The sequence below is a fragment of the Callionymus lyra genome, chromosome 1 (genome assembly GCF_982586985.1).
Source record: "Callionymus lyra chromosome 1, fCalLyr1.hap1.1, whole genome shotgun sequence".
NCBI classification, from domain to species: Eukaryota; Metazoa; Chordata; class Actinopteri; order Syngnathiformes; family Callionymidae; genus Callionymus; species Callionymus lyra.
The window spans coordinates 44,037,634-44,180,487 of NC_141818.1; the positions used below are offsets into that span (position 1 = coordinate 44,037,634).

Genomic DNA, 142,854 nt, shown 5'->3' on the forward strand with positions numbered 1-142,854 from the left:
ATCTATCTATCTATCTATCTATCTTCTATCTATCTATCTATCTATCTATCTATCTATCTATCTATCTATCTATCTATCTATCTATCTATCTATCTATCTATCTATCTATCTATCTATCTATCTATCTATCTATCTATCTATCTATCTATCTATCTATCTATCTATCTATCTATCTATCTATCTATCTATCTATCTATCTATCTATCTATCTATCTATCTATCTATCTATCTATCTATCTATCTATCTATCTATCTATCTATCTATCTATCTATCTATCTATCTATCTATCTATCTATCTATCTATCTATCTATCTATCTATCTATCTATCTATCTATCTATCTATCTATCTATCTATCTATCTATCTATCTATCTATCTATCTATCTATCTATCTATCTATCTATCTATCTATCTATCTATCTATCTATCTATCTATCTATCTATCTATCTATCTATCTATCTATCTATCTATCTATCTATCTATCTATCTATCTATCTATCTATCTATCTATCTATCTATCTATCTATCTATCTATCTATCTATCTATCTATCTATCTATCTATCTATCTATCTATCTATCTATCTATCTATCTATCTATCTATCTATCTATCTATCTATCTATCTATCTATCTATCTATCTATCTATCTATCTATCTATCTATCTATCTATCTATCTATCTATCTATCTATCTATCTATCTATCTATCTATCTATCTATCTATCTATCTATCTATCTATCTATCTATCTATCTATCTATCATATCTATCTATCTATCTATCTATCTATCTATCTATCTATCTATCTATCTATCTATCTATCTATCTATCTATCTATCTATCTATCTATCTATCTATCTATCTATCTATCTATCTATCTATCTATCTATCTATCTATCTATCTATCTATCTATCTATCTATCTATCTATCTATCTATCTATCTATCTATCTATCTATCTATCTATCTATCTATCTATCTATCTATCTATCTATCTATCTATCTATCTATCTATCTATCTATCTATCTATCTATCTATCTATCTATCTATCTATCTATCTATCTATCTATCTATCTATCTATCTATCTATCTATCTATCTATCTATCTATCTATCTATCTATCTATCTATCTATCTATCTATCTATCTATCTATCTATCTATCTATCTATCTATCTATCTATCTATCTATCTATCTATCTATCTATCTATCTATCTATCTATCTATCTATCTATCTATCTATCTATCTATCTATCTATCTATCTATCTATCTATCTATCTATCTATCTATCTATCTATCTATCTATCTATCTATCTATCTATCTATCTATCTATCTATCTATCTATCTATCTATCTATCTATCTATCTATCTATCTATCTATCTATCTATCTATCTATCTATCTATCTATCTATCTATCTATCTATCTATCTATCTATCTATCTATCTATCTATCTATCTATCTATCTATCTATCTATCTATCTATCTATCTATCTATCTATCTATCTATCTATCTATCTATCTATCTATCTATCTATCTATCTATCTATCTATCTATCTATCTATCTATCTATCTATCTATCTATCTATCTATCTATCTATCTATCTATCTATCTATCTATCTATCTATCTATCTATCTATCTATCTATCTATCTATCTATCTATCTATCTATCTATCTATCTATCTATATCTATCTATCTATCTATCTATCTATCTATCTATCTATCTATCTATCTATCTATCTATCTATCTATCTATCTATCTATCTATCTATCTATCTATCTATCTATCTATCTATCTATCTATCTATCTATCTATCTATCTATCTATCTATCTATCTATCTATCTATCTATCTATCTATCTATCTATCTATCTATCTATATCTATCTATCTATCTATCTATCTATCTATCTATCTATCTATCTATCTATCTATCTATCTATCTATCTATCTATCTATCTATCTATCTATCTATCTATCTATCTATCTATCTATCTATCTATCTATCTATCTATCTATCTATCTATCTATCTATCTATCTATCTATCTATCTATCTATCTATCTATCTATCTATCTACTATCTATCTATCTATCTATCTATCTATCTATCTATCTATCTATCTATCTATCTTCTATCTATCTATCTATCTATCTATCTATCTATCTATCTATCTATCTATCTATCTATCTATCTATCTATCTATCTATCTATCTATCTATCTATCTATCTATCTATCTATCTATCTATCTATCTATCTATCTATCTATCTATCTATCTATCTATCTATCTATCTATCTATCTATCTATCTATCTATCTATCTATCTATCTATCTATCTATCTATCTATCTATCTATCTATCTATCTATCTATCTATCTATCTATCTATCTATCTATCTATCTATCTATCTATCTATCTATCTATCTATCTATCTATCTATCTATCTATCTATCTATCTATCTATCTATCTATCTATCTATCTATCTATCTATCTATCTATCTATCTATCTATCTATCTATCTATCTATCTATCTATCTATCTATCTATCTATCTATCTATCTATCTATCTATCTATCTATCTATCTATCTATCTATCTATCTATCTATCTATCTATCTATCTATCTGTCTGTCTGTCAGTCTCTCCGTCTATCTATGAAGGAATTTATTTATTTTTCAAACATAAAAAAACAAACATTTATTTGTGTGACTTTGACCCGTGTAGAAACCAGCAGAGCATGGTCACTGGGTTTCACAAGGTTAAGTGCGACCAATAAGGTCGAGAGCAAACATGATCGATGATCCAGGTTAAGATTGAGGACCTGCTTTGGCAACCCTTAGGTAGTCCGAGACCAGAAGAGAAAGAATGTCTTTTCACTGTTTTCACTCAACATTGATTGAATGAACTGCTGGTCCTCTGCTCAGCATCAAGACAAACCCATGGCAGAATATTTATGCCTATGAATGTAGGAACACACCCAATAAAGAAAAACAAACAACCCTTAAACCAGCCCAATTAAAAGGCTATAAAGACTAAAAGTTCCTGGAAGGCTAAACAAAGACGATAAGCAAAATGACATCAACGCGTCAGTGATCGTGACTTCTTATATCATTTTATTTTGATTTTACTTTGGTGGAGGGAAAAATGTGTGTATATCCATTGCTCTAGTAGAAGAACTCACATTTCTCCGACCCTTCAAACTCTGCATTGGCTGTCAGTTTCTTTCAGGATCAACTTTTAAATTCTGGTTCTTCCTTTCAGATCTATTCATGGTCAGACCTTCCATCAGTGATCTGATGCAGACTTACACCCCAGCTCGGGCTCTGAGGTCTGTGGATCAGAATCTACTGATGGTTCCTGAACACGCTTCAGGACCAGAGGAGAGAAATCCTTCCAGACTGTTGCTCCTAAGCTTTGGTACGATCTCTGTGTTTGATGATCTACTGGCAAGAAACATTTTCCTTCATTTTCTGGAACTCCTGTGTTTGTCTTATGTGTCTTGATCTTTTAAAGTATATATTTTAACTTTGTATGGTTTTTGATTGATGTACTTACTTACTTAAACATTTTCAATTTAGTTGTAAGAACGAGGTCATATGGACAGGAGGCTATACATCATACAGCTGAAGGTGCTACATGAGCAGTAGAATCTGTACCGTGGAAGAATCGTCAGTCAACATTTCCAGCACATACACATATCCTTGAAACAGATCTCCATACCTCACATCTTTGTAAACAATACCAAGAGGTATAGTGCAATGGTAAAAAAAAAAAAACTAAAAAAAAACCTTGGCCTCATAAATGTAAACAATAGTCAAATAGGATAGGAGAAAGAAGACAGAAAGGTTTTGTCAGCTTAATTTTCTGGAACTCCTGTGTTGTTCTCTGTGTTATCTTGATCTTTTAAGTGTATATTTTTTGAGTTGTTATTTTGATTGTTTAAGCGCTTTGTGACCCTGGTCTGGAAAAGCACTCTATAAATATAAATTACTTACTTACTTAATAACATTCTACATTTATCTGGACTGGCTTGTGGTACTTGGGTAGAGTAGCAGCACAACCTGTGAATCTTTTACAATGCTGACTTCATTCTGGAGGCAACTCTATTTTGCTATATATATTTAAAAAAAAGAAAGAAATATTAACAACATAAATGTGATAAATTGGGCAATGTTCACTCCGGTCGCAAGAGGGAGCCAGAGAAGACATTCAGCACTTGCGTTAGACCGACTACCACAATGTTGTGCTTCAACTGGGAAATCCAGAATGTCTCACTTGTACAAAGAGAGTCGAGAGTGAATGAGCAACTTAACTTCAACACTTAACATCAATACAGTTTTAAATTAATAGAACATTTAAATTAATATGACATTAATATTTTCCGGGTGTCATTCCACAGTGACCCTGGCACACTGCCCTCACTCGCAAACAAGACAACGACACTCTTTGAAGTGTAAATGAGATAAAATTATATTTTCCCTACTGAGTACTACTGTCACTCAAGTACTACGTTGCTTAAGTTGTTTTAAACATCACATAGACACGCTAACAAAACGTCATTAAAGACCGTCAAAACCTTTAAAGAAATAAGTCAACTAGTTATATTTTAGATCATTGCCGTGGGGCCAATTATTTCAGTTGATATTCTAAAATACATTATAAAAAATAAATTAAATTAAATTAAATAAAAACAATTGAAAGCCACTTCCTTCTTCGTCACCGCGTCACTTCCGGTACCTCAAGAAAACCCTCTACGTTTTTCAGTGAACAAGCTCGAGATCAGGCAAACGACAATGGATGAACGAGGCTACGGTTCTGGTGAGTAAACCCGCTTCTTAGAACCTTCTTTTGTTGTTTTATCTGAGGTTATGACTGTGTGGCTTGAGTTAATAGTTTCGTTAGATTCCTGTTTTATCAGTTTTACCTTAAGTTAGCGCCTTAGCTTAGCATCTTGGAAAACCAGGCCGCGACTGAGAGCGTAAACATTTGTGAGAAGCAAAACACCAGCTGGTTTGAAAGCCTGCGAAACACACACACAAATATGTATGTTCACAGAGCATATGGATTATATACAACTACTTTTTCTTTACGGATTAAAAACGGTCCAAGATGGCTAGCAGGCTAACAAAGTGAAGTAGCCTATTGTTGCGTTGATTCTGCTCAATGCGACTTTATCTGATTAAAATTCAGATAACGATCTATAATAACCACGCGATGTTGAATTTTTAATACTCTCGTCTTTTATTTTTTGCTTTATTTCTTCTTAACAGCTGATAACGCAACAATTGCAGTTGTACTGATATGACTTTTAAACCGTACTCGTTCTTTCTTCTCCCAGGTTTTCCCAACTGGAGTGGAGGGTCTGGCAATAGAGGTGGGATTCTTTCCTTCTCTAAACCATAAGTCATGCTTTGCATTGGTGAAACTTTTCACAATATTAAGAAAAAAACGTCACTAATGGCATATAATAAATAAGGGCACAAAAAACTTTGCTATGGGCGACTTAAAACATGTTCGATCTTCCTCTCTCTGCGCTTGATGGATCTACTGACTCCTTCAAGAAACATCTTAAGACGTTTTTATTTGTTCAGGCTTTTCCTTGATTTTCTGGAACTCCTGTTGTGTTATCAGTTTTATCTTGCCCTTTAAAGTATATACTTTATTGAGTATTGTTTAAGCGCTTTGTGACCCTGGTCTGGAAATGCGCTATATAAATAAAAATTACTTACTTACTTTTTAGTAACTGAAAACCCAGCTACACTTTGTTTTGATTATTAAAATGTTTGAATGTTCCCTCAGGTTCTGGGCACTATGACACTTATGGTGACAGCTCTTCGTATGACGGTTATGGGCAAATGAAAAGGGGGCTCTCTGGAGGGTCCTTGTCTTCAAGTACACATGCCGATGAGGTCATTGCAAAGATTAACCAACGCTTGGACATGCTCTCTCAGATGGAAGGAAATCTGAAACGTGACAGGTAAAGAGTTGCCGGTCTCTCCTGCCATTCCTTCAAATATACTGTTTGTGTGTGTAAGTAAAGGTTAAGTACTAAGGCAATAAGATTAACTAAAGTTAAAGTGAGCAGACTCTTGGGTAATTTATTTATATTTTGTTAAAGGGTTGGTTCACCCAAAATTCAAATTCCCCTCATTTTCTACTCGCCGTCATGTCGACTAAGAGTTGGGATTATTTTCAAATTGAAGTTTGAATTTTTGGGTGAACTATCACTTATTTCCAATGAAACTAATTCAATTGGTGATTAAAAAAAAAAGAAAAAGATGGTGATTGTGATTGTGTTTTAAAGGGACAGTTAAATTGAGTGATGTAGCGATCCAAACAAATCACATTTATAGATGTATAGATAAACTTTATTAATCCCTCTGGAGAATTTAAAATGAAAAGTAAGAGAAGGTGCCTTTACAGTTCATGTGGTTTTGGATGAGGGTAGTGGTAGACATATCCTGTTGCGCACCGGAACGACGACTTCTGATGTTAATTTCCCCTTTTCAATCATTCGCCCATTGGCCTGTGTGGAAACTTTCTCATCCTGCTGATCAAATGTTTGACCTATGTGGCCAACACCAAAATTTGGTTTTAGGTTACACAGGAATATGGTGCATTTTTGGCCTGATCTTACCGTCCCAAGATGTATTGTTAATTGAAGCCCCCCTGCTGTTCTGACAGGAAAACCCTTGACACTGGCTATGTTTGTTTTAAGTATCATTAGCAACTATAGCAACTGATGTGGCCGTAACATCTGAGAACTCTATATGCAAACCATCATCAATCATTGTCACAATTGACACCTCTAAATGAGGCCATGATTTGGATGACTTTCTACTCACACATGTGCCAGAAAAAGAATCCATGTTTAGCGTTTATAACTGCAGCATTGGCGAGTATTTGGTCATATTTCTGATTTTCACTTCAGATATAAACCTCAGAAAATGAATGGAGTAAGCCAAACTGGGGAGTAGAAGGAGTATCAGGTGGAGAAATTCAAACCTGACTACCCTCACTGCCTCTATTACTCCCAAATGTTTTCTATCACTCTCTCCCTCCCTCCCTCTCGCAGGTATGACCAGTACGAGTCTTACGACTCGCAATCCTCCGCTTACACCTCCCGAGATCTCTACAGATCTGGGGGTGGAAACTATGGTTATGATGATGGCCGCGGGGACATGATGTTGGGTCAGCGAGGAGGGCTAGGGGGAGGAGGCTACGACAGCCAATCCTCTTCCTATGGACTCGCTAAAATGCGACAGAATATGAGGGAGTCCTTCATCGGAGGAAGTTCCAGAGATGGAGGTGGAGGTGGAGGATGGGCTGGAGCAGGCAGACGTTCCCCTAGAAGGGGTGGCAGTGGTCGAGGAGGGTACGGAGACCGCAGGTCCGACCCCACTCCCTTAGGCGGCGGTGGTAGAGGCAAGCTCCCATCGCTCCTGTCTGACCGCCTGTACCCCATGAGTGGGGGTTTCCAACGTGGCTCCAATCAAGGGCCTCACGACTTCCCTGGGAGGCATTTTGGAGGAGGCCCACGGGCCGGCCGCCAGCGGGGCCGCAAGAGACCCCTCAACAAAGTAAGTACTCCAGCCAATTAAACACTCAGATATCGGGCATAGGTTAAGCCCTTTCTGACGCCCTCAGCTGATTTTCCAAGCAGGGCTTGCATTCAAGCACCCGCTACATGCCACTGTAACTACTGTGTCACTAAATCGTCCAATTTGACACATTCTGCACAACTTGCATTCCTATCTGCCCTTTTTTTCGCCTTTAGGGCACCCCGACCCACCCGTCCGTAGAGATCATTTGCTGTACTCGACAGTACACTTTATTCACGCTTGATATTTGCCATGAATTTAAACCACTGTGCTGTGTAAAAGAAAGGGGTTGAGTACTTAGTCATAATATTATCTTCATAACTAGCTTTCCTGCATGTTATTTCATACTTGTGCCCTGATTTAATAAATGCCATTGACTTAAAGGGCAACTCATGTGAAAACCCAACTCTCCTGACTCGCTAGCATGTTTCAAATGTTGAGCTCTTCTTCTCCGAGAAAGTTCCTCATCATGATGATGTTTTGAAGTCCTTACTTGAAGTTCTGTCTGTCTGCAATCTGGGCGAACGAGAGGTTACGAGAGCGGAGTTCATTATGACCTAATAAACGCGTCACTCTTGCTCCAGGCAGCTGTAATCACGCCCGCTTTGTTTATACCACAAGTCCCTTTGAGATTTTCCAATAAAAAGAGTTTTGTTTAAACGGACACGTACTGATGATGCAATACAGTCCACTATCCATTTAAGACCCACTTAAATCAACACGTTAGTTGCCCTTTAATAGATTGGTAAGGATTTATTTTTTACTACCATTTCAATCCCAAATTGTGTGCTCGGTTTTTAAATGATAAATCAGCATTGTTGCTCTCGTCTAGTCCTCAGTTTTAAATACAATCTAGTGTTTTGATGCAAAATTTAACTGATCATGATTTATTTTTAGGTACAACAGAGATGGATTATTTATTTATTTTTGCCAGGAGATTGTTTGTCTGTGTTCATTTATACTCTTGACTATAGCAACAGAACAATCCCCAAAAGAAGAGGAAGCAGATTCCCGAGGCAGCAGAAGAGCCCGAGTCAAAGGTCAACAAAGTTGAGGGACAAGAGGCTGAAGAAGGAAACCCTGATGGTAATTCTGATGAAGATGGTGTGTAATGACAGCTTTTAACGTTCAAGACGTTTTCACTATTAATGGCATCTGTTGAATTTGGGTTCTTGGCCTTTATAAAGGTCAAACTCGATGCTCTCACAGCTGTAATGTTTGATTTAAAAATTGTTTTTTTTTACCCAACAGAGCTATCCAAGAAAAATGGAGATGAATGTTGTGATGAAGAAAAGGCAGATGCTGACGTGAGTAACTTCTTCTACTAACTCTGTTGGAATGTGTGATGTGAGCTTGAAAACTGTGATACTCGCATGTTTTTTAATAAGAGTCTAAACTGTTGCCAAATTCATGTTCCGTTTAAATAACAAAGGTCCCACAAACCTTGTTGGAATTATTTTGTTGTGAACATGATGTTATAGATGTTGTCCTCACTTTTTAAAATTTTAATATTCATTATTTCTCTGCTGTTCATCAAGCAGGAAGCTGCGGCGGATGGAGAGGATGGTGAGTTTACTCTTTGATGTTTTAGTTTTCATTTTTTTAATCGTGTAATTGCCTCCAAAAGATAAAAGTACACACGGGAGATAAATGTTGTTCCTTTGATCGTGACCAGGTGAGGAGAAGACTGAAGAAGGTCAAGGAAAGAAAAAGCAGGGGAAACAGAAACAACAAGAAAAGGCTCAGAAAGCAAAGAAGAAGCGAGGCTTTTTGGACAGGTGATGAAAACTATAGATAATACTTCTGTGAATATTCATTCATAACCATACTGTGTTGGTTTCCCTACAGAATGACGTACGCTTGCTCACTTTGCAAATTCCGCTCGTTCTACAAGGATGAGATGGAAGTTCACCTACAGAGTCGCTTCCATAAGGACCACTTTAAGTACCTTGCAAGTCAACTCTCCAAGCCCACCACGGATTTCCTTGAGGTAATTTTTTGCTGCTGCTAAAATAATTCACAAAAATGTTTTTCACACAGTGAGTGGTTAGTCATTCCCATCGAAGGGTTGCAAAGTCTGTAGGTTCTGCCTTTACTTTCACGGGTTTCCCCAAAGATCTCTGGTTTCCTGTGTGTGCAAAGTGTCCGTAGTGACGGCTACTTCCTGGATCTGTAACTGGGATTGTGCCAAAACCTCAGGAAGAAAACAAGTGAATTTATAAATGCGTTTGTTACTTCATGTTGCACATGGACAACATTGCCTACTGATTTTTTTTGGTTTAAACTATTATGGATCTGTGCTTGTAAAATGCCTCCAAGGGAAGATTAACAGACGAACAAATGATGTATTAAAGACTTGAAGTAAAGCTGACGTCGACAACAAGCAGACAGAAGTCACATCAATCTCTCCCTATCGCTCCTCGGTGCCTGAAACACACCAGTTCACTAGACACAATTATCTTAAACACTTGCCTTGGGAGACTTTCCTCACTTCCGCATAATGATAAAAACAAGGAACCTTGAGATTCTGTTGCGCCAGCCAGGTCAAAATATGCTAACATTCATGAGTGGTGTCTCAGCTTGGAATAGCTACTTTAAAGTATCTACAACAAACATTTATTGTGCAATTTCTAGCTGGCACTGCACGATGACTTTGTCTGTGAAACTTGTTTATTATTACATTTGCTATAAGACCATTTCCCTCTTTGCACAGGAGTACTTGCTGAACAAGTATAAGAAGACCGAAGAGCGCATAACCCAGTTGGACAACTTCAATACCATCATCTGTAACTTTTACAAGGAACAGGATCTAACCAGAGGTGAGCAATCAAAAAAAAAAAAAACCCTAGTGAGCTACAAGCATTTACTAATGTCTGCCATTGCATGTTCAGAGCTGGGAATGGAACACTTCTTGAAGAAAGTGGAAGCTGCCCATTGTGTCGCATGTGACATCTTCATTCCCATGCAGCCCCACCTGATTGAAAAACACCTGAAGTCCCACGAACATAACTACCATAGAAAGGTAATGTTCAACAACGTCTTCTGAGTGTTGCTCGAAATATATTTAACAATGTTCTGCTTCTTGGATTGAAGGAGATGATGGAGTGTTCTAAGAAGGCGAGTCTGGCCGTCGCTCGCAGCATCCTCAACCACAAATTCATCGGCATGAAGCTAGAGAAGTACCTGAAGGTACGTGTGTCTGGTGTTTATCCCCATTACTCTGGTTCTTATTCTCATGAAGGGTTTTTTCCACTCGATAAGAAGAATTACCCTCTTGAAGATCTTCAACATAGACTTGTTCATTAAAATAAATTTGGTAGAACTTGAAGCTGATTCGCTTCACAAAGCACGATTGTATTTTTCAGAAATTATAATATTTATGATTAAATTGTTCTATTTTCACACAAATAATTGTTTAAAATACGCTTCTGGGCAAAGCTTTTCTTCTAATATTTAAGCACAATTTGGAGATTGGATAAGCAGTTTGGCACCAGAATGGACTAGTTTGATATTTTCCCAATGATTCACATTAGCTTGTTTAATTAAACCTGCATGATTAAAAAAGAGAAGTCTAGTATTGTGATGAGGAATTTCAGAATTGTTATTATTAGTGTAGCGTCCATTCTTTCTTCAAAACATGCCTTTATTTGAATGTAAGGACCCAGTCAAATATGTTTTTTTTGTTTTTTTTCAATGACAGGGTGAAAATCCCTTCACTGACAAAGATGAGAATGACCTTGAGGACTCCATCTTAACGGAAGCAGCTGAAGGGGGGGAAGCAGTCGGTGGCGCCGAGGGCTTAACCGAGGCGATGGAAGGCGACAAAGAACCCGCGCTCGAAGACGAAGTGGTTGAGGAATCGGAAAAGACGGACGAACAAGAGACATTGAAAGTCGAGGAGGAAGCAGACGCGCAAGACGAGGAGAACGGGCGACAGTTGGAAGGGAACCCGGATGAAGACGAAGGTTTTGAAATGGGAGACGACGACGGAGGGTATTTCGTCCGGGATGAAGTTGGTGATGAAGGATTCCAGTTCGAGCAGTAGGAAGATGCTGCAAAGTAAAGGGATTAATGAATGACTTTATTCCTCTGTGTTGATATGACTCAGTGGTCGATAAAGTATTTTATTGATTCCCCAACATGGGTTTCTTTCAACACTTTCTCGTAAATGTGAAGTCTGTTCTTTCTTTTTAGTAAAATTCATGTTTATATTGTAAAATTGTTTCATTGTGGTTCTTGGTGAGCGTTTTTAAATCGTCACAGAGGCGTCTGAGCTGCATTCAAGCTGCTAATGTTATTTTTTATTAGTTCATATGTTCAATGTTCAGCAGTATTAGAAAACTTCTGGTCTATCTCCGTGTACTGTGTCTTTGGTCTGCTTTACACCGAAAATTACTGAGTTGATGGAAAAAAAATCTCTTTTCTCAAGATTTCTTTAAAAAAAAAAGCTGAGCAAATAATAATTTAGTAGTTTGAATGCGACTTGATATATATGCCTGTGACTGAATTATTCGACTTCCATTCTAATGCTGTAATTATTTTTCTTTTTTTTTTTTACTTTACTTTTTTAAGTACGACTCATTCACAACATATTCACTCCAGCAGCCTTTGTGCATGGCTCGTTGTTCAGCCCGGACTCTTGGTTAAAGTCGTCTCTAATACAACGGACAAATTTGCACTGTGGAGTTTTGTCAACTAGTGTTCGGTTGATTTCTGTCGACATATTTCGAGGCTGTTGTGATGGTTTGTACTGTAAAGGAGTTTATGTTAATGAAGCATTTCAAACAAGTAATAAACAAAATGCCCAAAAGTTTTCTTCGTTTTCTTTAACAAGAAGAAACTCCTGATTTCAGAAACATTAAAAAGACATGTTAAGCACTCCGTAGAATCTGCAGCTTTTCAGAATCCACCTCCCTTGTAGTGATCCAAACGTGCTCTGCTTTTATATCATGAAGGTTTGGCTCAGTGAATAAGCTCTGAATGACTGGCCTATCAACAACTTATTGTTTTTTTGTCTTTTTAAATGTTTTTTTTTTCTCTCTGTCTTGTTAGAACTTTGGTCATATTCTGATAAACTGCAGCAAGAATTCTGAGCTGCTCTAGTAAAAGAACTCGCATTTCTCATCAGTGATCTGATCCAGACTTACACCCCAGCTCGGGCTCTGAGGTCTGTGGATCAGAATCTACTGATGGTTCCTGAACACGCTTCAGGACCAGAGGAGAGAAATCCTTCCAGACTGTTGCTCCTAAGCTTTGGAACGATCTCTGTGTTTGATGATCTACTGACTCCTTCAAGAAACATCTTAAGACATTCTTATTTGTGCCTTTCCCTGATTTTCTGAGACTCCTGTGTTTGTCTTATGTGTCTTGATCTTTTAAGGATATATTTTAACTGTAAGTAATTAATTTATATTTATAGAGCACTTTTCCAGACCAGGGTCAAAAAGCGCTTAAACAATCAAAACAATACCCAATAAAATATAAACTTAAAAGATCAATATAACACGGAGAACAAACACAGGAGTCTCAGAAAATCAGGGAAAAGCCTGCAAGAATAAAAATGTCTTGAACTGTGTATTGTTTGTGATTGTTAAATCGCTTTGGGACCCTGGTCTAGAAAGGCGATCTAGAAATAACCATTACTTACTTACTATCTAAAAAAGAAAACGAAAGGAAGCCTAGTGAATTTATATATTGTAAAAATATAATTATGTTCTTTTATCTAAAAACGAGGAAATATATATGAATATATACGTTTAAAAAAAACGAAAAAAAATTGAACTTTAACATTAAAAGTGCCTTGGAATGTAGACCTTTTCTTTTCTCTTCATTTAAAAAATATTTTCCATATCATATTGTTTTCTCGTTATTGTTGTCTGCACTTCCGTATCAAACGGGATGCTGTAAATAATAATATAGTAAAAAAAAAGAAGCGATGATAGTGAAGTTTAAAGTTAAAAATATTTGACGAGGTCGTTCGACTGGAGCTGGACGTGCTGCCCTTTTGCGTCTGACGTCATCACGTCGACGGGGACTGTTTGTTCTGGATTTGGGGCGAGGAACGTCTACGAGCGCTGACAGCCAACCGAAGAAGGCAAGAAACATTATCTCACGCAACGATATTTGCTTATAAAAGTGCCGAAGGTGTCGGGCTCACATGGCGGCGTGTCGACGAGCGTTCGGCCGCACATTTGGCGCGATATTCGCCGACGTCTCGGCGAGCCTTAGCATGAGTTGTCTTCGTAGGCCTTTCACCGGTGCGTCCACACGAGATATAAGCGCCAACGGACCCGCGATTCCGAGACCGCTTGGTTTTTACGGTGTCCCTCCTCCGTCCCGTCTACCCCACATTCAACCCGCTCACCGGATTCTTTCACGCGGAGAGTCACCTTCGGAGCTGTCAGTGGCTGGGTTAGCCTCAGGTCAAGCTCATGCTAACGAGCTAGCATACAGGCTGTTTGTTTGTAGCCCCGTAGGCCGTATTCGTGACATAACTTTACGCTGGAAATGTGGCGTAGCTTCCCCGCGATGGCGCAGACGCCACTTCCAAGTTCGACGTAAAAGCCTTTCAAGAATACCAACCTCCCTTAGTCGTATTCTGGAAAGCAGTTTACGTGCGGACATGTCACTTATTCGACGTCGCCATGACGATACGAAAGACGGTTTGCAAGTGAATACGCTTGATGTCGAGTCGTCGTTTTAATAAAGAAAATGACGCGATTTAACGTCACATTAACAGTTGTGTTTCGATTAATTTCAGTTAATGGGCATCAGTTGGTTAGCGGTGCGCAATATCGGCGGTGGCAAAATGGCTGATAAGACACGCTGTTCTATGCGTATCTGTTCCTCTGCACTCTTTCTTCTTATTTTGTATGTTTATCCGAGCGTGTCGAGTAGATCCAGTATGTAACTTAAATAATAGGCATCCTTGTTAAGTTGATGACAACCTCGTACTTGAGTCAATTAAATCAGAAACTTGTATTCCCATGTTGTAAACACAACACGCTTTTGACGTAGTTACACTTGATAAGCAGCTCCATCTTTATATCTGTCTGGGTTTTAGGTTGAATATGTCTTTTCTGATAACCTTGATGGAGAACTTGTGTTTGCTGTAAAACAACCAACACTGGTTATGTGTCACTGACAGAAGACAGAAGATGATTGACGTTGATTAAATCATGTACATTCATCTGTTTCAAGGCTTCAGCTAATGTTGCAAACAACCTACATACAGAAATGTACTCTTATTGCAAAGCTCTATAATTTCATTTTCTTTTAAAATGTAAGTCATTAATATTTGTAGAGCGCTTTTCCAGAACCAGGGTCACAGAGCGCTTAAACAATCAAAACAATACCTGATCAAATATATACTTAAAAGGTCAAGATAACGGAGAGAACAACACAGGAGTCTCAGAGAATCAGGGAAAAGTCTGCAAGAATAAAAATGTATTGAGATGTTTCTTGAAGGAGTCGGTAGACTCCGTCAAGTGGAGAGAGAGAAGAAGATTGTCCAAAAGCTATGAGACATCCACGTTGAAATGTGCATTTTGTGTAAAACATTCTTAATTCAACTCGCGTCGCTTCATTATTCTCTGAATAAACTCCTAAAGTATATTAATATTGTAAGTCAGTTCAACCCTAAAATAAAAATTAAATGTATGTTCAGTTTCATCAGCTGATGCCTGTGAACATCAGTAAAGAATCTTTCTTGATCTATCATAAACTATAAAACTAGTTTGATTTTGTTCTTGTGAGTTGACCAAATAACGTATCAATTGTCTATAAACGTAAGTTGTCGTCTGTCACTTCTCATTCCAGTCACATCATGTATTAAATGACTTATTTGTTCATTGAATGTCCAACTACATTCAATGGTCTGCTTTTATAATCATTTTGGTCACACTCTGTCTGGTTAAACCAAAGTCAGTGACTTGACTGTTTGATCTTTATACATGTTTAATAATTCAAAAGCTCATAGAATTTAAGGTTGTATCTACTTCACAACAGAAAGTTAAACAGCATTTCACTCCAGAGGAATCAATGAAGTTTTTTAAAATCTATTTTTGCTTTGATTGTATGAACTCAATAGTTTAATTATTGTGAAATATAATTTAGAATATTGCGTTGTGCTTTAAAAAATGTTTTTTCTGGCTTTTGATAAGGCTTAAGTTGTACATAAATAAGTTGTCTTTATGTCTTTTCTCCAGGTCCAGTCTCAGCAGAGGAAGTTGCAGCCTCACAAACCAAGACATGATTACCAAATTAAATTAAAGCACAACAGGACGGCAACAAACATGTAAGTTGGCAACTTTTTGCCTTTTGTTGGAGAATGTTCCGTTTGTGTGTTTTATCAATCCTGCGTCTCCATGATCAGGACCTTAACACGTGCTGAATTCATTTAATCTTGATTTGTTATAATTACTGTTTCATCACTCTCTTAAACAATAACTCAGCCTTGAAGGAGACAGGAAAGTCAGAGCAATTTCCATTACAATGGATGATTTAGTCTTAATTAGGCGTGTGGTGAGAAAGCAATTGGTATCATGTCATGTAATATCCATTGATTGATTGATTGGTTGACTATCTAACCGTGTTAACATCAGAGATCCCAGTGGAAAGTGTAATGGCATGAGGGGGGCACCCCAAGTCCCACCTGCCCCGGCCAGGTCCAATCTACTTAAACCGTCTCAGTCACTGCAACCCACCACTGCAATGGGAGACGGACTGGAAGCAGGCAGCAGCCACAACCCCCCCTCTGCCCCCCAGTCTCTCTCCTTCAACCCACCGCCCCCTGAAACCAGTAACCCCTCGAGACCCAAGCGCCAGACCAACCAGCTACAGGTGTGTTTACATATTTATCATTTTGTGTTTGTAAAATATGGCATTATCTTCCAAGACGAGGAAGTGAGAAGAGGATTATATTGACAAATGGTTCTCAACTGTTTATTTCCTTTGGATATGTTAAGTGAGTAAAGTTGTAGTTGTTCTCGTGTGTCTCTCATAGCTTAAGGTATGTCATAATAGTTTAGTATTTGATACTTTATAAGACCCTCATCTTCAAATAAAGCTTGTCTCCCAGAAAACTATGAGGCTGTTCTGTCAAAGTATTTATCCGCCAATCTTCAGATGTCATTTCCATGTTTGTCTTTGTCTTTTCTCAGTATTTGCTCAGAGTGGTTTTCAAGACATGTTGGAAACATAACTTTGCGTGGCCCTTCCAGGCTCCTGTAGATGCAATCAAACTCAAACTGCCTGTGAGTAAAACTTATTTTCTGTTTGTCTTTAGAAAACACTTTTGCCGCCACCAACAAGTCTAAGATATCATTATCATATTGACATTTTTTCATGTCATCTTCTTAAATAATAGATAATTATGAAATCTGAAGTGTATGAGAATCCTTGATTGTGACATCTCTAGTGTCTATTATTCAGTATGTGAAATGAAAGCATGGGCCAGTAGAGGAGGCTAGCCTGAAAGTAACTGATGTGTTATCATCTCTGAAGGATTACTACAAGATCATCAAGAGTCCAATGGACATGGGAACAATAAAAAAACGACTCGAGAGCCATTACTACTGGAATGCTCACGAGTGCATCCAAGACTTCAACACGATGTTTACAAATTGTTACATTTATAACAAGGTAAGAAATAATGCCTCTCTTATTCAAGTGTTCTGAGATGCTGGTCAGGATTTGCTAAATGTGTTTTTTTTCTGTTCAGCCTACAGATGATATTGTCCTGATGGCTAAATCTTTGGAGAAGCTTTTTCTGCAAAAGATCACTGAAATGCCGCAGGAAGAGACTGAGATACCTGTGGTGGCAAAAGGACGCCGTGGATTCAGACGAGATGCAGGTTTGAGTTTTCTTTTGACTTGAGGTTTTATTGATCTTTTAATTCCTAATCTATACAGAAAATAAAGCTCCAAAACGTTTTGTTAATGTCAAAATTGCCCGTTTTAAAATTGCTATCTCCTGTGGATTCTATACTTTTGGCTACATCAAGTCAGCCTATCTTATCTTAATGTATCATTCTCGTTCATCCAAGTCACACATTTGCTCTTCAAGTCCTCATGTACCACATCTTTGAACCTCACTGGTGTATCTTCTCTGTATTCGTGTTATCGGCATCTCCCCAACTTGAATTTTTTTTGTATAGCATGGATATTTGAGTGTTTTCCCTGTGATTGAGAGGTGGCTAGTTTAATCCCGTCACCTGCTATGTTAACGTGTTGCAATGCAAGATGCTTAACACGTGACCCTTACTACATTATAATAACTATAATGATTTTAATGATTCTGCTCATGATCCTAACGTTGCTCACACTGTTCTCTTTTATGAGCGTGCTTCTCGACTATTTTCAAAGCTTTACATTCACAGTATTTTACATACTGAATTTGAGCTGAGCGATATTCCCAAAGAATATATCACACAAATTAAACATTGATTATTAAGGGCCATTGTAAGCATGTGTGAGGAAAATTATATAGTATAAGTATAATTATTTTAACTTATTTGTTTGCATTTAACTGAACAATAACATACCATTATAAACAGTTTAACCAAAAATATTCCATAATAAATAATTAGTAATAATAAATCACCCAGTCTTATATTGTATGCATCTTTCAGACTCGGGGTCCATAGCAAGACTGACACACAAAATAGTTTGTTACTGCACACAAAAAAAATGTTTCCCTTACTACTTAATTCTTATGAACTCGTTTCCCTCTGATTTCAGCTTCAATAAGGTCAGATTCAGGCCAAGATTCTTCATCTCCGGCCACCACTCCACACACAAGAGGTTTTTCTTCCCCGGCGACAACCCCACTGACCCACGCCTCGCCTCACACCCAAGGCCCCCCCGCCCTGTCACTGGCCCAGCCTCAACTCCCACGTGTTCCACCAACACCCATTTCCCATGCTCCCCACCTAGGACCGCCTTTTCCATTGTCCAGCCCTGTCATCCTCGCGCAGGGTATGACTTCGGTTCCCCCTCAATCTTCCATACCCCAGAACATCCCACCTGCTTCTATGCTTCAGAGCTCACCGGCCCTCGTAAAGGTAAGAACTTGTTTGCGTGTGACGAGTTGCAAGCGTACATGTGAGATTTCTTATCAAGTTCAACTCGCTCCCCACGATTCTCGTACCATGGTTAAAAAATAAACTAATGAATAAAAGTTGATTCATCTTCATACTACTGTCTTACGCTTTTGTGTCATCAGCATTTTCTTTTTACAGTTTTACCCAAATAATGCCTGATTAGTTACGATGGGTTGGGTATTTCAAGTAAATACTAGTATAAGTCTGCGAAGCTCCATAGTATAGTATATTTTGAGTCATCAATTTTGAATTAGATGGTCAGTTACATTTATTGTTACATAATTAGTATTTACGATAGACCTTGTCCCATTTTCATTACTCGATAAAGGCTTGTTTAAAGCAATCATTTGCCATTGATTTCATTGAAGATTGCACAATTAGTAGATGCTGAGGACATTCTCTGCAAAAAGGTACAACCACTTGTTCTGCTACATCCAATCCAATCCCAACACTGGCAATAAAAGCTTCTTATTCTGGTTTATTAAAAGCCCTATATTTTTGTAGATAAGCTCCTGAGTTTGGCACCGAAAGCTAAGGAATTTATTCATGCTCATTAGTACTGAAACATTAAGCTGTGTACCAGAAAATAACCAATTGTCAGTAAAGAGTTTCATAGAGAAACCTTTACTGTCTAAAAAAGCTATTTAAGGATTGTTTAATTTGTCTGAACATGAATATCATGTTTTCTTGTTGAAAAAAAAAATCAAGACTCAACTTGCGACTTGACTCAACAGCAAAGAAAAAGCCAGAAAAGGAAAGCAGACACGACCACACCGACGGCCAACGACCAGCTCAGCGAATCATCGCCCGTGTCCGTTGAGAACAGGCCACGCCGAGAGGCCGCTCGCCCGCTGAAGCCGTCAAAAGTAGAAGCGTTACAACCGGACTCTCAGCACCATCTTGGTGGTAGTTTGGAAAGCACTGGCATATCCACACCAAAACGTCAGGAACAGCTGCGCTCCTGCCAGAGGGTCCTCCGAGAGCTGCTTTCCAAGAAGCACGTTTCGTATGCCTGGCCTTTCTACAAACCTGTGGATGTGAAGATGCTTGGCCTTCATGACTACTATGACATCATCAAACATCCCATGGATCTCAGTACCATCAAGGTGCTTTTCTTAAGTTGTTTTCTAATCAGTGTGCGTCCAATTCTAACTGTTTCTCTTGTTTTGATTTAGAAAAAGGTGGACAACAGACAGTATAGAGATACTCAAGAATTTGCAGCAGACGTCCGACTAATGTTCTCCAACTGTTATAAGTACAACCCACCGGAGCATGATGTGGTGTCCATGGCCCGTAAGCTGCAGGTAAGGTCTCGATTTGAAGTTTAAAACCATTTTAACTTCCCAGGAGACTAATGTGTTCTCCTTCTCTGCAGGACGTATTTGAAATGCGATTTGCTAAGATGCCCGATGAGCCAGAGGAAGTCAGTCCGGCTCCTACCCCGTCTTCAGTCCTTCACTCGGTTCCCACCACTCGACAAGCCCCGCCTCCCTCTGCCATCTCGGAAGAAGAGAGCTCGAGTTCGTCGGAATCTGAGTCAATGCCTGAAGACCCAGAGCATGAGCGGCAGCAGCGATTAGCTGAGTTGAAAGAACAGGTGAGCATATTGTAATGATGGACTCCACACGCTTGTGATGAGTGTTAGGGAAATACTTCAATCTCCTGGCATGTCCTCCAGTTAAAGGCTGTCCATGAGCAGCTGGCAGCACTGTCGCAGCCACAGCTCACCAAACCCAAGAAGAAAGAGCGTGAGAAGAAGGAGAAGGAGAAGGAGAAGAAGAAGGAGAAGCACAAAAAGAAAATCTTGGTTGAAGAACCCCCTGAGAGTCCACCGAAGAAAATCAAGAGTAACAAGGAGCCGAACATTGTGATAAAGGACAAGAAGAAGCTCAGGTTAGTTTGAAAAAAATACACGCATTGTACCTCTGCCCCTCTCTAAATCCATGTATTCAATCACAGCAAGAAAGAGGTGGTTTCAAATAATCATCCAGCTGCAGCCCCTCCAATTGGAACGACCCCACTTGTGCCCTCAGCGTCGTTAGAGGCAGACAATGACATGGGTGTGTTTGAACTTTAAATTATATTCTATTCAGGTGAAACTCAGGATTAATATAATGCTCTCTTTGCCCCGATAGATGTGTTTGGCAGTATACCAGCGGAAAAAGGAAAGCCGATGTCGTACGAAGAGAAGCGCCAGCTCAGCTTGGACATCAACAAGTTGCCAGGAGACAAACTGGGTCGAGTAGTGCATATAATACAAACACGGGAACCTTCTCTGAAGAACTCAAACCCCGACGAGATTGAGATTGATTTTGAGACACTGAAGCCCTCGACCCTAAGAGAGCTGGAGAAGTACGTCTCCAGCTGCCTCAAGAAAAAGAAGAAGCCATCGGGTTTGTATTCATATTTAAACTTGATATATTCCTGCAATAAAGTTTATCTATCTTTGTCATTTATGCTTTATAAAGTAACAACACAATCATGGCTTCGTTATTTTTGCTTCACAGTCAACATTTTTTCCAACTAATTGTTTCCCTTGATAGTAAAAAGTCAACAAACTGACTCAATGTTGTTTGTGTTCACAGAACGATCTTTGGAAATGACAAACGTGACAAAGACGAAGACAGGATCCTCATCCTCTGGTTCCAGTGACTCATCTGATAGTGAAGACTCTGATAACGGTAGACTTTCAGATTCAAGCCTATGATATCATTCTTTAAATACATTCCCTCTCTCTCGAACCGTCAGGGCTGGTTCCCAAACTGCAGAAGACTTCATCTAACAAAGACGCCAAGAGATCGCAGCCACAGTCCGTCAGTAGCGTCGCTGGTCATGTAGCGCTTCAACTTCAGCCCAGTCTGCAGCACCAGGTGGTCCCGTCCAAGCCAACCTTCAATCCCCAGTCGTCTGTCCCAGCTGCCACTCCGTCGCTCGAACCTGCTCAGCTGCTGGTCCCTGCGTTTGACCCAATGACTCACTTTATGAACCCTCACATGACCCAGTCCAACATGGAGCCTAATCCTCCTCCGATGACGGCAGCTGGCGGCCCGCACGTGGCCGGCTACCTCTATGCAAACGCACCCACCGGCCAGACTCCCGCAGAGACCCACCCTTTCTTGAAACATCCCCTCATGCTGTCATCAGGTACAGTTTTAAATGAACTTTTTTATTGCACTACTCAAGGGGTGTCGATCACAGTCGCACAAGGGGCCAAAATGACTGACCGGTCAAGGGTACCGAAAATGTTTTATTACCATCCTGTCTGTATGAGTTTTAATCTTGACTACAACATCTCCTCTTATAACAGTGACTTCTTTAAAGGAACATCATCAACATGGTACATTAATATACTTTTGTTAGAACCAACAGTCTGGTGCGCAACTTAAAATGACTCTGCTGGTCAGGTGTTAAAAGAACATAAAAGCAGAGTACATCTTTTTTTTTTTTTTACTGGTATTTGTTGGACAAAATCGATGCATTCAAGTAAATGACGTTTTAATATTGCGTACCTCAATCAAACTCCTCATTTTCACTTTAATTATTTTCGATATTTGTCACATTTATTCAGTTTCGGGCTGAATGACGGGCTGTATTGTTGTGATGCTGTGAAGAGGAGACCGCTGGTTAAAGATGAGAAGCCTTGAACTAGTCTCTGATAAGCTATGGTTTAATGAACTTTATTATGTATTTACAAATATTTTTCAAAACCGTAATCCACTCTGGCTTGTAGCAATACTGCAGATGCTGGGGCTGAGGTGAACATGTCCTTATCAATCATGATGTTGGGTTCGGAGTCTTTTTTTGGCTGAGACCGCCACAGTGATATTCGGTACAGGTTGTGGATGATAATTCTAAAGGCTCTCTTCTTTATTTTCAGCGATCCACAACGCTCTTCCTCAACAACCGTCACGGCCGAGCAACCACGCTGCACCTCTTCCTCCCAAACCTGCCCAACCTTCGCCTTCCCTTCCGTCTCTTCCCGCGGCCGCGCCCCAGCTGCCGCCCTCGCTCCCCCTCCCCTTGCCGCAACCCGTTCCTCGCCCTCGCGTCCCTTCACCCCCTATTCACGGCATCCTGGGCACCCTATCCGCACTGCCGCCCCAAGCTCTGCTGGAAGACGACGAGGAATCCACGCCGGCGATCACGGAACCCCCGTCCCTCAGCCAGGTCCACACGTTCCTCCAGTCACTCCAGACTCGACCCCCCGTGACGGCGCAGCAGCTCCACACGCACTCTCCCGCTCAGAGCAACCCTCAACTGGCGCCGTCGCTGAACCCGCAGGTCGCCCCTCCCCTGAACCAGAGACACAACCCCAGCCACGCACAGATGCAGCAGACGTTCCCTCAGCACAAATCCTCGTCCCACCAGCAGAAGGAGCAGCAGATGCAGCAGCAACGGCAGCCGTCGCCACATGTCAAAGCCGAGCCGTTCCCTGCTGGTAAGATGATCTGAAACTTGCCGTGGGTTCCGGAACAAAAAAAGGTCCAGGGTTTTTTCAAACAGACTACAACGTTCACGTAATAATGCAATTAGAATTGTCACTAAGCTTAAAAGCCGGACTAAAAAATCTCAGAATTAAAGTCTCCAGCACCCCCATGGACTCTCCTACACTCTCCTCTTTTCTCTCACTATATCCTCCCTCACTCCTCTCCTCATCCATCTGTCCACCCCCCCCATCCTTCCTCCCAGCCGGTCAAAGTGGCAGGCCGTCAACAATGAGTCTGGTTCCGCTCGAGGTTTCTGCCTTCTAAAAGGAAGTTTTTCCTCGCCATTGCTCACTGCACAGCTCACTGTACAGTGTTTTGTTTCTTGCTCTTTGTTGAATTGCTGGGATCTATTTTTCCTTAATCAACTATAGTCTTATTTCAACTGTATAGTGTCTTGAGATAACTTTGTTATGATAAGACACTTTAAATAAAATTGAATTGAATTGAAAGTAAATGTCAAAATAGCTTCTAATCAGGACATGAATGATCTGTTGTGTCATCTTAAAGTGGTCCTTCTCTCCAGGTTGTCTGCGTGAAGTGCCCTCTCCCATGATGATCCATTCTCCTCAGATGCCTCTGTTTCACTCAGGAGGGCATCAGTCTCCCTCAATGAACAAAAAGCATGTAAGTGGTTTCCTGATGGGTTTCTTTGTCTAATTCCCCGACTTGTTTGTTAGAAGTTCTTTGCGTTTTCAATTAAAAATACTTGGCAAGTAAATAAATAAAATTAAAAATAATTTGCCTTTTTTCCACTTCAATTCAATGTTGTGAACACTGCGTCGATTCGTCACAACAATCCTCACTCGTCTTTTCACTTGTTCATTTCAGGACCACAGGCCCAACATGGTGTCGGTCAAAGAAGAGAAGGCTTCGCATTCTCCTGTTCTGCCGCCGTCGCCCTTCAGCCCCGCCATGCGTGTTGACTCGCACAAAAACGACAACAGACAGAGTGAGTTGAACGTGATCTTGCGAACATTCACTGTCGCATCGTTGCGTCCCAATCCTTCCGCGATTTCCTCTTTACCTTGTTTTTGTGGGAATTCTAGGTGCATCAGAATTTAAGGCACTATATCAATGATAGTAAATTCTCATGAGGATCACAAGATTATGAGGCGAATGAAACACATTGAGGCTTCGTAGTAGTACTATGGAGTAATGATGAACGACAGAACCAAGTGTTTTCAACACTTTACATCCTGACGTCAGTTTGTTTGAATTGAACTTAAATACAAGAGAAATGTGCAGTAAGAAAAGGCAGATGAGTGACTAGTGTTTGTCTCTTTTCTTTTCTCTGCAATGAAGTTTGTGTAATTTATTATTGTCCAATAAATTGCATCACACCTTTTCGCATGTTTTTGCAGGAGTTTCTAAAGTATATGCGGTGAATATATAATGTCTGTTTACAACTAAATAAGAAACTGAATAAACCTCCTTTTATTTCAATGTACGCTTAATTTGCCTTTATCTTATGAATAGCTTAACAATCACAAAGAAATACATTTTACTGTAAAGTTAATTATTTATTGTATTGGGTAAAAAAATGCATAAAAAGAGGATACTACATTTTTTTTTCAATATTTAATTGCAATATTTAAGAAAATTATCTCAATTGGATTGTTTCCAATAATCGTTCAGCCCTATGAAAATGAAAGGAATGAAGTTTCTTATTCTTTGTATTGAAAATTGTATATTGTTAAGTTGTAGATGAATGGATAAACTTTATCGATCCCTCTGATTGGTCTCCTTCGAGAAATAGTTTTTCCAGCTCACGGCAACAGACGACAGTTTAAAAAAAATACGTGAAAGTGCAATAAAAAGAATGTACAAGATAAAGAACATGGATCAAAGAAAAGAATACGTTAAGAAACGTTTTACATAGACTAGAATCATCTTCTCACACAACTCCTGCCTCCAAACTAATCTTATATCACAAGGAATGAATGAGTCCCTGAGTCTATTAGTGTTGCATCATGGGAGGAGCATTTGGGCTCTTTATCTGCTTCTCTGTTCACTGATGACAGTGTTGAGAGGATGATGTCATCATGTATGTTGTAAACAACCTGAATATATGCGAAACAAAGGACAAACAAAGTAATTTTTGATAACCTCCCACTCAGACCTGAAGCCATCGGACGGTCCTCGCTCCAGCTCGCGTCTTCCAGACTCTCTGGTCCAGTCGTCTTTCCAGCAAGACAGTAAAATCAAGCAGGAGCCCAAGACGCCCGTCACGCAGAAGAAGTCGCAGGTGAGGCGTCGCTTTGTCACCGGTGTCTCTGGGCTTTATTTGACGCGTCGTGTCTCGCCACTCGCTCAGGATGTGAAGCTCAAGAACATGGGGTCGTGGGCCAGCCTCGCCCAGAGGTCCCAGTCCACGCCCACCTCGGCGCTCCGCTCGTCCAGCGACAGCTTCGAGCAGTTCCGACGGGCGGCCCGCGAGAAGGAGGAGCGCGAGAGGCAGCTGAAGGCGGAGCAGGCCCGGAGGGAGCAGGAGAAGCTGCGGTAGGTGGCGGCGGTCGACGGGGCGTATCCGGGCCCGGAGAAGGTTCTGATCCGAGTTCTGCTCCCCTCTCCAGGCGCGACGACGACGATCCCGTGGAACAAATCCGTCGACCACAAGAGGAGGTGCGGCGGCGCCAGGAGACGCAGTCGCCGCTCGCGCCGACGCCTCCGCCGTCCACGACGCCGACCCACTCCCCGCAGGCTCCGCCCAGCCAGACGCAAGCCCCGCCCCCGTCTGCCTCCACCGCACAGAGTGCCCTCGACCAGCAGAGGGAGATGGCGCGCCGGCGCGAGCAGGAGCGGCGCCGGAGGGAAGCTGTAAGTATCGACCTTCGACACGAGTCGCCTCGAGCGCTGACGACGTGCTTCGTCCTCCCGCAGATGGCCGACACCATCGACATCAACTTCCAGAGCGACCTGATGGCCATCTTTGAGGAGAATCTGTTCTGAGGCGACCCCCCCCCCGGACCTGGTACACACCACATGTACAGAGCACATGTAGACCACAACGTTCTGACACACAAAACTGCTGCTCACCAAAACACACGGACTCAACCGTAACTGACCTTTCTCTCACTAGTTGAACCAGCTGGTTTGTGTCATGTGAATGAGAGAAAATGCAAAATCAGCGTCGGCGTTCCCCTCCAACCGCAGATACGTTTTGGTGTCTGATCTGGTGTTTTATGGTCGTTTTTTTACTGAGGACATAGTCAACGGGCTGCCTGGTCTCTTACGGATCTTAACGTGGAATAAAGTTTTAAGATGTTTTTAAGAAAATATTTAAAGTTGTTGAAGAGAATCTAATTTAACAAATGATGGCGAATAATTTCTCCTCTTTCTCCGTCTGTGGATAATAGAAGGGACGAACGAAATGAGCTCTTTTACACTTTCATTGAAAACATTTTTGCCAACACATGGTCGAGTGAGTCTAATCTGAAAGAATGTAGGACATGTTGGTAATAATATAGATTGATGATCATTAAGATGGATTTTTATGAGGCCTAAATATATTTATGAAATCATTTTATTGTTGTTTTAACAGTGAATCTGTGGTTTTGATATTCATGTAGAAGACAAGTCTCACAACAAAATCTAGAACGACACGCAACATGTTTCATATTCATCTTTCAAGCTAGAAAAAAATGCTGTAATGCATGTCACACATTTTAACCCAAGAACAAACTCGTGGCGTTGCGTACAAGATTATATGGCTCCCTCTAGTGCCAGGAAAGTGTAACTGCAATGTTCTAGTAGCTCTGTTGCGAGTCAAAAGGTCGCCCTGAAAAAAATAATAATAATAAATTCCGCAATAATTATGACACAAAATCGGGAATTATAAAATGTAGTCGAATTACTTTTTAAGTTAATATTCAGACACTGAAAAAACACAGACAAGGTCAAATTCTTTAGGTCCAAATAATCATTTAACATAAATATGTTAGAGTAGAAAAGTGAAAAGATAAATATATTTCATCTTTAATTGCTGGTGAAAATTGGCTACAAAACATGCGTCGTCCAAACATGCATCGTTTAAATGTGCATCATCTAAACATGCATGGTTCAAACATGCATCATCTAAACATGCATCATCTAAAGATGCGTCGTCTAAATATGCGTCGTTCAAACATGTATCATCTAAAGATGCATGTTTGAACGGGCATCGTCTAAACGTGCGTCGTCTAAACATGCGTCATTCAAACATGTATCATCTAAACATGCATGGTTCAAACGGGCATCGTCTAAACGTGTGTCATCTAAACATGCGTCGTCTAAACATGCGTCGTTCAAACATGCATCATCTAAACATGCATGGTTCAAACGGGCATCGTCTAAACATACATCATCTAAACATGCAACGTCTAAACATGCGTCGTCTAAACATGCATCGTCCAAACATGCGTCGTCCAAACATGCGCTGTTCAAACATGCATCTTATAAACATGCATCTTATAAACATGCGTGGTTCAAACATGCGTGGTTCAAACATGCGTGGTTCAAACATGCATCATCTAAACATGCGTCGTCCAAACATGCGTCGTCTAAACATGCGTCGTTCAAACATGCATCTTATAAACATGCATCTTATAAACATACATCATCTAAACATGCGTCGTCAAACATGCATCTTATAATCATGCATCATCTAAACCTGCGTCGTCTAAACATGCGTGGTTCAAACATGTATCGTCTAAACATACATCATCTAAACATGCGTCGTCAAACATGCGTCGTCAAACATGCGTCGTTCAAACATGTGTCGTCCAAACATGCGTCGTTCAAACATGTGTCGTCCAAACATGCGTCGTTCAAACATGCGTCGTCCAAACATGCGTCGTTCAAACATGCATCATCTAAACATGCGTCGTTCAAACATGCATCATCTAAACATGCGTCGTTCAAACATGCATCATCTAAACATGAATCGTTCTCTAGCGCCACAGTTTTCTCATATATTGATGATAATCTCCCACTTTAGGCCACAAAGCAACTCAGAAGAATCACATTGTGTACAAACCTATAAATATATGACTATATATTATATACAGTAAAGATCTTGGGAGGAAAAGAACGTGTGGAGGTCGAGGTGAAGGGAGCTGAGGTGTTCAGCTTCCTTTTTGTAATTTACTGTACAGAACTTTTGTATGAATCTATCAAGCCGATTTGTTTTTTTTTGTCTCTTCGAGTCAAACCTTTTTCTCTCTTCCAAATATCATCCACATTTTTTTTTTTTTTACATGTCAAACGCATCTCTCACTTTATACTCAAGCTTCTTCTGCTCTTTCATTCGCCCGCCTCTCTGAAGACCTTCCTGCAGATGTAGCCGTTTCATCTTCTCCATCTTCTCGCCGCCGCCGCTCTCTGGTCGCTCACCTTCTCACCTGTTTTGAGTTTTTCTTCCCGTCGCTTAGATGTCAATGGATCACAGATTTGGGCGTGTCGTGTGCCATTGTGTCTTTCTCTGAGGATTCTCTCTGTTGGCGTGCTTTGAATCCTATAATCTTTTTATATATATCTATATATATATAAATATATTTCATGTACTTCTCTTTATATTTGGACTGTTTTTGAGTTTCTATTTGCTCTTTTTTTTTCTTTTTTTTCTTCTCTGATATATTTTACCCTGTTGGTTTATGGAGTGAGACATTGAGATCAATAGATTCATCCTGTTCAGATTATGGAGGAGGACAACCTTTTTTTTTTTTTATAAGGAAAGCATTAAAATAAGAATGAAAAAAAAATCACATTTATTCTGGTGTTTTTTGTTGTTCCATTAATCTATGAATCCTTTGTATCGGTCGTACCCAACTCTCTCTCTGGAGATCTCCTTCAGGAAAATGTTTTTCCAGCTCAAGGCAACATAGATGATAAGAACAAAGTGCAATAAAAAGAAAGATGACACAATCTAAGTCTAAAGATAGAGAACATAGTTCATAGAAAACGAAACAAAGATTAACATAGGATAGAATCACCTTTTCACTCCTGCTTCCAAACTCTGAATTAAACAATCTAATATCACAAGGAATGAATGAGTCCCTGAGTCTATTAGTGTTGCATCATGGGAAGAGCATTCGTGCTCCATGTGTTCAGAGGATGACATCATCCATGATGGACAGTAGTTTGTCCAGTGATCTCCTCTCTTGTCACCAGTGAGTCCAGTAGTTTCTGTTCTATAGATTATTACTGTCTTAAAGTTTTGTGTTTAAAAAATATATATATTTTATATATATATATATATATTATAATATAATTAAGTAATATTAGTCTGTGACTCTTGTCAAATTTTTTTTTTCATCTGATTTGTGGCTTGATAAGAGTTAAAAAAAAAAAACTTTTCACCCGAAAAGTTCCAACTTTAGCTTTTTTTTAATGTAGCCATTAGAGCAATGTTTCCTGGACCAAGTGCCAGATCTCGTTCGCCTTGACAAGATTTATCCAAGTTGACCGCGAGCGAGTCGATGACGTGATACAATAACAGTTTTTTAATTTTACTTTCACTGATTTAAAGAGCGCCTAATGTGTTGATTTAAGTGTGTCTTAAATTGTTCTAGGACCTCTTATTATACTCTATTATACTCTATTATACTCATCAGATTCTTTTTGCACAAAACTCATTTAATAAAGATATTTACATTAGAAAATATGCTTAAGCCCCGCCCACTTGAGAAGAACTCTCTCACAAGCAACCACGCCCACTTTGCTCTGATTGGTCACACAAAACACGAGTTGCATTCAAGGACTCACGTACATTTCAAACTCACCCCTAAAACTCCAGTTTTGTACATTAAAAACGAATAATAAAAATAAGGTTTGCTGCTTAATGTACACATTAGAAAAACACCTAAAGGCAGAAGTAACTCTCACCATGTTTACATAAATATTTATTTTGTTTATTAACATGTAGGTTCTTAACTGATTTAGATCTTCTAGGGGAGGACACCTGCACCAGAGTGATGTCACAATGTTTCATTTAAACCGTGATCTCGTTTGGCGAGATTTCAGACGAGAACTTTATTAAGTAATAACTTCAAAACGTCCTGATGAATGAACTACTGCATTTTTGAAGACTTCAACATTGACAACATGTGAATAAGTCACGAGAGTTTTCACATCAAGCGACCTTCAAAAGACGAGGAAAAAGCTCGTGTTCGCGCTGGTATCTGAGCGTGACCTTGAGTGAGATGAACCAGAGCCGACTCTCCTGGTCGTTATCTGAAGAATGTGACGCAAGGATTATGAGGAAGTCGTTGAAAAGTTACGTTCAGCCTCTGATCTTCCGTGAGTCGAGTCGTGACCTCGCCGACCCTGAAGCAACTTTACAGTCCAGGAGAAGATCTACTCCACGTCTGCGCCGGATGACTCAGCTCGATTCATATCTAAGCGTCTTGTGGTTCTGCGCCAACAGGGGGCGCCAAACATAATTCTTTGTTGTTTTTTTCCGCTACTAATCTCACTAAGATTAACACTTTAGAATGAGGAACAATAATGTGCGTATTCACGAGTGTATTAACGCCTTATGATCCTCTCGTCAACCACATAAAGTACTTTAATGTATTGTTCATTGTGACGAATACATACATTTTACAGTGTATTACTGAACGACACTTAAATCACTGGTTATTAACAGCAAATAAAGAAATAATTCCATACAATTGGTTAATAATAATAACGTATTAGGTGTCAGTACCACGAGAGAAGTACTTGAATATTAATAAAACTTTCTCTTTTAAAGTAAAAAAAATATATAATAAAATACGCTTGTATTAATGTCATCCTTTTTACTCAAAAATAAGTTGGTGAGTATGTACAGTAATGAAGAATACTTTCCTCAGTAAAAAAAAAACACTGTTAAATGTTAAAATATTTAACGTTATAACTGACAAATACTTGTGAAATATGTATGAATATGTTATTTATACGTTATATAATATTCTATTATATAAAACATATTTACTTCTTTCACGGTAATTACACCTAATGATGAGTAAATGGAGAAAAGTTAGTTTTTCAACAAAGTTAGTCTTTAATTACTTCTTTATTTACTGGTAATAATCAGTAATTAAGGTTTAGTTTAGAGTGAACTTCTTACACTTCAACACTAATAGACTCAGGGTCTCATTCATTCCTCGGGCTCTTAGATTGTTTAATAGTTTAATATTTTTGAGGCAGGAGTGAAAAGATGATATTCAAGCATGAGATGGTTTTATTTAAATATTTAAAAAAAAAATGTTGTTCACGTTTTCTATGAAGTTCTTTTGTCGGTTAAAAAGCTCTAGACTTGGCAAGTACTGAACATAAAACTTGTTTTTCAACGTGTGAGGCATGAGTGTCGTGCAGCAGCGCCGCACACATGTGAGTCACTCAGAGTTACAAATGAGCAGGACCAGATCCCTGGGGACTCCCACATAGTCGCGTTTTCCCGCTCGGGCCATAAACACTGCTGGGGGTTCGGATCAGCGATCGCTGGCACATCAAGGGACTTCAAATCCACTCCAGATGCCACTAAACGACTCCGGCTGTGATGTCAGCAGATGCTGGAAAACAATTGCACAAGATCTCAACAATGCAAACTGACTGAGGTCCTGATCACACGCGACCGCTGTCGTGGTTCACTGGGTCATGTGTTCGAGGGTCTCAGTGCGCCTCACCTGGACGACTGACCCCTCACCTGTATCTTCTATGGTTTTCAAGTGTGTTTGTGTGTCTTCTGTTTTAAGTCAAGTCTTTGTGTGTGTTTTATTGTTTGTTATGTTGTCTCTGGGTGAAGGTGACCCAGAAGGCCCAAAAACAAATGTGTTTGTGGTATCCCTTGTGTTATCTCTAGGTCAAGGTGACCCAAAGGCCCAAAAACAAATGTGTTTGTGGTATCCCTTATGTTGTCTCTTGGTAAAGGTGACCTGAAAACAAATGTATTTGTTGTATCCCTTGTGTTATCTCTAGGTAAAGGTGACCCGAAAACAAATGTATTTGAGGTATCCCTTATGTTGTCTCTAGGTCAAGGTGACAAGAAAGCCCTAAAACATATGTGTTTGTGGTATCCCTTGTGTTATCTCTAGGTAAAGGTGACCCGAAGGCCTGAAAACAAATGTGTTTGTGGTATCCCTTGTGTTATCTCTAGGTAAAGGTGACCCGAAAACAAATGTATTTGAGGTATCCTTTGTGTTGTCTCTGGGACAAGTTGACTCGAAGGGCCGAAAAACAAATGTGTTTGTGGTATCCATTGTGTTGTCTCTAGGTCAAGGTGACCCGAAGGCCCTAAAACATATGTGTTTGTGGTATCCCTTGTGTTATCTCTAGGTAAAGGTGACCCGAAAACAAATGTGTTCAAGGTATCCCTTGTGTGGTCTCTGGAACAAGTTGACCCGAAGGCCCGAAAACAAATGTGTTTAAGGTATCCCTTGGTTGTCTCTGGGTAAAGTTGACCTGAAAACAAATGTATTTGAGGTATCCCTTGTGCTGTCTCTGGGACAAGTTGACTCGAAGGGCCCAAAAACAAATGTGTTTGTGGTATCCATTGTGTTGTCTCTAGGTCAAGGTGACCCGAAGGCCCTAAAACAAATGTGTTTGTGGTATCCCTTGTGTTATCTCTAGGTAAAGGTGACCCGAAAACAAATGTGTTCAAGGTATCCCTTGTGTGGTCTCTGGAACAAGTTGACCCGAAGGCCCGAAAACAAATGTGTTTAAGGTATCCCTTGGTTGTCTCTGGGTAAAGGTGACCTGAAAACAAATGTATTTGAGGTATCCCTTGTGCTGTCTCTGGTACAAGTTGACTCGAAGGGCCCAAAAACAAATGTGTTTGTGGTATCCATTGTGTTGTCTCTAGGTCAAGGTGACCCGAAGGCCCTAAAACAAATGTGTTTGTGGTATCCCTTGTGTTATCTCTAGGTAAAAGTGACCCGAAAACAAATGTGTTTAAGGTATCCCTTGTGTGGTCTCTGGGTCAAGGTGAACGACCTCCCTGGCTTCCATTAATACATATGCAGTGATGGAGGTCGTTCATGCTGATCCAGAGACAACACAAGGCTGAACCATTCAATATTCTGATGGCAGCGATAATACTTGCAAAAACTCAACAACAACAAAATGAGGTGTTTTTCTGTGGAAACTGAAAGCTCCGATGTAAACTAAAGATGAAAAGTTCTGGGTCTCTTTCTAAATTCCAAGTTTGTATCCATGGCAACAAAGCTCAAACACCGGTTCACCTCAAGAGTTTATCGATCCGATCTCCAGACAAAGTGGCCACAAATTTCCCGCCCGGTCGATCATCTGTGCCAGAAAACACACAATTGCCGTTGATGGCGTGAAGGTAACCTGATCCTGACTCCGCCCGAGGATCCGTGAGAGGGCAGGAGGCGCCGGAGACGACCCGTCGCTGCGAGGGCACGACAGACATGAGACACATGACACCAGCAGCTGGAACGACACGAAAACCTTCCAAACAAGGAGAGCAGAAACCGCCTGTTCCATGTCAGCTCGCTCACCTCCCAGATGTGACACGAGCGTAAACAGGAAGACGGTCCCGGCCTCGGTCTTCTTGCTGCCTGTCATCCGTCTTCCTGTTATTCCTTCTCTCATTCTCTGCTTCATCACTTCATCTCGCAATGAAAGAATGTGTGTGTTAAAGTTTGTTAATGTGTGTCGTGTGTCGTCGCAATGTCATCTGGTTCCAGGTTAGGATTGTCAATATATTTGTGTGTGTTTTTTGTTGTGATGTATGAAAATGTCGGTGTGTGTCACCTTCGGTTTGTTGTTCCTGAATATGCTTAAAAACATGTGCTTGCTCTTTTGTGTTAGTGTGTGTGTTCAGTGTGAGTCCACATGTGTGTGCGTGCTTTAATTTTTTACACTTTTATACGAGTTTCAAGTTTTGGGAATGTTAATTTGTTCTTTTTAATAACGTCCATGTGTGTATTTTTATTTATTTATAATGTTCCCATTTTTGTTTTTCTTGAGCGTTTTTGTGTATATCTTGGTGTTTGGGTCTTTTTTTCAATGGTGTATGAATTTGTGTCCTCAAGGGTGAGTTTGAGTCTTTGTGTGTATTCGCTCAAATACTAAAAACCAAACACGTTCAGAAGATATTTCACCAAAGAAAACACAGAACGACGCGGCTACATCTTTAAAAATGTGTATTGGATGTTGATTTTTGTGTATTTGTTTTATCTTTGAGGGTTGAGTGTTGGCAAGATTCCTGTGATACGATATATTGAGATACTGTGAATTTCCAGACCACATAACTCTTGACGTTTTCATTTGTTTTGAAACCAAAATATGTCCAAACATCAGCTTTTAAAAGCTGCTGGAGTCACTGTATCCTCTCATCCTCAGTCGTCGCCGGGATCTCGTGGGATCGCGTTGTTCCTTTATCGGTTGAGAAACATAAAAAAAAGCCTATATATATATATATATATATATATATATATATATATATATATATATATATATATATATATATATATATAGGCTTTTCTGTATATATATATACAGAAAAGCACAAATGACCCCCAAAAAATAAACTTCTAAAACATGTATTTACTTCTATGTTAATGTGTGCTTGAGTTTTTCTTTGGGGTGGGTTTTAACGAGGGGTGTTAAAAAATGTATTGATAAGACGATACATCGCAATATTCTTATCCTCAATACTGTATCTATGTTAGACATCTATGTTACAGTTTTAAAAATAACCTTTATATATAACCTATATATATACAAACACACAGTGTATATACAAATAAAAATATCAGCTGGAGTCGACTGTATCCTCTCGTCCTCAGTCATCGCGGGATCATGTAGGATTTCATTATTACTTTATGAGTACATATTTTAAACTCACAATATTGAACTATAAATTGTATGAAAAAAAACTGTAAAAACAAGAAATTATTTGCAATGGATTATATATATTTATATATATATATGATCCCGCGATGACTGAGGACGAGAGGATACAGTCGACTTCAGCAGCTGACATTTTTATTTGTATATACAGTATATGTATATACATATATATATATATATATATATATATATATATATATATATATATATATATATATATATATATGTATGTGATTCTGCGATGACTGAGGACGAGAGGATACAGTCGACTTCAGCAGCTGACATTTTTATTTGTATATACAGTATATGTATATACATATAAACTTATATATGTATGTGGACCCGCGATGACTGAGGATGAGAGGATACAGTCGACTTCAGCAGCTGATATTTGTATATACAGTATATATATATATATATATATATTTTAAAGGTTCTTTTTTTAACCGTAACATGGCTTTCTAACATAGATACAGTATTAAGGAAAATAATATTGCGATGTTTTGGGGTCATTTGTCCTTTTCTGTTTGTGTGCAACAGATTAAAACCGAAACCAAAGACACACATTTTTTGTCAAACAATCACCCAATAAATGTCTGTGACGATTGTTCGCTTTAGTGTGTGTGTGATAAAAACGTGTGTGTGACGTTTATATCACGTCAAACGAATAAATCACTTGAAACTGACTAACGTTTATTTGTTTTTCAAGTATATTTCGCGTGTTTTTTTTTTCACACGCCATTTCACCCACCGTTGACCTCATCCGCCAATCATCGTCAGCTCGCCCTGTGATTGGCTGCCGCGGCCCACGGTGGGAAGACCTTCGCGCTCCACGTTGGCCCCCGGCGATGCGCGCTCCTCACCCGCGCCTTTGTGAGGCATCTGCGGCCAGAGCAGCGCGCAGAGCCGCGCCCTTCTGGAGCCACACCAGGTACTACTTCCTGCTGCGACGGCGTCGTGCGCACACAGGTGGCGGTTTGGAAGGTAAACTTTGTCCTTGACGAGTCAACGCGTCGTTGGAGGCCAGAAGACAAGTGGCTTCTACAAGAAGGTAGAAGAAGTTCAGGAACTTCACCAGGATCTGGATTCACTTGATTCACAACTTGAACGAGAAACGTGAGTCGAACTTTTGTGTTTGTCTTTGGAGCAGATTGTTGTCGTTTTTTTGTTGTTCTGGACTTGGCGTCTGTTTGTTCTGCAGCGTCAGTTACTTTTTACACCAAAAGTCGTTATTGCGGTTTTATATTGTTTTATTTTTAACCTTTAAATAGTGATTTAATTATTTTATTGTTTCCCTTGACCTTCAACGTTGATACATGAAAACATTAATGGACTTTTTTCTTCAAATTTTAAGTATTTATGAACTTTATTTATTCCCATCTTCATGTGTAAATATAATCATTACACTTTTAGTAGAAATAATTTTAGACAAAAACACGTTTTTTTTTCTCTCTCCAGTGGAAACATGTTCCTCGCTTTACATGAAAGATGAAAATAAACTGCATTACAAAATAAAAGTTTTAAGTGAAGGATCTTCTGAAATGACAAACATTAAATAAATATACTATAATACATTCTGTGGTATCGTTGATACCCTGAGGTTTGATTTGTACTGCCTGAGGTTTTCACTGAAAGACACAATAGAGTCTCAATCTTGACAAGTGAGTCTTGAGATTTTGCACATCAAGGTCCAGGTCTAATGAAAACATACTTTGGCTACATAAACTTGACCGAAACTCTGATCTGAACGATCAGGAAATGTATTTAAAAGTATTCTCTTTGTAGTGGAGTTAAGTAAATCTATTTAAAAGTATTCTCTTAGTAGTGGAGTTAAGTAAATCTATTTAAAAGTATTCTCTTAGTAGTGGAGTTAAGTAAATCTATTTAAAAGTATTCTCTTAGTAGTGGTTATCAAGTAAGTATATTATAAAATATTCTCTTAGTAGTGAAGTTAGGTAGATATATTTAAAAGTATTCTCTTAGTAGTGGAGTTGAGAAAATATATTTAAATGCCAGTTAAAGTAAAGTTGTTACAGGGACACGCAGAGGTCTGCAATGAGGTGATGGATATAGTTAATAACTAGTGATGTGTTGATGAAGCTTCATGAAACTGTGTCATTCTCTTCAGAGTCCACTAGATGGCGGTCTCTCCACTATTTTCCTTTTGTTCTGAACAACTTTTCTAGAGAAACATCATTTTTTTCTTTGAAAGTCCGATATTCAACGCAAAACTAAATTTACTGGGATTATTGAAGGAATGTTTTCCCACCAAATGCATCAACATTTGGGAGTTAATGTCAATGTCAATGCTGAATGTAATATAGAAAACATTAAGCCAAAAAAAACAACAACCCTCCGTATGGCTCGTCTAAAAATTCCTGTTATACAAATCGATGTCACTTGAGATCCCAGTGTAGACAGTAGACACTTGCCAGTATTTACCTGGACTGTTTCCTGTCTGTGTAGCATGTTAGCCTTTCAGCTTCAGCTACAAACAATTTAAAAAATATAGACCTGTTTAATTTTTGGTCTGAACATTTTCTCTTGTTGAGGCTTCAATACCAGACGAGCAGTATGATGTATTTGGATGTTTCCAACCATTTATATTTTAACCCGTAACTCTAAAAAAGGAACAGATTATCGTATTTTCCGCACTATTAGGCGCACCGGATCATAAGGCGCACCTTCAATGAATGGCCTATTTTAGAACAGTTTTCATAAATAGGACGCACCGGATTATAAAGCGCATAGAATAAAAGATACAGTCAAACGTTTGACTGGGGTTAGTTATGTATCCACTAGATAAAGTTCTAAAAGTAATGTCAATAAAACAGTCAGATAAAGTCAAACTTTATTAAGCGTTCTGACAACTGCGTTCACTCCCATGGTAACGATGTTCAAATGATCGTTAAAAGGCTTCAAGCAGCAGCGCACGAGACTGGTTTCGTGAGCAGACAAATGTTGAGCGAGCAGCAGTGAAGTTGAGCGCGTGTATGACGGCTAGAGCGCACTTGTACTACATGTTGAGCGCACTTGTACTACATATTGAACGCACGTGTATGACTGGTTGAGCGCACTTGTACTACATGTTGAACGCACGTGTATGACTGGTTGAGTGCGCAGCAGAGTGATTTTGAGTGTACAACAACCAAGACACAATCGCTCAAAAAAGTGGCAGTAATCTTACTCCATAGCCTTCCGCCATGATGTAATGTGCGTTGTAAATCCCACCCCGTGATGACGCAATGAGGTAATTCCCCCCCAGTGTCATGAAAGTGTTTGTAAACAAGTCATCCACCAGGTAATGTCCATATATAAGGCGCTCCAGATTATAAGGCTGATGGTGGGTGCGTCCGGAGCCAAGAGTATCCTCAGTGATCCTCCAGTAAAGGTTCCAGGTTAAGGTTTTTTATCAGCCAGTTCCTGTGTTCTTTCCATTAGCTTCAGGATGACCAAAGTCTATAACGCGTTAATCACAAGTGTGATGTCATGTATGATGGACACGCCCACTGAGACATCCTTACGTAACACAAGGTACAATTATTGAGCAACATCTAGTATGTATTGTCACTAGGACTCTGAGACGGTAGACCATAACCCTTCGGTTCAATTCCAGCCCACATCATGATGTGATAGAATTCAATGGTCTGTTCAGGCCTGACTCGGTAACAGCAACGTACAGCTTTGACTAAAGGAAACTTGAATGCAACTGTTTATGAAACGTTTGACAAATACAGAGCCAAGAGGGCATTTCTCTGTTTACCCACTAAACCAACTTCCTGCAGATGTTCGACAGTCACTGTGTGTCACTTCAAACAATTGCAACAACAGCAGGAAACCTTGAATAAACAACTCTTTGACTTCCCAGTAACATCTGCACTGTTCTCCCTTTTCCCCGTCTGTCCTACCGGACTCTTTCTCCAAACCTTTCCGCCTTCAATGTAAATCTTAAGTTATTTTGATGTTTGAGTAGGTTTTCGTTTCTACACCTGAACTCCATGAAGCTCCTCGTGCTCGTCCTCCTACAAATACAACATGTTTGGCCCCAAATAATACTGACAGAACAAAACACAGTCTGTAACAATGGAAACATCTTTATGAGATTCTTGAACTATCACTATCATTTTCCTTTTTCCCAGATATTTTGGATTCATTTTTAAGCACCAATTGAGTACCAGCATGTGACCTAAACATCTCAAGTCTGTCCTGATATGTAGACCACAGACGGACCAGAAAATTCCGGACATATCTTGTTTTTTTATTTGTTTTTACATTTGTTTTCTCTCGAGCGAGGAGCAGATGGTATCAAGAAAACCCATGTAAATATGTAAAAAACGCTTGTGTCACATTTAAAAGTGTACTCGTTCCAGAATGTGGGCAAATACCTGCTTGTTTCCCTGCTGAGATCAGCAACTTTTATCCCTGTATACATGCCATAGTGTTTGTTTTCTGGAGAACACATGGGAGAAGTGGGAGCCGGAGAGGAGGGAGGGTGTGCCCGAGTCGGTAATTGACGGTTTACCCTTGAAAGTGGTGTTTAGTCGAGCGCTGTTCATTCAAAAAACAACACGCGGCCACTTTCTGCCTCGGATTGCTCAAGTTGTTTCTATTGTCAGATAAAAATGCTGAGCTGTTTGTGTGGAGGTCGACGGGGTTTTCGAAGGAGGGACGAGACCCGGGGAGACCAGAGCGCTCTACAGGGGTGATCAGAGGGTTAGCCCTGATGCTCGCAATTTTTAGACGACGTTTAGGGACAAGAACCAGCACCTCCTTCAAGAAACATCAAGACATTTTTATTCTTGCAGGCTTTTCCCTGATTTTTTGGAACTTACTTGCCTCCAAATTGGAGTCCATGGGTCTAATTTGGAACAAGGTGGTGAAGCCTTCTCCGGGTTAGGGATGAGATCCTGCCTCAAGTGGAGGAATTTTAAGTAACTTGGGGTCCTGTTCCCAAGTCGGTGAAGAATGGAGTGTGAGATCGACAGGTGGATTAGGGCGGCATCTGAAGTAATGTGGACGCTGCGGGGTACAAGCGGTCAAAATGGGTTTCCTTCCGTAGGGTGACTGGGCTCACTCATAGATGTAGGGTTAGAAGGAAGGTTGTCCAGGAGATGCTCAGAGTAGAACCGCTTTAGAGTCGGTTGAGGTGACTTGGGCATCTGACTAGGATTCCTCAAGAATGCCTCACTGGCGTTCAGTCCCGCGGGTATGAGGCCACATGGTAGGTCCAGGACGCGTGGTAGAGACTGTCTCCCAGCTGGTCTGGGAACTGCTTGGGTTCCTCCAGGAAGAGCCGCCAAGTCTGGGCCTCCTTGCTGAAGCTGCTGCCATCGTGACCTAAACCCGGATAAGCGAAAGGGGATGAGAAAATGAGACTTGCGACCTGGACCTGATCCTTTAATGTCTGAAAGACCCCTTGACCGGGTCCATGGTCACAAACAGGATCGTGAGCATGAACGCAGACAAGGGTCTAACTTTTACTATAGATATAAGAAGAAAGTAACTTTTTACATTTTGTCATGTACAAGCATGTAACGCACAACATGAAACTAGGGAGATATTAAAATAAGTTGAGTCTTGGGTTTTTGACGCATGTGCTCTTCGTAGAAATAAACCCACAAGACATCCTGTCGCTGTAGGGGTTGAGGTGTTGTTTTTGTGGTTTTGTACTTTTCTAATCTTAAGCTCAGGATCTTTCCTGCGCTTCTAATGAAACGGTTTCGCAAAACCTCGGTTGTATTCTCTCACTCTCTCCTCTACACACACATTTTTGGCTGTAGGTTCCCGGGCCTGCCCGTGTTTGGATTTCGATTGGGTTACATAGCTGGATTGTATAATTGTGAGGTGTGTCTCTTCTCCGCTGCCTCCATTGTTGAAACAGTCTCATGGTGAAGTGCGTGACATGACGGCGCTTGTAGGAAAGGAGTGACTCCACACACATCGCTGAGTTAACCAAACTTGTTTTAGGTTTTCTCTGAACGCCTCTGCGGTGCTGGAAGCATCGTCGCGCCTCGTTTGGTTGGCAACCAGTTTTCAAAGGTTCCGTAACCAGTCGCTTATCGTGAACTTCTAGTTTCGAACAGGAAGATGACGTCGACGAGAAGACTCTCTGTTCCCGGCAATACCTTAACATTTTGAGACCATATTGCTGTGAATTTTTTTTTTTTTCCGTTTCTTCGGCTGTGTCCTACTGATATGTTCCATCGTACGTGCTACATCTTAAGGTTCAGGATGTTTTGGCAAAACTGTTCTCCTGCTATTAGCAAGTACTTCTCAGAAATAAAACCATCTCAGACCTAAAGATTCATCTTGTTAGCATGCTAAACGTGACGGCAGAATTACAAATTATATTAGTTTGTGAACTAACTTTGTTACATGAGTGTGTCAGTCTTTCTCAGCATGTGTACAATTGGTAGAAATAAATGGCCATGTTAAAAACTTGATTTTTTTTTTTTTAATAACGATCCATTAAGTAGTATCTAGTAAAAATATAAGCATATAGATATTTAGATGGAAATGGAGGTCACGGAACCATTAGTAGATTCTGATCCACAGACCTCAGAGCCCAAGCTGGGGTATAAGTCTGGATCAGATCACTGATGGAAGGTCTGACCATGAATAGATCTGAAAGTAAGAACCAGAATTTTAAAGTTGATCCTGAAAGAAACTGGCAGCCAGTGAAGAGTTTTAAGGATCGGAGAAATGTGAGTTCTCCTACTAGAGCAGCTCAGAATTCAGAGTTTTATATTTACTGCAGGTGAGATGGATCCTTCTTGTTTAGACACAAAAATGAACTGTTTGAATAGTTAAAACGAAGAAGACACAAACCGATTATAAGCTCCAGATTGTGTTGTGATATACTGTATTTATTGTATCATATTTTATTTTCATTATTGTTCTTTTATGCTTGTTATTTTAACAAAGTGTATAATAAAAATATTAAAACGTTTTTTTTTACGATTGGCTTTATGCAAAATAACATTTCATTGCATCAGTCATTTCCATCATCTCAGCTCAGGAACAAGAGCTGCTGGCGAAGACTGAGGACGAGAGGATACAATCGACTCCAGCAGCTTATAAAGCTGATGTTTGGACATATTTATATAAAAGCAGTTACAACTTTGTCAAGAGTCATGTGGTCTGTTAATACTCCCCAGGTTCAAGTACTCGGACAGTACTATAAATCCACATCTTTATTGTATCGTATTTTATATCATGAAAACGCGCATTGAAATAATGTACTTGCTTGTTAGCATGCTAGCTGCTGTCAGTACTTTAAGAACATAACCATGTCATTGGTATATTTCATTAACCAATTAGTTCTCATGGTTTCTCTCAGGTCCAACACAAGATAGAAAACTGGATCAGGCCGTCATAGCGATGGGGAGCAGGTGCTGGTGCCGGCAGGGCGGGCAAGTCTAGATGATACCAGTGGCTCCTACTTCCTGACCGATCTCCTGTTCTTGGGGCGACGCCTCCTGCGTGGCCACCGCGAAACCGTCAACATGGACACTTCCACCACTGACACCGAGGGATGCTACTACAACCGGAGCGTCAAGTTCTTCTACGCAAGGAGCAACAAGACCATCAGCGACCACTGGAGGCCCAGGGACTACGTGGTGGTCACTCTGGGGATGACGGTCTGCTTCATCGTCATCCTGTCCAACCTGCTGGTCATCGCCGCCATCTTGAAGAACCGACGCTTTCACTTCCCCATCTACTATCTGCTGGGGAACCTGGCTGTGGCCGATCTGTTCTCAGGTACTTGACCTTGAGGGTCTTCAGATCCTGGTGTTGTTCTAAAACGGCATCTCATGACGGGGGTCAGTTTGGATTTGGGCTTTTTTATCGGGCACTAATCATCAGTTCCCGGCAGGTGTCTCCTACCTCCACTTGATGTTCCACACGGGCCCCTGGACCATCAAGCTGAGCAAGTACCGCTGGTTTCTGCGCCAGGGTCTCATCGACACCAGCCTGACGGCGTCGGTCCTCAACCTGCTGGCCGTGGCGGTGGAGCGCCACCAGACCATCTTCAACATGCAGCTGCACAGCAAGATGAGCACGCGGCGCGTCTTCGTCATCATCGTCTTCATCTGGCTCGTCGCCATCTTCCTGGGTCTGATCCCCACCATGGGCTGGCACTGCCTGTGCGACCTGGAGAACTGCTCCACCATGGCGCCCATGTACAGCCGCAGCTACCTGGTGTTCTGGGGGAGCCTTAACCTGCTGACCTTCTTCATCATGGTGGGCGTTTACACCCGCATCTTCATCTACGTCCGGCGCAAGAGCATGCAGATGTCGCAGCACACCAGCCAGACCAGGCACAGGGAGACGGTGCTGAACCTCATGAAGACCGTCTCCATGATCCTGGGTGAGTTCTGACCCGCATGCACACACACACACACACACAGGCATGTACACACACATTTTTACTAACGCAATGTGAAACAGCCACACTTGCACGCACTTGCTCACATAAAAGCACCCACTCAATACATGTGCATACATAAACACACACATACATGTGCACACAAACACACACACGATAGACTAGCATACATGCACAGACAAACTTTTATAAACGCACATCCAGATTAAAACGCACACTAACGCACATTATAACACCCACCCGGACTGATGTTACAAACGTGTGCACACACACACATTTACATTCGTTTGCACATACACTCACGGACACACTCACAAATTCACACACACACACACACCTAATCATGCACACATTCAGTAACGTGCAAACGCACAAATATACACATACATTAGCGTACATGCACAAATGAAGAAACCCATGCATACACACACACACACAGGCATGTACACGCACATTTTTACAAACGCAGTGTGAAACAGCCACACATGCACGCACTTGCTCACATAAAAGTACCCACTCAATATATGTGCATACACAAACACACACACACACACATACAAGTGCACACAAACACAATAGATTAGCATACATGTACAGACAAACTTTTATAAACACACGTCCAGAATGAAACGCACACCAACGCACATGAAAACACCCACTCGGACTCATGTGTGCACAAACGTGTGCACACACACATTTGCATTCATTTGCACATACACTCACAGGGACACACACACCCATTCACACACGCACACCTAAACATGCACACGTTTAGTAATGTGCAAACGCACAAATATACACATATTAGCGTACATGCACAAATGAAGAAACCCATGCATACACAAACACACAGGCATTCATGCACACTCATGGACACACACAAACATGCACACATTCAGTAACATACACTTACCCTCGCATAAAAACAACATACACACCTGCACACATGTACACTTGTACACAAATGGACGGTCACGAGTGCTACGACACACAACGAGCATATAGAAGGATGGATGGACTTTATTAAGAAACAAACGCACAAAACGTGATGATGCAAAGATTACACACATGTACACATTTGTATACACAAACGAAACTCTCAAGTAGTCAAGACACAACATTCACACAGTCAAAATGAAAACATGTGTAGCAACACAAACGCTAACCTTTATTCAACTCTCTATTTAAGTGTGTGTGTGTGTGTGTGTTGCAAGTGTGTAGCGTGTGTGTGTGTGTGCGCTGGTTCAGCTGCGACGAGCAAAGATCCACCTTCACAACATGGTGGTCGTTAATCTTCTGGCCCAGAAATGTGGAACTCAAACAAACATCCCACCGGAGTGAGCGTCGAGACCATCCGCGTCTCAACTTGTCCGAGCGAGAGTCGACCCCCCCCCCCTCGCGACCCCCTCCCTCCCCACCCGCTGACTCCCCCCTAACAACCCCCCCGCTGACTCCCCTTGTTTTCAGTGGACCAGAGTTCTCAGCGTCTGCGGCACATCTTCATCTTCCACGGAACATTCCTCAACTGTGTCGAGTCGTCCTCGGCACGACACGTGAGGGCGAGAGAATCCCTGAGCGTGTCCTGACAGGCGCCTCATACTTCGGCAACTGTGTGTGTGTGTAGGTGTGTGTGTGTGTGTGTGTGTGTGTGTGTGTGTTCAAGGTCAAGGTCAAGTGTGCAAAAGTTTCTTGTGTTTTTTTAATTCCATTTGTTTCGGCGGTGTGTTCAAAACCTTCCGTGTGTGTGTGTGTGTGCCAGGATTGTGTCTTTATGTTTGTGAGTCCGTGCATGTTTGTGTGCGTGTCAGATTAGTTATTTTGTGTACTTAATCCGAGTCATTCAGAGGCGTGTGTGTGCTTCAGGAATGTGTCTTGCGAGTGTGTCTTGTTCACTGCCGTCGTCTCATTTGTGTGTCTTTTCCAAAAAACAAAAACACAAACATTTCTAGTGTTTGAAGTGTGTCAGAAGTTTTAAAGTGTGTAGCTGAATTCCAGCGCTTGATTGTGTTGTCGGAGTGAAATCGGATCATGAAAAAAAAAAAAAAAAAACCCACTTCACGCGTCTGTTCTTCCTCAGTTTGTGTGTCCAGAATGGAATCTACTGTACATTCCTCCCTCCTTCCCTCCCTCCTTCCTCACCTTCACCCCATCCCTTCGTTTTATGTCGTTTTGTCGACCTAACGACAGAGTTGTGCGACCGAAACCCCTTCACGTGTCTCTGTCGCCGCAGGGTTCTTCGTCCTCTGCTGGACGCCGGGCCTGGTGCTGCTCATGCTGGACGGGCTGGGCTGCGACGAGTGCAAGGTTCTGCGCTACGAGAAGTACTGCCTGGTCCTGGCCGAGTGCAACTCCTTCGTCAACCCCATCATCTACTGCTTCCGGGACAAGGACATGAGGAAGACCTTCAAGCAGATCCTCTGCGTGCTGTGCCGCCGGAAGGAGGACCGCGACGGGATGTCCACGACCCACTTCAACACCGTGGACCACGAGGTACTGTCCGAGAGCAACGGCGGCGACAGACACAGCAAATACTGACACCGAAGAACTGACTGAACGACGCTTTAAGTTCACGTCCTCCACAGTTCATCGGAGAGAGTTTTTTTTTAAGTATTGTTAACGTACTTAAAGTCAATTTTCAACCATTTTTTTTATTTACACACATTTCAAACCTTCTTTTACGACGACACTTGTTTTAAAAATGACTTCTTTCTCGTTCTTTACTTTCAAAGTGTGCATCCAAACCTTAAGTACGAACATGAACTTGTGGGATCCATAGTTTCGAAAACGACTTCCTTTCGTTTCCTGCATAAATGTAACCGTTGCTGCGTTTTAACGTCTTAATAATTAACTTCACGTGGAATAAGAGAAACGAAAGTCTCGCTCGTGTTCCTCAACAACAGATGTGTCCTGGTTTAAAGACGTCCAGATGTGGCTCATAATGCTTATCTCATTTCCTCTCACTAGTTTGTGTGTTAATGTGTGTGTGTTGGACTTTGACGCACACACACACACACACACACATTCTTCCAGCCTGATATGACCGTTGATCGCATGCGTCACTGAAAGAAAGATTTAAGTCATCAGTACAAGGTGTTGCACGTCAGCTAGCACTGTTAGCCACACGCTTAGCTAGCATTGTACAGATGCTGTTCCAGATCAACAATGTGTGTGTTTGTGTGTGTGTGTGTGTGTGTCGCTGTACATTCAAATTCATACAAATAAATGTGTCTGATCTCGTCCTGTCGGCTCACGACTGATGACGACCTCAGTATCTTCATCACCGACTCCTTCAACTCTTTCGCTCTCCGAGGCTGCAAACCTGCTGCAGAAGTGGGTGTGAGGCCCCCGGGGGCCAAACATGTTCACCGTCCTGAGATGTGACACAATAAACTTTTTTTTTTATTTAATTATTATAAGTATAAATGTGGGAATTTTATTTAAATGTTTCGTAGCGTTTTTATTACAATAATGATTGAAAAACAAGCAAATGTCTCCTTCAATTTATCTTTTATTTAACAAAACTGTTGTAAGACGTAACTTTGTTGATATAAGAACAAGGTCATCAGAACTCCTCACCCCCCCCCCCTCACCTGTCTCTGTCTTAAAGGAACAGTAACATGCAAAACAATGAGCGTTATACAGTATTTTACTTCAGTTTTTAAACTTGTGCAGACCTTAAAAAAAAGATCTGGTAAACTATAATTTCCTTTAGCCTACATATAATATATATCTGTTACAAACTTGTACATTATTATGATAGTAATACTATAATAATGATGAGTATATTAATATATATATAAAAAACCCTTCAGAGTCATATAGTGCTTTACATAAGAAAGAAAAACAACCACGACTCAGTTAAACAACTGTAAGTAAATATACAAAACATTGTTATGATAATTATCAAGGATTTATTGATTGTTCCCCCTATATTCTATCCCCTATATATTATATGTAAACAATTTACCTTACCTTACCTTATTCAAATTTCACATATTTTCCACCTAATGTCGACTAAGGGTTGGGATTATTTTTAGGGTTATAGACGAATGTTTGTTCATTTTAATGTAGCGACTGGAGCTCAGTTGACCTCCATACTGCTCGTCTATTATAACCATCTTGTATCGAAGCCTCGACATAAGAGATTATGGCTGACGACCTGGTGTCATCCACTCAAAACAAGCCTAAAATATAGACTTGTTTATTATTTTTCTGATCATTTTTTCTCATGTTGAGGCTTCAATAAAAAAAAACTCACTCGGGGGTCAAAGGCATTATGTTCTTTGGCTACAAAGCTACAGTGATTGAAGAACGAGAACAAAAATCCAGTTGTAAAATGTTGTTAAATAAACAAAAACACTGTTCAAGTGACGTTCAAGTCGAATCCCAGCGTTTGTTAAATCATTCTCATGTTTGTTTATTTTCCTTGGTGTTCGAAAAAAAAGGTGTTTTTTGCAACAAAGTAAATTCCCACTTTTTTCACGCTTAAGTACTAACGAACACTGGTGTGCGCCGCGACAGCGCCCTCTGCTGGATATTATCAGATGCTCGGTTCTTTGGGGAATTCTAAAGCGTCGCTTTTCCTTCTTTGTGAGGAACCGTTTTGCTGTTCTCTCTGCTTCAGCTCGCCACTAACGCTTCTTCTTCTTCTCTTCTCTCGCCTGACTGCACTCTCCAGAACTCTAAGTCTCGAAGCGCTGACCTGTTAAAGAACCGGAGCAACGACGACTCCATCGTCGGCGACGACTCCAAGGACGCCATGGTGCGAGTCTCGTGACGGCCGGAAGAGAACCAGGGACTCTCTGGTCTGCAGGAGAACATTCAAGGACGCTCGAGCGACGAGAGCGACGCCCGGATCTCGAGGCTCGTCGTGTTTGTACAGAACTTGTGTCTCAAATGTTTCAGTTGATCTGATTTTATGTTTTTTAAAGGGAACGTTTGTGTTTCAGAGCGTGTTGAGTCTTTGTTTTGAAGACGGTTTTAATTTTCTTTTCTTTTTTTTAAGAGCATGTGTTTGTTCTTGTGTTTGTGTGAAATGAAGAATGCGCCGGACGATGATGATTTTATGTTTTTGATCAGTTTTTTTCTTGAACGGCTGCTGCAGATTTATGCTAATGGTTATAACAGTTGTTTCACTCATGACAAAGTGTCCCAGAAGACACACTTCATCACCTCAGATGTGTTTTTTTCCTCGGTCAACGATTCATTCTCATATTCCTGACCGTGAAGACCATACACACACACACACACACACACCTGTTCAGATCCGCCTCCATGTTTGTCTCCAGGTGACATTTTTTTTAGTGTCAAAGTGCCTGATGTTCATCAAGAGATGTGTCAGTTAAGCAAAGTGACTTTTATTTTTTATTTATGAGCAGATCGAGTGTAACACTGTTGCTCTATGAACCATGAAGATGAACAAACGCGATCATACGCATCCGAGTCATTAAAAATCGATCTGACTAAGTTCACATTTTCATTGGTTGTCAATCAGTACAAACTTGCATTAAGAGTTCACTGTCCTTTTTTAAAAAATGTTAACATGTTCTACTCTGACCTCATTACAGTGAAAGGGCCGCATGTGGCCCCCGGGCCATGCTTTGCCCTGAAACCATGATCTACACAAGCATCATTTGTTCATCTTTAACCCATTATTGATCACTTTTCAATCCCTCATTGATTTGTGATGAAGTTCTTCAACCCAAAGAGAGTTTCTTCAAGGATGGTTTCCCGCTGCTTCCTTGCCCAACGTCATCATCTGCCTTATTCTTCTTCTTCGACTTCCCAGAATGCCGCGCTGCTTCATTCTGCTCTTTGGAGAATTTGCGCTTTATCTGCTCCCCTATTTTCCCAACGCCGGCCGGAACCGAGTCCTTCCGTTTCTTCCCAAACAACGTCGTCTTCTTCTTCTTCTTCTTCTTTTTCCTCCCAAGGTCGTCAAGATTCAGTTTGTCGGCCAAACTCTTCTTCCTCCTGGGCAGCCATCTCTTCAACTTCTGGTTGGCTCTGCCCAGAGGAGATCGCTTCTTCCGCCAGGAGAAGGTCCTGGACGAGGAGAAGGTCTTGGACGAGGAGAAGGTCCTGGACGAGGAGCCGCCCATCACACGCCCGCCTGCACAGGAAGGCAACAAAGAAACCAATAAACGTGTGTTTTGAGCAGAACTTGAAACGCACATGAGATTGTTCAGTGATGTCGACGTCTACACAGCTTAAATAGTATGTGGCGTTCCCTGCTTCAGACCTTGGCTCCTGCATGGTGATGTCACTTAAAGAAACAGTGTCTTTGTAATCCACAAAATATGATCTCATTAAATGTAGATTTGTATGTACAATCACATGGAAACTTGCATTCATAACACTTTGATAAACACAATTGTGAACATTTTTTTTATAACCTGTGTCTGAATTATAAGAATTTAACTTCCATGATTGTGGAAAAAAAAAAAAGAAAAAAGAAAAGGCTGCTCGCTGGCTAATATGTTATATTTATTCATTGTCTTATGTCCTTTTTTAAATATAAAGTGTTACAAAAGTAAACGTAAAAGCACAAATTTGCCCCAAGAATATTGTTGCGTTGTTTGTTTTGAACCTGTTTTCAATGGAAGATCCAGACTCAGACCTGTTGCTTCTATCTGGACTTTAACTGATCCTTAAAACTGCCTGAAACTTTTGTTCCACTTGCAAAGAACCTATAGAAAAACGTAATCGTTTGAATTGCATGTCACGAGGTCCAGACTCACCTTGTCAACCCCGTACAGTCCATTCATCTCGTCCTTCATGTTGAATGTGAAACTCAATCCAGACTCTACTGACGCAGTTCAGTTTCACGTGAGTTCTACCTTTAGTTTGTTATTCAAGGCTGTCGAACGAGAAAACGAATCCAGTTCTGCCGCATTCTTACTCACCGTCTCTGCAGATAGGAAAGAAAAAACAGAACAAATTAATTCCTAATTATAATTGAAGTAAAAAAAATGTTTCGCCTTGTTCGTCTTGTGATGAATAATCGACGTAAGATATAAAATAAGAAAAATGAATATAGAATATAGAATTCCTTCGTTTCTTCAAGAAACATCTTAAGACATTTTTATTCGTGCAGACTTTTCCCTGATTTTCTGAGACTCCTGTGTTGTTCTCAGTGTTACCTTAATCTTTTAAGTATATATTTTATTGAATATTGTTTTGATTGTTTAAGCGCTTTGTGACCCTGGTCTGGAAAAGCGCTATATAAATAAAAATTACTTACTTACTTATTAATCGTTGTTTGGCGACACCATGTGGCTAATAGATGAACTGCATGAAGGGGTTTTTTTTTTAATGGGGCGTGGCCATGTTCGTGTAAGTTTCGCTTGTATTTCAATAAATGAATACATCGTTTTTCATAACTTATATTCTTAACTCACCTTTTAACGAGCGAGTTATGTTTTTGTCGTCACTGTGTCGCGTCAGTCCATCTGCATCACTGGGTCCTCCTCCTCTTCCTCCTCCTCTTCCTCACTCTCCTCCTCATCCTCCTCTTCTTCCCCCTCATCCTCTTCCTCCTCTCGCTGCGCGGTGTCTCCGCCTGCGTGTGTCCCCGGCCCGGCCATGGTGGACTCTCCCGGCGCCGTGAAGAAGCCCTCGGTCCCGGACATCACCCCTCTGGACCACTGCGACTTCACCCGGGCCAAGACCCGCGCCAGCATCCGCTGGCTGCTCGCCAAGAGCTTCGGCGGCGCAGGTTTGAAAACCCCGTCTTCATCGTCACATTCGGAGGGGAGGATGGGTGGGGCTGCTGGGGGGGTCGGTCCTCGCATCCGTGGAGGTGCAGTTTTTGTTGCCGGGAGATGGACCCGCCGGTACCACTAGGCTCTCCATCATGGAGGTGCAGCTGCAGTCACCCCTCAACTGAGAGGATGATCTGCACGCACATTATTCTAATCATATGCGATCGAAAACAAAATGACAATTTTAAATCTAAAAAAAATAAAGGCCTCGTGCGTGGTCGGGACTATAAGTGGGCCAGTGAGGATGTGCGCGTCTTGTAACTCTCTGTGGTCGTGAAGCTAAACGCGCTCTCGTTGAAGTGTCTTTGTTGTCTCTTGAATGGAGCTCTTGACTCTGTACACAAGCTCAGGAGTAATTGATGCAAAACTTCTTGGACGATTTATGTGGTGCTAGTGCGGTGTGATGACATCATATTAGCTGGTCCTGGTCCTGGAGGCCAGAGAGAGAACCAGCCCAGGCTGACCCAAGACTCCCCTCACTATCATTAGGCCCCGTCCACATAACTACAGTTCTACGTCTGACAGTAGGAGACGGGATTGTTATACTTGGATTCGTAAAAGCGACAGCACAGTGTTATTGTAATGTTATCTTGTCTATTGCTGGTTCACCTCTTTGTCAGTGATTGTGGGTCACCCAGGTCTCACCCGAATTTGGTTGTGGTAACGTTGGATGGCAAAGTACTTATTGGTGAAAAAAACTACAACGACAAAAACATAATTTACTGCTGAATATCTATTAACGTAAGAAAGATTGTGGATTACAAGCAGCATTTGAGTTGACAGTGTTAGATTCCTCAGTCAAATACGCTACAATCAGAAAGAGTCATTGTTTTTAAAGAGCTTAACCACAGTTCTTGTTGTAGTTCTAGGTCTAGGGTCACAACATGGTAGTCACAAGCACAGGGCACATTACTTTTCTGCTCTACAACCCAACTCGACCGGGTTTGTATTAGAAACACAAGATCATTGAGTTTGGTTACAGAACACACTGAAAAGAAAAAAAACCCAAATACTCAGGAACCACGACCGAGAGTCAAAAAAACAACTGCACAAGGCAAGCTAATTATGGCTAACTAGTTTAGCGCTGATTATCCTGGAGCCACTCATTAGGTTTGTAACAACGTTCTAATGATGTCATCGATGCATTATTAACGTTGTCTTCGGCACAAGTACTTTATCTGCACAAGTGTGATGCTTATGTACCTCAAGGTTTGAATGTATGTTATGTTCAAACTTTTTCTTTTGTCTCAGTCTCTGCATTTTGACGCTTTCTGGTCTTGAAAGTTTCTTGGCTACAGTGGTTTTAAATCCAGATGCAAACGAGTTAAGCTAATTTTTAAACTGTTAAATTCAGCCCTGGACTACAAATCAATGTTCATTTTGTGTTAACTGTGACTAGAAGATCCAGGTCGTCCTTAATTCCATCGTTTCTCGAGGCTGGGGCTGAACAACGCTTCACTCACAACAATTCCTTCTTCCTTCGCTGGTGCTTTGTCTTGGTTGTGTAGCTGCTCTTTACATAACTGCTCAGGGAAGCAGGCAAGATGAGAAACTCACTGGGAGAATTTCAATGGAAGCCTTGAAGAGAAATGGTCAGTGAAGTGGCTGATTTGTAAGTTGCCGAAGTTTAAAGAGACGGCGACTCAAACTGAATCATGTCGAGGTTGAGATGGAAACATTAACATAGTTCATCCACAGGACAACGTTTCGGCCGTTTCTAAAATTGTGTATTTTTTAAAACTAATCTGCGAAAAGCATGTTTAAAAAACACTCCGTTGTTCATTGAGGTTTCGGTTGTTGACATTACAAAATAACCATTTAAAGCCAGAGGATACTAGGACACTTGAAAATCCTCTGTTAGTAGCAAGAATTGACTTAGCATTGTAAAAACTTGAGTTTTTTAATTTTTTTTATTGAAGTTTTCTTATTCGAGGAAACAAAATGATTTGCCTCAATTGTAAGATAAGTCAAGAAAAGGGTGTTATTTTAATATAGACAAAATAAAACTCGGATGGTTTGTTTATAGTAAAAATAATGATTTGCCTAATGTTTACCTAAACTATACTTATTTTCCAACCAAAGATTGGGATTATTTTCAGAGTAATCCATTCATTTTTGAAGTTATACACACAAATGTACATGCATACTAATTTGGTACTGATGCTCACTTGTCTTCGGCTCCATCAGCGTAAATCTTGTGCATGTCCACTGACGCTTTCAATGAGGAAACACTTACGTTTCTTCTGAAAGTTTTATGATGTTGAGGCTTCAATACAAGAGGGACGTTATTTGGTATTTGGATGTTTTTAAGTGTCTTTTTGGACGAAGACAACTGAGCTCCAGTCACTTTTTTTTCTCTATAACTCTAAAAAGGAACAATTACTCTGAAAATAATCCCAACCTTTAGTTGACATGAGGGTGAGTAGACAATGAGTGAAGTTTTAATCAACAATTCCGTTAATAAAATAAACTAAACAAGTATGTTTTTCTCGACCTATTTGCATTTTTTTTTTTACCATTTACAAACAATTCAGGTCTCATTTTGGTCTTTAAAAAAAAATGTGTTTGTGGTATCCCCTTGTATTGTCTCTGGGTCAAGATGAACAACCTCCACTACATATGTATTAATGGAAGCCAGGGAGGTCGTTCACGTTCACTGATTTGTTTTCGGGCCTCCGGGTCACCTTGACCCTAAGATAACACAAGAGTTAACATAAAGGATTTTCATCTCCTCGATAATGTTAAGTCCTTTTTCTAAGACTCTAGTGAACCATCAGGCAGCACCAGGAAGGTCCATGACCCATTAAATTTTTCATTGCTTGACTGAAAATGATGCTGCTGAGCAATTGAAGCAGCTGGTTTGCGCTTGTCTCGGAAATCTGGCTCAGATTTAATTCTCATGTTTCCTGCGTTCCCATGACAACGACCACGGTCAGGCAGTGATGCCGGTGACGAGATGCAGACTAGTGTGTGACAAGCACTTCTTCGTGTACTTTTTGGAAAGAGGTCAGCAAGAGACTGTTGCTGCTAATTAGCATGTTAGATAAGAGACGTGGATGTTACAGTCAGAATTATCCAGACTGGAAGAATGTGGGTCAGACTGTGTGCTACTGTCTCATGAAATAACCCGGTCCAAGTTCCATCTCCAGCTTCGGAGCCGCTCATGCAGATGACGACATCATCCTCTACTGTCACTAAATATCTCTTTATTAACTACACAAACTTTTCTTCCTGACAGGGCAGTGAGTAACTGTAGGGAAGTCATCCCAGTCTACAACTATGATACTATAAATATACAAAGTACTACAAAGTATTCTCTCGGCGCATCTGCTGTACATACAACTACACACCAACATAGCAACTCTGCAACTGCAAACATTAACTACTACTTAACTGGTACTCCTGTAAACCATGTACCAGGATTTGGACCAATACTCCCTTTAACACATATGACTACTTCTACTACTACTACAACTATCTTACACTCCAAATAAGTGTGACTGCCTCGTCTTCATCTACGACTCCTGAGATGTAGCACTAGCAGTGCTAGTGAGTACAGTTTGAAAAAGCTGTTGTCTAATATGTCCTGGATTGTTCTCGGTGAGGGGTCTGGTATGGGTAAAGGTTGGTGTCAGGTTAGGAACTGACTTGGAATTGAAAGTTCAGACATCAGTTTTATTTCCCAAACATTTAATCCTGCAAGGAGAGACAAATTACAAACACACCATCAGTCCGTCCAATTTTTCTCTGAAACAAAGAACTGCAATCTCGCCATTTTATGTCCCATCCCAGATACACAAGAAGTAGAATAAGTCCCTCGTTTCTCTTAAGTTAACGCATTGGTTCTTGCCATAAAAATAATTATTTGTGTTTGAACAAAAAATAATTTATGTTCTCCATTAATACGGCAAAAAAAGTCCTCTAGGTAACCCTGGAAAGGTGCACCACAGAAATGATAAACATTTCACGTGACAAAAGAATGCCAGAACTTTGCAGTAGCAGTCATCAGAGAAAAACGGTGGCTACTTTGAAGAAACTACAATATTAGAAAAGTTTTTAGTTATCTTACACTTTTTGTTGTTAAGTACATAATTCCACACATATTTATTGATAGTGTTGATGCTTTCAGTGAAGTCTAAACACCATGAAAACACAGAAACCATTGAAAAAGAAGGTGTGTACAAAGTTTTACCTTTAATATATGTGGTTAGAAATAAGACAAAAATAACATTTTCCATCAGTTAGGGCAAGGACGAGGGTATGCACAAGGACAAGGGTACGCACAAGGACAAGGGTATGCACAAGGACAAGGGTATGCACAAGGACAAGGGTATGCGCAAGGACAAGGGTATGCACAAGGACAAGGATATGCACAAGGACGAGGGTATGCACAAGGACAAGGGTATGCGCAAGGACAAGGGTATGCACAAGGACAAGGGTATGCACAAGGACAAGGGTATGCGAAAGGACTAGGGTATGCACAAGGACACGGGTATGCACAAGGACAAGGGTATGCACAAGGATATGCACAAGGGTATGCACAAGGACAAGGATATGCACAAGGGTATGCACAATGACAAGGGTATGCACAAGGACAAGGATATGCACAAGGACAAGGATATGCACAAGGGTATGCACAATGACAAGGGTATGCACAAGGACAAGGATATTCACGAGGGTATGCACAAGGACAGGGTATGCACAAGGACAAGGGTAAGCACAATGGTATGCACAATGACAAGGGTATGCACAAGGACAAGGCTATGCACAAGGGTATGCACAAGGACAGGGTATGCACAAGGACAAGGTACTGGTATGAGCAAGGACCAGGGCAAGATTCATTTTTAGTATCAGAATGAAGCTTCTTGGATGACTGACCCAAAACACTATACATTCCAGTTGCCTCCCTTCAGAACCTACTCGATTACCAGAACTGGATAATGAGATTCTACACAGACACATTACTGCTTTAAAGAAGCAGTTGTTTGCTGTTAGTCTGATAAAATGTTCCTCTTTTCTTCAGACAACGTTCCAGTGGAGCTGAGGGATCCGTTCTACAAGGATCAGTATGACCAGGAACACCTCAAGCCGTCTGTCTCCAAGCTGCTCCTTTCCCCAGAGACCTACTGCAAAGCTCAAGCCCTGCTGGCCCAGGCGCCCAAACTCCATCCTCAGGAGCCCCCCACTGATAACTCTGCATTGCTTCAGCTCCTCATCAAGAAGGGTCTCGCTCCGAAGGTCCAGGAGGTGGACGTCTCGGAGCAGGACCTCAGCCAAATGCCCATCAAGACGGTACCGTCTCCAAAGCTGGTCCGGTGAACCTCATCATTAATCTCATAGAACGCTCTGGTTACAGAAGTCGCACCTCGCCCTCATCGACTCGATGATGACTCTGGCAGCTCAAGAGGTCCTCAGCAGGGTGAAGATGGCAGATGAGGCAGAGCAGATGGGTGTTTGTTCACCATGGGAGAATGCACTGCTCTTCTGGGTGAACAGGGTGAGGCCAGGATTTGTAACCGTCTACCTTTGAGAGCTACTTCTTCACTTGACCGCAGTGTTAATGTCATCAAACCAAAAAACCTGTTGTTACAGCTGAACCAGATGCTCAGAGAAAGCACGGAAGACGACGAGTCACCGAAGCAGCCGCAGTGTTCGGACCTGCAGCCCGCCCAGGACCCGGTAAACACACATGACAACGTGCACAGCTGATCTTCCTAATGGTCTAACTTCCTCTCTTCTGTCCCGCCCCTGCAGCAATGTCAATCCAACCGCTGGTACTGGAAACTGGTCCCTGTAAGTCCCCTCCACCCACTCCTCACATTCGGTCCGTCTGCTCTGGCTGACATCCATGTGCCCGTTGATGTTGTAATATCTGCTGAGAAATGATCTTAATGAGTGTAGATGACGGGAGGGAACTCTGACCTTTTCTCTACCCCCTTCTTTCAATGCTCCTAACCCCCTCCAGCTGTAACTATTCTGTGACTGTGGTGTGGCGTTCAACATGATGACCAGCCCCCTTGTCATTTATGCTTGTGTCCCTCTCTCTGCCATCCCCCTCTACCCCCCCCCCCCATCCAGCATGCTATCGCTTTTTGTTTGAAGGAGTCGGGGAATAAGCCTCCAGTGGTAACGTATAACACCTCGCTCTTGTCTCACACCACCGTTTCCATAGCAACCACTGACCGATCGCCACACCGACTGACCGACTTTTTGAGTTTCTGCTACTTTTCTTTAGCATGGCTGTGCTTCCAAGTCAAACTCAAGGCCCGGGGCCAACTCTGACCACCAAGTTTTTTTATGTGACCCTGAAACTGATTCAGGGCTATTCTCACACCACACTTGACCTTTCTTACACTTATATTTAACCTTTTCAATACTATATATACTTTTTTCATGATAATAAACTTTAGTAATTTGTGTGTAAATCTAGCCAATCACCACAGGCACCGCGCAATTTTAACCAATCGGAATCAACAAAAGGCGTGTCTATCTTTCAGTACAGCATCACCTTTTAATCCTTTACTATCAAGGTCATATTTTTACTGATTAAAATCCATGTTTGTTCATCTCTTTTTGTTATTCATTATGTTTGCGATAAATTAGGTCTAAGATAGTTCAAATAGAAAGTTTAAGATCTTAGATAATGACATTTCACATTTTTTTAACTCCATGTTAGCATGTTTTTAGCAAGTTCTCCTCATGGATTCATTGAAAACAAGCTGACAATCAAAAAACATGATTCAAAATACCAACGTTTGTGCTCATTTAAGAATGTGTATGAACTCATTCATTCAATAAACTGCATCAATCATCCTCCAAATAATACAATAAACTATCAAAGAAATATGTACTCATAGGTAAATAAAACCAATGGTTTTTTCTTGCCCTTTAAAGTATATACTTTATTGAATATTGTTTTGATTGTTTAAGCGCTTTGTGACCCTGGTCTGGAAAAGCACTATACAAATAAAAGTGATTTACTTACTTAGTATTGCTGCTGTCTCGGTGTGTTGTTTGTTGAGCATGACGTTTATCATTTTCTTTGCAAAGCTTTGTTGAGCTTCAGGCTGCACTTTCTACATTTGTCTTCTGGGTCTGATCTACTCACCATTTGAACTTTATAAAAAGAGCAACTTGACGATTGGCTGAGGCAAATCACATGACACAGTGTTTCCTGAGCTGAGAGTGTAGACGTTCTTGATAAAAAATTGTTTCTAAGTTGGAAACTATTTTTTCTGCATCGCAACACGGTTCTTTGTTTTTCTTCGCTGAATCTTTGACGTTAATTTCAAGTCCAGCTAAATTTTTATTGCTACACAATCATCTTGTTGTAACTCACAACCTCCTGTTTCAAGTCTTCATCACAGAGTGTTCGTCGTCTCTACTCACGGTTTGGTGCATCAGACCCACCATCACCTTTTCTTTGCTGTGACTGAACACTTTTTCTCCGGCAGCCCCAGTCGATGTGTTGCCATCAACAGTTTTTTAACCCCTTTAACTCACCGCGTTTTCTTTCATTTGCTTTGCCTCTCCCCCTTTGATATTGTGTCCTGCTGGAGCAAGTTGTTTTGTCCTCCCTAATCGCACCTTCTCCTCCCTAGATCCGCTACAGGAAGGACAAAGTGCAGTCAAAACTGACTCCCACTTTCCCGCTGGTCTCTGCTGTGAAAGATCTGTCTAATGGTTGTGCCATCGCTGCCGTGCTGCACTTCTACTGCCCGGGCCTGCTGCCGCTGGAGGGTACACAAACACACAAACACACAAACACACAAACCCCTCCTACACACGTATCAACAAACACACATCGATTACATACATGCACATGACAACAAAGTCACATTTTCAGACACACAAACCTCTAGTACTAAACACATGCTTAATTACACACACACACGAGACCCTTCGACAATCTTGCTTTAAAACACACACACATATGTTTGTTAGATGCACATATCGACACACACATTCTTGCACACACAGACACAAAAAAAACTTTATAAGTTAACACTCGCATATATGCAAACATGCATGTGCACATACATACATACATACTACTTAATTTACACATACAAACCGATTGTACACACATGCTAAAACAAGCAAACACATAGCAAACTTTGGTTTTATAAACACACATACCAACACAAATGGACTTTCCAACACACACACACAGACTAACAAGCCACTGGAGCAAACAAGCACACACAGATGCAGCCACACACACATTTCACCGATGAGCTCGGTTCAAATGTTTATTATTGTTTGTATTTATCTCATATATTTATATAAAATCAATTAGTGGTCATAATGTTAATGTTGTGTGTCCAGATGTGTGTCTGAAAGACACCATGTCGGTGGCCGACAGCGTGTACAACCTTCAGCTCATTCGAGAGTTCTGCGAGAGCACTTTACACGACTGCTGCCCCCTACAGTTGGAGGACCTGCTCTACGCCCCGGCTGTGCTGCACGTACGACAGAAACCTGCTTGACTCTCTTCGTTCAGAACATTCTGCTTAATCAGAGTCGGCTTCAATCCATTTTTCACTTCTTTGTTTTAGTTGAACATCATGAGTTTCGTGGCAGAACTGCTGGATTGGTTTGAGGTGAAAAAACCTGAGTTTGTGCAGCCGGTCCAGACCATTGACCTCACTGGTACGTCGAGGGTCGATCAAACTATACATTTTATTTTTGGGTTAATATTAAGAATGTTTTTTTTTTACAGATATTTCAGGAATCTTTTTCGGCACGAGTCCAGTCAGTGGGAACAGCAACAGGTAGGTCCCTGACATCAGTGTGAGGTTTCTTGTTTAAGCATGTTGTCAAGGGTCTCAGTCACTTCAGTAATTTATCCTTTTCCTTCCACTCCAGTGGTTCTCCTTCCTTCGTCTTTAAACAGCCGTTTGTTCCGATGCCTTCCCAGGCAGTACCAGGTATTTGCATTTTGCAGCGTTAACATTTGGTAGTATTTTCTTTGAAGGCCATGTTTAATTTTTCTTCTAGAAAACAAAGCCTGGGCCAAGAAACAGATCAGGTAAAACCAAAGTTTGTATGTTGTGATGCCTTCATGGTTTTTATTTTGTGGCTTTGGTTGGTTTGGCTTAGTCACGCTTATCTCACTCATCATTTCTTTGGTCTTCTCACCGCCATGCATCTCCCAGCAGTCGTCCTCTGTCAGCCGTGACGTTCAGCATCCCATTTGGGTTGGACAGTGATGTTGATATTGTCATGGGCAACCCAATAGATTCTGTGTTTCGCTCCGTCAGCCCTGATGGAGTCACCACTGGCATCCCTGCTGTGACCTCGTCTGGAATGACCCGTGTGCCATACAGCCCCCCTGAGGATCTCAGTCATTTGGTCAGCGCTTCGGCACCATCACAGCGTGCTGCTTGGGGCCCTTATGCCCACATTACGCCGCTCGGTGAACTGCCAACTATAGAGGAGGCATTACAGGTGGTTCACATACCCGGCAGCAAAGACAGATGGAAGGGGATGATCACAGAGAATGATAGACATGGAGTTCTGAAAAGACCAGAGGCGAGGTTATGTCCAGAGGGTGCCCCCGCAGGTTTCTTTCTCCACTACCAAGCAGAAGATAGCCCGCACCTCAGTAGCTCTGCTCCGAGTCACTCCGGAATCCTAAACAGACCTGTTGGAGGAGATGTGGGCAACAATGAAAGAAAAAGCAGAAATGAGAGGCGGAACCCATCACGAAGAACTTCAGATATGTCACGTGACGATGACTCTGTGCTACGGGATGGCAGCGTTGATTCATCCGAAGCATCGGATGATGCACCAAGAAACGCTCCGGGTAACATGCGACCCAACCGGCAGGGAAACGGTACCAACGGCAGCAGCCCACGCATGACCAGCTTTGCGGAGCGTAAAGACAATAGAAGACGACAACCTGCTGCTTCTGGAGAGGAATCAGCCCCTACACCTACGACTCCTGGGACTCCACACACTCCTAGCCAGCAAGACAGTCCTGGTCTAAAAGGACCAATCCCGGGGTCTGAAGCATGGGAACTGGGTGCTCGCCTGGAGGAAAAACGTAAAAGCATCGAGGCACAGAAAAGACGTATTGAAGCCATCTTTGCCAAACACAGGCAGAGACTTGGTAAAACTGCTTTTCTAAAGTTGAAGAAAGAGCAAGGGGAGGAAGGAGGGGAAGTAAGTGGGGAGGATAATCTCTCCCTGGAGGACCGACTCACCCGCATGGAGGAGCAACTGAAGCAGGAGGAAGAGAGGGAACAACAAGAAACAAAGCCAAGTAAAGAGAAAGAAGAGCCGGCTGTTTCAAATCCTCCTCGGCTAGAAAAGCAGGTCACGTTTTCTATTGACAGCAAGAAAGGTGCAGATAGGGAGCAAGAGGCAGAAGAGAAAGAGGTCATCATCATTGAGTATAACCAGGTGGTACAGAAGCTCGGCGAAGCTCTGCAGTCACTGCAGAAGGATATGCAGAAACTTACAGAGCAGCAGAAGCAACTAATGACCAACCAAAGACCCAAAAGTGCACCCAAGACTGGGCAAAAAGCATCACCTAAGGGCAACACCAAAATATCATCCAGAACCCCTCCTCACACCCCCACAAAGACGCCCCCCAGAACCCCAACAAAGAATCATACAACCAGTAAGGCGTGGGCGATAACACCCGGTCCAATTTCAGGTGCTACGGCATCTCCTCCATCTCGCCGGACTCATCTCCCCCCGTCCTCTCCCAAAATTGCTATTGCAGTTTCATCCTCTTGTCCAGCCCCTCGAACAAAAATTCACTCTTCGTCTTCACCTCGTAGTCCCAAACATCATCCCCGGAACCATGCTCCAGTACGGCCTTCGGAACTAAAGTTTCCCACTTTCAATCGTGTCTTGACTCCAACCCATAACGTTGATACAATCCCTCACCTCCGACGTGTCTCTCCTAGCAAGTGTCAGGTCCAAACTTCTTCGTCCTTCAGGATTGGGGGTCCCAGAACTCCTCAGCAGTCTCCTCAAGCTCAGCAGACCATACCAGATGAGAGCACCTCCGACACCGGCTCTAGTGAGACGCCGACTCAATTCAGTCTGGAGCTTGATCAGGAGGACGGTGGGGTCACAGCAGGGATTGAAGACTCTTCACCGGCAAACACTCAGGCAGCTGGAGGCAGCAGCTCTGGGCCCCCATCAGAGTGTTCATTTGAGAGCGAGACATTGTCCATCTCAGCTGTGTTCAGCACAGGAGGTGAAGGAGGGATGATGAGACGACCAGGGAAGTCCTCTAGTCCAATGCAGGCATCACTGTCATCTTTGGGAGAGCTAGAAGATGGCACAGACGTGCCCACAGACGAGGTCCAGGAGTTTTCCTCCGATTCAATGAGTGACCACAATGAGCCTGTTCGGGAACTACCTTGCGAGCCCTCCATGGAACCAAAGGAATCAAAAGGAGCCACAACATCACCAGAGGCTAAAGATGAGGAGCCAAAACTACTCGAGGGTGGAGAGAGAAAAGAGCTGGAGGCTAGAGGAGGAGTGGGATTCTTCTTTAAGGTGAGCAGATTTTGTAAGAATCAAGATTGAGAGAGAAGACATGTTTTCTTGAAAGTTTATCTATTTTGATTCTATTCTAGGACGACGACCGGAGTGAGGGGGAAATGGCTCAGCGTCGAGCCGTGCTGCTAGAGAGACAACAAAAGAGAACAGAGGAGCTAAAGCGACGGAGACTTGAACAGGAGCAAGACAAAAGGCAAATTCTCAAATATTCTTTCTGTATTGTTTAAGATGACTTGACTTAATTGCTCTGTTTTCTTAGACCAGCGTCGTCAGAAACGGGATCAGCATCACCCCTGGGCACCCCACCTGCTTCACCTACACCTCCTGCGACTCCAGCCCGTCGTGGCGATTTCACACGACGGGAATATGCCTGCCGGCAACAGCTGAGAATCATGGGGGACCTAGATAAGATGCTGAGGCAAAAGGGAACGAGTCAATCCAGGTCTTCCGTCAAGAAGGCACGCACTCGACCTCGGAGCGTGAGCAGGGAGGGGTTGCAACTTTCCCGGAGTCCTGTGAAGAAACTGACAGGTAGAAACATTCATCTCAGAGCCACAACAGCACTAAGAAGGCACTCAAAGATTGTCGCGCGTCAGGTCAAGTCCTTTGTTCAGCTACTGAGAAATAAATGTTTTGCTGAGAATTCGAGAGTACCGTACAAACTCACACAATCATGCAGAATAGAATAAACATGAAGGGGACGGGTGGGACTAGGGGTTGATTCAATAAGGGTGGAGGTCTTTCTGCGGCAAACTCAACTGGCCTGTTTCCCCTACAGAGTCTAAGTTGACGAAAGTCTACTCCCACTCTTCCTTGAATCTGGAGGCATCTGGAGAACAAGGACACACCGGGAGTGAAGGATCAAAACCCAGCCAGAGGTAATTTAAAGCAACTCTTTAAACCGCAACTATCATTAAATCAAATAATATAAACAGACATGAGTTATGTCTGTTTATATTATTTGATTTAATTGCAATTAATATGTTTTTAATCAATTCAAACTTAAAAGCCATTATATCATCTTTCCTATTTAAATAATTTGTAAAAACTTGTTTGTTGCTTATGTTTTATTTATTATTTGCTTTTTTGTAGCAGGAAGATCATCTGCTTTAAAGATGCCTCATAAAGAAGGGAACTAATTACTTTTCCTAATGCTTAATTAACATAAAATGCAAGATAACTTCCTATGGGTATCCCACTGTCTCGGCCATTTTCCATCTTTGTCTGTTTTTTTTTTATTGAACAGATTAAATTAAGAACCACAGCTTTAAATATTTATCCTCTTCCTTCAATAACTACCAGTGTTGAGAGGAACTCTATCTATGGGAATGTGTTGGGGGGCATGATGGACCTTTTAAGTTTCTCTGGGCTGTAATGGAATGTGGAGCTTTAAAAGGACTTCAGGGAGCGGGAGCCTGATCTTAAGATCATCTTAGCAGTGGTGACATCACTCAGTCGGCTCACATTAATGACTGTGAAGTGTGTAACAAACTGATAGTAGCCCTTAAGGACACATAGTGGTATCTTTTTGACACAGCTTTACAATCTATTGTATAATCACTATATTAGTGAGAAAAGCAGAGAGAAAAGCAACAAATGAAATTCTATAGTGTCTGATGAAACCTCCGAAAAGGTGACACTGCGTAGAAAGTTGTCGTTGTCATGAAAGCGTATCAATAGTAGTAGTTCAATACATGTTCAATGCATCAACTGGCTATGGCTGTGGCTGCACTTATGTGCTACAATATTTTGAGTGCACAAGTGTGTCCCAATGAGTAGTGTGCAAAAATGTAGTGCAAAATGAGCACTCAAATGGCCAGAAAATTGAGTGTGGATCGATGGACCCTTTCCACCTTCAACGGTCGCCATGTTAGTGACGTAGATGACGCTAAACGGAAGCTACGGCGCGTCTTCGGAGCAGATACCGGCGTGAATGTTTGAGAAAATACAAGTTTACTACAAAACAACAGAACAACAGTAATAACAAAATGAAACACAACTTAATAACTTGTTTCAAATGGTGCACTTAACGTGTACTGTAAACCAGTGCACTCGGAGAAGCACGCGATTTGGGACACAGCCTAGATTTCATGGTGCGACGTAGACTCAAGGAGATATGAAGGAGTCAATACTCACTGGAGTTCTCACCTGGGTGTTTACTTCTTTCTCGTGGTTGATGAAATGAAGGAATAAAGAAGTAATAGACGAGCCTGAGTCTGTGTTTATCTCTCCTGGCAGTTGTTCTGGCTCTCCATCCAGAAGCCTGACTCCAAGTAGACTCGCTACCAAGACTGGAGAAAAAGACTGTGAGACCGGAGTTACTGGTACTTCTCCCGCACCAGAGTACAACGGTAAAATATAGAAATCTTCTTTCCCACCAAAAAATGTTTTCTAAAATGCTCTAAATGTCATCTGCACAGGCCCAAAGCTTTTCAAGGAACCGAGCTTCAAGTCCAATAAGTTTATCATTCACAACGCCCTCTCACGCTGCTGTCTGGCTGGAAAGGTCAACGAGGCGCAGAAGTCGAAGATAGTCGAGGTGATCAGAAAAGCCACTGTTGATATTATAGCAGTTTGACAATGTGTCACAATAGAGTAAACACCACCTGCTTCACTTACACTGCCAACATATCAAGTATTGTAACACTGGATGTATCCTCAAAGTTCCTTACCTTTAATCATCAATTGACCAACTATTGTGGACGAGCTGCCGTATTGTCATATTTTGTTCAACAAAATAAAGCTAATACTTTAAATTTCATCATGTATTACTAGCTCAATACCGAATGTTCAAAGTTGGTATTGTAGCAACTCTATAAACTGTCAATAAAAACCTGCTAATTCTATCTCCTGACGCAGGAAATGGAGAAGAGCCCGGCCAATCACTTCCTCATCCTCTTTCGGGATTCTAGCTGTCAGTTCCGGGGAGTTTACACGATGAACCCGGACTCCGAGGAGCTGGTGCGGCTCGCTGGTGTTGGCCCGAAGATGCTCAGCTCCGCCCAGGTGGAGTCCATCTACAAGTACAGTTCAGATAGAAAGCAATTCAGTGCCATCCCTTCGAAAACCATGGGCATGAGTGTGGATGCCTTCACCATCCCCGGGCATCTTTGGCAGGGAGGAGGCGCCGCCGGAGGGGGAGGAAGCAGGAGGGCCAGCATCACAAAGAAGGCTGTTGTTGCCAAGTCAGGACCATAAAGCTACGGATTTGATAAACATTTGGGCTTTAGATTGTATGGAAGTGTGTCACATTCACTTGAGGATTGAGCACAAGATCTGTTGATCATGTCCCTTATTATGTACCAACAGCGCCAGTTAATGTTCCATGGTAAAATGTGAGTCGGCAAATAGCATTTTATTTTGAAAATTGACCGGATTGGCATCTGGTGGAAACACGCTCATTGACTAGAGTTGAAGGGATAAAGCCTTAGAGCCAAAGATCTGTCACGAAACTTTCAAATTCAAACCATCACTATCGTTCACGTCGTCAGTCATCGAGGGTTCTTCAAGTGAATGCTGTACACCCGGAACTGAAAAAGAAATTCACTGTATTGATGTTTTTTCAAATCTGCCCCAGGAGTGCATGATGTTACGTTTACTCATTATCTTCCATGAAAAAGGATTGACGGGAATGTTTTGGTTAGTAAAGCTTACTCAATTTGTTTTATTTTATCAACCAACTTTGGTAGTTTACAAGTTTTCTACATGAAGCCAAACGACACATAAATGCCTTTTTTTTGTGTGTCAAGATGACAAGACTTTCATTTTTATATACGATGGTGGTTTTGTTTGACGACACAAGCACATTTCTTCCCTTCATGAAATAGCCATACAGACATGGAAGTTGGCGAGTGGTTTAACCTGACATAAGCTCTTAATGAACGCCTGATGTAGATTTGGGGGGTGGAGGGGGGGGGCATATAAATGAAGTGTGTGCACAGAAGCGACATGTATCGTGGCCCAGTTTCCTCAGAGATTGTTGCACTTTGTTGAACAAAATGTGTTTGGATGTCGAAAATAAAGGACTGGATTAATATAAAAGTTGTTATCCATCGTTTTATGTCATTAGAACAGGTTATGGTTGGGCTTTAACTGCTGCTGGGACGATCCCCCATCCAGTTTTAGTGTTAGTTCCAGACAGACCTCGAGTTGAAAAAGCCTACATAGTAGAGAGATGCAAAAAAATGAAAATAAAACATGTTTATAAAAACAAATTGCTTTTAATGTTGTAGTTTTTATCTCATCTTTAATCATGCAAAATTTCCCCCGACACCTACGGTCCGGATGTCATTATTGAGTTATTGCCATTATATTGTTGAAGTGTTTATATTTAGTTTTATTTCTTGTGGGACTATCTAACCAACTTTATTACCAACAATATAAATACAACAAATCATAAGAGTTAAACTGTACGTTTATATGATTAAAGATTAAATGTTTTGCATCACTGGGTTTTACAGAGGTCAAAGGTATTAAGCTTTGAGTAAATATAAGATGAGCTTTTAAAAAAAATAAGTGGAACAATTTAAAAAAAAAGAAAATTTTATTGTGGAAGAAAATATATTAAAGATAAATTGAGCTTAATCAAGGTCTATGTTTTATAATTAAAAAAAAGTTTGCATCTGAAAAAATTGAATCTGAACACACTCCTGTGTTGTTTTCGGTGTCATCTTGACCTTTTAGGTATATATTTTATAGAGTATTGTTTTGATTGTTTAAGCGCTTTGTGACCCTGGTCTACAAAAACACTCTATAATTAACTCTTATAAATTACTGACTTACATTATGTAATGTTTTGTCAAAAGAGACTGTGCTTCTTTGTAGGATCAAAGGTCAAACAAAGACAGTATTATTTGTTGTTGTTTTGAAAACCATAGTTCTATCAAAACTCTTTCATTCTCGAGTTTTGTCTTTTGCGGACAAAAAAAAAAGAGTAAGAACCAGCGTTGAAGTGTTTTATTGCATCTTCCTCAGAACACAGAGACAGACGTTCAAGAGTTTACAGGTGACAAGATTGTGTCGCAGACACGGGGAAAGTCGACTAGTATTTTTGGGATGTAGAAGAAATGTGGTGAACGCAGCTTCAAGCTCGAGAACTAGTTTGACGACTTTTAAAGCAATTGAAATGTTGACATTAACATGAGTAAATGTGAGGAAATATACACGTGAACGACGGCCAAAGAGGATTATGAACTATTTGAAGTTTTGAACTCCTGAATGGACATAAAAGCAGCAAATGTAACAGGTTGTGTCTTCCAGGCGTAGATATTTGATTGTATGCCGATGACGGTGTTCTGTACGTGTGTGTATCCTAGCTTTTGGAGACTTTGTGCCAATGTGCGAGTTCGTGTTTGAGCATTATTTATATGGAATAAGTTTGTGTTTTACTTATTTTCACGAGTCAAGAGTCACACCCTAATGTTATTTCAGATAAAATACATTAGCTTTTGCTAAATCAAATACCTTTAAAACATTAATAATAAATAGAACACGATTTCTTCGGGGGTTCGGTACCACTGCTCTATTTCATAGATTTATTTTTGTGCTACGTGTCCAATTTTCCGCTCATGGATAAAGACAATTGCAAAAGATCCTGAAGACGGCATCGGTTTACAGCGCTAGCATTATGTTTATGTGAGGTGCGTTTTCATCGATGTTGCACGAGACGTTATATTTTAATCGTACATTTTTGATCTTGGAAAATACGAAATATTCTTGCCATTCAATTTTTACTTCAAAATGTTGCGGGCCATGTGAAGTGATTAAGGACTTTTTGATTGAAAATGGTTGAACTAAAGTATGTTTGTCAAATGTAAGTAACCAAATATTACATTGTTATAGTTGTATCACTGAAGGAGTAATCGACCTCTGACCTGGAGGGTAATGAACTTTCAAAGCTTGTTATTGGGGGATCTTTGTAGTGAGATTATATTGACTTGCGGAACTAGGCATAACAGCGAACTAACAGCTTTGTGCCTCTGACAGAGATGAAAACGCACCAGAGAGACTCCTCCTAGGAAGGATGTTAGCGTAGCAGCGACTAGCGAGAGACGTCCGGCAGCGCGGTGGAGTTGCCGTCGGCTTGAGTGACCACCGAGACGTTGACCGTGCTGTTCCACTGACCCATCTCTGTTTGAGGCTCCTTCGACGGAACCCCGGACGCTGGACTGGTGTAGTTTGATGTGGCGTCCACCAGGACCTCGGCGGTTGTCGGGGGGTTACTGAATGCCGACTCGGCGGCAGGCTGGTTTGTGGTGGGACCAGGAGTAGGAAGGGGCGCGGTGGGGTCCGGAGTCGCCACGTCGCTCATGTTGGCGGTGGAAGTGGAGGACGCGTTGGCGAGTGTGACGGGTTGGGACAGCATCAGTGGGAGTGGGCCGGACGGTAGAGGGGCTCTAGGTGAGTTGGCCAGCGTGGGGCTGAGGTTATGAGGAGGTGTTGGCTCCTTGGGGTCAGAACACACGGGCTCCCCCTCAGAGATGTACCACACCTCGTTGTGCCTGTTGAGAAGCTTCAGAGGGCTGGAAAACACAAACACACAGGTCAACGACCCAAACATTATTTTTGCGTGACTTGTGTGTCGACGGAGGCGTCACCTGTCGTAGCCCACGCCATAGTGGTAGCTGCGGTTGTAAGGCGCAGCCACTCTCTGGAGCTCTTTGGTCAGCAGGTGAGCATGAAGTCTGGAAGTGACCGACAGCATCCAGCCACCGTAGCTTCTCACGTACACATCCATCTCGGGCATCTCCGTGAAGTACAGCTGAAGTGACATTATAGCGTCAAGCAAGTCGTCATTTCTCCTGAGACATGGCCCGTTCACGGTGTTAAACTAATGTACAGCAGCATCAGTCCGGTAGAAGCCCACCTTATCGTTGGTGGGAGCTGGAGGCTTGTCCTGGTATGCAGCGGGCAGCGGGAAGTTCAGGGTGTAGACGGCTGGCTCCCACATCTTCGTCTCCTCTGGGATCTTGACCAACACAGGTGCAGTCATCTCCATCTGTGCGCCTACAAAGGTGAGAATTAAGGGTAAGAAAGTAGTGCTGTTTCATTATGTCTTTGATCCGGGATTTCTACTAGTGATGGTACGATGAAGCTTCATGAAGCAGTGTCATTATTTTCAGAGTCCACTAGATGGTAGTGATGTGTTGATGAAGCTTCAATAAACAATGTCATTATCTTCAGAGTCCACTAGATGGTAGTGAGGTGTTGATGAAGCTTCATGAAGCAGTGTCATTATCTTCAGAGTCCACTAGATGGTAGTGATGTGTTGATGAAGCTTCATGAAACAGTGTCATTATCTTCAGAGTCCACTAGATGGTAGTGATGTGTTGATGAAGCTTCATGAAACAGTGTCATTATCTTCAGAGTCCACTAGATGGTAGTGAGGTGTTGATGAAGCTTCATGAAGCAGTGTCATTATCTTCATAGTCCACTAGATGGTAGTGATGTGTTGATGAAGCTTCATGAAACAGTGTCATTATTTTCAGAGTCCACTAGATGGTAGTGATGTGTTGATGAAGCTTCATGAAACAGTGTCATTATCTTCAGTGTCCACTAGATGGTAGTGATGTGTCGATGAAGCTTTATGAAGCAGTGTCATTATCTTCAGTGTCCACTAGATGGTAGTGATGTGTCGATGAAGCTTCATGAAGCAGTGTCATTATCTTCAGTGTCCACTAGATGGTAGTGATGTGTTCATGAAGCTTCATGAAACAGTGTCATTATTTTCAGAGTCCACTAGATGGTAGTGATGTGTTGATGAAGCTTCATGAAACAGTGTCATTATTTTCAGAGTCCACTAGATGGTAGTGATGTGTTGATGAAGCTTCATGAAACAGTGTCATTATCATCAGAGTCCACTAGATGGTAGTGATGTGTTGATGAAGCTTCATGAAACAGTGTCATTATTTTCAGATTCCACTAGATGGTAGTGATGTGTTGATGAAGCTTCATGAAACAGTGTCATTATCTTTAGAGTCCACTAGATGGTAGTGATGTGTTGATGAAGCTTCATGAAACAGTGTCATTATCTTCAGTGTCCACTAGATGGTAGTGATGTGTCGATGAAGCTTCATGAAGCAGTGTCATTATTTTCAGAGTCCACTAGATGGCGGTCTCTGCACTATTTGCCAACTGTTCTAATGAAAGATCATTTTGCAACTGAAATTATGACCTACTGACCTCTAAACAACATGACACTGATTCTTTAAAAACTCTCATGACTCACTTTTATATTTCAAATGTTGAAGTCTCGACAAGATGCAGTAAATCCCTCATCATGACCATGTTTTGAACTCATTACTTTATACATTTGCTCTGAAATCTGGGCGAACGAGAGGTTACGAGAGCGGAGTCCATTATGACGTAATAATGTCTTCACTCCTCCTCCTTGTGCTGACCTGCGTCGTTGGCTCCTGTGATGTACTGGAAGAGTCTCCTGAAGGCCATGGCGGCTCCCACTCCCATGAAATAAGCCTCGGCGTCCGTGGAGACCCATCGCGTGGGGCTGTAGTGTCGCACCTGACGGAGAGAAGTTAACCACCTGAACCAGGTGAAGCTCCACAACTCCATAGTTCTCACCTCGTATTCGTCGGTCTTGCAGATCAGCGTGTACTCCAGACACTCCTTGGACTCGGTGCAGAAGCTGCCGTTGGTGCTCGGGCTGAAGGGAAGCAGAGACATGTTTGAACGAGACATGTTTGAATGAGACATGTTTGAATGAGACACGTTTGAATGAGACATGTTTGAATGAGACATGTTTGAACGAGACATGTTTGAACGAGACATGTTTGAATGAGACATGTTTGAATGAGACATGTTTGAATGAGACATGTTTGAATGAGACATGTTTGAATGAGACATGTTTGAATGAGACATGTTTGAATGAGACATGTTTGAATGAGACACGTTTGAATGAGACATGTTTGAATGAGACATGTTTGAATGAGACATGTTTGAACGAGACATGTTTGAATGAGACATGTTTGAATGAGACATGTTTGAATGAGACATGTTTGAATGAGACATGTTTGAATGAGACATGTTTGAACGAGACATGTTTGAATGAGACACGTTTGAATGAGACATGTTTGAATGAGACATGTTTGAATGAGACATGTTTGAACGAGACATGTTTGAATGAGACATGTTTGAATGAGACATGTTTGAATGAGACATGTTTGAATGAGACATGTTTGAATGAGACATGTTTGAATGAGACATGTTTGAATGAGACATGTTTGAACGAGACATGTTTGAATGAGACATGTTTGAATGAGACACGTTTGAATGAGACATGTTTAAATGAGACATGTTTGAATGAGACATGTTTGAATGAGACATGTTTGAATGAGACATGTTTGAACGAGACATGTTTGAACGAGACATGTTTGAATGAGACATGTTTAAATGAGACATGTTTGAATGAGACATGTTTGAATGAGACATGTTTGAATGAGACATGTTTGAACGAGACATGTTTGAACGAGACATGTTTGAATGAGACATGTTTAAATGAGACATGTTTGAATGAGACATGTTTGAATGAGACATGTTTGAATGAGACATGTTTGAATGAGACATGTTTGAACGAGACATGTTTGAATGAGACATGTTTGAATGAGACATGTTTGAACGAGACATGTTTGAACGAGACATGTTTGAACGAGACATGTTTAAATGAGACATGTTTGAATGAGACATGTTTGAATGAGACATGTTTGAACGAGACATGTTTGAACGAGACATGTTTGAATGAGACATGTTTGAATGATACACGTTTGAATGAGACACGTTTGAATGAGACATGTTTGAACGAGACATGTTTGAATGAGACATGTTTGAATGAGACATGTTTGAACGAGACATGATTGAATGAGACATGTTTGAATGAGACACGTTTGAATGAGACACGTTTGAATGAGACACGTTTGAATGAGACATGTTTGAATGAGACATGTTTGAATGAGACACGTTTGAATGAGACGTGTTTAAATGAGACATGTTTGAATGAGACATGTTTGAATGAGACATGTTTGAATGAGACACATTTGAGTGAGACATGTTTGAATGAGACACGTTTGAATGAGACATGTTTGAACGAGACACGTTTGAATGAGACATGTTTGAACGAGACATGTTTGAACGAGACATGTTTGAATGAGACATGTTTGAATGAGACATGTTTGAACGAGACATGTTTGAACGAGACATGTTTGAATGAGACACGTTTGAATGAGACGTGTTTGAACGAGACATGTTTGAATGAGACATGTTTGAATGAGACATGTTTGAATGAGACACGTTTGAATGAGACATGTTTGAACGAGACATGTTTGAACGAGACATGTTTGAACGAGACATGTTTGAATGAGACACGTTTGAACGAGACATGTTTGAATGAGACATGTTTGAATGAGACATGTTTGAACGAGACATGTTTGAACGAGACATGTTTGAATGAGACATGTTTGAATGAGACACGTTTGAATGAGACATGTTTAAATGAGACATGTTTGAACGAGACATGTTTGAATGAGACATGTTTGAACGAGACATGTTTGAATGAGACATGTTTGAATGAGACATGTTTGAATGAGACATGTTTGAATGAGACATGTTTGAATGAGACATGTTTGAACGAGACATGTTTGAATGAGACATGTTTGAATGAGACATGTTTGAACGAGACATGTTGAATGAGACACGTTTGAATGAGACATGTTTAAATGAGACATGTTTGAATGAGACATGTTTGAATGAGACACGTTTGAATGAGACATGTTTGAATGAGACACGTTTGAATGAGACATGTTTGAACGAGACACGTTTGAATGAGACATGTTTGAATGAGACATGTTTGAATGAGACACGTTTGAATGAGACGTGTTTAAATGAGACATGTTTGAATGAGACATGTTTGAATGAGACATGTTTGAACGAGACATGTTTGAATGAGACATGTTTGAATGAGACACGTTTGAATGAGACATGTTTGAACGAGACACGTTTGAATGAGACATGTTTGAATGAGACATGTTTGAACGAGACATGTTTGAACGAGACATGTTTGAATGAGACATGTTTGAATGAGACATGTTTGAATGAGACACGTTTGAATGAGACACGTTTGAATGAGACATGTTTGAATGAGACACGTTTGAATGAGACATGTTTGAATGAGACATGTTTGAATGAGACACGTTTGAATGAGACATGTTTGAATGAGACACGTTTGAATGAGACATGTTTGAATGAGACATGTTTGAACGAGACATGTTTGAATGAGACATGTTTGAACGAGACATGTTTGAATGAGACATGTTTGAATGAGACACGTTTGAATGAGACATGTTTGAATGAGACATGTTTGAATGAGACATGTTTAAATGAGACATGTTTGAATGAGACATGTTTGAATGAGACATGTTTGAATGAGACACGTTTGAATGAGACATGTTTGAATGAGACATGTTTGAATGAGACATGTTTAAATGAGACATGTTTGAATGAGACATGTTTGAATGAGACATGTTTGAATGAGACATGTTTAAATGAGACATGTTTGAATGAGACATGTTTGAATGAGACACGTTTGAATGAGACACGTTTGAACGAGACATGTTTGAACGAGACATGTTCGAATGAGACATGTTTGAACGAGACATGTTTGAATGAGACACGTTTGAATGTTTGTTTCAACGACGCTGCAGCACTTTACTGACCCGACACTGGCTTCACTCGCCGACACCAGCACCACGGACAGCACCAGGGTTAGGAGTAGAGCCCTGGACAACACAGACGTACGTTAAACCCTTGCGTTTCATTTGGGTCAAGGTGACCCGGAGGGGCCTGAAAACAAATGTGTTTGTGGTATCCCTTGTGTTGTCTCTGGGTCAAGATAAATGACCTCCACCGCTGCAAATGTATTTATGGAAGCCAGGGAGGTCGTTTAAAACACATTTGTTTTCGGGCTCTGGGTCACCTTGACCCTGAGATAACGGGGATAAAGAAGAAGGAAGAACAGATCATTTATTTGAAAAATAATTGTCTCAAAATTCGCTTCTTCCCATCTCTGAAATATGACTTTTTTTAAATTATTATTTTAATTTAATAATTATTTTGTTCCCATTTTTTTTTATTCCCTACTTTCAGATTTCAATGACAATGATATGAAAAACAAGAGGTTGCCAGAAACTAAATAATAAAACAAAAATATTATTATTTAGAAATCATTGCTTACAAGTAATTCATAGCAACTTTTAATTAACATAATTGTATTTAACTTATCCATCATTTATCTAAACTTTGTGAAGCTGTTTACTGCAAACAAAAAGCAGATCCATGAATAATGGAGTTTTTCCGTCTTGACGGCCGATGCTGCACTGCAGAGATGAAACAGGACACGTTTGACTTCTGAGAACGACGCAAAGATCTGCTGCATCATCGGACCTTCAGCAGCAAAGACGTTTCGAGGTCAAGCTCGCTCAGCCTCTCCTCCCTCACCGGCCGAAAACGAAAACCACACCATGATTTCGAGAGACTCACGTTTTAAAAAAAATTGCTTAATCATCCTCAAGTGTAATGAATGATTCTCTGCACTTGTATCTTAAAAAATTGGGTTTTATACTTTGGAAGAAGAAGCAGAAGATCCACAGAAGGGAACAGAAGTCGTACTCACATGGTCCTGGAATGATGCTTCCACCTGCCTGTAAGTGCAGGGAGGAGAGATGGAGGCTGATGATGCTGCTGCTGCTGCTGCTGCTGCTGCACTTGGACTGGATTTGCTGCAGACTGCAGGGAGCAGGAGGAGGGAGGGAGTGAGGGAGGAAAGGAGGGAGGAAAGGAGGGAGGGACCTGCTGCGAAAACCACTGGACCTCAGACACATGATGGGTCTATGACCTCATAGAGAAGAGCGAGGCAGGAGAACCTCTTTCAGCGCCAACAGAGACCCGGTATCAACGAGACCAAACAGCCTCGGTCTAAAATAGTCAACTAGGATGTAAGTAAGTAATTTTTATTTATAGAGCGCTAAACAATCAAAACAATACTCATAAAATATATACTTTAAAAGATCAAGATAACACTGAGAACAACACAGGAGTCTCAGAGAATCAAGGAAAATCCTGCACAAAATCCTGTCTTGAGATGTTTCTTGAAGGAGTCAGTAGATCATCAAACACAGAGATGGTTCCAAAGCTTAGGAGCAACAGTCTGGAAGGATTTCTCTCCTCTGGTCCTGAAGTTCAGGAACCATCAGTAGATTCTGATCCACAGACCTCAGAGCCCGAGCTGGGGTGTAAGGCTGGATCAGATCACTGATGGAAGGTCTGACCATGAATAGATCTGAAAGTAAGAACCAGAATTTTAAAGTTGATCCTGAAAGAAACTGGAAGCCAGTGAAGAGTTTTAAGGATCGGAAAAATGTGAGTTCTTCTACTAGAGCGGCTCAGAATTCTCGCTGCAGAGTTTTGAATCAACTGCAGGCGAGACACATCCTTCTTGTTAAGACATGAAAACAAACTGTTACAATAGTCCAGACGAGAAGAAACAAACGCATGGATCATAAGATCCAGATCATGTTCCGACAACATTTTCCTAAGTTTAGAGATTTTTCTCAGTTGAAACAATTTCTGGTCAGTTTCCTGCAGGGTTGAACTAGAGACATGTCTTTATCAAATACAACACCCAGGTTTCTCAGGCTCAGTTTGACAGACTGACCTAAGTCACCCAAGTACTGACTCAACCCTGGAATCTTATCATCAGGAGCAATAAACAGAGTTTCAGTTTTGTCCACATTTAGCTGTAAAGTGTTTTCACTCAGCCGTTGTTTGATTTCTAGCAAACAATTGACTAAGCTGTTCAGCCTCTGGGGCTCAGTTGGATCAAAAGAGCAGTAGAGCTGGATGTCATCAGCAAAACACACTTTACTAAGCGAGGAATTCAGAAAGAACATCACTCTACGGAGACAGCTTTATGAATTGGCAGATCTGTTGTGTGGAGTCCCTTAAAGGTCTGTTCTGGGTTCTGGGTTGTTTTTGCTGTACTTGATTCCCCTCAGGAAAATCCTTCAGAGATTTCCTGATGTTTCTTATAACATTTTTGCTGATGACATCCAGCTCTGATTGCTCCTGGTGATAAGGTTCCAGGGTTGAGTCAGTACTTGGGTGACTTAGGTCAGTCTGTCAAACTGAGCCTGAGAAACCTGGGTGTTGTATTTGACAAAGACATGTCTCTTGTTCGACACTGCAGAAAACTGACTAAAAAAATGTTTTCACAACATGATCTGGAGCTTGTAATCCATGCGTTTGTTTCTTCTCGTCTGGACTATTGTAACAGTTTGTTTTCATGTCTTAACAAGAAGGATGTGTCTCGCCTGCAGTTCATACAAAACTGCAGCGAGAATCTTGACCCGCTCTAGTAGAAGAACTCACATTTCTCCGATCCTTAAAACTCTTCACTGGCTTCCAGTTTCTTTCAGGATAATTTTAAAATTCTGGTTCTTACTTCCCGAGCTATTCATGGTCAGGCTCCTCCTTACATCACTGATCTGATCCAGCCTTACACCCCAGCTCGGGCTCTGAGGTCTGTGGATCAGAATCTACTGATGGTTCCTGAACACGCTTCAGGACCAGAGGAGAGAAATCCTTCCAGACTGTTGCTCCTAAGCTTTGGAACCATCTCTGTGTTTGATGAACTACTGACTCCTTCAAGAAACATCTTAAGACGTTTTTATTTGTTCAGGCTCTTCCTTGATTTTCTGGAACTCCTGTTGTGTTATCAGTTTTATCTTGAAGTATATACTTTATTGAATATTGTTTTGATTGCTTAAGCGCTTTGTGACCCTGGTCTGGAAAAGCGCTATATAAATAAAATGACTTACTTAGGTATAGGGGGCTGAGAGAGGAGGTCAGTGTCAGCAGGGATAGAGGCTCAAACCCCAAGGAGGGTCATGTGTTCAAACCCTAAAGTACGTGGTCGACCATCAAAGGGTTTTCGGCGGCACACAAATCAGAGACTTCAAGAAAACCAACTTTATTTGTTCAATCAAAGACGACAAACCATTTCCGAGTCACACAGATCAAAGACCTCCAGTCCGTCTGTAAACACCGTCGTCCGTCAGAAAACTCGCCTCGACTTTTACGTAAATCATGTCCAAATATCTGCATCAACACACCAGCAACAACCAGGCAGCCTTAAAACGCTAAAAAGTACGGTTGGTGAAAACTTAAAACTCCAAAAACTAACTTTAAAGTCAGAAACCTTTCAACAAAAATTCAACATTTTCCCCGATTTATTTGATTAAAACGGAATCGAAAACAAAAGATAAATACTCGTGATGCAATTTTTTTTAACTTCGCTTTAATACATTTTCTGCTTTGAATGCCGTTAAATAAATAAATGGTAGATTTTTAAAAATAAATATGGACTTATTTTTAACTAAAAATTGTTAAGAGCTTCTAGAAAATGCATTGATTGAAATGTATAAAATTGTTTTGCGATATCAAGGGAAGCGAGAGATTTTTAAAAAACCTTATTGTTTTTCACTGTAAAGTTGCGCATCTCAGACATTGTTACTTGTGATTTGAAAAGTAAAAATCCTAACTGAATAATTTTCAACAAAGAAAAATGTAACTTTGACGATGGTTTAATGATTATAAGTGTATTGTACAGAAATTCCTTGAAACAATGAGAGACAATTTGAAATCATTCAAAGAAACGTCTTGAAACATTTTTTCTTTTTTTTCCAGATCAGCCCTTTTAAAAGTTTTACAAGGCTGTTTTCGTTTTCGGCAACTTCATGACCCGAAATATTTATTTTTTTAAATATTCACACGGAAAATAAGAACCAAAAGGTCACTGGAGGTCACTTCTGGAGCAAAAGAAAAGCAGACGATAGTCGCGACCCGAGCACTGACCTCCACTCAAGCACTAAATTACAGCAGCGGTTAGAGAGAAGATCCGTTTCTCCAACATCATGATGAAATAAAAGCAACTTTCCATATTCCGTAAGTAAATATAATGTACATAATCACACGGTCACTCGTTTTACAAACACGGGAAGAAAGTGATTTCAACCTAAAAATCCAATTAACCCTAAAGACTGGAGCGTTTACCTGAGAAACGGCGTCTGTGAAGGTGGAGAACATGTGTCTTTTGACATCCGAGCGCACACGAGTCGTCCCACATGATGAGTCAAGGTCAAAGTACCATCTAAACAGAATATGATGAACACCGAAAGAGCTCAAAGAATAGTTATCTTTGGAGAAAAAAGAGCGAACATGACAAAAAAGATCAACTTCCCGCCTCCTCTGGCTGTTTCGATGCTTTTCCGAGAAAACAAGAGGAAAAAGAAAAGTTGTCGTTGCATAGCCAGAGAAGTGGAAGCGTCCACTTCGACCAGTTTCAGGAGAAGGGCTGTGATCTGGGGCATGAAAGCATTGGTCCATGTGCTCCCCCTGCTGGCCTGGGGTAGTTTAGCAAGTCCTTTCCAGCAGCGGCCGACTCACGACGTGGCGTCTTTTGGGCGCTCGCGTCCGTTGGAGGTCTTCTTGACTTTGGTGATCCCCTCCAGAGCCCCCGACTCGGTGACACTGCGCACAGGGAGACGGTAAATATGCTGACCGTCTTAAGGGATAAAAGAATTCTCCTTCTTCGATTTGACATTTTCTTACACTTCGTCCATCTCCACGTCGTCTTCGTCCAGAGGCAGCTGCAGGTACGGGTTGTTGGACGCCGGCCGGAACTTGTAGCCCGTCAACACGAAGAAGACCAGAGTGGACACTTCTACCAAGAACTAAAACACAAATGACAGGAGGAAAGTGAGTTTAGAATAAAAGGAATCATTTGGTAGAACTTTCTGAGCTAAAGTTATTTACAAAATAATATTATTGTCTTTTAACTTGTGTGATCGTTGAAGGGGTGAACAGCTGACTCCGACCACGAGGATAGTACCGTATTTTCCGGACTATAAGTCGCTCCGGAGTACAAGTAGCACCAGCCATAAAATGCATAATAAAGAAGGAAAAAACGTATACAAGTCGCACTGGAGTATAAGTCGCATTTTTGGGGGAAATGTATTTGATAAAATCCAACACCAAGAACAGACATGTCATCTTGAAAGGCAATTTAAAATAAAAATAGAGGCAACAACAGGCTGAATAATTGTACGGTATGTTACGTTACATGACACGACTGAGAACCTGGTATGTTAAAATAACATATGAAGAGTTATTCACATAACTATAGCATAAATAACTAAGAAGTTTACCAAACCATCCGTGTAACTACAAATAACTAAAATCCATTGAAATCTTCATCCTCTGTGTCACTTTTAAACAACTAACTAACTCCGGGGGTAGAAGATGCTACGCTTCCTCTTCTACGTGGAAATTATCAACACAGGCCAAGAGCGCCCTCTTGTGGTTTAGTGTGAAAATAACATGTGAAATAAGTAATCATAAAGTCGCTCCAGAGTATAAATTGCACCTCTGGCCAAACTATGAAAAAAACTGCGACTTATAGTCCGGAAAATACGGAAACTCATTTAAGTTTGTGTTTGGTGTAATCCTTGAGAGTAAGATAATGAACGGCTTGTTGAGATGGATACAACAGCGAACTAACAGCTCCGTGCTTCAGAAAGGATTCAGACCGACATGTAAACTCTGTGTTCTACTTTCCCCACGAGTAAAACGTGTGACTGTAAGCCGGGTCTGATTTTTATTCTTGACTGAAGTTCCTGAAGCGTTTCCTGAGCCGACACACCACGGGAGCAGAGAAGAGTTTGCACTTGCCTCGTAGCACCACTGCCACTGGAAGGGCATGGTGACCTTCAGCAGGATGGCAATGATCCGCGTGAAGTAGATGTAACACACGATCTGAGAGAAACAAGGAATATATTGAAAATCTGTTAGGCTCCGCCCCCTCTGGCCTCCAGCTCGAGCGCAGCAGGAGACGCTTCTTACCATCACGTAATAATGGCGGAACAGCTTCAGCTTCTCCAGGTTCATGGCAGCTAAAGAAGAACGTTCAGATTCCAGTCAACCGTAAACTTTACCGGCTGAGATTCTAGAAATGCTCACCTTTCCCGTCCGTGCTGGACGCCTCCTGCAGGTGACGGATCGACCTGGGTTGGAGTTTTTAACATTAGACTTACAAGCGTCACTCAAAAGCATAGTCATGAAAATGACTCACAATCCTCCTACGAGTTGAACAAGTAGAAAAGCTCAAGTGTTTTTCTGTTGTTTTTTTTTTAAAAGCCATTTGTAGGTTTTAGTTTAGCTGTTGTTCCAAAAATTAAAGCTAATTTAAAAACTACATATGAAATTGAATTTATGTAATAGTACATAAACCACTAAATAACTTAGACTTTTTAATAAGTGAGTTTAGAGAAACTACTGTCAGTGAAATCATTTCTTTAAATAATACTCAATTGAATGAAAGTATAAGACCTAAACCTGAATATTTGAAATGTATAAAAACTACTAATATTACTTCTGTAATGTGTTGTGGATACAAAAACAAAAGTAAAAAAGCTTTTTGTCATTTTTTGCAAGAGATGAACTGATGACATGAGTAGAAAATGAGTAAAGTTGGAATTTTAGGCAAACTAATAGCTAGGATTTGTTCATTTTAATGTAGCGACTGGAGCTCAGTTGTCGTCATCTTTGTCCAAAAAACACTTAAAAACCTCCAAATACCTCCGTACTGCTCGTCTGTAACGTCCCTCTTGAATTGAAGTCTGTACTTTAAGATAGTTTACGCCAGTTTAAAGAATAACAAGCGATATAAACCGGAAGTTCTCCGGTAAAATATCGTAAGCGCTTTAGGTGTAGACAGTTGACTGTATGCGCTCGCTTCATTCAAATGATTTACAGTTCAATGCAAGTTTGATCTTTTATGTTCTTATCTTACCAATAATCTACTTTAATTTCTGATAAAAAACGTCTGGTTGACCACATAAAGTGACTCGACGACCGGATTTGGCCTCAAAGCCATGAATTTGAAAACTTTCTCTATATAGACAAAAGACTTCATTATTGTTAAGTGAAAAAGTTAAGTTAAAGTTTAAGTGTAAAGTTAAGTGACTTCTTTCATCTTTAATCTCATCAGAAAAAAGCTTCAGTTAAAATACATACCATTAAAAGAACACAAATCCAAACTGATGGTTATTTTTATCATCTCCACTCACCAGACGACGGGGAAGAGAATGGCTCCGCAGCAGATGAGATCCACTAAGAAGAGGACCTCCTTCCACAGGCCGTACTCACTGGACCCTTCCTCCGTGGACTCGATGATGATGAAGGCCACGTTAGCCAGCACCTGTTAAAACGCATCGTGTCAACATGGCGTTCTCATCATCATCACCGTCGAGTCGCCCTCACCTGCAGAGGTATGACGATCATGAAGATCTTCTTCTCCTTGTCGGACAGGATGTACTTCACGAAGGCCCAGCCGGTGCCGATCAGAGCGAGCGTGATGAACAGCAGCGCCCCCTTGAGGCTGCGTGTGAAACGGGGAAAAAAACCGTCAACGGGATGTTTGGCGCTCGAGTGCAGGTAAATACTCACAGGTGAGTGATGTAATACATAACGGCCCAGCCTTCGATGGGATGCCCCTCCGTGTTGATGAAGTGATAGTTGATCTGAAATGTTGTGAAGGGATTAAGAGGTGAAGAGAAACCTTCCCTGAAGGTATTGACGCGTTTGGCACTAAAATAAAAAACTCAACGAGGGAAGAGAGTGTCTGGGACGATGGTACTCACGCTGTGAAACACCAGAGACGTGGCCTTGGTGACGGCCAGGGCTGCCATCAGCCAGTGGATCTTGAACACGCTGTACCTGCAGAGGAAATACACGTCAGGATTTTGACAGCAAATATACTAATCTAAATGAAGATCACAAGAAAGTCATTTGAAGAGGTGGTTTATTTTCGGAGGTGGACGCTCTCGCTCTCAATTATGAAGAAGCAGGACTCGACCAAAAACTAAATCCAACTCTCTCGATTCATGAGTTTTAAAACCCGTTACCTGTGCTTCATCAGCGTGTAGATCCAGACCATGGCGGCCGCGAAGAACACACCTGCCATGCAGATGTAGAGGCGGGAGAGGGGGATTTCTGCCGCCGACAAGTAACCTCCTGGATTCTTCTCCGTCAACTCAATCTGTGCGACACAAAAGACTTTTAATAAGAATAGAAATGGTTTAACTTTCCTGAGTTTCTAACAAATTGAACAGAGTGACACAGCAGTTGATGTGACAACTATATATATTTTAATATTTTAATGACAATCCCAGTGAGGTCAAATTAAATTGGAGAAAATGTAAAACACAGATGAATATTGGCCATTTTTCAATCCCAGAAGTGTTCATTTTTTCAGCAAAATGTCGCTTATACTGTGGAAGTAATAATAACTTCTTGGCCTCACGTTTGAAAATACTTGATGCATATTATGATTTTTTTGGGGGTAAATATTCTAAATCTTCCAGAAGAGATCTATGACTGTCATTAATAGTAACTTGGGATAATTATTGATTTGTAGCATCATAAACATGTCACATTTAACAGTGACATGTATGAGTCACAGCTAAAATATCAATAATTCTCTCCCAGATTATAAATTCAAATGTTATTTTTTTTAAATCTCTCAACATGCCTTGAAGTTTAGCGATAACTTTCCAAATTAAAGTGCGGCTCATGACATGAAAAACAACTGCTGTTGTTACGATGACTCGACCACACACTGTTGTCTCCGTGTGTGAGTAATGATGCTGTAATGAAAGATAGACCCGCCTTATCTTGCTTCTGATTGGTTAATATTGCCTGGTGCCTTCCGTGATTGGCTTGATTTACATAAAAATAACCAGAATTTATCATCAGTCAGATAATAAATGTGTTAAATTTAGCTTCAAAAATAGTTTATATCTGCGATCCTTGTAATAAGTTCTGCGGCTTGACATTACAAACCGGTGGAACGAGACTACTTGGAAATTGTGTTTGTTAGTATTGTGCTTATTATATCCATATTTTCTCTTCAAAACCAGAGAGTGACACGAGGCAAGAGTTTACTTTTTAAATAAGATTACATTTGAGAATCCAGCCCAGAGATACCAGGTTGTTTAAACATAATGTCTGATGTGAAGAATAAAGAAAATGACGATACATTTGTTTCTCCACAGGAGATTGAGAATGATTCCTGAAGCTATGAGGAGTGTTTTTTCCTCAGATATTTATTCACGGATCTTACTGACAGAACCTGAAGAACAAGCCGAGTGCGAGTCAGAATTAATAGCAGAATAAGACAAAACCATGCGTCATCGCTCAAGTAGGGATGGTGATGGTTTATTTTCTGATACCAGATCCAAACCGGTCAATTTTTAAACGAATTAGGCGTTTAAATGGTACAAAATTTCAGAAAAATCTAATAATGTGGAATTATGTGTTACATAATTGTGATACATTGGTTTAAGTTCTTACAGTATTATTTTGAGGCTAAATTGTGTGGGTGTGCACCAGCTGGCTTTAAGGCTTGAGCTTTAAGGAACAAAACACATGTAAATTACACAGAGATCAAGATGAGGCGAAGCAACATTCTTCTCGCTCTGGTCACTTTTCATGTCAGATAATAAGGTAAGGTAAGGTAAGGTAGAACAATAGTGCCTTTACTAACCCTAACCTGCGTTAATATTCCTCACAATCCACTTATTCTGAAGGGTTCATCATGGATGACTTGATTTTTCGGAGCCAGCAAAAGTGTTGTCTACTGACCGAGAAAGAGTAGGGGAGGTCGATTCCAGGCTCCATGTTCTGGCAGTAGTGGAAGTTGAAATTATAAAGACCCTCCGACAGAAGTCCCATCAGCATATGGAACTGTGGGAAAGTTAAGCAAACAGTTAAGACGCACGCACAAGAAGGCTGAACCCCTCGAACCCTGCACTCACCTTGAAATTGTACGAGTTGTTGACTTTGTCAAGAGCCAGCGTCAGGTGACCGGTCTTCCCGAGCTAAAAGGCAAGATTAGAGGTTTACTTTTGGGAGTGAACCACAAACTCAAAACAATAAATTACCTGGAAAGTTTGGCTCTCGTCGTTCTTTATCGGAACGTCCAAACTCTGTTCCACCTCATTGGTGATCTTTGGTTTTGTGGTGACAGGGCTGGTGTTCGTGACTGCGTTTCCATCAGCTTTGGTCGGTGGGTTCGGAGCATCTCTCCTTTCCTTTTTACCTGAAGGAAACAAACAAGTGTCGTTCCTAGAACTGCAACAAGACGAATGCCAAACTAATGAGGACGCATTTCTAATCGTTTCTGCTTCATTAAGAAGCAGCTGAAAGTGCAAGTTTACTTAAAACCTTGTGTTATCTCAGGGTCAAGGTGACTCAAGGGCACCACAAGGGATACCCCAAACAATTTTGTTTTTGGGCCTTCGGGTCGACTTGATCATGAGATAACACAAGGGATAAAACATATTCTGAGTAACTGACTGATCTCCTTTTTAACTTCTGTTAAGTTCTAGAATCATGGATGTCTTGAATGCAACCGACTTCTGGTTTAATCATTTTTATACAAAACGTATCAAAAAAATGAATGCAACCTGATTAAGTGAGTGAAAAACTTTAGTTATTAAGTGGAAAAAACAAACAAACCCTTGTCCGTTGGAGTCTCTTGTTTCGGCTTAGCCACCAGCAGGTTGTCTTGAGCCCCGAGCGCAGTCACCTTGACACTGTCGGAACACACATGCATGTTTAATCGTTCTTCGATTCCAAAGCGACCTTCGGTGGCGCTCCACACACCTCAGGGTGGCAGCATCTATAAGAAAGAGGACGACGGGTTCATCGTTCGGGGAGCTGGTGAGAGTGAGCGGGCACGTCTCCGTCTCCTCTGCCTGCGGACAAAAGAAAGTGTTGCCTTTTAAAACATGTCACAGATTCCACATACGCCAATGAATAAGAACGTAACACTCACCGTGTACGACAAGACTCCGCTCACACGGGACCTGGACAGACTGAATCCCATCTGGAACCATAGAATGAGAACAGTCGACACTCTTTACAACAGTTCATGCTCACTCCTGACTGCAAAAATCTTAGAAAATGGCTTCAATAAGAAAGACGGCTACAAAAGTTTTTCTGAACTGAACATTCATTTTTCCAACTTTTACAGGCTTTTTGTTAGCATTCCATAGTCATCGGGACTTTATGTGAAAGGATAGTTTACCAAGTATTTTTTCAGAATGAAACTGGCTGAATTTCCAGAAAATAGACCAGGTCATATTAACTTAACGTCTACCAAAACAGGTACTATAAAGACTTACTGAATTATATAATGGGATTTTTGGCTTTGCTCTATTGTCTTTCAGCTTTGATCGTTTAACTTGAATCAATTCTTTAATGTAAGACAACATGTTTTTTCCCCACATCAAACTAAATTGACAATAACAAACTTAAATCTTGGGACAGATAACTCACCGGGTATGCGCTGTAGTTCACCACACTCTCTGGGATGCGAAGGGAAAGCAGGTTGACGTCCAGAGTGCCATTGGCATAGAATCCAAACGTAGTGAGGTGGACCACAAACCGGGCTTCATTCTGCAAATAAGCACAAATGAGAAAATAGATTTGATTTCTTCCTCAACTAGATTCCACCTATCAAACCACATTTACTTGTTGAATACAAAAATACAAAAGGTATAGTCTAGTTACAACCATGGATGATTTGGGATAAGCTTGTGTTTAACCCTTGTGTTGTCTCAGGGTCAAGGTGAACAACCTCCACCATTTGTATTTCTGGAAGCCAGGGAGGTTGTTCACCTTGACCCTGAGACAACACAAAGGTTAAAATAAATGATTTTCTTCTCCTCACTAATGTTTATTCCTCTAGTGAACCATCGGGCAGCACCAGGAAGGTCCATGATCCGAGCTGACACGTTAAGTTTTTCTTTGCTTGACTGAAAGGGTTGCTGCTCAGCAATTGAAGCATCTGGTTTGGTCATGTTTGTTTTTTTCCATTGGTTTTCGGGCCTTCGGGTCAACTTGACCCCTAGACAAGGAAAGTTGGAAAAAATGTCATCCTTAACTGCAAGACAAAACTTAAGATACCCAAATCAAACGCATTATAGTGGTTCACTTTTTTGACACTAAATAACAGAATGTAAAATGATTATTAAACAAGGACAACGATATTTCAATAGATCTTAGGATTCTGCACAAGTCACTGTTTTGTTTTTATTTTTTTTTCTTTAGTAAATCATTTACTTATCCAAGATGACTCTGTGAGCTGCAAACTCGTTTTGGCCAAAAGACCAGATCATTATGGTCTACATTAATGACCCAACCTCGTCAGCTTTGTTTCTTATTCACTTTTTTCACACACTTTTACACATTTTGCCTTTTTTTGCTGGTTTCTATACCAACACCATGTAAAAAGACATTTACATGAAACTGGTCAGTGGGGTTGGTTTACCTGATAAAACATGTCTTTCATCGTAAACAAACAACTCTAGTCATAGTTATGTTGTGAATAGCCGCAGAATCTTTACTTGTTTTAAGTGTTTAAGGTAAGTAAGTAATTTATATTTATATAGAGCTTTTCCAGACCAGGGTCACAAGGAGCTTAAAAAATCAAAACAATATTCAATAAAATATATACTATAACACAACAGGAGTTCCAGAAAATCGAGGAAACGCCTGAAAAATGTCTGTTAAGTCATCCAGGGTCAGAAAGGACCACAATGTAATTTATGCTGCATGTCTTTAAACATGTATATTTGACAATAAAATAACTTGACTTGACAACTTCTCAAGTTTTCGTTTGGTAAAGTTGACATATTCTAATTAAAAACTTTTGAAAAATATGAGGAGAAGACTTTTGCTTAAATTGCCACAACATTCAAGAGCTAGTTTCTTCAATATCTTAAGAGATACAAGTATATTGGAGTAGAACATCGACATATTGATCCCGTCGTGTTGGTCAGCTGACTCAACAAGTTCTTCTATTTACTTGCCATAGCAATGCTAACGCTAGCTAGCTAGCTGTCAAACTCCGGAACTACCGGCGGGTTTTTAACCAGGTAACCAGCAGAGAAGTTCGTTCGACAGCGTCGTCTCACCTTCAGGGTGAGCTTGTGTATCCTCGCCTGGCAGCAGGTGTGGAGACAGAGCAGCAGGAGAGCAGCCGCGACACACCACCGATGTGTCCCAGCCATCCTGGGCAGGCTAACGCTAGCCGTCCTGGGGCTAACGTTAGCGCCGCTAACAGATGGAGCCGCAGCTGGAGGCCTGGAAGATCAGCTCGACACTGACGGCGCTACAACCGACACACACGCTCGCATGTACGGAAGACGCTGTGGATTAAAGATGGAACCATCGGTGGACCGTGATCTGGACTCTGCTCATCGCTAGCTTCCTGCTACCAAAAAAAAACACCTCGCTTCCTGGTGCTGAGTAGTCGTCAAGCGCGCGGTGTTTGTCACGTACGGTTAGAAAACGTTAGACAAAATAAAAGCGAACTATAAAAGTGCGAATTGTGTGGCATCGGAAACTTTCGCCTCCGCCTAAGAATGTATGCAGTGACCCACTCGTGACGTTCAACTAAATCCACTCAATATTTCAAAGTGTTTCGGGTCATGACGTTTTACTTTGATGACACACTTCCGGCATAAAAGCGTGAGCCACGTGTTTCGCCACGTCACGTTATTTTCGATGTCTTTGAATGATAAAACATAAATAAAATTACTTGTTTACCGCTAAACTTGACCTAAAACGTTACGGTATATATGGCTCACTCACGTATGAGCGACATTTGTTTAACCTTGTGTTCTCAGCGTTTGGATCATGTGACCATGACACGTCATTCTTTAACTCCTTGTTTCGTCAATAACGAAACAACGAGTGCTTTTTGCTCACTGATGACAGTGTTCAGAGGATGATGTCATCATCCATGATGAAATATATATATTTTTTTATTATTATTAATAAATATGTGTATATAGATATATATATCTATATATAGATATATATATGTATAGATAAAGTCGTTGTTTCGTCAATAATGTTTATAAAATATGTATATATAGATATATATATCTATATATATATATTAATAAAAATGTGTGTGTGTGTATATATATATATATATATATACGTATTTTTTAAACATTATTGACGAAACAAGGAGTTTAAGAATGACGTGTCATATATAGGTTAGGTTAGGTAGAACTTTATTGAAATGTTTTTTTCCAATAGCCACAGCAATACAGCAATTATTCATAAGAATAAGAACTAGAACAAAGAGAAAGAACAAGATGATACAATCTAAGTCTAAAGATAAAGAACATTAATCAAAATAATCAAAAAAAAAGACAAAGGATACAAAGACTAACATAGAACAGAAGATCATGATACTTTAACTTCACTCCTGCCCCCGAACTCACAATTGTACAATCTAATATCACGAGGAATGAATGAGTCCCTGAGTCTATTAGTGTTGCATCATGGGAGGAGCATCCATGCTCAATCTGCTTCACTGCTCACTGATGACAGTGTTCAGAGGATGATGTCATCATCATGATGGACAGTAGTTTGTTCAGAGATCTCCTCTTGTCACCAGTGAGTCCAGCTTCAACCACAGAACCAGCCCTTCTGATCAACCTGTCCAACCTGTTGACACTGCTCTTGGACACATTCCCACCCCAACACACCACAGGATAAAACACTGGCCACCACAGACTGGTAGAACATGCAGAGGAGCTTCTTGCAGATGTTAAATGATCGAAGCCTCCTCAGAAAGTAGTCTACTCTGAACTTTCTTATATACACGGTCTGTGTTGCAGGACCAGTTTACTGTCCAGCCACACACCGAGTGCTTATAGTTGTCCACTATCTCCACCTCGTCACCTCTGATGGACACTGGACGTGGCTTTGTCCTGGACCTCCCGAAGTCAAAGACCAGCTCCTTGGTCTTTGAGGTGTTCAGCTGCAAGTGGTTCCTCTCACTCCAGTCCACAAAGGCACATTTCAGACTCCTATACTCGTCTTATTTATACATACATACATATATATATATATATATATAGGGAAGCTCCATTGTATCTCTCATTGTATATAATTAAAATGTGTTTCTTTTTAACAATCTTTTTTTTCTCACTCATCATCTTTGCCTTTGCTACTTTGTCACCTAAAGTTCATTTGCTGATGTTATAGTTCACTGCTCCCATGGTGCAACCGGACATGAACGGGGCAATAACGATGGCTCCGTTCGTAGCAGACACCGACGGTACAGGAGGAGCTACTGGTGTGGACACCTGGGATTTCTCTTCACCTGGAAGAAACCAAACAAATGCAGAATTCAAACTCGATCCACATGTCATTCATCAGCTATTTAAAAACAACCTACGGTTCTTTGCAACCATGTTCTTCAAAGTTTCTGCATCACCATTCAAGCCCATCTTTCTCAGGATTGCCAACATCAGCTCCAGTGATTTATTGTCTCCATACCTCTGGATCATTTCTCGGACGGTGTTTTGACGTGTTATTTGTTCCAGAGGGGCCTTAGGAATTGGGTCGCAGGACTCTAGCACCTTCACGTTGAGATACCACACAAACTTAGCATAGTTTTCCTGAGTCAGGTTTTCCAGCTTCGAGAGCATCATCTCTTGAACCTCCATTTCTCCTCACTGTAAAAAAAATTAAAAAAACGGTTACTCTCCGGGAGAACATCATGGTCATGTGACAAACACACTCATGTACAACTAATTCAACATTTTAATATACAAATTATTAATAATAAAACCCAGTGTGTTACAACGCTGGCAAAACAATTTTCGATTCTGATGACTCTGATTCTGATACAATGAAATCAGAAAAGGTTTTTTGGTCACAAGAGCTAGTGGGACTTAAATAATATATATGTTAATATATATATATATATATATATATATATATATATATATATATATATATATATCCTGTGTAACTCTGTGTTATCCTGATCTTTTAAGTATATATTTTATTGAGTGACCCTGGTCTGGAAAAGCGCTCTATAAATATAAATTACTTACTTATATACTGAAACAACATCAATAAATAAGTAAATAAGCTACATTTCTAAATTAAAACATCATATAGGACGGCCTTGACTATTGATAGGACAACGAGTTAAAAACACTTTATATTACATGTTTTCCAGTGATTGAAAAAATCATAAAGCATTTAGAAATACATTTCTATCATGACAAACAAACGACTGTCGTCCTGACATGTGTTATTTCATCAATATCATCAAGTACATTACATGAATACATACATTTTGAGAAAATCACAGTCAGCCCAGATGACTTTTTAAGGTCTTGTATTATTCATTCACGTGTTAAAATACTAAAATGTCTTATTTTCAAAACTTCCTACAACTTTCGCTGCACAAGATGAAGCTGGAAGTGAAAGTGCGACAGTGCGGAAGTGCGCGCTCCCGCGGACAAGATTCTCGGCCACGAAAGATCATATTTTATCTTTAAAATCACTGAAGCCAGTTTCACAACATTTACTACAAAGTATTGCCGATATAAATGACGGCAACTAAACTTAACTTCACTCTGGAATTTTTATTTTTATTTTTTATAATCAGCAGAAATCCCAGTCATGGAAAACAATGTAGAGAAAGGAATTAAATATAAAAATAAATAAATGAAAAAAAACCAACCGTTACGTTGGTTCGTCTCTCAATCGCTTTTCCTTTTCTTCGAACACTGCCGCTTGTTGGAACCTCCTCTAGCCACCAGCCAAAGACACCGGAATTTCCGGTAAGACGGAAGTTAATAAAATAAAATAAATAAATAAAAGTACTATTTTCTTTTCTTTCTATAAACGTGTTAAGCCAAAATCGATTTGAAACGCTTTATATAAATATATATATGTACATATTTCAGACGAAAACCAAGACTAACTTTCTTTCTTAACAATTTAAATTCAAATGTATTAACAATCATAAAACGTATTGAATTTGTTGTGGTGGCATTACAGAATATACAAAATAAGACATAGAAAAATGGAACCAACCACCAAGGTAGCCATCTTGAATTCCATTCACTATCTATTTACACTATACATAAATTAAAGTGGGTGTGACTTTAAATCTGTCCTTCAGTTAATTGGGCGTGTCTTCCTGATCTTCATACCTTCTCTAAATAAGAGAACATTTCTTGGAAAATTTCTAACCGATCAATTAAAGTTTCAGGAAGGAGGGCGAAATCAACAAACTAAGAACCTTATTAGATCAACCAAATCTATGCAACATAATACATTTTTTTTAAAAGAAGTAACTAAAAATAAAGGGTTAATGTTGTGCTTTGCTCCCATCTCCATAGATGAATAACAGTAAAGACACTGCCTGGTATCTTTCAACATTCATGAATAAAGTCTCTTTGTTTGATTTCCTCCACAAGAGACCTCAAAAGAGTGAAACATATTTTCCAACACTCTGGGGCTCACCCTCAGCAGTCCACGCACAACTCCTCTGGATGGATCTTGACCTTCCCTTCCTTCCTCCCCGATTCTAACAACGCCCACCAGAGCAGAGGACTGGCCCGGGTCATCAGCTTAAACACTAGCTCGCTCACAAAAACCTGCTCAGACTCCAAAAACATCGGAGCTTGTCCAGAGAGACGAGAGGATGTCGAGCGTAGGAAGGATGAGGACTTTGGTGATGTTGGTTCGTCTGCTGGTCTCAGGTGAGTTCGCCGTCAGCGGGAGTAGAAAGATGTGGTCATGAGAGGAAGAAGGGATATTTGGATTTCAGATTTCGTGTTTAGATCTTCTTTTGACGACGCATTCCATTAACTCACTTATCATACCGGTGTTTTCTTATCCATCTTTTTTATTAAAGCAGCTCTTTACTTCCATTTCCCCCGAAACTTAATCCTCCTTTTATTCACTTGTTATAGACCAATATTAAATACTCTGAAATCAAATGGTATTTCCCCACATTTAATAAAGTAAACCCACCAGATTTGTTCTTAAAATTAAAGTCATCTAACAGGTCTATGATGATATTAATTTCTATTAAAACTTTTGATAGACATGTTAAAGCCTTCAAAATGTAAATTTCTCAAACTGTGTATTTTTTATAATTGTACATTTCATTTTAGTGATACATGTGTTTATGGGATTGCAAATCATTGAATTCGCTTTTTAATTCTCAGATGCTTTCCCACTTCTTTCATTTATTTTGGCATGTTAAGGTGGCCTCGGGACACTTCCTGGTTGGGGCTCCGGACCCTCGTTCTTAAAAATAAAGAAGTGTATTTTGAATAGAATTGTATAAACCATTAATGGAGTTTTGGTCCGGCTGGCGCCTCAATCCCCCGCTCTAAATGAAACTGTAGAGATCCAGATCTTTTTTGCTCTCAAACACAACATGTGACCCGCAGTGTTCGAGATGATCCGATAAGTGTACGAAACCCCTGAGTAATGGGTGGAACAATGGTCATTTAAAAAAAAAAGAAAAGAAAAGAGAAGTGAGTTCTTGCAAATTCGTGGGCAGGGTGTCCTTCCTTCCTCAGAGGAACCCACAGGGTGGATTCTCTGCGCGAATGAAACAATGGTTCGCGACGGGTCTGCCCCAAAATCTATTATTTCACGAGATGGCAAAATTCAATTGACCCCTGAGCCGCTATTGTGAAGCGACAGGAGGGGCCGCATGGTGTGTTTACACTGCTTATCTCATCAGGATGAAAACGTGCCGACTGGAGTATGTCTGACATTGTGTGCTTTAAGGACGGAAAACAAAAGCGAGTTCAATCCATTTCTCCAGAAGCAATAGATCATGTAAACGTTTTAGAAGACTTAACAAATGCAATTTAAGTACAAATTTAAAATCCAAATACCTCACATTCAGACCCAACTTCAGCTCTTCACCTTTTTTGTCACAATGAATGAAAATCCGACGTTTGTCTGTGAATATCTTGTGAATGATTATTTGTCTCCTGCTGTTTTCCTGTCAATCCTCAGTGACCTCATCGCCTGTGACCTTCACACCTGCTCCCACCCTTCCATCACAGATCTCTCCTCCACCTTCCCCCCTCATAACAGCCCTTCCGTCTTCCCGTGTGTACACCGAACCCACCATCCCATCATCAGCCAGTAGCCTTGGAGACGGAAGGAACCCTCGCTGCCCTTTAGAAGTCACCCCCGACTCCCTGGTGGTCAGGTACGTCACCGGTTAAGATCGAGACATTGGTAATACCGTATTTTTCCGCACTATAAGGTGCACTTAAAAGCCTTTCAATTTCTCAAAAAAACGACAGTACGCCTTATAATCGGTAGTGCCTTATATATGAAAATTACCTGGTGGGTGACTTGTTTACAAACACTATCATGACTCTGCGCCAACTGAACGAGAAGCCTTTGGCGGAATTACGTCATCACGGGGTGGGATTAACAACGCACGTCACATCATGGCGGACATCTATGGAGTAAGATTACTGCCACCGTTTTGAGCGAGTTTGTCTTGGTTGATGTACACTCAAAACATTTTTTTTGGTGCCAAATCACTCTGCTGCGTTTTCAACCAGTCATACAGGCACTCTAGCCGTCATAAACGTGCTCAACTTCACTGCTGCTCGCTCAATTTGTCTGCTCACAACACCAGTCTCGTGCGCTGTTGCTTGAAGCCTTTTAAACATCATTTGAACATCCCATTACCATGGGAGTGAACAGAGTTGTCAGAACCGCTTAATAAACTTTGACTTTATCTGACCGTTTTGTTGACATTACTTTTAGCACAGCTTTATCTAGTGGATGCATAACTAGCCCCAGTCAAACGTTTGACTGCATCTTTTATTCTATGCGCCTTATAATCCGTTGCAAACTATTTATGAAAACACTTCTAAAATAGGCCATTCATTGAAGGTGAGCCTTATTTTCCGGTGCGTCTTAACATGTGCTCTGAGACTTTTTCAAGTCGTCTTAATATGTGCCGTTAACAAGTCACACTCTCTCATCAGATTCGGGTATCCAGTCACGGCAAACTGCTCCCGGTCTAGTTCAGAAAGCCTTTACCTGGCCTGGGAAATCCCTCAGGTAGGACAACAGTGAGAAACCATATTGTTTAGTCAAACTACAGTGTACAATGAAGATTAACAAACAAATGCATCTCGCCTGTTCCAATCAACCTCTGCATTTATTCACCAAATGGTCCGACAGACTTTATTGATTCCTCTGGAGATCTCCGTCGGGAAATAAGTTACTTGAATGTAGTTGAATACTTCACCTTTCCAGACCGGACAATATAACCTTTGCCATACCCTTTTGTTTTAGGCAGTTTCTTATCAAGAAACTGATCTTACAAGTATTGTTAGATATTTATCGTAGGGTGGGTGGATACTACGAGAGATCAGTGTCAAAAAGTAAATGACATAACATTATATTTTCCAGCTCAAATTGATCCCATCGCTTACAAATGAACCCTTTCAAATATGGAAGATGGACAACATGACCGAGTGGGACATCCAACCGATGTGCTACACCATTTCCGACCTTGGGGGGCACTGCTCTGTCAACCTTTCTGTTGTGGTCTACAGTAAGTCCACCTTAAATGTATTTTTCGATAAAAACATGATTAACGTTTTCCTCTTAGAGCCTCCAGACTCTGTGACCATCAGCTTGGTGAACCACACTGGGCCACTGTTGGAGCTCCACCAGTACTCGCTAGAGTGCTCAGTCAAGGACGTAGCTCCGGTGGAAAACCTCACCGTGACCTTTTACAAAGGAAACACCGAAGTGCAAAGCATGCGCTCAAAGAACTTGGATAAGACACCAGTCACAGAGATCTTCGCCATCAAGATCACCCCCCAAAAAGAGGACGATGGAGCCCATTACTGGTGTGAAGCTCGACTAGACCTGGAATCAAAACATCCAACAGTACAATCACAAAAATTTACAACAGAAGTTCTTTGTGAGTAACAGTTGGAGGCGTAAATTTGACTTGTACAGTCGGTTCTTACTCAGACACCTCTTCTTTTGCAGTTGGTCCAAACTTCCTTTGTGCCCAGAAACTGCAGTACAAGGTCGGAGACAAACTCAGCTGTGAAGTGGAGGGAAACCCAAACCCATCAGTCAAGTGGCTCAAGGACGGTCAACCTTTTGTTCCACCCTCTCGGCTCACCAGAGAGCATGCTGGGAAATATACCATTTCAGCAACTGGGCCACGAGGGAGAAGAAACATCACAGTGGAGCTGGAGCTTCAGTGTGGAAATGGTAACTATCAGGGAGCAGGTCATTTAAAGAAAACAAACCTAAATAAAACCTTTGTTTCTTCTATTCAAGGAGGATTAAACGTTACGAACCGGACGCTCCTGACAGTTTTGCTGCTTTACATCTACACATTTCTCTCAAATGTAAATTGAACCTGGATTTACATTCTTCCCTCAACGGCATCTGGATGAACTGCGTTGACCGATCCCTGAAGGTCCATTTGTCGAGCCTTTGGGAGTCCAAGTTAAAGTAGTTACTTGGTACAGTTGTTCCCTGCAATGAAGTTTGTCAGCTCGCAGTCATTGATCACTGGATTTCAAGGAAGTTTTTTCAAGAACTATCGAAAATGTGGAATACCATCTGTAAAAATACCATTCATCTTGTAGTTGTTTTAAAGCAGCTCTATGCGATTTGAAGTTGAGCGACGCCAGTGGACTAAAGTGGTAGTGTTTCCCATGAGCACTCGCTAAACCTCGCAAAAGTTTCTATGGCCCGGTTTTTAGCAGTTGATGAATGTTCTGTTTCCAGACTTCCATTGATGAATGAAGGATGATACTGATGAGGTCATGAATCAGATTGTGGATAATGAAATATATGCGTTATGACGGCTTTGTAAATGACTTTAACTTTGTACCGTAATTCGGCGCCCCTGCGATATGTAGTATGTTCACACCATCCAAGAACTTTCACAGTGAAAATAAAAATCACACAAAACACCTCAAGTCACAGTATACGAGTCATTCAACTAGTTTGAAGTTGATGTCATCACAAGTTATGGTTATTAAAAAGGTACCCAAAACTACCCAGAGCTGCTTTAAATGCTAAAAAAAAAAAGGATCAACTTGTGAAACTAAATGTAGGTTAATGTCAACCATCACTGGTAGAATCTGCTCTGATGGCCATTATGTGTGTTAAGCTGGACATGAGCAAGAACCACCACAGCTAGATACTCAAGTGAACCCAAGTTAAAAGCAGCTAACTGACCTATTTTGAGTTTACATTCGAAAAGCAAACCTTCAGGATATTGGTTACATTCGAAACTGCTTTGAAATCATAAAGAAAAAAAAAGAAGATACCCTTGATCCATTGTAAGATTTATGCAAGATGTTTATGAAACAAAATGTTACACAACAAGCAGGTACTTTATTATTTATTAATGTACAAAAGCTGAATATAGTACTTGCATCAGCATCACTGGTTAATAGTTGATCGCAGTATCCGGTTTACTAGTTTGATCCGACCTGAAGATAAGAAAATACAATGAGTGAAGTGTGATGTGCTGATTAAGGAGTTTCACAGACAAGTTTTTGAAAATATTTTCTTTGATATTCCGTTTATTTTTGAAAGGTTATGACTTGTGCAGTAGCGCCCTCTAACTGCGTGTCATGATTTTCACTTCATTCATTGACCCTTTTTAGCACTAGCTACTTTTTGATGGCAACTTCCAGGCTACGCTCGATCTCACCCGAGCCTTGAGAACAATTCAAAACACAAACTCACCCTGAGGTTTCATCAGTCGAAGATCTCTATAATCTCAATGTCTTTGCCCGAGAACTGCCTCGGGAAGCCACTCGGTGGCGCCGGAGAGCCGACCGGGGACTCGTGCACGGTGGCGGGGCTGGACTGCGGTGGTGGAGGAGGAAATGGAGGACTTTGAAGTTCTACCGAGAACTTGATCGGATGAGCGGCATGTTTGTACTTCGCAAGCGCAGCGACGAGAACCTCTTGAGTGGGGGGCAGGCGGTGCCCTTGAGCAAGTGCTTCTGCGGCCAACGGATCCTCGGAGTCAAGGGAAGAGTCACGTTTGCCAGGTACGGTTTCCTGGTGATGGGGGGCAGCAAGCGGAGGGGCCGGTCGGGTCACCGCGGCGTCAGCTTGGGGGTCTTCACAGGGACTATCCAGAGGAAGACTGAGACGGACCGCGGTACCTTCCGTGAACGAGGTGTCACTTATGGAAGAATTCTTCTTCTCAAGCCTGGACTTCTTCATTCTATTAAAAAACATCTAATTGGTGAACGTTTTCACACAGAAGCACAGATGGAGAGTCACTTACTGACAGGAAGCAAAGAGTTCCGACACCTTCCGACTTTCTCTCAGCAGGATTCTTGAGAAAGAGAAAGAAGTTCAAGATGGTGCTTTTTAACGGTCATCACCTGGCGTACCTGGACTGCATCCACCCTCTGGGCCAAAGAGGTTTAACCTCGTTTTCGATCAGAACCTTCAGAGCATCTTCCAACTCTTGAGGGCCTCCCGTTTCATTCTTGCTCACGTCCATCTTGGCTCGGATGACACCGTTCAAACAGTCCCTGGAGGGAAGTTGGAGAAATGAGCGGCTAGATTAAAAAAAAAAAAACTTAAATTACACTCAAGTCTTAAATAAGTCCTACCGGATCTCTTCGTTCCATTTGAACAACTTTCTCGGGGCCCCTCTTTTGACCGTCTTCTGCTCGACATTGTCATCCTTGTCTTCCATCACCCTGAGAAAGAGGAAACGTAAATAGTCAGGAAGAAAGTCAAAAATTAAAACCGACAGATTAAGAACCCACTTTAAAACTTTGGCTTGTTCAAAAGCTTGACAACTCTCCTGGAAAGATGCGATCTGATCCGGCATGGAGCAGGCGATGGCGTCCCTCAGCCTCTGCACCGGATCCTTCACGCCGGACGGCGCCTCCTTGTGAGAGCGACATTGTTTTTTGGAAAAAGACTCATTTCAAAACGTGGCGCCGGTTCTTTTGGACTCACGGCACGTTTGTGCAGCAGCTTGCGGACACGTTTGAGCAGCGTCTCTCGGCTGCAGGGCAGGCAGGACGACAGGTGAGCGTAGACCCTGGACCGCAGGTGAACGTTCTGCTGACACTGAAACTCAACACTGGGACAAACATGCTCGTGAAGATCCCGCCATTTGGAGACATGCAACCTCGACACATCGATATCACTCACTCAAGCAGGATGGTGTTTATATCTGGGGTAAAGAACTTCTTCAGCTTCGATCCTCCCTCTGAAGTCTTGGCGGCCTGAGACACAAAACCTGGTTCACGACTCAAAACCACATGATATCTGGAGAAACACTGACCATCACCAGTTTCTCCACACTGTCCTCCAGCTCTGGTGGAAGCCCCTCTGGCAGAGGAACATCCTTATGAGGTAGATTTGACTCCTGCATTTCCTCAGAAGAAGCTTTTTGGCGATAGTCCGCTTGGAATTCAAATAGTCTTCGGTTCCGGTCTTCGGTTCCGTCCTTCTCCAGGTGAGAAGCCGACGTCTGCGAGGAGATACTTTCCGTCACGTCCAGTAACGTGTCCAGATCGATGTCGAAATCCACCGCGCTCGCCGCCTTGATCAGATCCTGGTCGTCGGTGGATCCGAGGAGGCTGAGGATCGGGTCGCCTCCGCCGGCTGCGTCCGCGGGTCCGAGGTGCAGCAAAGTTCTGCCAACGTCTGGTGCCTTCTTGACGTTCCTCTGTTGCTCGCGCTCCTTTTCCCGCTGGAACTTTTTGAGCATGCTGGTGACGCTGAGGGTGCCGGCCATCTTTTTCTTCTTCTTCTTCATCATCCCAGTCGGTGGTCGTATCTCCTCGCTGCAAGGAGACATTTCAAACATTAGTAAAGCAGAAAAAGCTCCGGATCTTTGACATCATGAGAAGATCTGACGTATCCTTGTCAAACTCACCCTGATTCTGACATTTGGACGTCATCGAACTCCCCACTTTTGCAGCGTTTATTCTTCGGCCTCATTTGTCCGTTGAGTTTACGTTTCTGATGATTTTATACATTAAATCAGCTCATGTTTTGGGAATTTTAAGAACATTTAAATAAAAATGTAACAGAAATACATGGGAAAGTATATCAGTGACATCAGAATAGTTTGGAAAACGGTGTAAATAATCCTCAAGCATACACATTTTTATTGAATTTAATATTTTTTTTATTGAAAGGTTCTTTTTTAATTGATTGTATTAACAAAAAAACAATTGTTCAATTAAAAGAAACATATTTTAACACATAGTTAGATACTTTAATTGCAATAAATCAAATGTATTTTTTATTTCAATATTCTTTAGTTTAGTTTGTAGCCTTTTGAATTCAATTATAAGTTAAAGTAATTAATTTAGAAAATGTATTTTTGAATTATCGCTATTAGAATACAAAACCAAGTAAAAAAATGCAACTATTTTAAATTTCATTCAATTATTTTTTTTAACTCAATTATTCGATGGAAACAAAATTCAAACTTTCAATGCTCAAATGAGTTAATTGAATTATATAAAAAAAATCGAAGCCTTAACAAAAACCCAAACAAATTCCAATTAAAAAAAAAAAGAGAATTTATTTATTTATTAAAAAAAAAAAAATCTATATCTTAATAAAAACCCAAACAAAAAAAATTTAATTCGAAATGTTGAAACTAACCATTCAATATTCTGATGGCACTGATATACCCAATTTCCAGATGGAGATCTCCAGAGGGATTTATAAAGTCCATCCATCCATCTATACTCCCATTAAAAACCATATAAAAAACACACCTTTGATGTAGAGTGTGTTCCTCCCTCGGTCGGAGTGCCGTCGCTCTCCAAGTCTGTGACGTCACGAAAGTGCAACACCCCAGAATTGACGTAGAATCCACCAAATTTGGTCGTAATGGAAGACGGTACAAACTCGTCATACTGCGGGTATAAAGTTGTACACAAATGTTACACAAATGTTACACAAATCAGTGCATTTGAAGTTAACTTTATTTCTTAAACTCAACCGGTGCTGCCATCTGGTGTTCATCTCCTAAAGTGCATCCGTCGGTACAATAAAGAGAAGCCATAATTGAGACTCACCGCCTCAGAGTTGTCGATGAAAGAATCCTCATCATCGTAACCGAACCCCATGTCGATCAAGTCCTGAACGCGATCTTTTTTCTTCTTGGGTTTACCGCCCTAAAGTGGGGAAAAAAGAATGTTGACTTCCTTCTGAGACAATTATATATATATATATATATATACTGTATACACATCTATATACTGTATATAGAGGTCGACAACTACTCACATATTTCTCCTCCAGTTTCTGAGCCATTTTTACAAGTTCATCGTTGTCACGTTTCTCTTCTTCAAACAGAGTCAGAGGAGCTTTGTTCTCCTTCAGCTTCTCAGCCTCGTGGTGTCGCATCTAGGATTGTACAGTTAGACAAAGTCATGTGACTGGGGTTTGCACAATTTCGTGCAGAATATTCCCACAAATATTGAAATGTTTGACGATCTTTAACGAAATGAATCCAGAACTGACACCTAACGGTCTGACCTTCATGATGGTCGCTGGTGTAGCTTCATTCAGCTGGTTCTTGGTATGAATTCTAACAGTTGTGCGTCAACCAGACGTCTACACAACACAACTGATGGATCAACTCCATTTCAAATAAACTCAAGACACACCTGTGTCAGGTGAAAACCTCTTGAATCCATCAAGAAAAAGATCTGCGACTATAAGACATGTTTCTTCATAAGTAAACAAATCCACGTGTATTCATTCATAGTGTTGATGCCTTAAGTCAGTCTGGGGCCACATTTGATGAAGAGAAATCTAGCGGGGGGCCCCACATATTAACCTTGACATTACACCAAGAGTTATTCAATTCAAAAGTTCCACATATTATCCTCGTACCATCAACCCATAGTTACAAACTCCTTTACAGACAGAAAGAAACAACAGAATCGACACTTTGTGTCCTTTTGACTCCAGTTGGTACATTTAAAAGTTTAATTATTGTTTAATTAAATCTCCTCAAATGCCGCAAATGGCCCCTTAGCTTGATTAACTATTCATATAAAATATAAAACACATCAAACTAGAAAGAGTATTTACAGAAGAAATGCAGTGAATGCTGACCATGCTGTGCTGTGGAATTAGTAGTAGTAGTAGTAGTATTAGCAAAAGTAGTGGAATTAGTAGTAATATTAGAAGTAGAAGAAAAGTAAAATGAGTAGTGGAATTAGTAGTTATATTAGAAGTAGTAGTGAAATTAGTAGTAAAAGTAGTAGTTGAATTAGAAGTAACATTAGAAGTAGTAGAAAAGTAAAAGTAGTAGTGGAATTAGTGTTAAAAGTAGTAGTGGAATTAGAAGTACCATAAGTAGTAGAAAAGTAAAAGAAGTAGTGGAATTAGTAGTTATATTAGAAGTAGTAGTGAAATTAGTAGTAAAAGTAGTAGTTGAATTAGAAGTAACATTAGAAGTAGTAGAAAAGTAAAAGTAGTAGTGGAATTAGTAGTTATATTAGAAGTAGTAGTGAAATTAGTAGTAAAAGTAGTAGTTGAATTAGAAGTAACATTAGAAGTAGTAGTAAAGTAAAAGTAGTAGTGGAATTAGTAGTTATATTAGAAGTAGTAGTGAAATTAGTAGTAAAAGTAGTAGTTGAATTAGTAGTAATATTAGAAGTAGTAGAAAAGTAAAAGTAGTAGTGAAATTAGTAGTAATATTAGAAGTAGTAGAAAAGTAAAAGTAGTAGTGGAATTAGAAGTACCATAAGAAGTAGTAGAAAAGTAAAAGCAGTAGTGGAATTAGTAGTAAAAGTAGTAGTGGAATTAGTGGTAATATTAGAGTAGAAAAGTAAAAGTAGTAGTGGAATTAGTGGTAATATTAGAGTAGAAAAGTAAAAGTAGTAGTGGAATTAGAAGTACCATAAGAAGTAGTAGAAAAGTAAAAGCAGTAGTGGAATTAGTAGTAAAAGTAGTAGTGGAATTAGTGGTAATATTAGAGTAGAAAAGTAAAAGTAGTAGGTCAAAGTGGAAGGAGTTGAAGATATCTCCCATTGAAATGAATGGGGTAGAAAAAGAGGAATAAAAGAAAGAGTGGAAGAGATAAAAGAAAGCTCGAACATAGCCCGCATTTCGGAAACGAGCTGAATTGATAAAAGTTCAAATCGGATAAAATTTGTGGGCGGAGAAGCGGCACAAAGTTCGGGTCAGAAGAAAACAGGAGGTCAATCGTGTGAATGCTTCCCATCCCAGCATTCACACAATTAAAAGGTTTTTTTCCAACAGTTTTGGCTTGAATTTACAGCCAATATTTTCTCTCTATAATTGCAGTTTCTTTTCAACACAGCAGCCATTAACGCTTGATTTCTAACGTGACGTAAGAAGGATTTTGTCAATAAAGTTTTAATTCAAACGGTTGTGATCTCAGAACCTTCTGGGTCCAACTGGCTTTTTTTTTTTTTAAATCTCTGATCCGTTTCTCATGGACTCGACAGACCTGGTCTTCCAGCAGCTGAAAGTAGCTGAACTCCGGAGAGTCCCGGTCATCGGCCTGGAACAGACTGAGGGTGAGCCGGACCGACTGGACCGACTGGACCTCCTGCTCCGGACGCGGGTCTCCTCCCGGGTCTCCTCCCTCTGCGGGTCCAGGTGCGGGCGGGTCGGGTCTGACCGGGGCCGGTGCGCCGTAGGTCACAGACGTCAGCTGGACTCTGCGAGGTTCCGCCATGACGGACATCAGGCGCGCGCGTGCTTACCTGAGACGAGGCGGAAGTCACCGTTAATCAACCGACAGGTGCGGGCGGTACACGGTGCGCATGCGCTGACCTTCAATCAAGAAGAAACGGTTGATGCAAAAATATTATTGCCTTTTTAAAAACTCCTTATTTTAAATGTTATTAATGAAAGTGAATATATATACCCATATGCATATATATATGAATGAATATATATATATTCATTCATATATATATATTAATAACATATAAAATAATGAGTTTTTAAACATACTCATGCAAAAATATTATCGCGTGTTTAAAAACTCATTATTTTAAATGTTATTATATATATATTAATTAATTGTATACCGATTTATCTCTTTCGGGGTCACGGGGAAACTGGAGCCTATCCCAGTATCATAGGGCGAGAGGCAGGGGACACCCTGGACAGGACGCCAGTCTGTCGCATGGCACACAAAGACAGACAACCAAACCAAACCCAAAGTTTTCAATCAACTTCTGTATGTGAGAAATATATATATATATATATATATATATATAAATTAAAAATATTATTGCTCTTTTTCATATTTTTAATAATGTAATTGTATTTTTCTCTGTGTATCTTACCATCTCCATACACTGTTGAGCTGTATTTAATGTTTTATGTAGAAAATATATACACACACATCAGTTTTAATAAATATTCGTGACGAAGAGAAATTAAATCCTCTTTTATTATCCAGTACAGCGAACACACCTATGCCTGAACTTAATAGGTTTGGCCTCGCGGGGGCGCTCGAACGATACGTTACACCCGCGAACAGGGATTTCATCTCACATTTTATTTTCAAATTTTGCTTTTTTTTTTATAAAAAATTCTTATCAGTACATGTATTCTACATTTTAAACAACCAGCGTCTTTTCACCTCCTGGCCTCGACCCCCCCCCCCCCCCTCCCTCTGCGCCCCTGGCACGCCGGGTGAGTTAATTAATATTGGCTCTTGTTTAGTCTTGTCAATGAATCAGTGAATTATGCACCTTTGGGAGAACGCCTACCAGATCGGACCAGATCGGACCAGACCCCCCCCCCCATAACCATTACGACATGCCCCCCCCTCTCGGTCCAGACCCGCCCACCACTCGCACACAAGGGCCCGGACCTCCTTCTCCCGCAGACCCCATCTGTGGCCCTTTATCTCGCCCCAGTGTGTTTGACTTCATTGTCACACACTATTTCTTGTTCCACACACACACACACACACCGGTCAAAGAAAGGGATCCATACTATTTGCATTAAAAGCTTTGCACCGTGAAATTCAATTCTAATTGCAAAGCGCGTGCGCGTGCGCGTGAGATCGGGGGCGTGCAGAGAGAATTGGTTATTTGGTTGATATGCTAACACTGGATGTTTGCTGACAGACACGCAATTATCCCGTTATTGTAATTGTCAACGTGGATCCACTGCAGGTCCAGTGAGTCACACACACACACACACACACACACACACACTGTTCAGCTTCTACACATTTAAAAACACACACTGTGGATATTGTGTGATTCATCTTGACGTCATTTGAATTGTTCCTTTGTTTAATTCGATATTGTTGTACATAATAAAATATATCTTTTATATATATTTAATAAAGGATATATGATAAATAATATATACACGCACACTTATGTTGTGTGCCTTTTTTATTATATTTAATATTCTTGTATACTAGTGTTTATTGTCTTGTACTACGTTTTGTGTTGTTGACTCTTTATCATTATTGTATTTGTTATTGGGTTTATTTGACGTTTATTTGCGCTTGATGGATCTACTGACTCCTTTAAGAAACATCTTAAGACGTTTTTATTTGTTCAGGCTTTTCCTTAAATTTTCTGGAACTCCTGTTGTGTTATCAGTTTTATCTTGACCTTTAAAGTATATACTTTATTGAGTATTGTTTTGATTGTTTAAGCGCTTTGTGACCCTGGTCTGGAAAAGCGCTATACAATTAAAATTGTATTATTAATTATTAATATTATTTGATACATTATTGTCCATTTGTGTATTATTGTTTCTGTTATTAGTCAAAATGTTATGAGTCCATCGCGGCTACCTTGGGGGACACCCTGGAAAGGTGGCCAGTCCTTCAAGGAAAATACAGACAACCACTTAAAAACAACTTGGGAGTCATGAGTTATATCTTCTCAAAGGTTTGTGGGAGGAAACCCAGAGAAAGCACAGAGAGAAGATCAACTCTACAAAGAACATTCAATGTTTTAGATACATTTTAAAAAAACGTTATGGACCTAAAACCTCAAATGAATTTTGTGTGAAAGAAAATGAAAGAAAACAAAGTCAGTTTTCCTACCTGTGTTGTGCAGCACGTTGCGTGAACATCTCACCAAGTCACTGTGTGACTGAACCAAGTTGTCATCCTTGACTCTTAAAGTTGTCTTTATTGTGAGATCAGACGCTTGAGGGACATCTTTGTGACGTCACGCCGCAGCTTTAACGCGTCACTAGAAACACTCAAGTTATAAAGAGAGTTTCTCAGGGAAATGTTACTGTTGGAACTGAACTGAACGGTTCTTTCAATCGCGTCTTTCTCCGTAAAGAGGACACTTTAGTTAACGAGCGCACGTGACACCTTAATTACACTTGGCTAATTATGATAATGACTTTATGCTAATGAGGAGGTGTCGTTCCCTCCGGAGCCATTTCTCACAATAATAGATTAGTTATGTGTTTACATCCAGGTTGTTTCGCGTATAGTTCTCAGTTGAACGACACTGGTAACAGAATACACTCAAAATAAAATGAATTAAATGATTTAAAAAAAACCTTCCTGTGCACCAGGACAAAAAGAGATCATTTAAGGTAAGGTAAGGTAAAACTTTATTTATCCCTCAGGAGGTCTCCTTCGGGAAATTGTTGTTTTTTTTCAAATAGCCACAGAAAATACAGAAATGTTTTATAAAAAAATAAATCAAAATAAAATAAGAACAAGAACAAAGAGAAATAAAGCGAAAGAACAAGATACAATCTAAGTCTAAAGATAAAGAACATAGATCAAAGAAAAATAACACAAAGACAAAGAATTCTACCAACTAATCCTTATTAAACACAAAGACAATGCAAAAAATGTAATTAAGAATTAAAAAACTTGTCGGGATCGAACCCGCGCCCATAAGGTTCAAATGTGTGGCGCGTGACCAAGTGAACTAGACGATTTTTGGGGTCATAGTTTCAACGCACAGAATTTTACTCAGAGATGACACTTCTCTGTCACTTTTTCTGCGGAATGTGATTGGCTGAGTTACACAAACGTGACGTCACTGACGGGCTATACTAAAAGCTCCATTATTCAAGGGCCCTTATGAAGTCAAAGTATGATCATGTAAAATCAAACTGATTTAATCTTGTATTCAAAATGACATTTTCATGTTTTTGGAGTTTTTGCCTATTTTCTATTGGCTGGTCTCTTTCTAACAGTGTATAATGTGGCCCCTGAGGTGATGTAATTGACCAGCCCTGCTCTGAACCCTGACGCACATTAAATTAAATTGCAATAAAATGTCATTTACACTCCACTCTAATCTAATGTGCACTTTTCTTTTTTGATTTAATCTTTGATGATGCTTCTTATCTCTTCTCTTTGTTGTCTATACATTTAAAATAGTTGAGATTCTTAAGCTTTCTTTGTTTCCTCGCACTATTGTTTTTGTATCACTGTGAGCCTGTATTTCTTACAGATATTACACAATTGATATGTGTATAGACATATTTCTATGAAAGTTTAATTTTAATTTAAGGTCCAGCTGCTTCTGGTGATCCATGTTTTTGATAGAATTCTAAAACATATCACGTCATAAATAACGTATGAATGAACAATCGCAGCAAAATACCGTTGATACCATCAACATACTTGTATCAGCGACGCGTGACACTATATCCAGTGAACACAAAAACTACACAAATACAAATGTAATTCATCGCAATATGTTCAAAGCATTGTTTTATAGCGAGCGACAGAAGTTCAATATTTATGTCACTACCGCAAAAAAGGTGGACTTATCTAAATCTGAAAATGTCATTATTTAATACTAATGTTTTTAGATCGGTTACAAAAACTTAAATACAATTTTGTACAAACATTTGTATACTTAACTGTTAACTTTTGTTACTCAAGTTGATTTCAACTCGCATTAATGACCATTATTAACAATACCATGACTTTTAAAATAATATTTTTCTAAACACAATCATTTATGTCTATATCATATCTATGTGTTCGTTTGAAACAAGCCTTTCAAAAACAAAACCATCGTAACAGAAAAATCGGAATATTCCCAGGGCGGAAGGACGTGACAATCCCCTTCCTGTCCACGCGGTGGCGCTGCTCTCCTGTCACCGCTGTGCTGTCGCGCACCGCTAGCGTTGATTAAGGCTTAAATTAGCAGAATTTAATGAACATCGCCTAATTAGACAGGATAACAGCTTTAATTGATAAGTAATTATCTTCAGCCATTTTCAAAATTAATTTTCCGCCCTCGTCCTACTACCCTCACCCCCCTCACCCCCCCTCACCCCCCTCACCCCCCCACCCGTGCAGCGGGGGGTGTTTATGTAAACAAGCGGTGGTAAACAATTAAGCGGATAATCCAGAGAATCATATGTTGTTTCTTAATGAATTAAGTGTCATTTGCTCTTCACTGCTGAGACTGTTTCAAATCCAGCTTTAATGAACAGAACTGAAGAGTTAAAAGACAATTCAAGACCAATATGAGGCGAAAAATTCACTTTTTGTTATAATATCTGTAAATATCTGTAAATATGGTGAATTACACAAATACATGGTGATTCGCTCTTCATCAGGTGCTAGAGTGCGAGTATTTACCGGATTTAACCACTTATTTATACTTCTTCATTTTTATAGAATATCCATTCATTCTGGTGAAAAAATAATGACAATTTCAAAATTTCAGCCCCGAAAACAACTGATAAAATGATATCTTTTATATCCCGTCAACACGTGGGTTAAACACGTTTGTCTTTAATTAGAAATATATTTAATTATTATAATTTACAAATTACAAATTTAATTTAATATATATATATATATATATATTTATATATATATATAATTAAATATATATATAATGAAATACTATAATTATTTAATTATTATAATTTACAAATAACACATTTAATTATATATAAATATATATATATAGGATATATATTATTACAATAATCAAAGAATTATAGTATTTAATATATATATACACATATTTATATAATATATATATATATATAATACTATAATTGTTTAATTTAAAAATTACAAATTTAATAATATATATATACATATAGATATTTACAAATTTAATTTTATATATATATATATATATATAAAATAAAATGTGTAATTTGTAAATTATAATAATTAAATACGAGTCATATATTTAAAAATATATTATGAATAATAATTATTAATTATATATTAAAAAACTGCATTAATATCAATATTTTGTATATTCAAACGTATGTCTTTTACCCCAAAATACTCTAAACTGCCTTAAAAAAAGGAATATTTATTTAAATGTATGTTAAAAAAAGAAATGCTGACCTTTGGATTACTGAGTTAAAAACGATAATAAAATGAAATCAAATAATGTTGGGCTCTGATCTCTCGGGTCATTAAGCTTCTCCGATCATCCTCTAAATTTCCAGGAGTTTCCATCAGCGAGGAAAGTTTTCGGAGCAGAATGAGGTCAAACACAAAAGCCTTCAATGACACAGATTTGAGGAATTCTTTTTCAATTCCCTGCGACGAGCTAAAGTGGATAATTGGCTTGATCTCGGGCGCTAATTAAAACATCTCGGAATCTGGACGGAGCTCAGGAAGGGAAGGAGTCGCACCGGCAGACGGTGGGTTCAGGCTCCACCAGTCAGAGCCTCGAATTAATCACCAGATCGTTTCCATCATTTCCAAAGCAGCGTTAAAACCCAGAGCGTTTCTTAACTCATCGTTTGCTTCATACATATTTAAAGGCTTGAGATCGTTCCAAGTCTTCCAGAGAAACCAGAAGAGCGTTTGCTGGAGTCAAAGACAATGAAATCATCAATTTGATGCTTTGGATGTGGCCCTCGTGGGGTCAGCGTGTCTGCTGGGGGCCTCCCTGGTTGGGTGGAGGCCCCAGGACGGACCTGGAATCTACAGAATAGTTCCAGCTTCAACATGATGCCACTCTTATTCTGAAAGATGATAAAAGGAAGTCCTTCTTGTCCCTAAGGGGCCGAACCAGGGTCCAGACGTGAAACTTTGAATCATTACAAACAAAAACAATGACCTCCATATAAAATGTTTCATGACGTGCTGGAGCTTTATGATCATTTTGATGATTTGAATGATTTAAATCACTAGAATTTTAAAGTTTAAAATAACATTTTTATTACTGAAGGTTTGAATAAATGTTCCTTGAACACATCTTTATACTTCCATTAATTTACAGTTAATATGAATAAGATACAAGAACATTATCTTTTCATTTATGTGTAATAAATGTTATTTGTAGAACAATTGTGTTCCTGTGTGTGTTTGTGTAAGTGTCATTATAAGAAAATGACTATGGTTTAATATTAATAACATTACGAGTCGCATGTTGTTGGATAAAAAAATGGATTTAAGCGGCATTATAATGTAAGCTACATGCTAATGTGAGATACTCGCTAATGTAAGCTACATGCTAATGTGGGATACTTGCTTATATAAGCTAATTGCTAATGTAGGCTACTTGCTATTATGAGTTACATGTTAATGTGTGTTAATTGCTAATTGAAGCTATATGCCAATCAAAGCTACATGCGAATCTAAACTACATGCTAATGTAAGCTATATTTGCTAATGAATGTTTCCTGCTAATGTTAGCTACCTGCTAATGTGAGCTACTTGTTAATATGAGCTATGCGCTTATGTAAGGTACACGCTAAAGTTATCTACTTGTTAACTTGAGCTACTAGCTAATATGAGCTACATGCTAATGCATGCTACATGATATTGTGAGTTACTTGTCTAAGAAAGCTACATGCTAATGTGAGTTATATGCTAATTATTTTTTTCTTGCTTGTATTAGCTACTTACTTATATGAGCTACTTGTTAATAAGAGCTATGTGCCCAGGTAAGCTTCATGGTAACGTGATCTACTTGCTAATGAAAGCTACATGCTAATGTCAGCTACATGCTAATGTGTGCTTCCTGCTAATGTAAGCTACATGCCTTTGTAAGCTATGTGCTAATGTAAGCTACATGCTATTGTAAGCTATGTGCTTATGCAACTACATGCTATTGTACGCTATGTGCTAATGTGAGCTAGAAGCTGAAGTGAGCTACTTGCTAGTGTAAGCTAGCCGCATGCTAATACAAGGCATGTTTGCATAACCCTCTGCATGATGTTAATGTTTATGAAAAGGGATGAATAATTGATGTATCATGCAATGGAAACACATTTTTTTTCTACAATAAAATGCCAGCACAGTATGAATAAACACACAATATCACACATATAAGTCACCCAGAAATAATACTAAAACGTTATCTCACTTAAATATCTGTTGCATGGACTTTTAAGTATTTATTTTATTGGGTATTTTTTGATTGTTTAAGCGCTTTGTGACCCTGGTCTTGAAAAGCGCTCTATAAATACTAGATTCATACTTACTTACTTGAATTTGAAATACTACTATAACATTCCATGTAATGTTAAGTAATTAAAAATATAGTTAAAGAAAAAAAAAATTTGAAAATGGTTAAATGAAATGTTTGTTTTGTTTCCAACATCTCAACACTTCATTACAAACAAAACAAATCCTTCCAGACGCGTTAATAGTTACAACAGATTAACTGCTATTTTCTCTGTGGGTTGTGTCGCCTCAGATGTGGACATGCAAGGGGGGCGTGCAGGGGGGCGTGCAGGGGGGCGTGCAGGGGGGGTGGGTTGGTGCTGCAGGCGATACAGCCCCTGCGTGTCGCCCATCTTATTATCAAGTTAATTAAAGCTAGCATCTGACAATGTCACTCGTGCCCTGCAAAAAAAAGGAGGAGGAAGGAAGAAAGGCGAATTTAAATGCTGGGGTCTCTGAGGACCTTGTGTCAAGGGCTGCTTTTCATCCGGCGCCGACTTGGAAAGCGAAGGGAGGGGAGAGAGAAAAAATATGAAGTCCTTTTTATAAGCAAACGACAAGAAAGCGATGCGAGAAAATGAAAGAGAGGGTGAAGAAGTGGAGGGCGGCTAAGGAGGGGAGATAGAGACGATGGCCGACATCAATTGCGCCTCAAGAGCCGCCGCGAGATTGTGGACGAGAGTCTCAGACGAACGACATGAAAAAGACGCTTAGCGGGCGAGGAAGAAAGCAAGACATTGAAATGCAGGGGCCGCATGTGGACTCGGGGGGGGTCAAGTAACCGAGGGATTATACGCTTCTTCATAATAATATTAATTAAACAATTTACATGCTAATAAGGTAACAATTATCGCAGCTTCTGGTGAGAGATTCAGGTTATTACAACACGCCGGTCCGGGGGCCGCGGGGTCACCGGCAGAACAGCCCAGAGAAATCTCAAGTCAAATTAACATTCTGTCAGCTCTAGAAATTGGATAAATAAAGTCGAATTAATTCACAGTAATGGAAGAGGGAGGTGGGGGTGGGCTCTGGTTACCATTCAGTATTCATCAGCACGCGGGTGGCGCTCTGTCAAGAAATTTAACACAAAATGAAGCAGCCGTCGCCTCAGGCAAGATTTGGCCCCTGCGACATCGTTTACTATTTATATGTCTAATCTAAACCCCCCCGAACGCCGCCCCCCCTCCTCTGTCCACCTGAGATGTCCAGCTGCACCAATGACGACGAGAAAATCTTTTGGAATTAAACCTTTTTTTAATTGAGCCAAATCTTACACTTACTCATGAGTCACAAATCTGCCTTTTCCACCAGTTTTCTTACTAGTTGTTGCCTTTGATTGTTACGGTTGTTGTTGTTGTTGTCGTTGTTGTTGTTGTTGTTATGTATTTTTATTTGTTTTTTTCCATTCACTCAATTGTAAACTAGGAATGTATTTAAGTGAGGAGGTCTTTAAATGCAGGGATGCCGAGCAGTTCTTGGGTCCACTTAGAGATATAATATCTGCAGGTTGACCTGGGTCTGCCCCAGGACCTCCTCAGAGTGACACACCTCGATAAGAAGTCAACCAGTAGACAAGATGGCTGACCAAGACTTAAACCAATGAATAAAGGATAAACTTGCTAGATACATTTTTGATAATATTAGCTTAATGCAAATGTAAGCTACATGCTAATGTAAGCTACTTGCTAATGTAGGGTTACGTGCTAATCTGAGCTACGTGCTAACGTGAGCTACTTGCTAACGTGCGATACATGCTATTGTCAGCTACAAGCTAATGTGATCTACTTGCTATTGTTAGCTAGTTGCTAACGTAGGCTACTTGCTAATGTGAGCTACATGATAATCTAAGCTACTTGCTAATGTGAGATACATGCTATTGTAAGTTACAAGCTAATGTGATCTACTTGTTAATGTTATCTAGTTGCTAATTTAAGATACATGCTAATGTGAGCTACATGCTAATCTAAGCTACTTGCTAACGTGAGATACATGCTATTGTAAGTTACAAGCTAATGTGATCTACTTGTTAATGTTAGCTAGTTGCTAATGTAAGCTATTTGCTAACGTGAGATACATGCTATTGTGAGTTACAAGCTAATGTGATCTACTTGCTAATGTTATCTAGTTGCTAATTTAAGATACATGCTAATGTAAGATACATGCTAATGTGAGCTACATGCTAATGTGAGATACTTGCTAATGTAAGCTACATGCTAATGTAGGCTTCAAGCTAATGTGAGCTACATGCTAATGTGAGCTACATGCTAATGTAAGCTCCATGCTAATGTAAGATGCTTGCTAATGTTAGCTACACGCTTATGTAAGCCACTTGCTAATGTAAGATATCCGCTAACGCAAGCTACATGCTAATGTAAACTCAAGACAAGGCTATGAAAAATAAAGCAGGAGGTATGAAGTAACTTATGTATTAACAATGTGTGCATAAATACATTCAGGGAAACAGAAAGTTAGCTTGCCAATGTAAAATCGTCAAAAATGTGAAAAATACACTTTTGTCTATAACTCTTAAAAGAACAGATTACTCTGAAAATAATCCCTTAGTCGTCATGAGGGCGAGTAGAAAAAAGTGAAGTTTGAATTTCGGGTAAACTATTGCTTTGAATCAATCAATGTTTTGCAATTTTACCAACATAATGTAAATATAACTCTTACAGTTTAAGTTAAAGGGAAACTGCTGTGTTGATTTAAGTGCCTCTTAAATGGATCTCGGACTCTATTGTATCATCAGTGTCTGTTTGTACAAATCAAAATACTGACATTAGAAAATAATCTTAAGCCCCGCCCACTTTCTGGAGATTGATTCTCGTTTACCACAACCACACCCACTCTGCTGTTATTGGTCAAGCATGGAGCTTTGTCACCGTACGCGTTGTACTCGTTGTATAAACAAAGCGGGTCGTGATTAGCTGGTTGGAGGAGGAGTGAAGACATTGTTGCTTCATAGTGGACTCTCGTAACCTCTTGTTCGCCCAGATTTCAGAGCAACTTTCTAAAGTAAGTTGAAAACACGTTCATGATGAGGGACTAACATTTGAACCATGTGAGTCACAAGAGTTGAGTTTTCACATTAGTTGACCTTTAAAAGTTGAACAGAGGAAGTGAAGTGACGAGAGATAAATCCAATACAGGGATTCATGAAGCGTTGGATTTAAATCAGGCATGAGTCGCTCAGACCAGGTTTAACTGACTTGAATGGTTTATCTTTTCCCACTTAAGCTGGTCTTTGACTCGAGTAGGTTATGAACTCTATTGACCATCGATCACCGCTGGATAAAACCAGTTCTGACTTGTTAATTAAAATATGTGAAACAATAAAGATTTAACCAAAAGCCCCCTCACACTCTTTTAATTAATTTCTATTTAAGATCAGAATTTCAATTAATAAAGCGTATTTAAGCTTCCCCGGGTGCAACTTCCCAAAAGGGATTTCATTCAATCCCTGTTTTTAATTAAAGTGGAATAATGTCTTTTTTACTGCGTCACTTTCCAACCATAACTTTTTCCCATTTATTAACCATTATTATTCAATAATTATAATGATTTGATGACGTTTTAAAACTGGCTGATATTATTTGATAAAATAAAATAACACGAGAAAAAAAAACTCTTTTGGAAAATGGGTGATTTTCAAAATAAGAGCACAAAGGAAGACGAATGGGCAAAAATTGTTCACTCAACACACACTTAAAAAAGTTCAAACATCGCAACACAAACTTCAATCACTCATAAGCCTCGACAAACCAACGACGCACAACACTCTGCGTAACTATTGAAAATCCATTTCAAACACACACTCTTGCACTGCAGCACAATTGCAAAGTTGTGAGTGTAGTTTTGAACTATCCATGATGATTTATTCCTTTATTATTCAAATGATTAAATCACAATAAAACAACTTTTTCTTTATTAAATTGTTTTGGATAATAGAAACTTTTTTTTATATTGTTTTATAGGATTTTATTGAATAATAAAGAAACAAATATGTCTCCCTTTTGAACTCCCTCTCCACATATAAGATGTTAAACTAAACATCGATATTATATTATTATATTATTTAATTTCGCATACAAGCATATATACTTCATTTAGTTATTATAGAAAAGGAAGAAAAGGGGGGTCAGTGTTATCTTGATTTTTAAAGTATATACTTTATTGAATATTGTTTTGATTGTTTAAGCGCTTTGTGACCCTGGTCTGGAAAAACGCTATATAAATAAAAATGACTTACTTACTTACTTAATATAGGACTTTTAACACTTGTAGTTAAATATTTTGAGTTAAATATATAACAATAAAGACAGTCATTTACTAATTTAATTTAAGTTTTAACATTCGTTTTAAATTATTATTTGTGTTTGATAAAATCCCTAAAAAATACCGCTATAAACGACAAATAAAAGAAAAATAACTAGTAAATATGTTTCATCTCCAAAAGGTCACTTTTATAGTGTTGAACAGACGAACACACGCAGCCACATGGACGCGCCTCTCCTCCTTGCACCCGTGACGTCACCAGACCATGGACGCCGGTGATTGGTCGAAGGTTGTCAAATGTGGTGTGTGCTCGCTGAGAAAGAGGGCGACTGTGGGCTGGACCCCCCCAAATACACCTCGGTCCTGGTCCACAGTGAGACGCGTGGCCGTGGGAGACGGCTGACCCACTCTCCCCTCTCGTCGACTCTCCTCCTCGGCATCTTCTCTCCGCCCGGGGCGAGCATGGACAGTCGGGTCCTCGAGCATCCTCACGCCCAGTTCGGAGGCTCGCTGGGCGGACTGGTGGGCTTCCCGTACCCGCTCGGCGCCCACCACCACCATCACCATCACCACCACCAGCACCACCAGCAGATCTACGAGCTGAGCGGCGCGCACCCGCTGCAGAGCTCACCCGCCGTGCCCTTCTCCATAGACGGATTACTGAACGGCTCCTGCTCGGCCTCGGTGGTCGGAACCAACCCGCTCCTGACGTCCGACAGCTCGCAGTACAAACTCTCAGGTGGGAACCCCGACATGTCCCCCTCGCGGGTCCACGTTTATTTCTAGCACAACACACACTTTTGTGTGATCTAAAAAAAATAAAAACAAAAAACGTGTAATGAAAGCGATACAATTATTATTTTTAAATGGAGTTTAACTTGAATTTAATCGTAGTTTTGACAAGAAAAACTTGTATTTTGTAACAAATATTTTTATAAATTAAACTTAAAAATAACCCTATTGTGGAGATAAACAAGTTTATTATTACTTTTTTCTTATTCTGTGATTATAACCATTTAAAAAGAGTTTAAAATATGCGAATAACATTCTCAAACATTACACTTTAATAATTCGTAATAACAATACCTACAATTATTCTGTTTTGATTTGTATGTCGGGAAAATAATCGCTAATATAATTTAAAAAATAATAAAAAGGTTTGAGGCCCAGTTGAACAAGCTTTTTTTGCTGACGACCCTGGACCACTTGCAGACCCCGGAGACCCGGAGAAGGACAGCCCGGGGTGTAAACGCAGGAGGACCAGGACCAATTTCACGGGTTGGCAGCTGGAGGAGCTGGAGAAGGCGTTCAACGAGAGCCATTACCCGGACGTGTTCATGAGGGAGGCGCTGGCCCTGCGACTGGACCTGGTGGAGTCCAGGGTTCAGGTAAACCAAGACTCTTTAAGCTTGTTTTTTTGTGGGGGACTGTGGCCCTTAGTGTGAATAATTCACGTGCATTGATTGATGGCTTAATAAAGAGCAGCGGGTGGTCGTGAGGGTCAGCAGATGAGTTTAGGTTCGACTCGTTCTCAAACTGATTTGAAGGAGATTAAAAATGTTAAGGTTATTGACTTATTTCAATGTGAATATTGTTTAAGAATTATTATCGATGTATAAATATCAGCTTTCTTGTATATTTACGTGTACTTGTTTTGTTTTGATTTCATTCACCAAAATCAAGCTACACACACTAATTCCTCCTCAATATTATTGAAGTATACTCTCAATAAATATATAGAAGAAGTTTAGTTTGAATTATTAGAATCGATTTAAATTAAAATGTAATAATATTATATAATATTATGTATTATTGCTTTTGTGATTATATATATTTTTGTATATATATATTATATATATATACTGTATATACATTAATTATATATATATATATATATATATATATATATATATATATATATAATATATATATATATATATATATAAATAAATATATTACAAAAATATATATAATATGTATATAACATAATTGATATATAATCAATATAGTCGTTTGCAGCATTGTTATATATGAGAGAAGAGAAAATAAATCGAAAGAATGCATTCATCCATTAATTAAATCATACAACTAGACAATAATATATGGTTAAATTTAAACAAGGGTGTACAGTTTTATTGGACACATATACGCTTATATTTTCTTTCGTTTATTATTCTTTTGCTGATACAATTGACATATTACATTTAAACACGTATTTCTTTGTTTTGAATTGAAATATATTGTATTTTTTTTGTATATATATATATATATATATATATATATATATATTTATATATATATGTGTGTGTGTGTGTGTGTGTGTGTTTGTGTTATATAATTACATGGTCAATTAAAAGGTTGAGTTGTTCTCATATTTTATTTATTATTATTATTATTATTATTTTCGTGAATCATTTGACAAACGACAATTAATTAAATACAATATTTCTCTCTATTTTTAAAAAGTGAAAAAAGATTAAAATCCTGTTCATTCTCACATCGTAACGTGATTTAATGTTGAATTAATCTCGGGCTCTTGAGCAAAAACGGACTCGTATCTCTGGAGCTTCGGCGCCTTTTACGGCGGATTTCTTTCCTAAAAGCTGCGATTATTGTCCCTTCAAGCTGCTTAACGCCCCGTTTATCAGCGGGTCTTTTTCGGGGGGAAATACATTCTCGACATTAACATTCATAAGTGAGTCGTTGTCTCACACGACGAGGGTCGGAACCAGCTGCGTTATCAGCCCCGAACATGCGGCTCCGAGCGCCGCCGCGGGAGGAGGCTCCCGGGCGGGGGGAGGACGGCGCTGGTGAGGGGGGGGGGGGGTGGCAGGTGTGGAGGGTGGGAAGCACACCTGCTTCATGTACTTCTTGCAGGATCAGACTTTAACTCTCTCTGCGTCTTATGATGACGTCTGTGGAGAGATGCTTTTTTAAGGTCCTTTGATATTATTGATGAAGCCCTCATGAGTTTAAAGGGAAAATCAGATTCATTTTAATTTTGTATTCATTTGTGTTAATCATTTTTGAATCAACCCTTAATACTAGAGGACTTTTTAGTATTAATTGCCGCTCAAATGTAAAAAAAAAATGTAACTTGTATGCATATCTTAATAAAAATAAAAATAAATCTAAATAATACAGTAAAAATTGGGTTTTGGCATATTAAGCTTTCTTTTCATTTTTATTTCTTTTCCCCTTGTTCAAACTTGGTGCTCAATTTTATAAGCAAAAGTGAACAAAATGAACATATATATACCCATATACCCATATACCTATATACCTATATACCCATATACCTATATACCTATATCTATTAAAGTGCACACTGTGTAATTTGCCACTGCTTTAAAGCAACAACACAAAGATTTATTCACTTGTTAGCAAAGATGATGATCGATCAATGATAGTAAGTAAGTAAGTAATATTTGTTTATATAGCGCTTTTCCAGACCAGGGTCACAAAGCGCTTAAACAATCAGAACAATATTCAATAAAGTATATACTTTAAAGGTCAAGATAAAAGTGAGAACACAACAGGAGTTCCAGAAAATCAAGGAAAAAATAAATGATGTTAATGTTTTTCTGTTTTTATCAGTTCAAATATATTTAACACAAAACTGAGGGATGAGAAAACTATTGATAATATTTGCGTGATGTTCAGCGACTGCCTCGGTGCCTGGTTGTGTTTTTTTTCTATTTTTCTTTTTTTTTAGTGTGTTGTCTTTCATTCTAATCACAAGCTTCTGTTTCTGATGGACCTGCTAGCGCCACCTGCTGTCCCCCAGTCAACACTATTTAAGAAGGTTATGAAATTATATTCATAGATTAAATGTAGGGCAATAATATTTATACTTCGGTGAAGTAATAAAGCGAATATCTTTCATCTATAATGAACCGTTGTTAGCCAGCTAGCTTGAACGATAGGAGACAGACCTGGTTGTATATTTAATAAAGGTGTGAAGGCATTAGATTGACATACATCTATCGTTCATATACTGAAGGTAACCGAGTACAAGGAGGAACTTTTGAGACATAAACCTCCAGGAATCATTGTTAGAATCTGTAGGTCGAGGCTTCTGGTGGTCCGGAGAGAAGGCCTTGTTGTTGAGTCGTGCTAACCGTTAGCGACCAACACACTTCCTGCTGCTAACACGACAAAGAATCATGTCGTTTCTAAATTAAAATGCAAACACAAATCCAATGCATGATGGAGAATCTTTTGCAATAGTTACTCGAAATAATAGCAGAATATCGGCATCGGAACAAATGTGACAAATTACACCAGGGGTGGGAAATAAAATCCCCTTTAAGCAAAAAGTGAAAGAATTATGGAAAAACATGTATAAAATGGATATAAAAGAACTTTCTTTCCAATATGATCTCAATTATTCAATCATTCGGAGACATTCACCAAAACAACAAAGAATTAAAAAAGAGTTTAACAAAGTGATAGTTCACAGAAAATTTCACTCATTTTCTTCTCATCCTCGAGTTCCTTGTTTAAGTTATAGTTCGGTTCAGTTCAGTATTGTCGTTGCAACAAGTACAACAAGATATAAAACAATATTAAATAGAGCAAAACTACATATGTAATTACAACGATTATTATTAAACTGCAAATGACAATGATAAAAACTACACTAATGAACAAGCAGATAAGAAAAACAGTCGATACAATCCCAGTATTGCAGTAAAACACATGCATGTCCACCTTTATTCTGTCCTATTATAATATTCCTACATAATGTATTAAATAAAGACTTATTTATGGCAGCAACGTCTGTCCAGACTCTCTGAATGGATTATTATAAGATACAAAAACAACGTTTTAAATGAAAAATGCAAACGTCATGTCATTTAGTTTCAAATATTTTAATCGTTTCAATCGCGTCGACTTAAAAGTGTGATAGCGACATTTTTCGGCCGATCACGTCAGATTTTTAAAAAGATCGAGGAAGCAGCCAAGGGACGAAAAAAGTCCAAAAAACGTTGGAAGACTTGCTTTAAAAAAATAAAATATTTGACTTGCATAACATACAGTATGAGCTAAAACAATAATAAAAATGGTTTAGCAACGATGTCGGCCATTTTGGCCTTTGCGGATGAATATGGCCCAAAATGAAAATCAGTAGTTCATCAATTCTTAACCATCATTTTGAGTCCAAAAAGACGTCTGTTGGACCCGTAAAGATCCCGTGTGATGCTGACCAAGCTGACCCTTTATAGATAGAGATTTCAACCGGGGCCCACATTCACATGTCGGGGCTTCAATACGAGCAGTACGGAGGTATTTGGATGTTTTTAAGGGACTTTTTGGACGAAGAAAGGGGCGGTTTTTATGGACATTTCTTCATACATTTCTGCCCTTAACGCCTAAAAAACATGGATTACTCTCAAAATGATCCCAATCCTAAACCCTCGACAAGAGGGTGAGTAGAAAATGAGTGAAATCTGAATCTTTAATTTTCATTTCAAGTTAATTAAAAACAAACAGCAGAATAAAATTAATTTAAATGTTCTGTGTGTTGGATCAGTTCTACTCTAATAATTTCTGGGCCGCATAAATACACTCAAAGGGCTGAGTGTGGCCCCCGGGCCGCACCCTTCCCAGGTCTGAATTACACATTGAAACGTGGAATATCTTCAACATGACAAGTACATGTTTAATAACTTCTTAAACTATGTCTCTTGTTTTGATAAAATCTTCATTGTAAATGGTTCAAAGCAAACTTTGACATTTGTCATTAATCTAATCGTCATGAGTCGTCAATCAAAGAACTCTTGAAGCATGAAGTCCAAACTTAGTGTTTGTATATAGTGTTATATAATGTAAACAAATGACCTTAAGTGGAACAACTCTTCTTCGCCTGTGTTGTTCAAGCGAGTTCATTCTTCTCAATGGGTTCTTAAAAGGTGTTTAATAATATTGATGAATATAAATCACATAATATGGGTTAAAATGTGCGACTAGTTCTTAATCTAGTCCATCATTTGTTAGACTTTAAAACCGTTTCTTATTCCCATCGTTCATCCGAAACTGCTTATAGAGGTTTTAAATAAGTATTTTTATTTTTAGACCATAATGGATTCGATTTGCCGAAGACTCTCCAAAGAAAATTAGAAAAACACTCATTTTCTACTCGCCCTCATGTCGACTAAAAATTGGGATTATTCTCAGAGTAATCTATTCCTTGTTAGAGTTATAGACAAAATGTTTGTTCATTTTAATGTAGTGACCGTAGCTCTGTTGTCTTCGTCCAAAAAGACACTTAAAAACATCCAAATACCTCCAAACTGTTCGTCTGTAACGTCCATCTTGGATCAAAGTCCAAACAAGAGAATTTGTTCCGGAAAAAACAACAACATTTTAATCTTGTTTTTAGCAGAAGCTCAAAGGCAGAAATTTGGGTAAAATATCACTAAAAGTTTTATGAATGTCGATGTGTTTTGTGCGATTATATTGAACCAGAGGTTCATGGACGATGTGTGTGTTCAGGTTTGGTTCCAGAACCGTCGCGCTAAATGGCGAAAGAAGGAGAACACCAAGAAGGGTCCGGGTCGGCCGGCCCACAACTCCCACCCGACCACGTGCAGCGGCGAGCCCATGGACCCCGAGGAGATCGCCCGCCGCGACCTTGAACGAGCCGAGAAGAAGAAGCGCAAGCAGGAGAGGAAGCTGTTGAAGGCCCAGAACAAGCTGCTGCCGGGCGAGAGCTTCCACACGCCCGGCGGCTCCGAGAGCGACAGCGGCGTCTCCCAGTTCACCGACAGCGAGCAGCAGCCGTCGAGCGGCAATGGGAATATTCACCTGGAACTGTCGGCGTCCAAGGTCGCGGGAGGACACCAGAGCGACTGCGACCAAACGGGACACGACTTCGGCTCGCCGCGAAACCAAAGAAGCGCCGGGGAGGCGGACCGGGGGTCCCCGGGCAGCCCCGACGGCTCCAGCCCCGGGGGCCAGAGGGTGTCGGCCCTGCAGAAATGCAACCCCTTCAGCGTGGAGAGCCTTTTGTCGGACGCCACGCCTCGCCGGAAATGCCCGCTGGACTTCCCCGCCTTGACCAATCCGAGGACATTGATGGGTAAAGGTCACTTCCTGCTTTATCCGCTGGCCCATCAGCCTTTGGGGTTTTTGGTCCCCCAGTCGGCCCTGAAGGCCACGCCGTTTGACATCGCCAGACTAGAACAGCAGTGCACGCCGAGCGAAGGGAACGTGGCGCCCTTTGACCTGACGAGACCCACGAACTCTGACCACATGGAGAATCACACGCAGCTCCTCGCGGACCAGGACCCCAGAGCCTCTCCGCCCGCCGGACCGGAGTCCTCGGAGTCGTGCGACGACTTCGGGGCCCGGGCGGAGGAGGACGGGTCCTCCGGGCGGAAGGAGGATTGTCCAGAGGTCCCCGAAGGCCTCGCGGCAGACCCCGCGGAGGGGGTCCAGACCGACGGCGAGGACGTCGACATGGACTGACACACAAAAAATGAGCCGAAAACCGTCCAAAACATTCCCAAAGCTCAGCCGAGAAAACATATCAGGAGTCGCGACGACTTAACTGTCGTTTATTTTTTAAACCACGTGCGACGGGTCGTCCGGGTCGTCCGGGTCGCACAGAAGCAGGTTCTGTCCTGTCAATAAAAGTCTCACAACAAAACTCCTCAGATGTTCACGGACGTGTCGCACCCGCTTGAGAGGGAAACTCACCTTTGACCTCACGTGATCATTTCAGTGTTTTTAAACGTGTTCTGAAGCACGTTCTTATTTTACATTTAAATACATCGTTTGGGATTCAACACTATGTTACATTTAACATGAAAAAGATTCGCCACAATTCAATTAAGTTTAGTGAAAAACGTGCATTTATTGATTTGCAAAATCTTGTTCAAACCTCCATACTTTATTATTGAAAGATATAATTTCTACTTCTTGACTCTTGAATAAGAAAAAAAACAACTAAATTCTTAATGAACATATTGCACTGAATTAATAAAACTCTTCTCTTAAAGTAATTTATATTAAATCCTTTTTAAAAGCACTTCTTATGTTTACGAGTAAACAAAAGTACTTGACACGACATGTCTATAACAATATTAATCCGGTGAATAACTCGATTATCTCGACACTAATGTTCATCAACCATTAACGCGATAAAACGATCAGTGACTTCACTCTGACGTCACACTTTTTTTTCGTTTGACTTCTCAAGCGACCGCGACACGTCCGTCGATGTTGTACAAAATGATATTTATATGTCACATTTTTTGACGAAATAAAGCTATTGTTTCAATTGTCAGCTCGTGTGTGTTGGAGATCATGCTACAGCCAGATTAAACCCCCGGTTCGAGGGGTCCATGTGAGTCACAGCCCCGGCTCCGCTCGGCCCCGCCTGTTTGTATTTATTGCTTTAACAAATTTATTCATTTGAAAGGCCGAGCCGGAATGAGGTTAGTGGCCGGCGGCTACAGGAACCCCTGCGCCTCCTGCTGAGTTTTGATATGAAAGTAATTATTTTCCCACCGGCTGCCGCGAGTCTCCGGGCGTTTTTTCTTTTTTTTTTCCTCCCCTCCATTCCTTTTCAGCCCAAAGGGTTATTAGACATTACCGATTTCTAGTGATATGGAATCACATAAACTTCCTACAATAATAGAATTAGCATGAAAGGCTGGGGTGTCAAATTGAAATGGGAAAATAATAGCCCGGCCCAGCTGCGAGGCGCTCGTGCGCGTGAGCGTGCATATAGTCTATTGAGGAGCGAGATGGTGGGAGATTCGTGGGGCGGAATTTTCATGAGCTGCCGCGGTTTCTGTCTGACGGCCCCTTGTAGTCGGCTATATTAAGATAGATGTTCGATGATATCCCTCATTGTTCTGTCGCTTATATTGATGTTGCTGCGTTATCGCCCTATTGATCATGTGTCGCACATAATAGGACAGGCGCGCGCCAGCCTGCATGCGCCAGCCTCGTACAAAAGCGCCCGGGCCCCTCGTCATTTGTTCTAATAGGACGGCGGGGCCCCTCGGGGGGAGGAAGGGGGGGAGATAAAGACGTGTGGAGAGAGAGAGAGAGAGAGGAAGCCGCTCGTGTAAAGAATCGTTAATATCATTTTTGAACAATCGGCTGCCGAGATTAAAAAAAAAGAAAAAGTTCTGTTACTGTGTTCTTGAAAATCTGTTTTTGTTCACATCTTTGGTCCTGTGTTACTTTTTTTTTTGTTCACAGTTCTAAAAGCGATAAAGGCAGGGGACACCCTGGACAGGTGGCCAGTGGCATTGCTGTTGAAATGTTCTGACATGTTCGTTTTTCCGTTTGTCTCCGGGTTGTCTTTTCTTTCCCGAACCACAGTCGCTAAAGTAACTACATTCTTTAGACTAGAGATGCCTTTTTTCAGTGTTGGTTGAATATTTCTTCTTCCTGTCCCTAAAAATGAAAAACATATATTTTGTAATAAAGTACATTTATATCATATTTCTGTTTCACTCATAGTTTTTTTTATATTCATAATATATCCATAGATAACATTTAACCCTTGCGTTATCTCAGGGTGAAGGTGACCCGATAGTCCAAAAAACAAATGTGTTTGTGGTATCCCTTGTGTTGCCTCTGCTGGAGGTTGTTCACCTTGACCAAAAGGCAACCCAAGGGATACCAAAAACCCATTTGTTTTCGGGCCTTCGGGCCAACTTTAAAATTCTGGTTCTTACTTTCAGATCTATTCATGGTCAGACCTTCCATCAGTGGTCTGATCCAGCCTTACACCCCAGCTGGGGCTCTGAGGTCTGTGGATCAGAATCTACTGATGGTTCCTGAACACGCTTCAGGACCAGAGGAGAGAAATCCTTCCAGACTGTTGCTCCTATGCTTTGGAACCATCTCTGTGTTTGATGATCTACTGACTCCATCAAGAAACATCTTAAGACGTTTCTATTTGTTCAGGCTTTTCCTTGATTTTCTGGAACTCCGGTTGTGTTATCAGTTTTATCTTGATCTTTAAAGTATATACTTTATTGAATATTGTTTTGATTGTTTAAGCGCTTTGTGACCCTGGTCTGGAAAAGCGCTATACAAATAAAAATTACTCACTTACTTACTTACCTTGACCCTGAACTAACACTAAGAGTTAACCAATAATAGATGAAAAAGGCTTGTTTTTCATCTATATTTGGGCCGGACGGTCACTTATAGGATTTACAGTATATAATGTGTAACTTGGTTCAACCTTGGAGTCAAACCAGGGACCTTCTGTAGAACCAATCGCTGGATCAAAATATACGTTGAAGTCACAAAACTCACTCTCAAGGTTTTACAAATGATAACTTTTATAAATAACCCAGCACTGATACTTGTAGTGTCATAATGTACAGCAACAGCCTAAAATGCTGATATACTTATTAATCGTTTATTACTGATTTGGCTTGTTTTCAAAGACCCATTAAATTTCATTAATTTGTCTATTGTCTAACCACTTTCTTCAGACTCTCCCCGGAAGCTCCAGAGCTGTGCAACAAGGAGCTGTCTCGCCTGCAGTTAATAAAAAACTCTGCCGCTCTAGTAGAAGAACTCACATTTCTCCGATCCTCAAAACTCTTCACTGGCTTCCAGTTTCTTTCAGGATCAACTTTAAAATTCTGGTTCTTACTTTCAGATCTATTCATGGTCAGACCTTCCATCAGTGATCTGATCAAGAATTACACCCCAGCTCGGGCTCTGAGGTCTGCGGATCAGAATCTACTGATGGTTCCTGAACCGAAGTTTTGGACCAATCTCCCTCTGTGTTTGATGATCTACTGACTCCTTCAAGAAACATCTAAAGACACTTTTATTTGTGCTTTTCCCTGATTTTCTGGGACTGTGTGTGTCTTGGAGGTCTCTTTATCTTTTAAAGTATATATATTAACTGTGTATTGTTCTTGATTGTTAAAGCGCTTTGGGAACCTGGTCTAGAAAGGCGGTCTAGAAATAACCATTACTTACTTACTTACTTATGTACTTACTTACTTACTTACTTACTTACTTACTTAGTTACTTAGTTACTTACTTACTTACTTACTTACTTACTTACTTACTTACTTACTTAGTTACTTAGTTACTTACTTAGTTACTTACTTACTTAGTTACTTAGTTACTTACTTAGTTACTTACTTACTTAGTTACTTAGTTACTTACTTTCTTACTTACTTGCTGACATGTGGTTAGTTCAAAGGCAAGAAAACATGGGACAACATAATGATGGCAAAAAAAACCCTAGCGAGTAAGAACCTGTGATTTGATCTTCTCCTTCAATTCAATGGCTAAAGTTACAAGGTGTCCCCCAAACTTCCAGTCGGTTTTGGAATACCTTAATTGACCACCAACACCGACCCTTTAGAGATCATTGGACTACCTTCGGGCCCAACAACAAATAGTTTTGTATTTTGTTCGTTATGGTTCCTCTTCAGGTCACTCAATGAAGTCTCAACTAGATGATGCCTGATTCAATTTAATATTTTCAAGATGGCCGAGACGATCTGCCTCATAACCGTGGAGTAACGGTAACAGACAGCCGTTGATACTATATCTTACACAGTCTATGGTCCAGACACCGAACAAATATGTCCGCCTCTTGTATCTGTGATCTTATCGGATTCATTTCACTGTATCAGTCTGAACTTCTGTCTCGTTTGTGATTGAATGACATCTAAGAGGTTCAAGGTGCAGACGCCGACGTTTGACAAACGATGTCACGGATTCATCTGTGGTTTTTACCGACGGGTCCAGTTTCACGGTGATGTCGGAAACCTGACTCTGTGAGATCTTCATCCGTGAATCGGCCAAGAAAGATAAGAAGAAGGTACAAATATTCCAGCTATTTTGACTTTCTGCTAGCTTTAGACCCACCAGCAGATTAAGCTCCTTTTGTTTTGGATGCAACTTTAGTGTGAAAGAGTTTTGAATCCAACGATAACTTCGGTGCAAGTAAGTAAGTGTGTAACACTAGACACACACATTGAAGGAAAGGTAGATGGTCAGTGTTTGGTAGTCTTAGTTTAAATTGTTCTTTTTATTTAAACATGCGTTTTTAAAAAGAAATAAAGTAAAATACCATAAATATTTATTTTATTATTGTTCCATTTGCATGTTCATTAATATTATATTAGTCAACATTTTCTGTTCTAAATGTATTTATTTAGTTTCCTTCTAACTCGAAACGTTTGTTTTTTACAAACAAAATCCATCTAAAGCATTTTTCTCCGTCTCGTTTTTTTATGCGTCGCTCACCACCTCTTAAATTGTACATAAGTCATTATTCTTCGTAAATTTGTGTCACATTTTCCTCACATGACAATGTCTTGATTAGTAAAATGGTTCGTTATAATCAAAGGTTCGTCGCCACGACATGTTAGACAGCAGAGATCACACATACATTGGTTTAGGGGGGCAGGTCAACAGCGGTGAGACCCTTCGGATCGACTCAGTTTGATTGGATTCACGATCAGTCACTGACAGTTCATAGTGAGAAATGTGAGTTCTTCTACTAGAGCGGCTCAGAATTCTTGCTGCAGAGTTTCGTATTAACTTTATTAAGGAACACTTTGATCGAAATAATGGCGGGATATCAAAGAAAAAGATTCAGGTGAATATCAGAACTCGACATTAGTTTGTAGTAGTTTTTATCAAAATCTACGAAACAGGTGCTTAAGGTACGTCGTTGTTGTCATAGCAACGTCCTCGTTTGTTTCCTACAACTGAGAAAACTCCTTCAAGCAACAATCTTTTAAAAACAATTTATTTTGGATCATTTCTTCCCTCTTTGTTTGGTGGAAATTGACAGTTCATAGTTTCAAACTCAAAGAAGCAAATATTTTCCTACCCAAAAACTCATGTTAATGGAGGTGAAATCCCTGTTTTACGAGCGGCAATGAAAGACGAGGAATACATTGTACAGACTCGCGAGACCACTGAGGGAACGTCGACTGGCAATTCCCAGGAAACTGACCCCCAATTATTAAAACCATCCATTCTGTGGAGTTTGTTCACGAGGCAGCGGCGCTGACAGGCCCGGCTAAATATCCCTGATCCCTCCCGGTCACCTCGCCTTTATTTGCAAATAAATTGAGGGGGATCCCGAGGACTAAGCTTTACTTTGCTGTGCCGACCTGAAATGAATTTCCGTGCCTGAGTCCCTTTAATAATATTTACATAATTTCACTCAGTGACTCTGATATTTGCGGCGGGGAAAGCAGGGGCTTAGAGGAAAATAATTAGACACGAGGGCGAGGAGGGAGGAGGCTTTCCAGCCGCCGCTAAATTTCCAGACAGCTAAAATCAATGAAAGTAATAACCCTATTATTTAATTCATAAGGACATTATTTTCCCATAAGGCCCCGGGAAAACGTCCCCTTCGACCGGAACAATCACATTAAATCGTTGGTTCCTCGTCGGCTCTGTGAAATTTCCACTCTTTGCTAAATGCTTTGTTCTAATCGGGGCAGTTTTGAGAGCACGATTAATTAGAAAGTGAAGGTTTTGATCTCCCTCCGGCCGGAGTCCATCGCTGATGACTTGAAAAAAAGGGGAATCAGAGAAACCCCAACTCTAATCCCCCCAAAAACACGGGAACCTCTGTGAACAAAAGCTCTCGACGGTTATTTGACATTCGACGTGAAATTCATCGTTAGAAAATGCAGATTTGAGTCGGCTACGAGCAGATAAGAAGACGAGAAAGTCATCGAATGAAGGGACTTAAAGATACAATCCAAATAGTGTCAATTAAAAAAAACACATTGGATTAGAGTTTTGAAGCGTTACAAAAATAGTTTTTTTTTTAATGGAGTAATAATAATAATACAGCTATTACAGTATAGTTGAATTAAAACAATTAATGTCGATAATAATGTACATTTGTAAAATATATCAAATAAAGTCTTGGGAATAATAAACTATCATTCCAAAGCTTAGGAGCAACAGTCTGGAAGGATTTCTCTCCTCTGGTCCTGAACCGTGTTCAGGAACCATCAGTAGATTCTGATCCACGGACCTCAGAGCCCGAGCTGGGGTGTAAGTCTGGATCAGACCACTGATGGAAGGTCTGACCATGAATAGATCTGAAAGTAAGAACCAGAATTTTTAAAGTTCGATCCCGAAAGAAACTGGCAGCCAGTGAAGAGTTTTAAGGATCCGGGAAATGTGAGTTCTTCTACTAGAGCGGCTCAGAGTTTTGTATCAACTTTATTAAGGAACGCTTCAATCGAAATAATGTTGGGATATTAAAGAAAAAGATTCCGGTGAATATCAGAGCTCGACATTAGTTTTCACTAGTAGTAGTTTGTATCAAAATCAACGAAACAAGTGCTTAAGGTACGTCGTTGTTGTCATAGCAACCTCATCGTTTGTTTCCTACAAACTTCCTTTTCTCAGCTCTTTTAAAAACAATTGATAATATTTATTTTGGATCATTTCTTCCCTCCTTGTTTCGTGGAAATGGACTTCGTCAGATAACCGAGGGAGGGGCGGTAAGAGCAGGATGGGGGGGGGGGGGTGATGGGGGGCCCATGTCTTGAAACGACCCATCGATCACCGGGCCCGGGACCGACCAGGCCTCCCGCCGCGACCATGCCTCTCATGCATCACACTTTATGAATTCAATTTCAACCGGCAGAAATTTTCAATTTGAAAGCGCGATCATTACGGCGTGGGGGAGGGACGGGGGGGTTAGGGGGGCGGAGAGCGTGGAAGGGAAGCGTAAATTGTTTTTGCTCTATTATGCATTCGGACGCCATCATTTTTCTTTCTAATTACCGAGGTGTCATCGCGGCCTGTCACCCGGGCGCTGATTTTCAATTTAACTGATCATCATACATTCATTTTCCCATTTGATAAATCTGCTACGGAGACGAGGCCGCCATGCCAGGAATATTAAGCGGCGCCAGGCGGCGGTAATAGGGGGATGTGTATGCGGCGGCGAGCGCGGATCAGCCAGCTAATTTAGCACCTTCCGCATCCCCCCATTTTCCAATCCTCGGGAGGAGAAAACAGTGACCTGGGTGTGGAGAAGAAAAGCCTTCAGGTTTTTGAGAACCTGAGACGTGAAGAGGGCGGACCTTCAAAACCCGCCGTCTTCACACGCTAATGTAACGGCAGGATTAATTAACGCTAATGACGTTTTTCATTAGAGGTGATTTCAATTTAGTGGAGGCAGAATTGCACAATTAATTAAGGATGTCATTTTAAGGACCAATTAGAGACTCGGCGACCTCCGGGACTTTCTGCCAGCAGGTGTCGCTCCACCTTGAAGAAAGGACTTTCTTCTTCGGCGAGTCAGAGAAAAGTCATTGATTAATGTAATCAACCAAGTTGTGGTACCTGTGATAGTAATTACGCCAGATATCCAGGGGGCGCTGTTGAGCAATCATCCACTTACCCAAAGAAAACATTGCAAACACTTACTAGCTGTGTGTATTAGCAAGAATCTGGAAATACAATACTTCATCATGGACAACAACACAATATATCATGATACTGTAGTAACAAGTATATATGTAGTATTGTCGAGTACTTGACTTTGGTGTTCTGATACTGTAGTAACAAGTATATATGTGTAGTATTGTCGAGTACTTGACTCTGGTGTTCTGATACTGTAGTAACAAGGATATATGTGTAGTATTGTCCAGTACTTGACTCTGGTGTTGTGATAGTGTAGTAACAAGGATATATGTGTAGTATTGTCCAGTACTTGACTCTGGTGTTGTGATAGTGTAGTAACAAATATATATGTGTAGTATTGTCGAGTACTTGAATCTGGTGTTCTGATACTGTAGTAACAAGGATATATGTGTAGTATTGTCGAGTACTTGACTCTGGTGTTGTGATAGTGTAGTAACAAGTATATATTTGTAGTATTGTCCAGTACTTGACTCTGGTGTTGTAGTATTTACAGACCACATGACTCTTGACAAAGTCGTAACTGCTTCCATTTGTTTTCAAACCAAAATATGTCCAAACATCAACTTTAAAAGCTGCTGGAGTTACTGTATCCTCTCGTCCTCAGTCATCACCGGGATCTCACGAGATTTCACTGTTTCTTTATCTGCGTAGGACATAATGACTGCTGCCATCCAGCTGTCGAATGTGTAATTGCAACACACAAACTAACAAACACTGTGAATATGTTTCTGCTAATTGTAAATATTATATCTAAATGTTTTATCTTACACAGACATGATTTTAATATAAATCATAATATAATTATTATAAAAATAAAATATAATATAGGAGGCCAAAAAAATATATATATAGAGAGAGATAGATTTATACGTATATATATTTTTAAATAAGTGTTGGGGGGAAAAAGAAAAATTAATATCGTGACAAAATAAATTGCTATACATAAGTGTATCAACTCTTAATGACCGTAATCAAGATACAGGGACAACAATACGATACAGCGTAAAACCATTGGAATGAGGATATATTTGTAGTATTGTCCAGTACTTGACTCTGGTGTTGTAGTATTTACAGACCACATGGATATTGACAAAGTCGTAACTACTTTCATTTGTTTTCAAACCTAAATATTTCCAAACATCCGCTTTAAAAAGCTGCTGGAGTCACTGTATCCTCTCATCCTCAGTCACAGTCCTGACTGCTGCCACCTAGAGGACAAAGGTTAAACTGCAACAGAAACAAACGCTTCAAATATTTGCATGTTGATCGTTAATAGAAAAATTGTTTCATTTCAAAGAATTTATTGAACTGTAAACCATAATCAAACTTTGGAAAACAATTTTTTTAATAAAAAAAAACAACAAAACAATACACTACTCTGGACTGTTAAAAACAGTATCTATATAAATAGAGATTATTATTATTATATATCGCCGTGACGACATTTTCTAAAACCCCTTTTGCAGTCGAGTCATTGATTAATATTGGGTTCTGTTGCCCAGAGGCACCCGTCACCATGAGGTCCAGCGGTCTGGTCAGGTCCACTGACACCACCAGTGCATTTAGAAAAAGAGAGGGTCTCGCCCAGTCAACAGGGGCGTGTGTGTTTTTGTGTAAAGCGTTTATAGCCACAAAGCAGCTTTGCTTTTGTCATTGCCTTTGTTTCATTAGCCCGGTGGTTGTAATAATGCCAACGAGCCAACGGGATAGATTTTAATTAAGTCGCTGAGAGATGAGAGGAGTGACACAGGAAGCCACGCCAGGCGGGGGAGATGGAAGTGGAGGGGGACAGATTTTCAATAAATCGGTTCGCTCAGGGGTTAGTCGGTGATTTCCTCAGCAAAGCGTCGGTGCCGAGCAGAACCCGTAGTAATTTGGTTGATAAATCAGCGGCGTTAAGGGCACGGAGTCGCTCGGCCGCTTGGTTCTGCCCGTGATTTATGTCCTCCAACCAGAGCCCCCCCCCCCACAACCCTGCACCATGAATTAACCAGGAGAGCGTTTGCTGCAAACAAATGGGTATCAATTCTCTAACCAGTGTGAAGGACGAGTATCTCTCCATCCTCTTCCCTCGTTCATCCAAAGGTGCCTGGGTTAACGTTCAGTTGGGGATTCCTGCAGTGTTGGTAGTTAGTTCTGTCGAAATTAACTTACTTTAAGTTACTCTTTACTTTTAAAGTAACTGGTTACCAGTGTAACAGGTTAGTAAGTAACGCCTAATATTTTTAGTTGGGTATTGTTTGTTATTGTCCTTTAAAGATTTTTTACTGTGTGTAATCAATAGTAAAATAAAAAGGTAATTAAGTAATTATCATTTGTAAAGATCTCTCTCAGACCAGGGTCACAAAGCGCTTAAACAATCAATTTATCAATCCAACAGTTTTCTGTGCGTGATTAAGTTTGTGGGAGAAATAAATAATAATTTGTTTTTGTTTATTTCATTTATTGTTCTTACATTTTGTCTAAGTTGATTAATCACCACATCAAACTTACACATACTCTTTAAAGGGCACCTTATGGTCATTCATCATCACTAGTTTAAGTTATAACTTAATAAAGTTCTTCCACATCTGAAATCTTGCAGAACTAGGATTTGATCTGAGCGCATTCTGACGTCACACTGGTGCAAAACTCCTCCCCAAGAAGCCCTAAACACGCCCACGTTTTATGATGCTCTGCTAACAGCTGCTAACATAACATAACATAACATAACATAACATAACATAACATAACATAACATAACATAACATAACATAACATAACATAACATAACATAACATAACATAACATAACATAACATAACATAACATAACATAACATAACATAACATAACATAACATAACAGGCTGGTCAGACGCAGGATGGAAGACAAAGCCTGTGTTCTGTGTTGCAAGAATGCTGGTCTCTGCTCAGACTCAACCGAGGAAGATGGATTAAAGCATCAGTGGGATGATTTTTGTTTTTAAACGATACTTTGAGGACTCGTGTTTTAACAACAACACTGGACCGCAGGTGAAACGATTTCTTTTCCAAATTACCGTATTTTCCGCACTATTAGGCGCACCGCATTATAAGGCGCACCTTCAACGAATGGCCTATTTAAGAACAGTTTCCATAAATAGTTTGCACCGGATTATAAGGCGCATAGAATAAAAGATGCAGTCAAACGTTTGACTGGGGTTAGTTATGCATCCACTAGATAAAGCTGTGCTAAAAGTAATGTCAACAAAACAGTCAGATAAAGTCAAACTTTATTAAGCGTTCTGACAACTCCGTTCACTCCCATGGTAACGATGTTCAAATGATGTTTAAAAGGCTTCAAGCAGCAGCGCAGAGACTGATGTTGTGAGCAGACGAATGTTGAGTGTGCAGCAGTGAAGTTGAGCGCATGTATGACAGCTAGAGTGCACGTGTATGACATGTTGAACGCACATGTATGACATGTTGAACGCACTAGTATGACTGGTTGAGTGCGCAGAAGAGTGATTTTGAGTGTACAACAACCAAGACACACTCGCTCAAAACGTTGGCAGTAATCTTACTCCATATACGTCTGCCATGATGTGACGTGCGTCGTTAATCCCACCCCGTGATGACGCAATGAGGTAATTCCGCCCACGGCGTGTCGATTCAGTCGGTGCAGACTCATGAAAGTGTTTGTAAACAAGTCACCCACCAGTATGTTCAGCGTGACACAAATCCTCTTTATTCAAACATGAGACTCTCTTCCGCTCGTCTTTGTTTTACAGCTGAGATAGAAATTCCCACCAAAGGGTCTTTGAACACAATGTGTGTCTCTTTGTTGACGTGCAACCATTAGAGTCAGACTGCAGTGGAGACAAGCGACTGAAGTTTTCATCTGGTTGTTTCAAGAGCTCAAGTTACTACAGTTGTACTTGTTTATTTTATTTATTAAGTCATGTTTTTGTCTCGTAAAGAAACATGACAACGAGTGTCAACATAAACTCAGCGTATTATATAAAAACAGGCACATGACCACCACACAGGTATGATGTTTTAATTTTTGTGTAATGAATTCAACATATTGCTACTGATGTTGTGCTTCTGTTGTAGCTGTATTTGGTTAAAAATTACAATGTAAGTGATATTAAAATTCATGTATAGAATTTCATTTGTGGTGGTTAACTCACATCAATGTCTAGGTATGTGTTTAAAATTTTAAAGATTAATTGACTTAAATTAAACCAGTATCAATTAAAAGTTATATTAAAGACGGTTCCATTGATATACCTGTCATTTTACTGTGATAAATATTAAGTTATGGACTAATATTAGCTGAGAAAATGTACTAATCTCTGGTGAACCTCATCAATACTAAGTCAATGGTCAATATTTTAGTACTTACACCGTGAAGGAAGCATCGACACAAACAAGTTGAAATGAACAAAACAGATTATTGAAGTGAATCAAAATGATTGTTGTTGTTTATAGTTCCTGATACTGAAGACCTGAAGAAACCTGTGTTTGAAGAAGTTCTGGTGGAGCCACATACGTTCCTTCATGACCTGAAACAGATTATCATCCTGGATTCCATGAGTGAAAACGTGTGTCCCGGTTTAAAGGAGAGGCAGAAGGAACTCAAGACTAACTTGACTGATGGGGAAATACTTGGGTCTCCAACAAATGACCTTCTCTAGAATTCCTGAATTTTTACAAAAGAATGAATAAAGTGTTTTTTTGTCAACTTGTCTGTCCTTCATGCAACCTCTACTTTTTAATAAGATGTTTTTTTTTTCAAATGCCTGTTGAAGAATCAAGTAACCAACTACATTTTATTACAACACATCCAACATGTTTTATGTAGTAACAACTAACGTAAAATCAGCTCTAAATATGTATTTTTATTTTGTAGTGTTTAAGGATTTAGTCAGTTTGGTTCAAATCCCAGGTCTTCTCATCTCAGGTCCTAGAATAAAAGGTAAAAGTATGTTAGACAGATTTTATACAGCAATAGCAGGAATAACTTGGCAAATTAATGACATTGAATTGACTCGACTACACTGAGATTCATGTATTTTAACTCAGTATTTATTCTCATAATGTTATTAATGTAGATGTTCTCTGAGGAAGTTCTCATCGTGATATCATTCCCACACAAACACCTCATAAAAATAAAAAACTAGTAACTGAACTACTTTTCAAAGAAGTAACTAGTAATTACTATATTATTAAGGTAACTTAACTTTCGGTAAGAGGGCATTTGTATCAATATTTACAATACTGTTCAAAATAAAAAATGAATTGATAAATAACTATTTTGGCCTTAGAATCACATTTTTTCTTACTAAGGTACTTTTATGGTTTGCAGTTAAATCAAGTTTTTTTTTTTTTAATAACATAATTCGATTTTGAATCCTTAATTAACATGCAATTATTCAAAGTGTTTGTTCATTTTTGTGTTGCCTCTAGATGACAGCAGTCATTACGTCCCCCAGAGCTAAAGGAACAATGAAATCCTGAAGATGACTGAGGACGAGAGGATACAGTGACTCCAGCAGCTTTTATAGCTGATGTTTGGACATATTTTGGGTTTTAAAACAAATTAAAACAGTTACGACTTTGTCAAGAGTCATGTGGTCTTTAAATACTGCAACACCAGAGTCAAGTACTCGACAATACGTTATCAAATGCGACAATACTACACATATATTCCTGTTACTAGACTATTCACATGTATTGTTGCACCTGTATCGTGATACGTATCATATCTTGATAATACTCACCCTTGCTTGTGTCTGAAAACTGAATTCCTTCAAATACTTTTTTCTAATATTAACTTAAATAAAGTTTCACAATTCAATACCTCTTATTATTTGTGTTACCTGCTGGTTAATGTACAGATTATTATTGATGTAACTCTGACCCCTGGGAGTGTCTATAGGTACAGGAAATGACACACAAATACAAAAGTTCACAACAACAAAAGCAACAAGGACAAAGAACAAAGAACAAAATGATTCTTTGAGGAATTAAACCCTTGACGTGACAGAATCCAGGAGTTTGTATTATCTACGCACCACTAGTCCAAACTTTTGTTTTACTCGCTAATCTCCCTTTTCTTCAGCTCCAGCAATAATTCTCTTCAGCTTTTTCCACATTTATTTAATGAAAAGCTCAGAAAGCAAACGGAACCTTTGTGTGTGAAAAATTAATGGAAAAGGCCTCAACTGTTAAATTGTGAAAATTTGAATTAGAAAGTTTCCATGTAATGCATATCAAACATTTATTAAAGCCATGTGGAATAATTGAATTGTTCTGCCGTGCTGCCTTGTGAAGTGTGACACCACTCCGCCGAGGATCTCTGTGTATTTACGGATTCAACCCCCAAACTCTTATCTCTTTCTTTGCTGCTCCGAGTGGAGGCGCCACCGCCGACCCGCCTTATCGGAACCAAAACTGACGTGAACCAAAAAACAAATGATTCCCATCTTTTCCCTGAGCTTACATGGAAGCAAATGAGGCTGTTTTCAAAGGAAGATCTCTCGATAATCAAGCACCAGGACAGCACATCCCTCTGCCAAGGAGCTTTTTTAAAAACACTGGTGTGAGAAACGCTTCCAGGATTGAAGAACCGTGTTGGCTCATGGGATAAAAATAATCTTCCCACCATATCACATCTAATAAAGTAAGTCAATCTTTCAGGGGAAATCAAACTGGGAGATCGAAGAGGCAGAACTGCAGCTTTTAATCTCTTCAAGAAAAGACGCAACCTTTCCTAGTTTTATCACATAATTTAGACCTGTTAGACAAGAGTTTGTGTTTCACTTTTTTTCAGTAAACTTGAGCAAAATAGTATCTTAACATGACAAGAGTCACACGCTTAAATGTTTGAGGTAAAAATCCCGTTTGTTCTTCTTCAAGGTAAAACATCTTTAAGACAGTAATAGTCGATAAAACAAGAAATAGATTATTTTCTAATAACTCTATGGCCCGTTATCAAATGCCTCGTGGATCCGTCCTGGTCCCCGACCCGGTGGTTGATGACCAGGAAGGTGGGGTCAGGGGAGGCAGGTGAGGCAGTGCCTCAACCTCTAAACCCGCACAAACTGCGTTGATACATGCGATTGACGCGCACCAGTTGCCGTATCTCAAATGTCAATAAAATGCTCACAGATATGTTTATTTGCCTTGTTTTTAGTTAAAGTTTAGTCGTGTTTAGTTTCGCTGATCAGAAATACAAGCGCTTTATGTTGACTGGAGATCAAAGTAGAAGAAAGTTGACCAGTAATGGTGGAAGCAAAGATGAGGAATCACCGATTTTAAATAAAAAAACCAATAGATTTCACAGCAGAAAAATAATTTGATGGAAGTGTTTGATGGACGAGCAAAGATTATTTGAGTATGAAAACATCTCTATCACACTTCAGTAGCAAACGTTGTGTTTGACTCACAGATGAAGCAGTCGAATGGTTTTGACTCCTTGTGTGATAGAGTTCCTCACTTCTGCTTGAGAGGAGATGAAGATGTTTTCTTTCTATATGTCAGCCTAAAATACAAGCTCTGATTAGTTTTTTCCACCCATTCTGCCGTGTTAGAAGGAACCCGTTTTCTCCCTCACCTTTCAGGCCTTTACTTATCTTATCTTTACGTTCTGGTCTCATCTCAGGAAGATTTGATATTTCATGAATCATTAACCTGAAGGCCTGGGAAGCACGACTTGGAGATGGTGAAGATGATGATGATGGTGAAGATGATGATGATGATGATGATGATGGTGATGATGATGATGATGATGATGATGATGATGATGAAGATGAAGATGAAGATGATGGTGAAGATGATGATGATGATGATGATGATGATGATGATGATGATGGTGATGATGAAGATGATGAAGAAGATGATGAAGATGATGATGATGATGAGGATGATGAAGATGATGATGATGGTGAAGATGATGATGATGATGATGATGATGGTGATGATGATGATGATGATGATGATGAAGATGAAGATGAAGATGAAGATGAAGATGAAGATGAAGATGAAGATGAAGATGATGGTGAAGATGATGATGATGATGATGATGATGGTGATGATGATGGTGATGATGAAGATGATGATGATGATGATGATGATGATGGTGGTGAAGATGATGATGATGATGATGATGATGATGATGATGAAGATGAAGATGATGGTGAAGATGATGATGGTGATGGTGATGGTGATGATGATGGTGATAATGAAGATGATGATGAAGATGAAGATGAAGATGAAGATGAAGATGAAGATGAAGATGAAGATGAAGATGATGATGATGATGATGGTGATGATGATGGTGATGATGAAGATGATGATTATGATGATGATGATGGTGGTGAAGATGATGATGATGATGATGATGAAGATGATGATGATGATGATGATGATGGTGATGATGATGATGATGATGATGATGATGATGATGATGATGATGATGAAGATGATGATGATGATGATGGTGATGATGATGATGATGATGATGGTGATGATGGTGATGATGGTGATGATGGTGATGATGATGACGATGACGATGAAGATGAAGATGAAGATGAAGATGAAGATGAAGATGAAGATGAAGATGAAGATGATGGTGATGGTGATGATGATGATGATGATGGTGATGATGATGATGATGATGATGATGATGTGATGATGAAGATGATGATGATGATGATGATGGTGAAGATGATGATGATGATGATGATGATGATGATGTGATGATGATGATGATGATGATGATGATGATGATGATGATGGTGATGATGATGATGATGGTGATGATGATGATGATGATGATGATGATGATGATGATGGTGATGATGATGATGATGATGATGATGATGATGGTGATGATGATGATGATGATGATGATGATGATGATGATGATGGTGATGATGATGGTGATGATGATGATGATGATGATGATGATGATGAAGATGAAGATGAAGATGAAGATGATGATGAAGATGAAGATGATGACGATGACGATGACGATGACGATGACGATGACGATGATGATGAAGATGAAGATGAAGATGAAGATGAAGATAAAGATAAAGATAAAGATAAAGATAAAGACGATGGTGATGGTGATGGTGATGGTGATGGTGAGGATGCTGATGCTGATGATGGTGATGATGGTGATGATGGTGATGATGATTGGGAAGATGATGATGAAGATGATGAAGATGATGATGAAGATGATGATGATGGTGATGATGGTGATGATGATTGGGAAGATGATGATGAAGATGATGATGATGGTCGAGGAGAAGGTCAGGGAATGAAGATGCTCTGAGTTTAATTGCTGGGAGGGGAAGGTGTGAAGAAGTCCAGGACTAACAGACTCGGCTAGAGGGTGATGAATTAAATATTGGATTGTGTGTGTGTGTGTGTGTGTGTGTGTGTGTGTGTGTGTGTGTGTGTGTTAGAGAGTGTGCTGTCCAGGGTCTCTGTGTCCGGCCCACTGTGAGTAATGTGTCTGCGAGAGGAGCTTCCTAATGAAACACTTGTCGTGGAGTGATAATTACACCAGAAGAAAGCAGAGACACCTTCAGTCCATGTGTGAATCTTAGTTTGCTCAAAGTTCCCTGCAGTGTGTGTGTGTCGGGTGTCAGCCTGATAAATCAACAGATCTCTTCACTCGACCACTTATGTTGAGGACGCTAAGTTTTCACAACAACGCTTTGTTCGGGTCTTTGCTCCGACAAAACTGAAAGAACATTGAATGGTTAGAGATGATTTGAATTTGACTTACTGAGGTGGACTCACAACAAAACTGAGTGTGTGTTGAATAGATGTATGACTCTATTGTACCGCCTGTGTGTGTGTTGAATAGATGTGTGACTCTATTTTATAATACGTTTATGTGTGTTGAATAGATGTGTGACTCTATTTTATAATACGTTTATGTGTGTTGAATAGATGTGTGACTCTATTTTATAATACGTTTATGTGTGTTGAATAGATGTGTGACTCTATTTTATAATACGTTTATGTGTGTTGAATAGATGTGTGACTCTATTGTATCATCAGTGTGTGTGTGTTGAATAGATGTGTGACTCTATTGTACCGCCTGTGTGTGTGTTGAATAGATGTGTGACTCTATTTTATAATACGTTTATGTGTGTTGAATAGATGTGTGACTCTATTTTATAATACGTTTATGTGTGTTGAATAGATGTGTGACTCTATTGTATCATCAGTGTGTGTGTGTTGAATAGATGTGTGACTCTATTGTACCACCTGTGTGTGTGTTGAATAGATGTGTGACTCTATTTTATATTACGTTTATGTGTGTTGAATAGATGTGTGACTCTATTTTATAATACGTTTATGTGTGTTGAATAGATGTGTGACTCTATTTTATAATACGTTTATGTGTGTTGAATAGATGTGTGACTCTATTTTATAATACGTTTATGTGTGTTGAATAGATGTGTGACTCTATTGTATCATCAGTGTGTGTGTGTTGAATAGATGTGTGACTCTATTGTACCGCCTGTGTGTGTGTTGAATAGATGTGTGACTCTATTTTATAATACGTTTATGTGTGTTGAATAGATGTGTGACTCTATTTTACAATAAGTTTATGTGTGTTGAATAGATGTGTGACTCTATTGTATCATCAGTCTGTGTGTGTTGAATAGATGTGTGACTCTATTGTATCATCAGTCTGTGAGTGTTGAATAGATGTGTGACTCTATTTTATAATACGTTTATGTGTGTTGAATAGATGTGTGACTCTATTTTATAATACGTTTATGTGTGTTGAATAGATGTGTGACTCTATTTTAAAATACGTTTATGTTTGTTGAATAGATGTGTGACTCTATTGTATCATCAGTGTGTGTGTGTTGAATAGATGTGTGACTCTATTGTACCGCCTGTGTGTGTGTTGAATAGATGTGTGACTCTATTTTATATTACGTTTATGTGTGTTGAATAGATGTGTGACTCTATTTTATAATACGTTTATGTGTGTTGAATAGATGTGTGACTCTATTTTATAATACGTTTATGTGTGTTGAATAGATGTGTGACTCTATTTTATAATACGTTTATGTGTGTTGAATAGATGTGTGACTCTATTGTATCATCAGTGTGTGTGTGTTGAATAGATGTGTGACTCTATTGTACCGCCTGTGTGTGTGTTGAATAGATGTGTGACTCTATTTTATAATACGTTTATGTGTGTTGAATAGATGTGTGACTCTATTTTACAATAAGTTTATGTGTGTTGAATAGATGTGTGACTCTATTGTATCATCAGTCTGTGTGTGTTGAATAGATGTGTGACTCTATTTTATAATACGTTTATGTGTGTTGAATAGATGTGTGACTCTATTGTATCATCAGTCTGTGAGTGTTGAATAGATGTGTGACTCTATTTTATAATACGTTTATGTGTGTTGAATAGATGTGTGACTCTATTGTATCATCAGTCTGTGAGTGTTGAATAGATGTGTGACTCTATTTTATAATACGTTTATGTGTGTTGAATAGATGTGTGACTCTATTTTATAATACGTTTATGTGTGTTGAATAGATGTGTGACTCTATTTTAAAATACGTTTATGTTTGTTGAATAGATGTGTGACTCTATTTTATAATACGTTTATGTGTGTTGAATAGATGTGTGACTCTATTGTATCATCAGTGTGTGTGTGTTGAATAGATGTGTGACTCTATTTTATAATACGTTTATGTGTGTTGAATAGATGTGTGACTCTATTTTATCATAAGTTCATGTGTGTTGAATAGATGTGTGACTCTATTTTATCATCAGTGTGTGTTTGTACAAAACTCTCTTTTCATTGAAATTTTGACATTAGAAAACGATCTTAAGCTCCGCCCACTGAAAAACACTGCTGTGATTGGTCAAGCATCAAGGTTAGTCACTGAGTGTCATCATTCCCGGAAGTCTCCCTATCCAAGGGACTCGTTATATAAACAGAGCGGGGCGTGATTACAGCTGGCTGTAGGAGGAGTGAAGACGTTATGACATCATAATGGGCTCCGCTCGCGTAACCTCTCGTTCGCCCAGATTTCAAAACAACTTTATAAAGTA

General features: G+C 40.0%; 11 protein-coding genes across 18 annotated transcripts; 6 read left to right on the top strand and 5 right to left on the bottom strand.

Annotated features, from left to right (window-relative positions):
- Positions 1-4,670: 4,670 nt before the first annotated feature.
- On the top strand, positions 4,671-12,415 carry akap8l (A-kinase anchoring protein 8 like). 4 transcript variants are annotated; one of them, XM_087809318.1, is made up of 13 exons: positions 4,671-4,822; positions 5,343-5,378; positions 5,804-5,981; positions 7,080-7,584; positions 8,580-8,709; positions 8,857-8,912; positions 9,144-9,171; positions 9,281-9,383; positions 9,454-9,595; positions 10,319-10,424; positions 10,497-10,627; positions 10,699-10,794; positions 11,306-12,415. In XM_087809318.1, the coding sequence occupies exons 1-13, from the start codon at positions 4,798-4,800 to the stop codon at positions 11,648-11,650; spliced, it is 1,881 nt and encodes a 626-aa protein (XP_087665444.1). In that variant the 5' UTR covers positions 4,671-4,797; the 3' UTR covers positions 11,651-12,415. The 4 variants fall into 4 exon arrangements, with proteins under 4 accessions (XP_087665444.1, XP_087665451.1, XP_087665459.1 ...); XM_087809325.1 differs by having other exon boundaries at positions 4,713-4,822; positions 9,147-9,171; XM_087809333.1 differs by having other exon boundaries at positions 4,713-4,822; positions 8,580-8,691.
- A 1,238-nt stretch (positions 12,416-13,653) lies between these two features.
- LOC148089698 (bromodomain-containing protein 4-like) lies at positions 13,654-27,569 on the top strand. The gene is made up of 22 exons (XM_087809368.1): positions 13,654-13,699; positions 15,813-15,901; positions 16,209-16,446; positions 16,767-16,859; positions 17,110-17,247; positions 17,327-17,459; positions 18,346-18,668; positions 19,442-19,813; positions 19,883-20,011; positions 20,083-20,304; positions 20,386-20,600; positions 20,667-20,767; positions 20,843-21,100; positions 21,293-21,388; positions 21,456-21,851; positions 22,585-23,145; positions 23,718-23,818; positions 24,023-24,143; positions 25,312-25,439; positions 25,509-25,693; positions 25,768-26,011; positions 26,075-27,569. The coding sequence occupies exons 3-22, from the start codon at positions 16,234-16,236 to the stop codon at positions 26,141-26,143; spliced, it is 4,098 nt and encodes a 1,365-aa protein (XP_087665494.1). The 5' UTR covers positions 13,654-13,699; positions 15,813-15,901; positions 16,209-16,233; the 3' UTR covers positions 26,144-27,569.
- Positions 27,570-35,914: 8,345 nt separating this feature from the next.
- On the top strand, positions 35,915-48,885 carry lpar2b (lysophosphatidic acid receptor 2b). The gene is made up of 5 exons (XM_087809442.1): positions 35,915-36,145; positions 42,369-42,790; positions 42,906-43,400; positions 45,649-45,908; positions 48,097-48,885. The coding sequence occupies exons 2-5, from the start codon at positions 42,535-42,537 to the stop codon at positions 48,193-48,195; spliced, it is 1,110 nt and encodes a 369-aa protein (XP_087665568.1). The 5' UTR covers positions 35,915-36,145; positions 42,369-42,534; the 3' UTR covers positions 48,196-48,885.
- Positions 48,760-50,263, bottom strand: LOC148089700 (uncharacterized). The gene is made up of 2 exons (XM_087809454.1): positions 50,159-50,263; positions 48,760-49,530 (listed from the first exon to the last, which is right to left on the bottom strand). Exon 2 carries the CDS (start codon positions 49,517-49,519, stop codon positions 49,115-49,117), a length of 405 nt encoding a protein of 134 aa, XP_087665580.1. The 5' UTR covers positions 49,520-49,530; positions 50,159-50,263; the 3' UTR covers positions 48,760-49,114.
- Positions 50,264-50,878: 615 nt separating this feature from the next.
- On the top strand, positions 50,879-66,712 carry LOC148089701 (calmodulin-regulated spectrin-associated protein 3-like). 4 transcript variants are annotated; one of them, XM_087809380.1, is made up of 19 exons: positions 50,879-51,135; positions 56,205-56,473; positions 56,538-56,678; positions 56,774-56,860; positions 56,936-56,974; positions 57,260-57,307; positions 58,783-58,921; positions 59,510-59,649; positions 59,740-59,833; positions 59,904-59,955; positions 60,050-60,111; positions 60,182-60,212; positions 60,340-62,701; positions 62,782-62,897; positions 62,964-63,235; positions 63,483-63,582; positions 64,943-65,055; positions 65,125-65,243; positions 65,564-66,712. In XM_087809380.1, the coding sequence occupies exons 1-19, from the start codon at positions 51,003-51,005 to the stop codon at positions 65,900-65,902; spliced, it is 4,656 nt and encodes a 1,551-aa protein (XP_087665506.1). In that variant the 5' UTR covers positions 50,879-51,002; the 3' UTR covers positions 65,903-66,712. The 4 variants fall into 4 exon arrangements, with proteins under 4 accessions (XP_087665506.1, XP_087665514.1, XP_087665532.1 ...); XM_087809388.1 differs by having other exon boundaries at positions 60,343-62,701; XM_087809406.1 differs by having other exon boundaries at positions 60,445-62,701.
- A 933-nt stretch (positions 66,713-67,645) lies between these two features.
- soul5l (heme-binding protein soul5, like) lies at positions 67,646-75,464 on the bottom strand. The gene is made up of 7 exons (XM_087785041.1): positions 75,384-75,464; positions 74,428-74,490; positions 71,285-71,366; positions 71,104-71,224; positions 69,570-69,709; positions 69,301-69,464; positions 67,646-69,225 (listed from the first exon to the last, which is right to left on the bottom strand). Coding segments are annotated over exons 1-7 (1,053 nt in total). The 5' UTR covers positions 75,386-75,464; the 3' UTR covers positions 67,646-68,744.
- A 2,871-nt stretch (positions 75,465-78,335) lies between these two features.
- gpr108 (G protein-coupled receptor 108) lies at positions 78,336-88,291 on the bottom strand. Its single transcript, XM_087809465.1, has 18 exons — positions 87,808-88,291; positions 86,168-86,287; positions 85,665-85,715; positions 85,493-85,584; positions 85,346-85,422; positions 84,769-84,926; positions 84,643-84,705; positions 84,470-84,571; positions 82,732-82,865; positions 82,468-82,543; positions 82,274-82,347; positions 82,088-82,205; positions 81,895-82,025; positions 80,786-80,829; positions 80,669-80,718; positions 80,498-80,581; positions 79,379-79,500; positions 78,336-79,297 (listed from the first exon to the last, which is right to left on the bottom strand). Exons 1-18 carry the CDS (start codon positions 87,901-87,903, stop codon positions 79,210-79,212), a joined length of 1,680 nt encoding a protein of 559 aa, XP_087665591.1. The 5' UTR covers positions 87,904-88,291; the 3' UTR covers positions 78,336-79,209.
- Positions 88,292-88,896: 605 nt separating this feature from the next.
- On the bottom strand, positions 88,897-91,478 carry LOC148089704 (uncharacterized). The gene is made up of 3 exons (XM_087785054.1): positions 91,395-91,478; positions 90,093-90,372; positions 88,897-90,017 (listed from the first exon to the last, which is right to left on the bottom strand). Exons 2-3 carry the CDS (start codon positions 90,361-90,363, stop codon positions 89,881-89,883), a joined length of 408 nt encoding a protein of 135 aa, XP_087641180.1. The 5' UTR covers positions 90,364-90,372; positions 91,395-91,478; the 3' UTR covers positions 88,897-89,880.
- An 803-nt stretch (positions 91,479-92,281) lies between these two features.
- Positions 92,282-96,666, top strand: LOC148089705 (intercellular adhesion molecule 1-like). The gene is made up of 7 exons (XM_087785066.1): positions 92,282-92,421; positions 93,701-93,899; positions 94,696-94,771; positions 95,126-95,270; positions 95,328-95,645; positions 95,717-95,947; positions 96,017-96,666. The coding sequence occupies exons 1-7, from the start codon at positions 92,364-92,366 to the stop codon at positions 96,094-96,096; spliced, it is 1,107 nt and encodes a 368-aa protein (XP_087641192.1). The 5' UTR covers positions 92,282-92,363; the 3' UTR covers positions 96,097-96,666.
- Positions 96,667-97,065: 399 nt separating this feature from the next.
- LOC148089706 (ubinuclein-1-like) lies at positions 97,066-105,801 on the bottom strand. 2 transcript variants are annotated; one of them, XM_087785086.1, is made up of 15 exons: positions 105,768-105,801; positions 103,185-103,443; positions 100,985-101,104; positions 100,774-100,872; positions 100,471-100,611; positions 99,615-99,700; positions 99,018-99,522; positions 98,885-98,958; positions 98,687-98,813; positions 98,491-98,615; positions 98,332-98,421; positions 98,107-98,250; positions 97,998-98,048; positions 97,445-97,934; positions 97,066-97,185 (listed from the first exon to the last, which is right to left on the bottom strand). In XM_087785086.1, exons 2-14 carry the CDS (start codon positions 103,422-103,424, stop codon positions 97,457-97,459), a joined length of 2,280 nt encoding a protein of 759 aa, XP_087641212.1. In that variant the 5' UTR covers positions 103,425-103,443; positions 105,768-105,801; the 3' UTR covers positions 97,066-97,185; positions 97,445-97,456. The 2 variants fall into 2 exon arrangements, with proteins under 2 accessions (XP_087641212.1, XP_087641204.1); XM_087785078.1 differs by lacking the exon at positions 105,768-105,801 and having other exon boundaries at positions 103,185-103,503.
- A 9,982-nt stretch (positions 105,802-115,783) lies between these two features.
- Positions 115,784-122,857, top strand: LOC148089707 (homeobox protein unc-4 homolog). The gene is made up of 3 exons (XM_087785100.1): positions 115,784-116,097; positions 116,571-116,746; positions 121,857-122,857. Exons 1-3 carry the CDS (start codon positions 115,821-115,823, stop codon positions 122,829-122,831), a joined length of 1,428 nt encoding a protein of 475 aa, XP_087641226.1. The 5' UTR covers positions 115,784-115,820; the 3' UTR covers positions 122,832-122,857.
- Positions 122,858-142,854: the final 19,997 nt, after the last annotated feature.

Bases quoted from the DNA above. Each gene is read 5' to 3' on its own strand.
- lpar2b (XM_087809442.1), top strand. From the start codon at position 42,535: ATGGACACTTCCACCACTGACACCGAGGGATGCTACTACAACCGGAGC. The intron at 42,791-42,905 runs GTACTTGACCTT...AGTTCCCGGCAG, and splicing joins TGTGGCCGATCTGTTCTCAG to GTGTCTCCTACCTCCACTTG. The intron at 45,909-48,096 runs GTACTGTCCGAG...TGCACTCTCCAG, and splicing joins TCAACACCGTGGACCACGAG to AACTCTAAGTCTCGAAGCGC.
- gpr108 (XM_087809465.1), bottom strand. From the start codon at position 87,903: ATGGCTGGGACACATCGGTGGTGTGTCGCGGCTGCTCTCCTGCTGCTC. The intron at 82,348-82,467 runs GTGAGTACCATC...ACAACATTTCAG, and splicing joins CGTCTCTGGTGTTTCACAGC to ATCAACTATCACTTCATCAA. The intron at 79,501-80,497 runs GCAAGTGCAAAC...TTTGTGTTTTAG, and splicing joins AGTGGCAGTGGTGCTACGAG to TTCTTGGTAGAAGTGTCCAC.
- LOC148089706 (XM_087785086.1), bottom strand. From the start codon at position 103,424: ATGTCCGTCATGGCGGAACCTCGCAGAGTCCAGCTGACGTCTGTGACC. The intron at 100,873-100,984 runs GTGAGTAGTTGT...TCCCCACTTTAG, and splicing joins AGAAACTGGAGGAGAAATAT to GGCGGTAAACCCAAGAAGAA. The intron at 98,251-98,331 runs GTAGGACTTATT...ACTTCCCTCCAG, and splicing joins AAATGGAACGAAGAGATCCG to GGACTGTTTGAACGGTGTCA.
- LOC148089701 (XM_087809380.1), top strand. From the start codon at position 51,003: ATGGTGGACTCTCCCGGCGCCGTGAAGAAGCCCTCGGTCCCGGACATC. The intron at 57,308-58,782 runs GTAACGTATAAC...TCTCCTCCCTAG, and splicing joins CGGGGAATAAGCCTCCAGTG to ATCCGCTACAGGAAGGACAA. The intron at 65,056-65,124 runs GTAAAATATAGA...TCATCTGCACAG, and splicing joins TCCCGCACCAGAGTACAACG to GCCCAAAGCTTTTCAAGGAA.
- LOC148089698 (XM_087809368.1), top strand. From the start codon at position 16,234: ATGAGGGGGGCACCCCAAGTCCCACCTGCCCCGGCCAGGTCCAATCTA. The intron at 23,146-23,717 runs GTAAGATGATCT...CCTTCTCTCCAG, and splicing joins AGCCGAGCCGTTCCCTGCTG to GTTGTCTGCGTGAAGTGCCC. The intron at 26,012-26,074 runs GTAAGTATCGAC...GTCCTCCCGCAG, and splicing joins AGCGGCGCCGGAGGGAAGCT to ATGGCCGACACCATCGACAT.
- soul5l (XM_087785041.1), bottom strand. The intron at 71,225-71,284 runs GTGAGAACTATG...TCTCTCCGTCAG, and splicing joins GCAAGACCGACGAATACGAG to GTGCGACACTACAGCCCCAC. The intron at 69,710-71,103 runs GTCAGCACAAGG...TCACCTTTGTAG, and splicing joins CACAGGAGCCAACGACGCAG to GCGCACAGATGGAGATGACT.
- LOC148089707 (XM_087785100.1), top strand. From the start codon at position 115,821: ATGGACAGTCGGGTCCTCGAGCATCCTCACGCCCAGTTCGGAGGCTCG. The intron at 116,098-116,570 runs GTGGGAACCCCG...GACCACTTGCAG, and splicing joins CTCGCAGTACAAACTCTCAG to ACCCCGGAGACCCGGAGAAG. The intron at 116,747-121,856 runs GTAAACCAAGAC...GTGTGTGTTCAG, and splicing joins TGGTGGAGTCCAGGGTTCAG to GTTTGGTTCCAGAACCGTCG.
- LOC148089704 (XM_087785054.1), bottom strand. From the start codon at position 90,363: ATGGAGGTTCAAGAGATGATGCTCTCGAAGCTGGAAAACCTGACTCAG. The intron at 90,018-90,092 runs GTAGGTTGTTTT...GGTTTCTTCCAG, and splicing joins GAACATGGTTGCAAAGAACC to GTGAAGAGAAATCCCAGGTG.
- akap8l (XM_087809318.1), top strand. From the start codon at position 4,798: ATGGATGAACGAGGCTACGGTTCTG. The intron at 4,823-5,342 runs GTGAGTAAACCC...TTCTTCTCCCAG, and splicing joins TGAACGAGGCTACGGTTCTG to GTTTTCCCAACTGGAGTGGA. The intron at 10,795-11,305 runs GTACGTGTGTCT...TTTCAATGACAG, and splicing joins AGCTAGAGAAGTACCTGAAG to GGTGAAAATCCCTTCACTGA.
- LOC148089705 (XM_087785066.1), top strand. From the start codon at position 92,364: ATGTCGAGCGTAGGAAGGATGAGGACTTTGGTGATGTTGGTTCGTCTG. The intron at 94,772-95,125 runs GTAGGACAACAG...TATATTTTCCAG, and splicing joins TGGCCTGGGAAATCCCTCAG to CTCAAATTGATCCCATCGCT. The intron at 95,271-95,327 runs GTAAGTCCACCT...TTTTCCTCTTAG, and splicing joins CCTTTCTGTTGTGGTCTACA to AGCCTCCAGACTCTGTGACC.
- LOC148089700 (XM_087809454.1), bottom strand. From the start codon at position 49,519: ATGGGCGGCTCCTCGTCCAGGACCTTCTCCTCGTCCAAGACCTTCTCC.